We start from the raw sequence: 142,524 nt of genomic DNA, 5'->3' as shown, positions 1-142,524 counted from the left end.
TTGAGAAGTCAATCAATCACTGTTCATAGAATGCATTAGATAGTGCCTGCTTACTATGAGCAAACACCGCCCGACTGCCTTTGCTAAACAGCAAAGCTAGCAGAATGAAACCCAGCCCCCTTCCTGGGAGCAGTCACCTGAAAAGCACCACTGAAAAACAAACAAACTTAAAAACCGCATTGCCATCCAGAAAAACCCGATAGGACAGAACAGAGCTGCCCCTGTGGGCTCCCGGGGCGGCCACGCTTCCCTGGGTTCCTTAAATAGGTGTCCTAAATTGACAGGAACAGGTCCCTAAGCTGTGAGTAACAGCCAACCCACAATGACTGCAAAACCTAATTAAGGGGCAAAAGCCATTGTGAGGATTTCATTGCCTAGAGCTGGGATCCACTGGATCCTGGAGAATGGATGCCCCCTGGGATCTCCATCCTGAGCTGAGCCCTCCTCTTGGCTGGGAATACCAGGCCCAGGTGCTCCCATGCTGCCCAGCCTGCAGCCTGTGATTATGGGGCCTAATGGCCATCAGGCCTCTAATGTGGTGTTTAAACCAATAAGGCTTCAGAGAAGTCACGGTATGTTTAATAACGGCTTAATGACTCCTTGTGAGATGCAAGGCTTCTGGTTCCTGTTTGGCCTTGATTTACAGCCCAACTCAGGCTGAGGACAGCCAAGAAACCCCCTCTAAGCCCCCAGCGGAAGAGGGAGGTGTTCACACCAGGCCTCGAGGATTCCTTTAAAAATTGAGAATTCAAATGAAATACAAATGATGTTTGGCTCCCCACCCCTTTCCCTGGTTCTCGGGAAGCCTTGAAAAATAAAGAAGGTTTAACCCCGGCCCCCAGGACGCCTCACCCGGCAGCAGCGGGAAGTGAGCAGGGTCCTAGGGCCCTCTTCTTAGATCCAAGACTTTGGTGACTGGTGTCTCTCCGCTCAGAGAAAGCGAAGCTACTGTGGAAAAGTAACCCAATGCTTTTGGGTTGGGAGACCCAACGTGGAGAAGATGCAGTCCTGCCCTTGACCTCCTCCAAAGGCACAGGGGAGGTGCAGTCCTATGCTGATGGGTCTCCAGGCACTTCCAGATCTCTGGCCCATGGAACATCTCACTCATTGCACTGCATGCTGCACCAGCCTAGAGTCCTGCACACACACACACACACCCCAACACCTTCCCCTGTCCCAGACAGGGTCCAGCCGGTGGGGTCCCAGGAGTCTCCCTTGGAGCTCCAGACCTGGCTCCAGGTCTGAAACCGTCCAGGATTTATAAAAGGACTCTTAGAGTTTACTCTGCAGCTCCACGGGCCTCCACATTCACAGATGAGCACACTAAGGGGCCAGTTCAAGGCTCCACTGCCAATTAGCCACATGGTCCTCCCAAGCAAGCAAGTGCCCCCATTCCAGCGCCCCAGTATGTCCACATAGCCTGACCCTGCTCCCAGGGAGTCTTCTCCCTGTGGGAAGGTGGGAAACAAGCGCTCTGTAAGGCAAGCCTCTCCTCCTGTGGGCTCCAAGCTGAAGTCCCAGGCCAGTCCTCCCCCCCCCCCCCTCCTGCGCACTCACCCTAACTGATGTCAGAGACCAGGCCTAAAAGTGTAGGTTGGTTGACAGTTTGAGGGGAGGTGGGGGGAGGACATTTCTGAGTCCAAAATTGCCTGCACCTCTCTAGGGCCAAGAAAAAGCTTCCGTCTGGGTCTCCAGACCCTGGGTGTTTGCGACTCAGCTGGAAGGGCAGATCCTGTGGGTGCTGGGGAGAAGGCGTTTCCTCCCCCTCCCCCACCCCACCTCCCGCCAGAGTGAGACTGGGGCTTGGGGTAACATCAGGGGTTCTTGGACTTCGAGGGGTTAACCCGCGCGGGGCCACACGTGACGTGGATGGTTCCAGCATTAAGTCAGAGGTGCGGCCCCCTCTCCTGCCCCCCGCCCCCCGCGGCGCGCTGCTCCGGTTTGGGGGGGGGGGGCTCCGCGCCCCCGCGCCCAGGTCCCTCCCCCTCGGTGGACGCGCACAGGCAGCCCGGGCAACGCGAGCTCTAGAGTCCCCGCCGCCCCGTGCGCCCCGAGCCAGCATGGACCCCCAGCGCTGCGCGCCTTTCGGCGTGGGGCCCGGGCCCGGCTCGTACGCGGCTGCGGGGGACGAGCCTCCGGGCCCCCAGGGGACACCGGCCGCCGCGCCTCACCTGCACCCCGCGCCTCCCCGCGGCCCGCGGCTGACCCGCTTTCCGGCCTGCGGACCCCTGGAGCCCTACCTCCCAGAGCCGGCCAAGCCTCCAGCCAAGTACCTGCAGGACCTCGGGCCGGGCCCTACGCTCAACGGCGGCCACTTCTACGAGGGCCCCGCGGAAGGTAAGGCGCGACACGGGGCGCGGGGCCGCCCGGACCCTCTCCGCGCCTTCCGGAATGGGGCCGGCCAGGGCCTCCCCGCCACTGCCCGGTTCTCAACTTTGGTCGCTCTCGCTCACTCGCCGCGAACCGGTGTCGCGGCCGGCCTCGGCCCAGGTCCGGCCAAGGCCAACGTGGGGTGGGAGCCTGAGCCGCCACTGTCCGGCGGCGGGAAGGCGCGGCGGGCGGGCGGGCGAGGGCAAGTGGAGCAGCCTTGGCCAGGCCCAGGCTGGACGGACGGCGGCCAAGGCCGCCGGGAAGGGATCGTCCTCCGCAGGCGTTGGGCAGGGACCGCCGCCAACCGAACCAGAAGCCTCGGCTTTTGTGTCCGGCGCCGGCCCGCAGACGGCCCGAGGCTGGGCCCCTACTCGACCCAGAGCGGCGAGCCGGGCTCACCGGCGGCTGGGGGCCTGGCCGCGCGCAAGCTTCCCAGCTCGGGGCCCAGTCTCCGTGGGGCAGGCTCTGGCTCGCGGTCGGTCGAGTCGCAGTGCCCGGCCATCCTGCATCCGCAATCGTTGTGCGTTGTGTTCTGATTTCTCAGACTAACCTGGCCTTTCCGTCGTTATACATGTGCCGTGGTACCAGGCCGCCCTTCTCGCTAGTCCTGCTTTCCCCGCGACGGAAGGTCACCTCCGGGCCGTCGGGAGCAGGAGGCCCGGTCCCCGAGCGCCGGGGCTGCGACCCACCGTGCTCCACTTGGAGAAGGCACCCGTCTGAGCGTCCCGAGGTCGCCCCGTCAGGCCGGCGGCTCTGCCGGAGTCGGAGTCTCCGCGTCCGCGCCCTGTCTGCGAGGCCACATCCCAAGGCCAAGGCTCAGGCATGAGCCTTCCAAGAGCCATGGCGCCCCCGCCGCGCCCCGCTGGCGCCTCCCAGGCCTCCCGAGTGGCCGTGGCCCCTGCAGGACTGAAGGGACGCGTAGAGGAGGGCGGGGAGGTGTGTGGGGTCAGCGAAGGAAATGAGCGAGTCCGCAGAGTTTCGTGCCTGCGCCCTTTGAAAGAGGCTCTCCTGATAAAAACCACAGTTGGGACTTAATGAGAAGCAGTTGGCCTGGCTCCTCTGATCCCAGCCAGACGGCGGCGGCTGTGCAGCGCCCGGAGTAGCGCCAGGGACAGGTAGCCCGGGTTGGCTCTGCGCGCTGTGCTGCGAGGGGCAGGACCCCCTCGCCGGGCCTGGGTCCCCTCAGCGCACCCACTCCCGCAGCTACTGCCTGTGACCCAAGACCTGCCCGGGCGCAGGGCGCCCTGCTGCAGAGCCAGGACGGACCGAGACCGGGACGAACTCCCAGACCTCGCCTCGGACTTCGAGGGTGCTGTGGATAACGAAATGCGGGGGAAGAACGCCGGAAAGTGGGAACAACGGCCCCAAACGGGGGGAAGGACATCGAACTAAGCACCCGAAGGGAGCAGCGATGGCGAGAGGTAAAGGGCGGCCGGTGAGCTGGGCCGGTGGAATGTGCTAAAATGAAGAACGGGAAACCAACCAAGAAGCCATCGAAGGAAGCGGGTCCGAGGAGGAGGGGAGGACGGATCGCGCAGGAGCAGACAAAACGAAAGAGGAAAAGAGAGCCTCCGATAAGAACAGCACCGGGCGACACGCGCACCCGCCGGAGAAGACAGCTAGGGTTTCCAAGTGAGCGGGGACAGTCACACAAAAGGGCGGCGCGCCTGCCGCGAGCCAAGCCTGGGATCCGGCCGCGCTCGCCTACCCGGACCCGAGCGCGGCGCGCGGCCCCGGTGGCGGGCGGCGGCAGAGCCAGCCCGTGCGAGGCGCGCGGGCAGCCAAGCGCGCTGCTGGACAGGGCCTGCCCCGGGCTCGGGTCGCGCAGGCTCGGGTGACGACTTGGCTGGCAAAGGGGAGCGCCGCTTCATACTTGATAACGGATTCTGAGTGCTCCCAGATCGGACCAGGGAGCGCGCGACTACGCCCGGCTGCAGCCAGCATGCGGTCGCCTCGGCCGAGTAGTCCCGCGCCAGCGTCTAGGGCACCGAGAGCCCGCCCGGTCAGAGGTCCGAGACGCCTGCAGGCTTCCCCTGCGGACACTGCAGTCGTCCTCCCGGCCCGGTCCACGTCCTGGCTCGGCAGCCCCTCTTAAGGCGTTCTCAAGGAGCCCCAGACGGGCCCGGTCGCCGCCACCAATATTAAGGGGCTTTGCAGAGCTTGGCTTCTCTCTCTTGTCATTTACCCCGCCCCCGCACCCCCCAACCTCCCCATCACCACCTCACCTCCGAGACAGGACCTGACTCCCGCTGACTTGAGTTTTTTTCCTTGCCACCACCAAGGCGCCTTTTCCAGAGGCCTTGTTGATTAGCACAGGGCCCACTTACCTTCAAGAAGGAGTACAGATTATGGGCCCCAGACAGAAACCCCTGGGCCCAGGCTCAGGGCCCCTAGGGAGCTCACCAGGGCACTGCCTAAGTCCCAACGCAGGCGCCTGTGTTCAAAACAGCGCCCTGCAGGCGGGCAGGCGGCAGAGCCCCAGGACCCCGGTAGCGAGAAGAAAGGGCGCTGCGGCTAAAGTGAATGAGGTCCAGCGGTCCTGCTGAGCGACCTCACATAGTGCCTGCCTTGGGGACAGTGGGCTAGGCTGCCCTGGGTCCCACCACCGGTGCCCTCTGGGGCCAGATAGTGACAGAGGACCCAGAATGCTTCACAGAGTGAGTGGGGGATCAGGAGTGGGCTTTGTTGTTGCCTCAGAGAGCTGGACTTGGCTGTTAGTAACCACCTGTGTGCCTCGCCTGCTGTGCGGCCAGGGGCCCCAGGCTCCCTTTTCCAGCCAGCACTGCCCCTTAACCACCCAGGTGCCTGAGCCTCTTGCACACGCAGCCTGTGCATGCCTGGGTGCACCCTGGCCCTTCCAGAACCAAAGGTCCCTGCCAAGCTGAGACTCAAAGCTCCAGCTCCTATGCATGCTGTGCCTGGGCCCTGTTGGTGGCCTTCTATTTTCGCAACCCCTCTCTTTTCTCAGAAGCCCTGGTGGCGCAGTGCGCACATGTTGGGCGGTGATCTGCAAGGTTTGCAGTTTGAAATCACCAGCGGCTCGGGAGAACGATGGGGCTTTCCACCCCCTTGTAGAGCTACAGGGTGGGCAGCTCTATCGTGACGCTGTGAGTTGACATCAACTCAATGGTTGTGAGTTTGGAGTGGGATCTCGCTTCTCTTCTGGGGCGTGCTCCTGCCTCCTGAAGTGGGGGTGCTGCTCTCCCCAGACACCTCTCAGCAGCTCCAGGAGCCCACAGGGCAGTGGAATGGGGCATGGGGGAGTTCTCTGTTCCTTGCTGAGGACGTAAATGGGCTGGCAGTGGCCAGCAAGCTTGGTCCATTTTCTAAAGTAAAAGCTCTCAGAAGTTAGGTGGCACTTTCACCCTGTGACCTTGCTGGTGACCAATTGAAGTTTGTGGTCTGGAGGGCCAGGTCCAGGGCCCCCAGTTCTGATCACCGCAGTCCTATTGAGCAAGTCCTACTGGGGGCAGGCTCTGAGGGCCCAGGCTTGCAAGTCACGGAGTCTGTGCTTGAGGGGTGGGGTGTCAGTGTTCCCCAAATTCAGCGCCAACATCCCACAGGCAGGAGTCATTCGCTCACTAATGCCTCAAGTCCAGCTGGCAACTGGGGCCTCCTGTCAGCCCAGGACACACAGTGCCACACATACTGAGGGCCTGCAAAGCCAGGTGGCCTAAACAATGGTCAATGATTTGGTTCAATGTCCCCTGAAGCCTTGTCTTCATCTCCCACACGGGACCAGCATGGGTGTGCCAGGAGTGAAGTCACAGTTCGACTGTGCACCCGTGGTGCTGTGAGGTCACCTGGTGCCCAGGCTGTCACTTGGGGCTATCTGCACAGGCGGGGCACTGCACCCAGGGCACATTCACAAGGTGAGGGGAGTCTCATGGCACTGTGAGGCCACTGTCCATCTTCTAGTAGGTGTCCTCCACCATGCAGAGGGACCCATCAGACCTAGATACCAAGGAACCCATCTCCCTTGCCCCAGGCTTTCTCTGACCACAGCTGTAACCCTGGGCCAGAAACTGCCTCTCTGTGCCAGCTCCTTGGGCCTCCTGGGGGATGGGCCCTGCTGGGGATGGGCCCAGGGCCAGGGAAGGGGCCTTTGTGAGTCTGTGGGGCGTCTCTGCGGCTTCGAGCCTGCCATCCCAGTGGACCGCTGCAGAGGGCTTCCATAAGGACACTGCTTGGGGTTCCTGCCAGTGGAGAGGGAGGGTGATCAGGGTGACCTATTTTTGCACCAGGCCCCAGTTGTGGTGGGTCTCCGCCCAGCTCCCCGAGTGAGGCCTTGCGCGTCAGAGGAGGACTTCAGAGTGGGAAGAGTTCCCGGGCTGCTGCAGGGTCACCCCTGCTTGTTAACTGCACGCTAAGCGGGCAGCCTGAACCCCCAGAGGTGGGGGAGGTGGGCAACGAGAATGGTGAGGAAGGGGCCCTGTGCCCGCTGGCCTCCTGCTCTTTCCACTCTCTCGATCTGGGGGTGGGGGGAGTGAGTGGGGGGTGGTGACCATTCCAGGAGTGTTGAGAGAGACCATCAGTCTCGAAGCTTCTTGACCCTGTCTTGCTCCCTACACCCCGGGGACGTGAGATTCAGAACAGGAAGCCCAGTCAGATCAGCCAGAAGTGGTCTGAGTGCCTCCATCCAATCCCTCCACCCGCCGGACCCTGGGAGCAGAGGCATGGGCAGAGGGGTCCAGTAACCAGAATCAGGAAAATGGACACACTTCCTGGCAGCAGTGGGAGATGCCCACCGCACTATCTTAGCCCCCTCCAGCCCCCAGCCCTACCAGGATGGGGGTAGAAATGCCAACCACCCTACCCTAGGCCCCCGTCCCCAGCCCTGCCAGGGTGGCGGTCCCTTCCATGGCGCCAATCCCGGCACCTCCACACCCCGGGGGATGCACCACCACAGAGCACTTCCCCGAAATGAACTCCCCCTCTGGCCTCCAAGATCCGCCCAGACCACAGAGTACATGGTTCCCCAGGGTCCCCTCCCCAGCTGGAGGTTCAGTAGGCAGGCCTCGGAGTGCCAGGCTCCTTGAAGGATGGCCGGGAGGAAAGGAAGGGGCGTGGGCACTGAGGTGGCAGTGGTTCCCCTCCCTCCATTCCACCCACAAAACCCCCTGGTTCGCTTTTCACTCCCCTTTCTGTGTGTTCCCTTGCAGCTGAGGAGAAAGTATCCAAAGCCGCCAGCTTCCCCCAGCTGCCCCTGGACTGTCCAGGGGGCCCCAGGGACGGGCCCTCCAACTTGCAAGGCTCACCAGGCCCCTGCCTAGCCAACCTGCGTGTCCCCCTGTCTCCCGGGCTCCCGGAGTCCATGGATTTGGCCAAGAACAAGAACAAGAAGCGCCGTAACCGCACGACGTTCAGCACATTCCAGCTGGAGGAGCTGGAGAAGGTCTTCCAGAAAACCCACTACCCTGACGTGTATGCCCGGGAGCAGCTGGCTCTGCGCACAGACCTCACCGAGGCCCGCGTGCAGGTGAGGGCCCGAGGCCGCTGACATGAGCCGGACCATGGCAGGGCAGGCGGGGAGAGGCAGACATCAGCCCCGCCCGGAGCTACCCGCCTGTGCCTAGTGTGTGTGTGTGTGTGTGTGTGTGTGTGTGTGTGTGTGTGTCTTGGTGTAATGACCCCACCCCGTGGGCAGGTGATGTTGGGCCTGTCACCGGTCCTCTCTGCTTTAGTGTCCCAGTTTAGGGAAAGGAAGTGCCACTGGCTAAGGGGTTCCCATCATGGCGATTAGAGGTGTGACAGCAGTTTGGAAGCAATGAGGTGCTGAACTCTTCTCAGGCGTCACCCAGGGTGGCTTTCCAGAAGGAGAGGGGTCCACTAGAGGATCTCAGGGCCAGGGATCCCTACCCCACAGAGACCAGGCCCCAGTGCTTCCCGGATGGAGCCTCTGCTGTGGAACCTGGAGCAGAGGGAGGAAAAATGACAGGGAAGTCCTGCCCAAGACAAGCTGGAAGCGAAGTGGGCGCGAAGTGGGGAGGTGGCTTCAGTCTAAGTCCAACCCAGAAGGATGACAACCACCGCGGTGCTCCCCAATGCCATGAAGGCCAAGCAGGGCCTGGGAACTTCTGCCTCTCCCACCACCCAGGAAAGAGCCCACACGGTCTCATCCTGCTGGGGCCCCTCCCATGGACTCTTTCTGAAGGTGATATGGGGCAGGACTGGAGCAGAGCCCAGGAGCCCAGCAGGTCCAGTCTATAAAGAGGCCCCTCACTTGTAGTGAAGCAGGTCTTATCCCGGATCCCCCCACCCCCGCCCCATAGGACCAGAGGAGTTCTGGGTTGTGGCCCCTCTCCTGCTGACAGGTCCCTCCAGCACAAACTCCCAAGTCTGTCCCCTGGCCTCCCTGAGGCCTGGGATCACCAGGGTGGGGCCGGAGGTCCAGGAATTGTACAACCCCCACAGAAGCTACAGCCACAGGATGGGCTCTGCCCTGTTGTCTGCGCTCCCATGCCTCCCCTCAACCTGGAGAGGCCCAAGGAAGGGCCGGGGCCCAGGCCTTGTCCAGAGTCAGTCCCCAGTGATTGATCCAAGTGAGGGTCCACTGCAGGCACTGTAGGGAGGGAGAGAGTGACAGGAAGGACAGGTCCCTGAAATCAGATTCTCAGGGTCCAGGTTCCCAGTGCCTACAGGGGAAGGAGAGGAAAGGGTGGGGATTTCAGCAATGCCTCCCACCACAGGCCTGGTGTGGGAGTGGATACAGCTCCTTACAACTCTCTCACCCAGGGGCAGAGCCACTTGCCTGTACCTCAGAACAGATCCTCCAGGACAGAAAGCCCCCGAGGGTTGAACCACCCCAACCATGTGGTCAGTGGTCCAGCCCTTAGCCCACTGGACCAGCAGGGCTCCAGGAATGACCGTGTGTGTGTGTGTGTGTGTGTGTTCCAGCCCTTAGCCCACTGGACCAGCAGGGCTCCAGGAATGACCCGGTGTGTGTGTGTGTGTGTGTGTGTGTGTGTGTGTGTGTGTGTGTGTGTGTGAGAGAGAGAGAGAGAGAGAGAGAGAGAGACACGAGTCCAGGTAGGAAACCCCCTAACCCCGATAGTGTTTTGAAGGAGAACCAGCTGGGGGCTTGGAAGGCCACAGAGAAGAACTGGGAGAGGGCAGGGGCCGTGCCAAGAGGGCTGGTTAAGGAGATGGCACCTGGGCTGAGGCCCCCAGGGAGCCACTGAGGGTCGAAGCAGGGTGACCTGAGGTTCTGACTCGCCAGGTGCTGTGAGGTGGGTGCTTTAGAAAAGGAGAGCAGGCAGGGGCACCAGACAACCCAGTCTAGGTGCACCTTGACCCCCAAACCCGGCCTAGTCTGCAGGGACACCAGATTGTGTGACTCAGCCTCACCAGTGGCATCAGGAAGGGGGCCCATGGGGCCAGTAAACCGCTGTGGTCTTGAGCCTCTCCCAGGCCCCCTCCCAGGATCCCCGGGGCCAATCACTATGTGGATTTACAAGCCCCTGAAGCTCAAGAACCGCCAGCCGGAGCCAGCTCCCCACCCTATAGGACAACACCCCCACTAATGAGGTCCTAAGATCTCCCCCCCAATGGACTCCACGCCCCCTGGCTGCAGAAGCACCCCTCAGTCTCCTCCCCTCCTGGCTTCCAGGTCTGGTTCCAGAACCGCAGAGCCAAGTGGCGGAAGCGTGAACGTTATGGGAAGATCCAAGAGGGACGGAACCCCTTCACAGCTGCCTATGACATCTCCGTGTTGCCCCGCACCAACAGCCACCCCCAGGTGAGACGCCTAGCCAGGGCATGGCCATGCCCCACGGGGTACCAGGGGACCAGAAGCAGCATCGGGGGCAGGCTCTGGGCGACCTTGCGCACCTCCCATCTCCCTCTGCCTCCAGGCAGCAGGGTTAGTGAGTTAGCGTTGCCTGCTGGGCACCTGGTGCAGCCGCTGCCGCCAAGGACCACTGAGGACACGGCTTTGAGACGTGTGGGAGGGGGCCTCCCAGGAAGTGCTGCCCGCCCAGCATGGGGGACTAGGAAGAAGCCCTCTGGACCTGGGCCACAGGGAGCCTTCCTGGAGCTTCTGGGTGAGGGAGGTAGCCCCCAACCCTGAGCTATTGGCTCACCGCCTTCATTTCTCTCTTTCAGCTGCAGAACTCGTTGTGGCCCAGCCCAGGGTCAGGGAGCCCCGGGGGACCCTGTCTGGTATCCCCAGAGGGCCTCCCTTCCCCCTGCATGTCTCCATACTCCCACTCCCACGGGAACGTTGCTGGCTTCATGGGGGTGCCGGCCTCCCCCGGAGCCCACCCTGGCATCTACTCCATCCACGGCTTCTCCCCGACCCTGGGCGGCCACAGCTTCGAGCCTTCCCCGGACGGCAACTACAAGTCTCCCGGCCTTGTGTCACTCAGGGTGAGGCCCAAGGAGCCGCCCAGCTTGCTCAACTGGACCACGTGATCCATCAGCCATGGGACTCACGGATGAGTCGCTTCTCCACCCCCACCCCTAGGCAAAGTGGCTGGGTGCTCAGCTCTGGGGGCCTTTCTCTTGGGGTAAGGTGGGACTTCCCAGGATCAAGTGGGCTACAGAGCAGGGCCCAGGCCTCAGCCTGGCACAGACTTGGGTTCTGAGCCAAGCTGGTGGGGTGGGGGTGGAGCAGAGACACTGTCTTCCTGGAGCGAGACGCTGCCCAAGTCTGCATCTGCCTGCTCCATCAGAGGGACGGATGGACAGATGGACACCTGGATTGCATCCTTGAGGCTGGGAGGGGGATGCAGACAGGACTGGGTGGAGTGCCTCGTGAAGCCCCCCAACCGATGGAGGGTTGCGCTTCACCTCTCCAGGCGGCTCCCTCAGCCCCTGCCCAGTTTCCAGGGGCTGGGCACCAACAGCTTGAGATCAGCGGTGCCCCTTGCCAGCACCTGCCGAAACCGCCCCACTGTGGGGGCTCTTCTGGGCTCAAGCCTGGCCGGTCTGCCTCGGTGCCTTCCTTGGATGGTAGTGTGAGAACAAGCAGATTTCCTCGGGTGCTGAGATCGAGACCCCTGTTTTTGTAAAGACCCTTTTGTAAAAAAAAAAAAACACGCAAAAAAAAAACAACCCATGCTGCCTCATATAGCAATAAAGGTGGCGTGTTTTCCACCCCAGGCCCCAGGCTGCTTTCAGGTTGGTCTCTGTCCGAGGTCCAGGCTGGCCACCAGGCATCGGGGCTCCAGAAGCAGGGCTGAAGTGTGCCCTGCCCAGGCCCTGTCATCTGGCAGGCTGGTGGCTTTGGCTGGTGCTGGGGGACAGGAAGAGAGCAGGGCCTAGTGCTGGGCCTTGTTGGACAAGGGCATAGAGATAAGCTTGTGACGGGGACTGACCATGGAGGGGATGCTTGGGTGCCCCGAGGGCCCCTCTGGAGTGGGGGTGGGGCAGCGCCCTTCTTCCAGACGCCCTGGGAGTGTGTCTGAGCTGTGGGGCATGGACGAAAGCCAGGACTCTTTCTTGTGGTTTCTGGGGCTTGCCCGTTCTATCCTTCATCCCCGATTTCTGCCTTATCTCCAAAGCCTACAAGGCAGGAGAAAAACCGGGCCGGCTGGGCCCTCCCAGCCTCCCAGTAAACACAACCACATTGCTCAGAAGAGCTCAGCATGAGCTAGCAGCCAGCCACCCCCCACCCGTACCCCTCCCCTCCCCACCCCACCCACATCTTTCAGGTCCAGAGACACCCAAGCACACAGACCTGTCATTGCCTGGGAGGAAGAGCTAACCCCTGTCAAGACCATTACTGCCCAAGCATCCAGGCCTGGGCTCGCCCCCCTGCCCCCCGCCATGCGACCCAGAGAGAAAACCAAGGGTTCCCTTCCCTCCATGGAGGGCCTGGCTTCCTTTCTTTGGTCCCCTCTGCAGAGCCTGGCTCCAGGTGCAGGCACACCCCAGGGTTTGGTGTGAGGGAGGGGCCACCAAGTAGCAGGAAGAGGCGGTAGGAGGGTGAGGTATACACAACTGCTGCTTCTGCTGACACCCTGGCCCGGTGGGTCAGGGGTGGAACCAGGGCTGAGCCACCACTCTGCTGCCTGTTTCTGCACCCCGTGAGTGGTCGGGGAAATTGGGTTGTGGTAGCCAGATGTCCTGAGAGCCCGCCTCGGTGCTGGTGCCCACGTGGTTCGCCACGCAACCTGGAGCAATGGCTGCCAGAGGGGCGCACGTCTGTCTGCGAAGCCAGGGCGGAGGCAGCAGAAGTGGGGACCGGGCAGACGCCAGAACTAAGCAGAACCAAAGAGGGAGGCAGCAAGAGGCAGGGGTGGCAGAGAACAGGAGTGGGCCGGCGGCGGCGGGGGAGGGCACGGGAGGATGGAGGCCAGCGCCTGGCTCCCGTCCAGGGTCATCGCCCACAGCTCATATTTTTCTGTCCCGTGACAGCTAAATGAAGAGAAAGCTAACTTTACAACCGCCTGCTTCACACGTAATGAATATGAATGGGCATCCCGGAGCCTGTGCCTTGGGATTATCTGTGAGCTGATGGGGCCCCCCTCCGTCTGGGCCTTCCCCACAGGCCTGTCCCCTGGCTGGACTACAGACAGCCTTCCCACCTGCTTCCTATTAGTTGGGTTCCCCCCACTCCACCCCTGGGCACCCCCTTCCCCAGAGACAGCGCACCCACCCACCCCACCCCACTCCCGTCCGCCTGTCCCAGAGTCCCCAGGCGCCTCTGCTCCAACCCCACTCCCAGTTTCCCCAAGGCCAGCCTAGAGCTTGGGCCACCTTTCTGGAAATGGGAGCAGACCCACCTAGAAACTCCGCCAGCCCCCATCACCCTTTGCTGAGGCTCCCAATGAGGCCCATCCAGAGAAGATTCCAGAGCCCTGAGCCCTGGTGCAGGCTGGGGGCCACAGATAGCTGGCGGGGATGGAGGGCCTGAGCCAGGAGGCCTTTGCGTGCAGACCGCCCTTCCTCAGACAGGCGGTGGGAAATGCTTCTCATTAGAAGCCTTCCATCTTCCTCCCCCACCTCCCCAACCACTCACACATCAACCTGAATTACAACCCCAAAGTGCAGACCCTCTGCAGCCCCGGCAGGAACAGAGCCCAGTCTCGCCAGGAACTGGGCCAGATCAGAGAGCTTCCTTTCCCCAGCAGCAGAGCGAGCATGCACCTCCGCCGCCCCGTCTCCCCCCAGCCTCCTGATCCCACCTGGAGGCTCAGAGCACTAAGGAGTACTCCTGTCGCAGGCTTCGCCCTCCCTGGGCTAGCCCAGCAAGTCCCTGCACCATCTCCCTCTCTGCCAGCTGTCTCTCCAGTGTCTGTGAGCTGGCGGAGGGCAGGACTGTGCCCTCCCCATCTGGGTGCTCTGGGCACCCAGCACCGGGCCTTGAGGTAGTGATGCAGGGCCGCTGTCTGAGGACCCGACTGTTCAGATCCAGGAGCTGGGCATGGGGGACATCATGCAAGGCAAGGCTCAGCTCAGGGTCTGGGCACGTCTCTGCTAGGGAAGTAGACGCAAAGCCCGAGCTGGGCGGTGAGGCGGGGGAGGGTGGGCATGCACACAAGTAGCTCCAGAAAGTTGGTGGGAGTTTCATCGTCCACTGTACATGCACTTCGGTGCCCTCACCCCCGCCCCTACAGTCTTGTCGGTCCATCACCCTCCATCGTATGCAGCTCCTACACCCACTGGGAGACTTCTCATTGGACCCTTAGTCAGTCCACGCTGAGAGCTGGCTGAGTGTGCATCCCTCCCTCAGTGAGTAATCACAGCTGGACCCCTGTGCCAGGGGCTTTTCTAGCAGCGGGCTCCTTCCAGGGCCGACAGGAAGCTGGTCTCCTGGGAGAGCAGGTAGCAGGCCTGGCAGGGGAAGCTGGAGAAATGAAGGCTCAGGCTGAGCCAGGAAACAGAGGCAGAGACAACTGCGCCAAGGGAGCCTGAGGGGGCCCCATCCAGGAGCCCTGAGGCTAGGCCAAGCAAGGCCCAGCCAGGACAGTGAGCACTGCCGAGGGGGCACAGGGCGTCAGTGTGGGCGGGCAGACAATGACCACAGGGGTGGAGTAGAAAGCGCCTCACGCTGCCAGCAGCGGCCTGGGTTTGAATCCTGTGTGACCTTGGGCAAGTTTACACCCCTTTCTGCAGTGTTCTCATTGGCACGAAGAGGAGAGTCGTGATTACCAGCCTTTCAGGGGCTCTCAGTTGCTGGCATATGCTGAGGGCTATGTGGCGTGTGGCAGATGTGTTCAAGAGGCATTCAGCACGGTGCCGGGCATCCATTCAGTGGGAACCCTGAGTAACTATGGGTCCCCGATGGCCAGTGGAGGGAAGGACTGCTAAGCGGTCTTCATCGCTTACCCAGGGAATCCGTGTTCCCGCCTGGGCCTAGGGGAGGCACTGGTGAGGCCATCGCTTACCCAGGGAATCTGTGTTCCTGCCTGGGCCCAGGGGAGGCACTGGTGAGGCCGGGAGCTCCAAGGAAGACTCCGGTGCAAACACTTGCTTCCCTGAGTCAAGCTGCCACCACCCAGGCTCGGGCTGTGCCTGGCCCAACCCTTGCCAGCCAAGCTCCCTGGCCTGGAGGAGAGGTTCCCGCCCCAGCTCCGTGCAACGTTGGTACCGCACTTCCTTTTAGAGCCTGGGGAAATAAAATATGGGGATGTAGGTCTCAACTTCAGGCCAGGCAGATGCAGAGACCCCAGGCTACAAGGGGCAGTTAAAGTGTGCAAATCCACCTTCCCCTCAGGGAAGCCTCAAGGCCACCTCCTTCCTCAGTCCTGACCCCACTTGGCAGGAAGCCCTGGCACACCCAGACCATGCTAGAGCCCCGTGTCCTATGCGTCACACCAGGGGCGGAAGGTCGGTGGGTCTCAGGCCTTGCCAGCTCCAGGGCAGTGGCCAGAAATGCCTACTGCTGGCTCCCTCCCTTTGCCACTCTTCCCAAGCTGGGACCGAGGCCCACTCTGTAGGCCCACCTGGGCAGCCCCCAGAGCAGGCCAGCACTGAGGGGATCCCTGAATACATATCCTTTTGAATCAAGAGCTCTTGGGAGGTAGAAAGACCCCAGCCATAGGGCTTACCTCCCACCACTGACCACGCACTGCCGTGGGGACCGGGAGACTGGCCCTGAGGGGTGCTGAGATGCTGACCTCTTACGATAGTGCAAAGCTGTCTTTCTCCTGGGGAGCAGCTGGTGGTTTCACTGCCGACTGTGAGGTTAGCAGCCCACGTGTATCTGCTACACCAGCAGGCTCCTCTGACCAGCACAGGCTGGGCAGTCTCTGAGGCAGGTGCAAGACAGAGCTGGGTGGAACCAGTGTCCAGGGCCTGAAGCCAAGCTGAATCCCAAGGGGTCTCAGATGAGCACCTCCCAGATTTCCATGTTTCTTTACCCATCACGGGGGCCCCTCCACACTCCCCTTCTCGATGTGGACCTAACTTGCCTGGGCGCTGAGTCTCTGTCCCAGCCACCTGTCTCAGAGAAGCCTGAGCAGGTGACCCCACCCTTGGACCTGCCCTCTCTCTCTCTAGCCCCCTGTCCCTCCCCGAGCACAGAACCTCTTTTCGGTGAGGCCAGCTCAGGGAAACCCGAGCCTCTTCCTGCAGTTACATCAAATCCAGGGGCTGCAGGTCACTGTCACTCCAGTGACCCAGAGCGGGGGTTAGGCCGGAGCCAACCCAGACTGCAGAGAGGGGACACTGAGGTCACCCGTACCTGCTGTCCAGCCAGCTCCAGGCAGGCCACTTTGGAGACAAGTGGGGGACCTCATCATGCTGGCAGCCCTTTTCTAGAATGGGAAGAGACAGGCAGCGGGGGCTGTTTTTCTCCCTTTTAATGTAAACAGAATACAGAAACACAGGAAGACCCCAACGTCACTCAGGAGCACACAGATTTACACCGACACTCCCAGCTCACGGTCGGACAAGACTGGTTTCTCAGCGTGTCTCTGAGTCAGAACAGGTGCATACTGTTCTCGTTTTACCTGACTTTACCACCAGTCAGGAGCCCAGTGGCGCAGCAGTCAAGGTCTCGGCTGCGGGCTGAGCCTGGCGGTTCCAATCCACTGGGCAGCCCCCAGGAGGAAGCTGTGGCAGTGTGCCCCAGAGCGCCTCCAGCCTCGAACCCCAGAGGGGCAGCTCTCCCCTCACCTACAGGCTCACTGAGTTGGAACTGACTCAAAGACAGTGGATTTGGTTTTGCATCTGGTGCAAGAAAAGGCTCAATGATCTAGAAGCTGCGTGCGCAGCAAAGGAAAGGTGATCGCGAGGAGTCAGTTGTTCAGGTTCAATGTGAGGGCAGATTTACCTAACGTTTCAGGGCAAGTGTGATGTGTCGCTCAGTCAACGTGAAGTCAGTCACCCGGGCACTCAACAAGTATAATTATGTGCAGGCCCTTAGCAAGCCAGGGGGCAAACAGCTGCTCTGGGGAAGGGCAGCGTTTCTCCGTCCCTGACTCCGGAGGCCACACTGCACCTGCTTCTGGAGGCAGCTGACCAGGAGCCTAGGAGGACCTCAGAACCCCACCCCAGAGCAGGGCCAAGGTGCTGCCCTTCTCATCCTGGCTGGAAGCCCTTCTCTGTGACAAGCCAACAGGCCGGATGAGGTCATCTCTGGAGGAGTTGGCTCGAGACCCCTAAAGTTCCAGTGCAAGGAGAACCCAGCTCACCCTGGGCTTTCCCAGCCTGGGGCTGACTCAGAAATGGGCTGTCACCAGCTGTGTCCAAGAGTGGGGTTCCAAGCAGAGAGGTGACAGACTGACTGCTCCTGAGCAGGCACTGGGCACCACGCTGTACTCCTTCCTCTCGGCAGCCAGGGCAGGCTCTGGAGGGCAGAGTGGTGCTGCACTGCCCCCTGGAGGAGGACGGGAGCAGGCTCCACTGCTTAGTCCCACAGAGCCTCACTGCAGCAGCTCCTCCCAGGAAATGGGCTTGGAGAAGACCTCCCTTTCTAGCCAGAGGTCATAGTTCATCTGGAAGTCCTCGGGGAGGTCCACCCGCTGGCCCAGGACACTCTGCAAGCAGTTGTCCACTGGCAGAAAGTCGGGGTTGCTGTGGGCCCGGTCGTAGCGCCGGGCGTTGAAGCGCTCAATGTTGGCCCGCAGGGCACACTCCTCTGCCTGAAAGTCCCAAGGCCGGGCATCGAGATCTAGGACAAAGCAGGAGGGTGAGGTCAGGAGCCTGGTCCTGGTGGCAGCTCCGTGTGGATGCAGGGCCCCTGTAAGGCCCACCCTCTACTGCTGGGAGATGACAGGACAGGCAGGGCTCAGGGACGCTGCGGGGCAGAGCCGGAGGGAGGAAGCAAGGCAGAGGCTTTGAGGAAGAGCAGATGAATGACCCAGAGGAGCAGCAAGCACTGCAGACACCCCAGGCTTCTGAAAGCCTGTCGTCCTCACTCTCCGGGCTCTCTGGCAGGCCCCTGGTCATTCCTCCATTTGTGCCTGACCACTTGTCTGAGGGGACACACTTGACTCTGGCACTGTCCCTGCTGGCCCAGCCTCACAGGCTGTGGAGTGTGGGTACAGCCAGCAGGCCATGGTGCTCTTTGCCCAGACTGTGTGCTTGCACACATACAGGGCGGGAATCGTGTACTCAGAGGAAGGAGTGCACAGCGGGGTGCGGCCCCAGAGGGCTCTGTCCCAGAGGCCCAGAGTAGGACACAGCATGGTGAGGGTGGGAATGGAGAGCTCCACGGGCCCCCAGCTCTGGGCTTGGCTGGGGCAGGTCATGAGATGGGGTACAGGTCACACAGACGACGTGTTGTGGATCACACGCCTCACTCAAGAGACCCTCAAACCAAACCCACTACATCACGACCGTGCAGAACAGAACAGAGCTGTGGGTCTTCATGGGAGCAGAAGCGGCCACATCCCACCCGGCTGGTGGGTCTGGACCCAATGCTCAGCCCACAGCAGCCCGGGGCTTTCCTCAAGTGACGGCGCCCCCTGGTGGCCGTGCGTAGCCTCACCGTTGCCGTAGGCCCAGTCGTCGTTCAGCCGGTGCCGCACCTTCTGGTAGATGGCCGACATGGTCTTCATGTTGCTCTTCCGCCACTGCCGCCCCAGGTACTTGGTCTGCACCTTAAGCAGCTTCAGCACGTACAGCTGCATCATGGCTTGTTTCACCTTCAGGGCCCTCTTCAGGATGGGGGCCGACTTGAACACCACCAGCATCTGGGGGGAGGGGCAGCCCGCTCCATTGTCGCAGGGCTGCAGGCACCACCCCAGTTCTCCTACACCCCTGAAGCACTCCCTGTGCACAGGGGTTCAGAGGCCTCCACACACCCAGCTGTGGTAGCAAAGGGAGTAGAGAGGAGGCAGAAACCTACTTCAATGGGGACTGGGTTCGTCTCCCCTATGAGCCTATGGCTCAATTCACCGGGAATCGACCTTTAGGAGCAAGGACACGCAGTAGGAAACTGAGGAGCGAGGACGTGGACGCAACGCCAGTCCATCTGCAGGCCCCTGCTCGTGGCCTGGAGGTTGTGGTGAGCGCCCAGTGGCCTGCATGCTTACCGGGCCCGCCGACTCACCATCGTCCTGGAATGCTTCCACTTGGTCAGCTTGTTCAGGATGCGAAGCAGATTGATGCAGGAATAGAGGTTCCTCCAGCAAAACAGGTTGCTGTCCCCTGCTTCCTGTGGGCAGGCCCAGGAAGTCAAGGCCTCACGGGTGAGGGCAGTCCCCACTTCAACCTCCAGAGGCTGGTGGGGAGGGGAGGTTCCCAGCCTCTCCCGGTACCCAGCGGGGAAGTGTACCCCTGGAGCTGGTGTCAAGGAGGGAGCTCCTTAACATTTTCCCGTGGGAAACCTAGACTGTGATTCTTGGGGGCTTCGGGGGCCTTAGGGTGTGGTCCCACAGGAGTTCACCGTGAGGAGACGGAAAGTGACTCAACAGAATGGGCTCTCAGGCAGCAGACCCTGACGGACCCAGATCTAGTAGCCCTGCCTGGTCCTGCCCACAGGCTTTCTACGCAGCAGCAGTTCTCTAAAAGGAGCACCCACAGCTCCGTGGAGGAGACCCTGGCCGGGGGCACCACTCACCAGGCTCTCGGCGGTCAGCTCTGGCAGCTCGTGCACCACACAGTGGGGGTAGTCCAGGACCGAGATGCTGCAGAAAGCAGGGGACCAGCAAGGGCTGCCATCAGCACAGCTCCAGCACAGCCCTGGGACTGGCGGGGCAGCAGGGACTGGACTGGCTCCTGCCTCACCCCCTGCACTTGTTGGGCAGGTGTAGGAATCTACTCTGCCTGTGCACATGCGTGCGCACATGCACAGACACCTGCCAACTAGCCCCAGCACACCTAGAGGAGGAGCGATCTGCTTTCCACCCAGTCCGGAATTGGGCTGGAATCTGCAGCCCTCACCCCAGGCAGTGGCTGGGGGGCAGCCCACCGATGAGCAGTGGGGAGGAGGCTGAGTCGGACAGCCAGATAGCCTCAGAGAGCAGGCACCCCCGGAGCCCCATGGCAGAAAGCCCTGTGCTGGCTGGGAGATGCTGATGGGCCCTCTGGGCGAGGCAGAGGCAAGATCACGCCTTTCTGGTCACTGGCCCCGAGCACCTGTTCTTGGCGGTGATATAGGACATGATGTTTTGATTGAAGAACTTAAGGATCAGAGGGATGCAGTTGGCAAACACCAGGTGCTGAGCCATGTACTCAAACTGGAAGAGAAAACAGGTGTGAGTTCCAGGGGCCCCACCCTTCCCTCCCGGACGAGGCGCGTGGCTCCGACATCCCCAAGGCACGCAGGGAGGGCCCCTGCTCCCCCGCCCAGCAGACAGGGAGGCTGGCACTGCAGGTAGGTACCTGATAGATGTGGTTCAGCTTAAAGTGCTTGAGCAGCAGCAGCAGGACAGCAGAGATGGCCTTGACAATGACCTCCTTGTGGCGGTTCACATCCACCCCCAGCTTCATGCTCTGCAGCACGGTGGTGCTGGCAAAGCAAGGCCCGGGGTTACCCACCAGCCGGGTTCCCCAGGAGACTGAGTGCGGACACTTGGCTGGGCCAAGGCTCCCTCCCCACCCCAACTCTGGACACCTCAGAGGCCAAGGCCCAGGCACTGCTCTCCTTAAAGCAAGTCAGCCGGGCACATGTGATTGCTCCCCATAATGCCACACGCATTCCCTGCTTGCCTCCCAAATGCACTTCGGCTTCTCCAGGTTCCTGTCCATAGCTCCTGCCACCTCCCCCCAGACAGTGTGTATTCTGTGGAACACCAGGGCACAGAGAGGTTTCACGGAACGAGGGAAAGCCGGGGCTGTGAGTCAGATACGTCCTGGAAGCCTTGACCTCAAGAAAGCTCACCAAGTGTGGGAAACTAACACCGAGAAATATGACGAGGACTCCATTCCCTAACTCCTAACAGAGGGAATCTGGAAAGCTGGGATTCCACTTTGGTCAGTTAGAGGTAAAGTTCAAGTACAGTAGCCTGCTTTAAGTATCATTCCCACAGTCCCGTCCCCATCCCACCCCCAACAGCCAGGCTGCCTCAAAGTGAGCACAGGGTTGATTCTGTCCCTATAGAAGCAGACATCCTTGTGCTCTCTCTTCCCGCTGTGTCACCCAACCCACTACCTTTCCCCAATGCAGGAAATAGGTTTCCTCACCGGTGAGCTCAGGGACCTTAATGTAGATGCCACCCACCTTGGGCCGCATGCAACTACGGAATACACATGTCTTACGGCTACCTATAAACACCCCAAGATAGCAAAGGCCCGATTCTCCCAGTTCAGTGAGGTCCATCAAGAGGAGCTGATAAAATGTGTCTGGCTCCTTTGTTTTACTCTCTCCTACCTTTCCTATCCTCTATGACTCTACTACAATCTTTATCTATCATTGCCATACATTTGCGCTTTCTGGCCCTTCGGGCGCTGGAGGCTGGTTCCCTCTGATGACCGAGTCTCTTCACCGGGACTTACCATGCTAGGTCAGAGCATGCTATTTGAGTCTGGGACTTGCAATGAAGCCCCCTTGGTGTTGGCCCAGTTGGCTCTCTCCCCTCCCCGAGCCCGCACTGCTGGCCCAGGGTGGCCTGGAGCGCTGCTCTCTGGTAGCTCCCCTGGGAAGCTTGGCTGAGCTGGGTGCTATTGGCAGGCAGGCAGGAACCAGGTCAAAGGAGAACACGCTCTCAGCTGCTCTCCCGTCAGAGAGATGAGCTCAGGGCCGCAGGGATGAAGAGCCCCTGGGGCTTCCACTCACTGGGAGCCACATAGGCTGATGCCTGACAGCTCCCTGACAGGCATGGACGAATGGCCACCCGCTCAGCGGTTGGCAGGCACTTTCGAACCTGCAGCCCACCTCCTTGTCCTGCATGTCCCCGTCCCCTTCACAGCCTACAGAGCCAAGTCTGAAAAGTGGCTAGCTTGCCTCCTTTGATCTACAGGAGGAGAGAGGTGCCTTTCCTCACTTTGCTCCAGGCGCACGGGAGCAGAGAAGACACCAGAACCCAACCAAGTGGCCCGGGTCATCTCTCCAGCTAGTACACGTGCTCAGTCCCTACATGTTGGCTTTTCTGAGCCAGGAAAACCCTCAACCTAACCTTCAGACAAATCAGGCCAAAAAGAGAAGAAAAACCAACCCAGCAAACAGGGGACCAAGAGGAACATAGTGCCCGTGCCCTGCCCCCGGGAGGACACTCACGGCATCTCCTCAGGAAGGACATCGGCCAGGATGTTGATGGAGTCGGTTTTGGCCTTGGAGGTGGGTGCAGCGGCCAGCAGGATTTTCAGCAAGGCGATCTGGGGAAGAGCAGAGCACTGAGCCCTCCGCGGGTCAAAGGAGGCCGGGGGGGGGGGGGGGGGCGGCGGGGAAGGGAGGTGCTCCTCCTGCCTGCAGGGACTCACCATGTACTGGGGCAGGCTGGGGAGCAGGCCCTGGTAGAGGGTTTCTGCAGGAACCGGCTCCACTTCCTCTTCTCCCTGTAACACAACGGGCACAAATGCAAAGCCCCACGGCTGATGGCCAGCAGGCTCTAAGGGACTCTGTGAAGAACCAGGGTGAATAAGGACACCGATGACCAGGGCGGCAACCCAAGCACACACAGCATGCCAGGCTCTGCGCTAAGCTTGCTGTGGTAGGGGCACATCCCTCCATGCTTTACAGACGAGGACACGAATGAACAGTCAGTAACTCGCCTGTCACTGGCCTGGTGATTGGTGAAGCCCAAACTCAGAGGCAGGGGACCAGCTCGGAGTCGGGGCTCTTAGCCCCTTAGCTCACCACAGGTGAGCGTCTGGAGGGCAGGGCTTGGGCTCAGCAGCTGGGCAGAGGGGGGGGGCCCCACTCACCCCGGAGAGAGGCGAGCGAAGGTACTCCTCCTCCATCTGGGCCTGGACCTCTGCAATCGACGTGTACTTGTGCTAGAGGGGAGCAAAGAGTGGGCAGTGGAGAGCACCTCTCCTCTCTGCCAGCCTCCCTGCACCCCCCAGGCCTGGAAAAGCCCCCAGAGAGTGCACTCCAAACCTAGTCACCACAAATAAAACCCTATACCCCAAAGGTCTTTCTCAGAGGACTCTCAGGCCGGCCGCAAGGTGCTCCCGCTCAGAAGCAGAGCAGCAAGGCAGGCCACAGGTGAGAATGGTGACCTAGAGCGGGGAAGGGGCTTCCGGACAAGTTGATGAGGGGTGGTCCGCAGCGGTTAGGGAGTACATCAACTAGACACTTCTCAGTGAGAACGGGCGGAGTCCAACCTATCCATTGCTCAGCAGCCTGCGGACACCTCACTGGTGTCCCAAGACTCAAGAGCAAGAGTGCATAGAATCAAATCCTCTTTGGTCCTTCACCTTTTGCCAGAGCTAGGCCTTGTGTCTGGTTCCTCCATCTCCTGCTATGTCTGCTGTCAGTTCCAGGAGCCACCACTGGGCTACTGACTCGTGGATTCATCTGGCTGACTTCACACCAGTCGGTGTCCCCTGCTGTGTCTGCTTAGTCAGAAGCAGCCTACCCCGAACCAGATTGGACTTGGCCATTTCTGTAACTGTATATGCCGTTTCTTGAAATAAACAGTTTTGTTTTAAAATGCATTTCAATTTTATTTTCTGTGTTAAATCTTCCATTTTTGGTCCTCCTACCCCATCCTCTGCCCTCCCTGCCCTCTCCCTGGTCCCACTCCCGTCCCTGGCTTCTCCTTAGTCATCAAGTCTTGTCTACTGGCACATAAACCACATTCCTTCTTTTTTGTTTTCCTTACAGTAACGATGATACTAAGTGTCTATCTCTGTAAGACTGACTGAGTTTGCGAAGCATAGCGTTCTCTGGTTTCGTCCATGTCTTACAGTGTTTAAGAGCGTTATCATTGGCATTATTTTTTAATTGACACACAATTCCATAGTATGGACGTACCAGCGCTTGCTGAGCCACTCCATTTTAGTTGGGGTTTTTGGGTTGTTTTCAAGTGTATGCTATTGTGGAAATTGCTGCAATACACGGGTGTACACATCTGTTCGTGCTATGCTATTTCTTCAGAAGGTACTTGGATTTGCATTTGTTTAAGGAGATTCCATACTGATTGTACAATTCTACTGTCCCATTAGCAACGTAAGGGTGTTTGTTCATCTCTCTCCACAGCCTCTCCAGCATTTATTTCCTGATTTACTGAATTTTCCAAAGGTGAGGTATTATCTCGTTGTTGTTTGAATTTGTATTTCCCTTATTATAAATGATCACGAACATTTCATCATATGGTTGTCAGTCACGTGGACGCTGTCTTTGGTAAATTGCCTATTCATGTCTATGCCTCAGTTTCTTCAGATTGCTCGTGACAGCAAGGGCCCACTGCTCAAAGGCGGTCAGGTCAACCACCTGCTGCCCGAGGGCACGGGTGCCAGACAGAGCGACCACACGGAGTCGTGCTCTTCCTCCTCCCTGTCCGGCCGGCTTCGGAGTAAACTTCATCGACAGGCACCACAGCGGGCTCTGAGGCCTCACGAGCTTTCCGCATCAGCGTTGCTTTCCCAGCCCCTGGCGGCCCCTCAGGAGCACGTGCTGAGGCATGCTCCCCAGAGCCGAGAGCCCGGCGAGAGGCAGGAGCACGCCCAACCCTACGTATCCAAGGCCCAGCCCTCGGCCGGACGCTAGCGCTGGCATTTCCCTCTACCCTTGCCTTCTGCTCTACTTCCTCTTGGAATGTGGGTTAGGAAGGAAAAGGGGTCCCTTAAGACCCCAGCAACAGCCCACTCATATGATCGTTAGAGAACCCAGCGAGTCCACGCACAAGTTCAGCTTTGACCAGCACAGCCGACAAAGGCCTGTTGTCCAGGCCCTGCTGCTCCTGCCCGCCTCCCAGGTCAGACTGCTCCCGGCGGGCTGGGCGCACTTCCCCCAATTGGACCAAATGAAACCAGAGCTCCCCCAGAGCCACTCACCTGCCTCAGTGTCTTGATGCTTTCATGGATCGGCCTGGGCAGCCCCACCACGGTGCTCGTGTCGCTGGAGAACAAAGGAGGCTTTGCGTTAAGCCCAGAGCAGGCTTGTATGGTCCCTACACGGCAAAGGCCAGTCGAGGAGCTTCCTGCCGCCACCCTGCCAGAGTGGCTCAAATGGCGCTCACCTGCCAAGGGTGTAGCCTATGAACTTGCTGCGGCTGGACTCGAGGAACGTCTCAATGTCCTTCTCTCTGCCAGAGAAAGCACAGGGAGGTGTGGCCAGCGGGGCCTCAAGGTGGCAGGGCTAAGAGAAGCCCCAGCCTTCCAGAAACTGGGAAGCCAGGGGAAGGAAAAGGCCCCACACTGCTTTTCTTGTGGGAGGGGTAAGAGAGTAAACACTGTAACCTTCACTATTTTAATATCCGTCTAGAATTTTCTTTCTTTGGAATTGTTTGAATGTATTCCTAAGGTGGAAGCCATCCATCAAGCTTAAAACAGCTTACTTGAGACTTGCTTTCTGTGTAAACATTTTCTAACCATGAGCTATAAACGGGCTGTGCCTTTGTTTCAAACAATCGGATGATTCCCAGTCACCTGTTTGGGGTCCCTGTCACAGGTGGCTGACCACTGAGAGGGTGGCTTCCTGGCACTGGCATGTCTCCCACTTCCAAGCAGACACCATTCACAGGACTCTGGATACCTTTCCACCCACGGGCTCTCCCACACTGAGCACAACTCAGGACGGTTTGACAGGACTCCGCTCCATCTAGCAACTGCCAGTTGAAGACCATGCAAACCCCGAGGGAGAACACCTTCTGCTGAGTGTCCTTGGCTTTCTTTTTCTACAAAAACCCTGCCCTGGCATCCTGTCTAACTCGAGGCTCAGGCACCACCCAGAGGCCAGCCGCAGCGTTCCCGGCTAGAGCCTCGTCCTGGGGCTGTGCTCAGCTTGGTCCAGCCCTGTGTATCTGTGTCTGCGGGAGGTGGGGAGGGCTCTGGAGTCAGGAGCTAAGAGTGTTCCAGAGGTGGGAGACTCACCTGACCTTGGGGGCCCAAGGGAGGCCCTTGGGGCAGGTAAGCCGGTCAGTCTGGGGGTGCTGCAGCGGGGGAGGCATCACCTCGTCCCGCTCCAGAGGGAAGGTCTCCCCCTCCAGAGTGCTGTCGTCATCGTTCTCCTCCTCCTCCTCCCGGGCGTCGTCAGCCTTGTAGGGGTCCCGCTCATTGAAGGCGTCCAGGTTGTCCTGCTTGATCAGCGCCTGCAAGCAGATGGGCGGAGCTGGCAGCAGCCGAGGAGAGGCCACCAGGAAGGGAGGGCACCAAGGCAGTGGGAGGCCAGAGAAGGGACCAAATCAGATCTGGTCTTGTCCCTGTCTCTCAAAGGTCCCACTCATCCTAAACACTAGACCCTGGTTGGGGACCAAGGGGTGGCCCTGGCGGCTAGATGATCGGCGAGGATTCGGCACCATCCATCTCCCCAGGGGGCGTGGGGCTCAGGGCTGTGGTGGCCTCACCTTGTGCTCTCGGCGGCCCCGCCGCTGCTGCTGCTCTATGAGGTCGGAGGCAGAGGCTGGCGGCGAGGCGGCCCTCATGCTGCGGATCACGGTGATGCTGTCCTCGGGCAGCGGGGGCAGGCCCAGGGCCGAGCGTTTCTCCGCCTTCATGCTCTGCAGCTCCTCAAAGCCACCCAGCGTGCACTGCATGGCAGCCAGGATGGACGCAGAGCCAGGGTCAGCGAGGCCACGCGAAAATGCACGCCTGCTCCCTGAACCCCACCCGGACCAGGCTCACGACCCCGTAAGTGGCAACAACTGCTACAACAGGGACTCAATCCACCTCAAAGAACGGGGAGCAAGAAAGGGAGCACGGAGGGGAGGAGGGGGAATGCGGGCTGACTGAACCGTGCCGGCATGCTTGACTCCCTGTATGACCTAACAGTCAATTAAAAACTTCGAAGGTAAAAGCAAACTTTCAAGTTTCTAGAAAAGTATATTTTACATCTTGGTGTATTTCTTATCTCAACCAGTGTTCCAAAAGCAAATTGGAAATATTTTGTTGCATGCTCAAATTTTACGGGAAACAGCTTCTTCAGAACCTGTCTGGAAGCCCAAACCTAGCGCGGGGCAGTCTTTGCCGGCTGCTTGCTTTCCCTGTTTCAGAACCTGGCAGCTGTCCTCTCGGCCTTCAGCGAGGCTTCATGACAAATAAGATGCAGGGCCGAGATAAACCAAGCAGGCCGCTTTTAGTAGGCCCTTCAACCCACCGAGCCCTCAGGTCCCGAGCTGGCCCAGTCTGACAGGAGTGGGGAGCTGAGCCCCACTTGCTTCCCAAGCTGCGGCTCCTGATGGGCAAGCAGATCCACCCCCCTGGTACCCACGGCCTCTCCAGCCAGACCCCAAGTCCAGATTCCTGCCACCCCAAGGAATGTGAAGGCTAGCTCGATACTCACACTGCTTCCTTCCTCTGACACGAGGCCCCAATTATACTAGCTGGAATTTCAACCAGTTTGGCCTCAGCTCCCTTTACCACCTCCAGGGTCAGGAGTCACTTCCCGAGGCAGCGTGGTCTGGGGAGCAGCCACGCTGTGAGTGACGAGCCCGGGAGCCCCCACCGGCTGCTCAAAGAGCAAGCACCCTGCAGCCTCAGTGCTGCTCTGTCACCCCCTTTCCGTTTACACAAACCCAGTGTTCAGGACAGTGCGAGGGGGGATAGGTAAGGGTGATGGATGGAACAGGCAGAGCAGCCCCCGCCCCTCCTCCGAGGTACTCACCAGCACCGTCTTCCAAAGCAGCAAGAGGACCTTCTTCATGGGGAAGTGAGGCGCATGGCCGCTGCAGAACTTGGTGACCATCCCGAACAGCATGATGGCGAAGGGCTCGTTGTTGTACAGCGTGGAGCCTGGAGGTGACACAGAGGCAGGAGGGCCATGGGCAAGAACAGGACACCCCAAGCCCTGGAGCCTCTGGCCGGCCCCCGCATCCTACCCAGCTCAGCCCTGAAGGTCTGCCGCATGGCCCTCCACTCAGCCTTGTCGCCCTCACACTCCTGGTGAACCGTCTCCACGGTCAGGTACATGATGTTGAGCAGGACCCTGGGGACAAGAGCCAGCTTGTCAGGGGGCTGGACAGGGGATCAAGGGCTCGCTCCCCCTCCCCCCGGTTCCTCAGAGGGCTGCGTCGCAGGGAAGGCCTTGGTGCCCTCCCTTCCTGGTGGCCTCTCCTCCTCTGCTGTCAGCTGGGGAGAGGGACAGAAGAAAGGGCGACAGGATCCGTGCGTCTCAGATGAAAGGTCTGTTTAAGGCTATCCCTCCCGGGCTGCCTTCTCGGGGTCACGAGACTAAGGCTAGGCTCCAACCTCATGGTTTTGCTTCTCCAGAGCCCAGCAAGGTGCGGACACAAAAAATCAGAACCAAACTCAATGCAGCCCCAGGAACAGGGCAGAGCTGTCCCCGTGCGTACAAGCCGAGAACTCTGCACAGGAGGAGAAAGCCTGGTCTTTCTCCTGAGGAGCAGCTGGGGGGGTCCAACTGCTGACCTGTGGCTGGCTGCCCAGTGTTTAACCACTCTCCCACCAGGGCAGGAGCTGCTGAGTGAATGAGTGAGAGCGAGAACAGCCAAACGCACTCAGTGCCGGACATTCCCTGGGATAAGAATGACACCAGGGGGGTGAGCGGTGGGAGTGGGAGTCTGTCAGACCTCAGCTCGTAGTATGTACAAACAGGGAAAGAGGGCAGGGACAGAGTGAACCTCAGTGGAGTGGCAGTCAGGAAAGTACAGAGCACCCCAACCCTGGAGCCTGGAAGCTTCCTATCCATGACAGGAGGCTGGTTTTGACAGAAATGGGGTGAACAGGGGTTCTTCCTTTGGGGACCCCCGCCCAGCACCTCACCTATGGGGCAGCTTCAGCACAGCCTACTCATCCCTCACTGCGAGCCCACCACTGCCACAGCTTGCCACGCGACACACGCGCACACACAGCCGGCCGCGTCTCCCAGGCCTCACCTCAGGTCTGTGCTGTCAGCCAGGGAGATGGCGGGCTTCCTCACGGCACTGCTGCAGGCGGCGCTGTTGCTGCAGGGAGGAACCGTGCGTCAGCCCTCCGCCAGGAGGGAGAGGAGGACTCGCTGGACATGGGCTGCCCAGTGGAGTGCTTCAAAGAGTCCATGGGAAACCGGGATTCAAAGATGACGGCGGCGGCACTTTCCCGTGACCGTTAGCGAGTGCACGGAGGCTGAAGAACACACAAGTAAGAACAGGGGTCTCCACCTCCCGGCCAAGGGGCAGTGACTAGCCGTGCCCTTGGGCAAGTCACCTCACCTCCTGGGTCTGTCTCTCCTCTACAAAATGGGGTGCTAACAATCTCCAGGCCCACAGTAGATGCAACATCCCTAGAAGGACACCTGGATGTGGTCAGGGCTCAGGGGTGTGCTTAGCAGGGGCACCCTCAGGCAAGCAGCAGCTGACCTGTGCAGCTGACAAAGAGCCAGGGCTGACCCAAGGCTGGTGCTGGCTCTGCTCAGCCCCCGTGTCAGGCACGGGCCTGGCTCACGCTGAGGGAACATGGAGGCTCCGAGGAGAGCTCAAACTCAAGGTGTCCTTTTGCGGCAGGCCTGCCCTGGAACATCACAGAGCTGCAAGCCTCCTGCACAGTCAAGGTCCAAGGGAGCAACTTCCCCCACTCTCCAGCCCTGGAGCTCAGAACAGGACCAGCCCTCCAGCCAGGGCAGCGTACCTCACCCCGTCGGTCTGCCCTACCAGCTCCACCCCCTGCCCCCTCGGCCCAACTCACTCAATTTCCATGTTTAGGAGCTCCACCAGCGCGTTGAAGGTGCCCACTTCCAGGAGCAGGAAGATGTTGTAGCGCATCCAGAACTGCACCTGCGCCTCCGAGCTACACTCCCCAAAGGTGCCTAGAAGCACAGGGCAGAGCTCGCCGGGTCCTTCCCGCCTCGGCCTGGGCCAGGCAGCTGGCTGAGGTGCCAGGGGCCCCAGGGGACGTCCACTCAGTACCTTGAGCAACATAGAGAATTGCCCGGGCAACCTTGAGCCTCTTCTCCCTGGCAGTGACTTCCAAGCCATCCAGGAGCCTCATGGCATGGGTCCGGTGCTGGTTGGTGTCCAGCTCAGTCCACTTCTTGTCGGTCACTGCAGGGTGAGCGAGCCATTACACCTACACCCAGAAAAGCCCTCACCAGGGACTGACGCAGTACTATCCCGCCCAAGGACCAGCCGGCTCAAAAGACCAGTGGCTTCTGGGCTAAGGCATGATGTCCTATTGTCTGTCCAGACGGGAGTACTGGCATTTGGAGTACAATTTTAAGTAGGCAGTTGGATTCCCATGCCCCCTCCCTCTCCACCCCACTCATTCTGACAAGCCCCCACCAGCGCGCCCTTGCTTCGTGCCCCCATCAGGCCTTGCACAACCACGGCTCACAGGCCACTTGGCTGAGTCAGAGAAAGCCAGCAAGCCAGCTCACTCGAGTGGTGCCGGGTGCGGGCCCATCTCACCATGGATTCGGAAGTCTTCCTCAAAGCATTTTCTATTCAGCAGGAACTCAGGCCCTTCCGTGTAGCTGTACAGCTCTGTTAGGAACAAAGGCCCCTCACCGTGAGCCCAGCCCACGCCCCACATCCACCCTGGGCACGTCCTTCCTCGTCCAGACTCCTGACGGCCCCAGTGCTCTGCCGTGCGGCGTGTGCCCCGCAGCTGAGAGCTGAAGGGTAAGCTATAAGAAACCCCAGGGCCCTGCAGCAGAGGCGGACGGGCAAGCTCCTGGGCGAGCAGGCTTTAACAAGGGGTCGGGAAACCCCCTACTCTTTCATTCCATTGTTCTGCCCACATTTTGAAGCCCCTCACGAGACGCCTGTTCTGTGGGGTTCGCAAACAGCCCAGGCTGGCCTCTCAGCACACGTAAGCTGCCGGAGCAGGGACACGGATGCGAGGTGCAACCACACTGACGGCATGTCTGGTGAACCTCTGCTGAGAGGCACTGATGGGGGGGGGGGGTGGACGTGGGGGATGGGACGCATCAGCAGCTATCCCAGAGAGGCTCCCTACAAGAGCAGAGCAACCGGAAGTCCGGAGATACTAAGTAACTCGCATGTTTTATATACCTAACATTTTCATTCTCTTTGCCAGAACTGCCCCTGTGGGTTTCCAAGGCTGTAATATTTTATGGGAGTAAAAAGCCCTGTCTGCCTCCCACTGAGCAAGCAGTTGGTGGTTTCAAACTGCTGACCTTGCAGTTACCGGCCGACTGTGTAACCATTAGAACTGATAAAAAGGAAAAGGGAAAAAATAGCCCGCCCAAGGCATAACCACTAGGAATAATTAAAGGGGAAAATTACACACACAGTCACACTTTCAATTTTCTGGAAATTTTTTTAAAAATTAAAAAGGCTTCTCCATTCCCAATGTATAAGAAGTTAGTACTGTACCAGAGAGCTCTGCAGCCCACTTGTCTGTGTCGGCATACTCAAAATCCAGGTCGGGTGACTCAGAATAGCCCTGTGGAGGACAGGGGAGAGCTTTCTGCACAAGCGTAACAGGCCACCACTGCCTCTGCTCTTCTGATGTTCCAGCACAACACTTGGGCCGATAAAAGTATTGAGACCCACAGCCGCCCCACTCGGGTCAGTGCTGTGCTCCCCAGGATGCGCGGGGCCTGTGCGTTCAGGAGAATGCCAGGCCTTTCTGCCAGGCGCCTCAGTCGACCTGAACCTTCAGCGTTTCAGTCCGGAGGCCGCACATGACATCACAGGCCCCCCCTTCTGCCCCCCCAAGAAACCCACGCTGAGGTCCATGAGGGGCCCCAAACAGACAGGGCACGTTCCACTGCCCCACACACTTCTTGAAGCCCTCTTACACCTTTCCTTGAAAGCACTTACTTAGTTTTCACTCAAGGCTTTTTTTTACAGTGTTATTTTGTTGAGTGTTTGTCTCTGGATGAACCACCACAGAGCCGATGCTGACTCTACAGGGCAGGACAGGGTAGAACTGCCCCCGGAGGTTTTGGAGACTAACGCTCTACAGGAGCAGAAAGCCTCGGCTTTCTTTCTCCCGCTGAGTGGCTCATGGTTTCAACCGCTGACCTTGCACTTAGCAGCCCAATAAGCAGCACACCATGCCACCAGGGCTCCTCCCGAAGAATCTGAAAATTCCTCGAGAGCAGGAACATGGTCTCTTTTGCGCACCAATGACCTCCCAGTGCCCGGCAGAGAACCTGGCAGGGCTGTGGTTATGAACCAGTAAGTACTGGTGGGATGAATGAACAAAATGCTCTCTGTCTTTGGGGCACTGAATGACCGACCCCCCCCCCAGGTGCCGGGCACCCGGATGTCTCACTTCTTTCTGGTTACAGGGCTGGCAGCAGCAGCTCGGGACACAGTGGGCGCTGCCGCCTCAGCTGCCCCTTCCTCCAGTTGCAGTTGAGAATTGACAGATGGAAAAGGCCCCGCAGCACAGAATGGCTTTCCTCCCACACACACCACACTGGGAGGTAATCCTTGTACTGTTGGGGACAGGTGCTTACTGAACACACACCATTTGGGGTTGTCATAACTCTCCACACTTCAAAAGGTATCAAGTACATGGCCACCCCCACAGCCCTACCCGGCAAGCCAGTTCTGGAAAGGTCAGTTTCTTTCTTTGCTTTTTCTCCCCAAAAACTCTCCAAACTCTGGGTACCTCACCTTTGGGCCATGCCAAGTGTTGACGGGTTTGGGCTTGCCGACAGACAAACGTCTGGCGAGACTGATTCCATAGCTCTAAAGACAGTCTCATCCTCGTGGGCCATGAGGAATACTTGCTCATTAATAAAAACCTGAGTCGTCTCAGGTGGAGGCAACCTCACAGGAGGGGCGTGCTGATTCACAAGTCCTACCACGGCGCTGCGCAAACGCGAGCGTGCGTTCATTCAGGGTTCCACCCGAGGCGGCGGCGGCGGCGGCGGGAGGAATTCTTTCGCTCCGGGTGCGGCGAGCAGTCGACTGACTGCGGACCAGGGACCCGGGTGCGCCCCGAGGGGCGCCCGACCCGTTTAAAACGCGCCCTCGCCGCACCCCGGCCCAGATGCGGGGCACACAACCACCAAACCCGGCCGCCGGGCCGGCACCGGTCAGAGGGGCGCGCGGGGCGCCTGTGCCCGCCCCAGCCGGGCACCGCGGGGCGCGGGTGTCATTAACGCCCCGGAGCCCCGTCCGGCTTCGCAGCGCTTCCTGAACGCGGTCGGTCCCTTCCCTGGCCGCAGACGCGCTCCCCTGCGCGCCCAGGGGCGATCAGGAGATGGGGGCGCCCGAAGACCACTGGCTCTTCACCCTCGAACTGACACGGGGCGGCCTTCCTGGAGGCTGGGGACCCCCGGCCGCGCCCCGAGCCCGCTCTACAGCTCCTCCTGGGCGGCTGGGCTCCGTGGGGGGGACCCTCCGCTCCACGCCCCCCAAGGATGGGGTGCCAGCCTTGCTTCCGGCTGCTCCAGGGGTCAACGGACAGCGGCCCGGCCGGGCGCGGCGGCCCCTCTAGGAGCCGGGCTGGACCGGAGAGCGGCCCAAGCCGGACCTCCGCTGCCGCCCGCCCGGCGCCGGCCTCGCCCCCCGCGCTCCTGACCTCCGAGTCTTTGCGCTGGTTCCGGTTGAACTCTCGGGCTTTCCCCGCGGGCAGCAGGCCCCCGCCGGCTCGCGGAGGGCCCGGGGGCGGCTGCGCGGCGGCGGGCGGAGGCGGCGGCGGCGGCTGGGGCTGCTTGTTGTTCGCGATCAGCGGGCTGGGGCCGCCGGCTGCCGTCTCCATCTTGACTGCTCCACACCCCCGGCTCAATTCTCGGGCCACAGCCGTGATGCACCTCTCGCGTGATTTCCTCCAGGCACGCCCCCCGGTCGCCATAGTAAGTGTGGCGTCAAGTATCGGACGCCATGTTGGATGTCCAACATCTCGCGAGGTTTCTCCTACCTGACGTGTTCTTTTCCTCCAAGGCCTTGTAAATTCCAAGTCTGCTTACCTAGCCCAATTTAAATGTGTTTGTTATCTGTTAAGTTTCCCTGTCCCCTCTCTCCCCACTTTGGTTCCTTCAGTTTAGTTGCCCCTCCTTCACTCTCTATCTTTTAAAAAAATCATTTCATTGGGGGCTCATATAACTCTTAGCACAGTCCATTCATACATCAATTGTCAAGCACATTTGTACATTCGTTGCCCTCTTCATTCTCAAAACATTTACTCTCCACTTGAGCCTCGGCATCAGATCCTTGTTTCCACCTGTCTCTTACAGACAGGCCTGTTCAGGGCTGGGAGGGGCTCGAGGAGTGGACTAAGCCGGATGAAGTCCCAGTCCTCCTGGAGTGTGCATTCACATTGGGGAAGACATACACTAAGAAAAGAAAGAAATAAACAATGACGGTGTGGTCATTCGACAGACATTTACTGACTACTTCCTGCCCTCCGGAAGGCTGGAGTCATCAAGGTTGGCAGCTCCGCCCGAGAAAGACAGGCCTTTCTGCTTCCGTGACCAGCTATGGTCTCAGACACTCCCGGGCAGCCCTACCCTGCACTCGGCCAATGAGTGAACCTGGACTCCAGCACAGTGAGTGTGAGCTTCCTGTGGGATAGAAGGAGAAACAAATTTCTTCATGGGACACACGAATAAATAAAAAAGAAACAACTACTCTGATAAAACAAAGGATTAGAAGGTGAATTGCTAGAGGCCGGGATATTTTCGATGGCTGGTTCAAGAAGACAACCATGAGGAGACCCTCTAATGGGTCTTGAAAGACATGCAGGAGAAAGCTACACACAGATCATGGAAGTAGCCCCAGCAGAAGAACTGGCACAGTGCAGAGGCTCTGCAGTCTCTGTGGCTGGAACCGAGTGAGCCAGTGAGATAAGGCATGGCCTTGAAGGTCAGGGCCAGGACTTTAGATTTGATTCTGAAGGAAATAGAAAGCCACCAGTGAATTAACCAAGCAGTATCGTGACATGATGCCTACAAGACCACTCTGACAGAACATGAGCAGACGTGTATTCTCCCATGCTCATTTCATCAAAGTTCACAATTGCAGAAAACTGGTATGTACACATGATGGAATACTATACATCCCTAAAAACCAGCGACGAAACCCATGAAACACAGTGTGATTTGCATGGACCTGGAAACTATTATGCTGAGTGAATGAATCAATCACAAAAGGACAAATGTGTATGACACCATCACTGTAAGGATAAACGCCAAGACAAAGGCAGACTTGTGTTCTCAGACCATCTAATCTAATCAGGTCTCCAGTAATGAGGTAGTGTGCCTGCCTAGTGCTCATGGACCATATCACCCCCCTATTTGTACACCATAAAAACCACTTCGACAAGGGACTCCTCAATCCAAGTAGGTCAGTTTCCCATTTTGAGGGGAGCGGGAGAAGACCAAGCAGTTCCTCCCACACAACATTGTTCTACAATCACCCCAAATTAACAGACACTCCTACCAGAGTGATTAGCGAACCTTACTGGAAATCCACGTCAGGAGGTGGTGGTAGTCTGTCTGTGTGGAAGAAGGCAACGCCGCTTCTGCTGGTGAGTGAGCCAGTGCGACAGCCTGCCACTGGGAAACACTCAAGGTGAAGTATGTCACCGTCCATTGGGAAAGTAAGCCCGGGTCACGTTCCTAATGGGGCCTTTGGGACCTCGTTTTATTCAGCCCTCAGTGGCCCAGGCCGTTCACTACAGACAGCCAGGACTTTAAACTCGATCTTTTCCAGGTGTACAACATTCTCCATAGGCCACATCAGCCTGTGTGCTCCAAGGATTGTACATTGTTGTTGTTAAGTGACATGGAGTTGCTTCCTACCCAGGGCAACCCTATGAATAAACAGAACGAAACACTGCGTCATCGTCAAAACTGCCCTCATGTAAGAGCCCACGGCTGCAGCCACAGTCTCAGTCCATCTTGTCCAGGGCCTTCCTCTTTCTCTCTGCCCCTGGACTTCACCAAACGTGATGCACCTCGCCAAGGAGGCCTCTCCTGACAACATGTCCAGAGTGCATGAGGAAAGGTCTCACCTTCCTTGCCTCTAAGGAGCACAAATGTGTTTGTTCATTTGACATCCATGGCACTGTCAGCATTCTTCTCCAGCACCACAAGTCAAATGCATCTTCCTTCCTTATTCCGTGTCAAACTTAACACATGCCTACGATGCAATGGAGAAAGCAAGTAGCATCCTTGCTTCTGAACATTCTAAAGAGGCCTTGTGCAGCAGATTCACCTAATGTGGCCCGTCTTTTTATCTCCTGACTGCGGTTGCCATGAGCATTGATTGTGGATCCACGTACGAGAAAATCTTTGACAACTTCAGCCTTCTCTCCATTTATCATGTTAACTATGGGTCCAGTTGCGAGGATGTTGGTCTTCTTTACACGGAGCTGTACTCGGCACTGAAGGCCGCAGTCCGTGATCTTCATCAGCAAGCGCTGCAGGCCCTCCTCTCGTCCAGCACACCAGGTGGTGTCATCGCCGTGCTTGAGCACCTTCGTTTGTTTTCCTTTGCCTGAGCCGCTCCACAAGGAAGAGCGAGTTTCAGAGTCTCTTCTGACATCCACTTTGATCGTGTCCTTTTTCCTATCTTTTTAAAAAAAATCATTTTATTGGTAGCTCTTACAGATATTATAATAATCTATAATTCAATATGATCAAGCATAATTGTACAATTACTGCCACCATCATTTTAAAAACATTTTCTTCTTGAACTCTTTGACACCAGCTCCCCTTTACCCCTGCCCTCCCCCACCCTGCCCCCCAGGAACCCTTGTTCTTGTAAATAGTTATGATGATGATTTTGCCATATCTTATACCATCTACTGTGTCCGCTCCCCTACAATTCTGTCATTTGTCCCCCTTGGATGGGGTTATACAGTCATCTTTGCTATCCGTTCCCCCTCCCCACTCTTCCCTTTTCCCCAGGGAATTATTGCTCCCATTACTATTTCTGACGGGCTTAACTATCTTAGATTTCATGCATCGAGCAATCTTCGTGATACAAATGAATATTCTCAGGGCTAACAAGCTTATAACGAGGTTAAACTGGGACCATCATAGGAAGGGAAGGACATATTAGAGGAGAGCTATGTGTTTCATCAGTGCCATACTCTACCCTGGATATATCTTCCCTCCTATATGGCCTTTCTGTGAGGGACTGTCCCATTATCTTACAGGTGGTTCTTAGGTCTCCACTTTGTCTATGCTTCCTCATGCTAATTTGCATGAGTTTGAACTTCTGATACCTATTCCCGCCAACACCTCATGATCACACAGGCTGCTGTGCTTCTTCCATGTGGGCTTTGTTGCTTCCCTGCTAGATGGCCGCTTGTTTACCTTCAAGCCTTTAAGACCCCAGACGCTATATCTTTTGATAGCCGGGCACCATTAGCTTTCTTCACCACATTTGCCTATGCACCCATTTTATCTTCAATGATTGGGAAGGTGAGTATCATACAGTGCCACATTACTAGAACAAACCATTCTTGTACTGAGGTAAGATTTAAGTAGAGGCCCAAAGTCTGTGTGTATGTGTGTGTGTGTGTGTGTGTGTGTACACCTATCTTTATATAATTACAGATATACTATCTAGATTTATACCTACATATATGATTATTACTTTCTAGTTTTTTCCTCCTGCCCCACTATTATGTTTAACCTATCGTTTACCTCTCAGTTATTCCTCTCATATACATTTCAATAGATCAAACATGATCCTGAATGCTACACCCTTCTCCCCGTCGATTTGATATCCCTTACTATTCCCCTGTCCTGCAGTTATTGGATCCTCAAGCTCCTGCTCTCCCATGGGCCCCACTCCTGGAGCCTTCGGTCCCTTGCTGCCTTGCTGTCTCCCTGGCTGCTTATGCTGCCTATCATATTTCGCAAGACACCAAAAGAGCAAAGAGGAGAGACCATACGAGTAGTCCCAAGCCCAGCTGTTGCTCTGACCCAGAGTAGATGAGAACCCCTCTGTTAAATAGCGAGCAGAGCCTGTTATGATCCATCAATCCATTCCCTTTTTCTTTCAGGGGTCCCTTTCCCAAGATGTGCTAACCTAACACCCCTCAGCGGTCATGTCCAGGGGGTCACCTTCTTCTTTACTATCTGAGATAGTTAACGTTTATTGTGCCAACCTGGCCAATGAACACATTTGGGATTAATTGAAGGGCGGAGAGATAAATGGCTCGGCAAGCCTTGCTTTTCTTGTCTCTCGCTCTTTGATTATTGGACCAGTGTGCAGCTGCCTTGCTTATTCTGTGCCTCAATTTGCAAGCTACACTACCTGTGGGACACCTAACACACACGTGGACTGTGTCGCTGTAATTTGAGGCTCCTTCAAGACCTGCTTCACTACACTATTGGAATTTACATCTCTTGAGCTGGGGACTGTCAGACCCTGTCATCTGGCTGACTGTTGGTGACCTGCCTTGCTATTTGCTGCCTGTGCCCAGATAGCCCGAATTACTCTGCAGAGGACTATCCAGTGGTCCTCAAGACTTGAAGGACTGCCAATGTCTCACAGGAGTGAGTTGCACTGAGCCATTTGTACTGCTTTATACGTTAATAAACTGTTTATTTCTTATGCTATATATCTGTCTATCTGTATAAATAGATATAAAATTATTAGCACTCTGGTTTTGTTTCTCTAGAGAACCCTGTCTAACGCACTGTCTCTTTAATGGCCTTTTGCTCCCTTCATGCATGATGTCTCTGACATCACCCCACAGCTATCAGGTCTCCTGTCGTTAGTGCTCAATGCAGCAAATCTCTTGAGACGTTGTATGTAATAAATCCAAATGCATAATAAGATCCAAATCCAGAGGAGGGAACGATATTAGAGCTTACATTCTGAACACCTGGTTTGCAAAAGGCTCTGGGTGACAGTGAAAACCCAAAACCCATTTGCAGTGGTCCTGTGCGGTTTGAGCCCCCAGCGAACACTGCCCCCACCCCACCCCACCCCCCGCCATGACTATGGACCAGGATGGGAATGGGCTTGTTATCAGGTTGGCGCTTTGTAGGGTGGCTAAAATGTGACATCTTGTCACTTGATTGATCTCCCTCTGATCCAGTGGATATTTCCCCCCATTTGTTTGATGTTGCTCCCTGTTTTCGTCATTGTTGTTGGGTTGGCTTTTTGTTTTGATTTTCTATTTTTCCTTGTTTATGAAGCCCAGAACAAGTAACTTTATAGAGCCAGCAATGACAGCAACAGTTTCTAGGGGCGTGGTGGGGGAGGTGGGGCGGAAATGGGAAGCTAACAACAATTAGTACCGGGAAGAAGAAATGCCCTAAAATCAATCCTGGTGATGATTGCAGGACTCTTTGGAATAGGATTGGACTATTGAAATGTGTGCTATGTGAATTATGTGTTAATAAAACTTAAAAACAAAGCCCACTCTGAGAGTTCTTGGAGCAGGGATTGGAGCGTTGGGAGAGCAGAGAAGGCAGGGGGGTTAGAAGACTGTTTCGATGGAGCCCCTGGGGGCTGGGGCTGGGGTCGATGGGATATTTCAATACGGTAGAGGCAGAGCAGCCAGGATTTGCTGACAAGCTGCCATGTGGAGCGACAGCACGGGAGGATTAACAGGCACCCTAGCTCTAGGTGGATCTTCTATCCGTTACTAAAATCGGGAAACTTGGAGAAGCACAGCCATGAGGGGGCTGGTCCTTCAGACAATCTTCGTTGCTCCTCTGTAAAATGAGAGGGATCCCACCCTCCCGGGAACTGTGCATCTCGGAGCCAGTTTATGCCGAGTCCGTGTGGGAACTGGGGAGCACTGTTTATTACAAGACGGCGCGAGGGAGCTTGGGATCACAGAGAGAGGGGGCACAAGATGGGCGGCCATGGTTCAAAGGCGGGAGCAAGGAGAACCTCGTGTGTGGGTCATGCCAGTGTCGCAGGGACGACCAAGCACACAGTGGTGGTTCCAGGTGCACGCTGCACAAGGGGACTGGCCTATGTGGCGTGCCTACTGGGTGTCAGGGCGAGACACGATGCTGCTCATCTGTCGGAATCTGAGTGCATGCTGAAGGCAGAGGGAGCCTATAGCTACCGACCAGGACGTCGATAGTCACACACATGCTCACTCTTAAGATTAGGGCCATGGTACTGCTAGCTGAGCGCCCCATAGAATTCCCTCCATCGATGGTGATGAGAACAGGATGTGACTGAGATTTTTTAACTAAGAATATTTTAATAGGCTTAAGTTTTTGAGAGCAGTTTTAGGTGTATAGAAAAAGTATGTTGAAAGGACAGAGTTCCTTTGCGATGGTTAATCTTGTGTCAACTTGACACAGCGCAGACATGGCGCCCAGGCATTTGGCCAAAAGTGGAATCAGAATCTGCTCTAGAGTCTGTAGTTGGGATGCAGAAGGGCTTTTCCCCAGGTTGTCCCCCAAATATACACCTAGGACGCCGCTTGCATCACGTGGCAAATGACTGGACATCTGGAGTCAACACAAGCTGCTTAGAGGTTAATCTTCCAAGGGCAACCAGCCATCTAGAGCAGGGGTCCTCAAGCTTTTTAAACAGGGGGCCAGTTCACTGCCCCTCAGACCCCATGGAGGGCCAGACTATAGTTTAAAAAAAAAAACTATGAACAAATTCCTACGCACACTGCACATATCTTATTTTGAAGTGAAAAAACAAACGGGGCAAAAACACCCGGTGGGCCGGATAAATGCCCTCCGTGGGCCGCATGTGGCCCGCGGGCCGCAGTTTGAGGATGCCTGCCCCAGAACAATCAGACTCGAGAGCAGTGGTTCTCAAGCTTCCTAATGCCACGACCATTTCAGACAGTTCCTCGTGGTGACCCCCCAACCATAACATTATTTTTGTTGCTACTTCATAATTTTGCTACTGTTATGAATCGGGCTACCCCTGTGAAAGGATCATTTGACCTCTAATGTGGTCACGACCCACAGGTCTCTCTCACCCTAAATAGGGCCCACTCCCTTCTGATAAAGATAGTGAATTGTCTCCTTGACCAAGAGCCCAGAGACAAGGTCAGGCCAACTCAAGGAGGACCAAGGTTAAGCTGTCATCTTGAATCTAGGGTCCACCTGTCTTGTCACATGTGTACCCCCAGTGCCTCCCCTTCCCATTACTCGGACACCCCTAGCTCATCTCTTCCCTGTGACGCCTATGCCTACTGTACGGCCCCTTCCTGTGCCATATGTGGTTACCTGTACTCAGGAAGACTTGCATGCCCCTAAGTGTATCTAAGCCTTTGTTAGAAATATACTCTCTGTTCCTCCCTTTCTCTGTGTGGACCAGGCTGCTGAGATCATGGCGGTCCAGGAGGTGACTATGCTACCACGAAATATGCCTGACTCCCTTACCTTCTCTCCTAACTTCCTATCTTCTATGGCTTTACTATGATCTTTATCTAGCAGCCATACAATTGCACGTACGGGCCCCCACGGGTGTCAGAGGCTGGATTACTTTCACGTGAGTAGTTAAATGTGATGAGATCGGTGGCTTGCGGTGCCCATACTGCCTTCCTGCTGCTAAGGGGATCTCTGGTGAGATGAGGGAAGTACGGGGAAGCAGCCTGTGAGCCCAAGAGAGGTCACAGGGAGGCAGTTTAGTGGAGGAAAAGGGATGTGATTTGGAAGCTGAAAAGACGAGGCTCAACTCAGCGCTACCTACCAACAGCTACGTAGCTCTGGAGAGCTACTGGCCCACCGGCATCTTGTTTCCTAAAGACCTTGCGGGCTTATCTCAGTGGGTCTGGGATTGGACCCTGCTCCCTGGTGATGTAGTGGTTATAAATTGGGCTGCTAAGTGCAAGGTCAGTGTTAGATCCCTCTGGAGCTAGAATTATACCTCGGTCCTTGGCCCCGCACGAGAAAGAATTCACGCCGAAGCCTGGTTCGTGATCCAAGTGAGTTTAATGAGAGTTAGAAGCAGTTTCAGGTTTACACGGCACTCATAGGACTCCTCCCGACCATGCAGCCTGGCGGAAGCTGCTCAGCGTCACGCAGACCAAGTCTCTCTGTCTACTCTGGACTCCTGCCTTTTCAAGGATTCCACGGGGAGGTGTGGTGGACGACCCCTGATCAACCCCATTGTCTGAATAGATTTCACCTGGCCTAGGTGGGCCAATCCAGGTTTAGCGCCCACCCATGCCTACCGGCGGGAAACCTGAACCTCGGAGGATGTGCAGTGCCACTCCTTGTTCCCGGGCTTGGCTCTCTGGGCATGCGTTAATGGACATTCCCCATCCCTATGCTAGAACTACCTAACAGTCAGCAGTTCAAAACCACCAGTAGATCCAAGGGAGAAAGATGGGGCTTTCTACTCAGGCAGAGTCACAGCCTCAGAAGCTCACAGGTGCAGTTCTACCCTGCCCTGGAGGGTCGCTCTGAGCTGGCATCAACTCCGTGGCAGTGAGTTTGGTTTGGTTTGGGCCCAGGAACCTGTGTTTTAATAAGCTGTGCACGTGACCTTGATGCATCACTAGAATCTAGATCTGGGGCTGCTTCCTGGAAATGCTTTTTCCTAATGCCAAGGACAGGGACCCTGGAGCAGACTGCACCAAGTCACTAACTGTGTGACCTTGGGTGGATGAATGAACCACACAAACCATCTTGGTTTCTCCATTGAAACGGAGACAGTAGACCCTCTCTCATGGAGCACGGCGAGGACCGAGTTTGCTCATGTCCGAGAGCATTTAGAATGGAGCCAGATGCACTGCCCACACTGTTTACCACATTGACTTCAGGGCTGCAGCCGCTACAAAAATGCAAAACAAAACAAGAAAATCCTTAAACTAAAAAGCAGAAGTGTTGGGGAAACCAACCCTTCACACCATCATGAGTTCAGTAAGCGCAACTGTACAGTTAAAATATACAAAGATGATAGTAAAGACATAGAGTATAGGAGAGAGTTAAATGAAAGCCAGACACATTTCATGGTAGCCTGCTCACCTCCTGAACGGCCATGATCTCATCAGCCAGGTCCGCACACAGCGGGGGCAGAGGGTGCAGGAGAGTCTGCCTTTATTTCTGGGCAAGGCCCATATATACTTAGGGGTGTGATTACAGGTAACCACATATGTCACAGGAAGGGATGTACAATAGGCATAAGTGTGACAGGAAGGGGATGATCTAGGGGTGTACACATGATAGGAAGGGGAGGGACCAGAGGTGACAAGATGGGTGGACCCTAGATTCATGATGGAGGCCTAACCTTGGTCACCCTTGAGTGGGTCACCCTCCCTGGGCTCTCCTTCAGGGGAACAATCTGCCATCCTTATCAAAGGGAGTGGGCCCTACTTAAGGTGAGACAGACTCTACAGTCTGATTGCTCTAAATGGCTGATAACCCTTAGGGAGAGTAACCTTTGACCTGCTGTCATTGACCTCCAAGTGTACTGTCATTTGCTACATGTAGCAAGCAGCTAAGTTTGACATATGTTGTGGGGAGACAACTTGGGAGAAATCTTTCTGTATCCCACACAAAGTTGTTTTTTTTCCCTGAAGTTTGGCACAAATTTATTTGGCAGCAAAACCTGTCTAAATCTATGGGAGACTTGATAATTATTATTTATCCCTTATACTGGAAACAGTCATAATTTTCACTGCAGAAATCGGAACATGCATGATGATAGAATGCTGCCCCACACTTCCCCGCTAGGCTTTAGAAAATACACAGCATGTATACGTACAGGGCGGTACCGCCCCCCAAACGGAAGCGATGTCAGGGGGACAGTGCATTTGGAGTTTATTCCACCAGGTCAGACTGTTCATCAAGATTTCTATTTAGAGGTTCTGAAAGGTAGTGGGTCCGTGTGACACACACACACACACACACACACACACACAAGGCCTGATGTAGGACAGACAGAGACTGGCTTTGATAACACAGTGCACCTGCTCACACTGCCAGCTCATTGCGCCTGTTTTTGGCAAAAACCAGCACGCCTCTCTTGCCCCACACACCTGACTCACTTGACCTCACTCCATGTGACTTCTTTTTGTTTCCTCAAATGAAGAGGGACATGAAAGGACAGCAATTTGATGACATTGAAGAGGTGAAGGAAAAATGAGGGAGGTGCTGTCAACCATCCAAACAGATGAGTTTGAAAAATGTTTCCAAGAATGGAATCCCAGATTTGACCAATGTATGAAGTATAATGGAGAGTACTTTGAAGGGGATAAGGTTGTTTTGTAAAAAAAATTTGAATGCATAGCATTGAAAAACAGATCCGTTTGGGGGGGCACCCCCACATATACATATACTATGTAAACATATACATCGTATACATATACATATAGATCATATACACGTATATCATTACATATGCATATAGATCACACACATATACCTGTACATCACATACATATAGATCACATGCATATACATTGCTGCCACCGAGTGGATTCCTAGTCCTAGCAAGCTCACAGGACAGAGTCGAACAGCCCCTGGGGTTTTGGGAGGCTGCGACTTGTATCCTTCTTCCTTAGAGCAGCCTGTGGGCGCTCCCTGCTGGCTCTGCGGTTAGCCACCCAGGGTGTGTGTCACCAGGGCTTCTACAGCACTTACAAATCTGAAAAATGATCACTCTTATGGAAAGCAGACGTTTCAGAGATGGGGCAGCCAGACAACACATGCAAATGCACCATCTGGTGGTTGCCACAGAGAATCCGTCACAAGACGAAAGGCAAGGAGCCCAGTGCCTGCGACAAGACACTCTGACCCTCACCCCCAACCCCTTTAGAGCACACTTTAAATGTCCTCAGGGCTGCTTCTGTGGGCAGGTAAGACATGACTTCCATTTTATGAAACACTGTAAGGTGTTAAAGCAGAAATAAAAGCATATTACTTCGACTTTTTAAAGTCCAGCTAACAGATCTTATTATGTGAGTTTGTTTATTGTGCCAACCTGGCCGATAAACACATGTGGGGTTAATTGAAGGGCGGAGGGATAAATGGCTCAGTGAACCTTGCTTTTCTAGTTCTTGGGTCTCCTGCTTTCTGATGGTCGGACCAGGGTTCAGCTGCCTTAGCAAGTTCCCTGCATTAGCTGGCAAGGCTCACTTCCTGCAATACATCCCCAAGGAGAAGCTACATGGACCTACCCTGATGCAGCCCTGGGTGCTGGAGCAGTTGTGTGGAGACCCCTGCCAGCGCTGAGATGATTACACCACCACTGATTTGGCTTTCCTCCTGCAGTTGGCATTATTGCATCTGTTTTGTGAGATGGAGGAGGACCTTGTGGATTGGTGTCGGACATATGGGCTAATGTTGGACTTGTGGGCTTGGGCAGCACTGGGTTGGGTTATTTCCTTGATGTGTACTTAACCTTTATAAAAACACTCTCTTAGAGATGAGTTTTTGTGGATTATTTTCTCTAAAGTAACTAGACTAATACATTATGTATTTCTAAATGTAGCAAATGCTTTTAATGGGATTTTAAACCAAGTAGCATATGCTTTAGCTCCTTTGGACATTTTCAAATGCATTTATATATTAAAATATAATAAATTTCACTTTTTTGGAGTCACTTAATTGTCTGAAAACCAAAACACTTCAGTGTCTTAAAGGGGTATTCTTGGGCATCAAATACCATATCTAAACTCCCAACCTTGTATATAAATTGACTTAAAAGTAAAATTGCAAATCTAAATTGATGATTCAATTATACATTTTAAATTGGAATCCCAAATTACCTCAAGTGATTAAAAAATACTATTTTTATTGACATATCTTACTCTCCCTTCTCAGACAGTTATGCTCAGCCCTATCAATGCTATTGGCTCTCCTCTCTGCCCCTTCCTGCCCCCACCCCTCACTTCCCACATCCTCAGGAGCCCTTACTCCTGCCAGTGTCTCTGAGCGGTCATCTATCTCGACTACCATGTACCATCGTGACTACCATGAACAAATGAACATATGCAAATCCAACATGGCCAATGATTATATCACGTATGGGCCATCATAGTAAGGAGAGGAAATATTTTTTAAGATCATTTTATTGTGGGCTCTTACAGCTGTGTAACAATCCATACATCCATTGTATCAAGCATATTTGTACCTATGTTGCTATTGGTATTTTCTTTCTTTTTATTAATAAATCTTTTTATCGGGGCTCATACAACTCTTATCACAATCCATACATACAGCAATTGAGTAAAGCACCCTTATACATTCGTTGCCCTCGTCATTCCCAAAATTCGCCTTCCACTTGGGTTCCTGGAATCAGCTCGGTTTCCTTTTTTCCCCTTCCCCCTCCCTCCCACTATTGGCATTTTCTAAACATCTACATTCTATTTGAGCCCTTGTTGTCAGCTACTCTTTTCGCCCTCCCTCCCACCCTCATGACCCCTTGATAAATTATGAATTATTATTTTCACATCTTATGCTGACTGCTTTCTCCTTTCCCCTGCAGTTTCTTCCCCCCTCCTCCCTCTATCTTTCCCCCTACCCTTCCAGTATCACTACTCCCCCTATTTCTGTTCCTAAGGGGTTTATCTGACCTGGATTCGTGTGTCATGAGCTCTTATCTGTACCTGTGTACATGCTCCAGCCTAGCCCACAGTGAAAGGTAGGATTGGGTCGTGATAGTGGGGGGTGAGGAAGCTTCAAGGAACCAGAAGGAATATTGTGTGTTTCCTCGGTGCTATACTGCGCCCTGGTTGACTCATCCCTTCCTTGAGACCCTTCTGTGAAGGGATATCCCATTATTTACAGATGGGGTTTGGGTCTCCACTCTGATCCCCCTCATTCTCAACAATATGTTTTTTGTTGTTGTTTTTTTTGGTCTTCTGATGCCTGTTACCTGATCCTGTGGACACCTCATGATTGCACAGGCTGGTGTACTTCTTCCACGTGGGCTTGTTGCTTCTCTGCTAGATGGATGCTTGTTTAACTTCAAGCCTTTAAGATCCCAGATGCTATAACTTTTGATAGCCAGGCTCCATCAGCTTTCTTCACCACATTTGCTTGTGTACCCATTTTGTCTTCAGGAAGTGCCAGGAGGGCGGAGCATCACAGAATGCCAGGTTGTTAGGACAAAGTACTCTTGCATTCAGGGAGGGGCTGAGCAGAGATCCAAAATCTGCCCACTTCCGGAGAGGAATTCTTAAAGAGCTAGAGGATTGTTAGGTGGTTCATCAGGGTCATGCCACACCCTACATTAATCCTCTGTTCCGTGTAGACGTTCTGAGAGTGACTGTCCAATTGTCTTGCTTGTGGGGTTTGGGTCTCCACTACATCCACTCCCCTTCGTATCAATTTGGTTGCATGTTTTTGAACTTCTGATGTCTTTTCCCGTTGACACTTCATGATCACACAGGCTGGTGCGTTTCTTACCTGTGGGCTTTGTTGCTTCCCTGCTAGATACGCCAAGTGATTCTTAAGGTTCCGTGGTCAGTTTGCTGGGATGCCTTCATGCCAGAATGCTTCTGTCCTGGTGACGCAGTGGCCAAAACACTTACACTTGTTTTTCTTTCTTTCTTTGCTTGTCGGTTCGAACTCACAGCTGTCCGGCTGACAAAGGACGTGGCAGTCTGCTTCTGTAAAGCTTTAGGGAGCCCCAGGGTCACTCTGAGTCTGCCCTGACTCAAGAGCAGTGGGTTGGACCTATTGTTCGGTGCCGTCCAGTGGGCCTGACCCATGGCGACCCCATGCACAACGGAAGGAAACACTGCCTGGTCCTGTGCCATCCTCACACTTGTTCCTAAGCTTGAGCCCATCGGTGCAGCCACTGTCAATCCGTCTCGCTCAGGGTCTTCCTCTTTTGCTATGCTCCTCTACTTTTTTTATTTTTTAATTTTACACCTAGACTAGAACATTCTGGGTTCAATCTCCTTTCCGTTCTAATGTTTTCATTCTGTTTTGGTTCCTGCTAACACACACAACCCAGAGATACTCGCCCCTTACCTAACAGAACAGAAATAAAATGTGCCCTTCATCCCATCTGTTTCTTCACACCCGGCACCTAGATGCATGAACCTGGGGCCAGCAAGCTTTTTCTGCCAGAATGCAAATTCCTGTGGGCAATTGGTTGCAATGACTCAACATGAAAGTGGCCACCGTCATGACATAAAGGAATGTGTGTGCCTTGGTATGAACTTCCTTTACGGACACTGAAATTTGAATTTCATATCATTTTCATGTCTTGAAATATTAGTCTTGATTTTCTTCCAGCTATTGAAAAGTGTAAACATCATTCCAAGCTTGCAAACTATCCAAACATGAGCAGGAGTTTGGTTCTAGGTAGTTAAGAGCTTGCTGACCCCTGCCCAAACCTAGGTTTTGCAACCAGGTAGCAGGAGAGTAATTGCAAACATCCACTAATAATTAGAATGTAGAAAGTGTGAGCCACGGAAAATTGGAAGTTGTGAACAACAGAGTGTTATACTTAAAGATGGATAATGTAGGCCTCGGTGCTAAAATGAACATATTCCTCCTCGCCATATAGTCTACTAGCAGTCACATATTGAAAAGTAATGCCTTTATATTCATTGTCAAAAGAGCATTTCACAATGTATCCTAAAGCACAAGGCTGTCAGTGGTAGAATAAATCTATCTGTCCACCAAGAAGAACGGTGAGTATGACTGTTAGGCAAGCTAGGATGACCGTTATTCACACATACACACTAATCACTAGCGTCAAAGGGGAAGAAATGGAAGATTTTTACAGCCTTCATTCTGAAACTGATCAAACCTGAAATTGAGATGCATTAGTAGTTGTGGATGATTGGAATGTGGAGGTTAAAGATAAATGAAAAGGATCAGTAGTTAAAAAATTTGGCCTTGGTGATTGAGATAGTTAAGGTTTATTGTGCCAGCCTGGCCGATAAACACATGTGGGGTTAATTGAAGGGTGGAGAGAAAATGGCTCGGTGAGCCTCACCTTTCGAGTTCTCAGGTCTATTGCTTTTTGATGGTCGGACCAGGGTGCCAGTTCCCTACCTAAGCTGGCAAGGCTCCTTTCTGTGAGACATCCCTGAGAAGTCACATGAACCTACCCTGATGCAGCCCTGGGTGCTGGAGCAGCCATGTGAAGACCCCTGCCAGTGCTGAGATGCTTACATGCTCACTGATTCGGCTTTCCTTCTGCAGTCAGCGTCACTGTGTGTGTTTTGTGAAATTGAGGAGGACTTTGTAGATCAGTGTCAGACATATGGGCTAATTACCCTTTATATTAATATCTCTCTCTCTCTCTCTCTCTCTCTCTCTCTCTCTCTCTCTCTCTCTATATATATATATATATATATATATATATATATATATATATATATATATATATATATATATATGAAATTTGTTTCCCTAGTTAGTTCCCAGACCAACACAGTGATAGAAACAATGCTGGAGATGGCAGGATATAATTTTCCAGACCAATGATCGAATAAGTGGAAATAACTTTTCAACAACATACATGGTGACTGTACATATACGTGGACCTCACCTGATAGAATACACAGAAATCACACCAGTTACGTTTGTGGAAGGAGATAGTGGAGAAACTCAATCATCATTAATTAGAATCTGACCAGTGGCCTACTGCCGATCAAACCATCATCTGATCACCTGCAAGTTCAAGTCGAAGCTGAAGAAAATATAAACAATTTAAGGGTGCCAAAGTACAGCCTTGCATATATATCTTACCTGGATGTAGATCATCTCAAAAATAGATTTGATGCATGTAACTGTAACAACTGAAGACCAAACGGTTATGGGGTATTATTAAGGACATCACACGTGAAGAAAGCATAAGGTCATTAAAACGACAGAAGAGAAAGATAGGCTATTGGAAGAGCCTCTGACACTTAACCTTGAATTTGGAGTACCTAAAGTGACAGGACTCTCTGATGAAGACAGGAGCTGAATAACAGATTTCCTTTGGCAGCACGGGAAGACGCGCCAGGTGGTACATGAAATGTGCAAAGACCGAGAGCTAGAAAACCAAACAGGAAGAACAGATTTGGAATCTCTCAGGCTGGAAAGAACTGAAGAAAAAAAAATCCAAACCTCAAGTTGTAATATTGAAGGGCTAAGGGGCAAAATATGAAACGACAGAGGAAGCATTAAAAAATAAAAAAGAACTTGTTGATGTTCAGTTATTTCAGGGGGTAGCATATGATCAAGAGCTGATGGTACCAGGGGAAGAAATCCAAGTTACACTGAAGGCATTGGCTAAAAAACGAGGCTTCAGGAATTGACAGACTACCAACCGAGGTGCTTCGATGAACAATGCCATGCTGGAAGTACTCACTCCATCTATCTGAAGATATTTTGGAAGACAGTTACCTGGCCAGTCCTCTGGAAGAGATCCTTATTTATGTCCACTGCAAAGAAAGGTGGCCTAAATAAACGTGGAAACTATCAGAACAATAGCATTAAAATCATATGCAATATCATTAAAATTATTTTGCTGAAGATAATTTAAAAATGGTTGCGGCACATTGTTAGGAAACTGTCAGAAATTCAAGCCAAGGATATCACGGCTAATGCCAGATGGATCTTGTCTAAAAGCAGAGAGTATTATAAAGATGTGTACTTGCCTCATTGATAATGCTAAGTATTTGACTGTGTGGACCGTGATAGTTAGGTTTTTGTGCCAACATGGCTCCCATGGGCAGAGTTTGGTCTGTCAATCAGGTCACAGCTTGATTGGAGGACGACAGATAAATGATTCTGCAAGGCCGGCCTCTCCCTCTTTCTCCCTGGAGGTGGCCCACACACTCTGCTTTCACCTTCCTGTTGATGAGCCACACTACACCACACCCTGCAAGAGCCCTGGAGATGCTTCCAGCACCACTGGATCCACAAGACTTTGCACCCGCTGGCCTGTGATTTTCCCACATTTTGCACCATTGCCTGTGGCTGGGTGAGTCTGAAGAGGGATTTATGGACTAGTATTGGACTTATGGACTGATATCGGACTTGATTTGGACTGGGTGGGGATGTTTTCTCAATATACAATTACTCTTTTATATATAGGTCTTTCTTACACACATACGAGTGTCTCTGGATTTTGTTCCTTTAGTCTACCTAGCCTAACACATCATGGTGCCAGGATGTCCTGAGTACTCAAGGCACTGGCTGGAGGACATGCCTGCCAAGAAGACTCTGAAAAGATAAGCCCCACCAGTGCCTTGAGTGATCAGTGTATTTGCATTTGAAGAGGCTTGCCCAGAGTACAGTTGTCAGATTGAAGAGAAAGGAGCTATTTGGCTTCTCTGAATTTTGCACCTGCTTTTTGCAGTGGCAATATTGTAGCCAATGAGGTCTACCCAAGGCACGATTATTGCTCATTGAAAGCTTTGAATTCTGAACTAGTGGTTTGTGCCTGAAACTGGAAAAATTTGGAGCCATGAAAGAACTCTCCTTTGTAGGGCAGAATGTTAAAGGAAGTCTGCTGGCAGTGTGTGGCACGCTAGGTGACCACCTGGATCCATCTGTTCAGTAGAGGTGGGAGAAATGCAGCCATAGAGAGATGGATTGAATTTGGCCACTGATATGCATGGACCTGGTTCACAGGGACTAAAGGAGAAGATGAGAGTGTGTTGGCTGGCCTGAAGTTTAAAGAATTGTGCAGAACTTGAGCCTATGATGTTACTTAGCCCAAGGTGGCTGGACTGTTGAAAATTTGTGACAGTGCCCTTGTCAAAAGGCGAGGAGGCCCATGGGTATCCTGGTAAGGCTAAGCAAGGTGGCCCACACTGAGATGACCAGCATCTGACCAGATGAAGATAAGATTTTTGAGCCAGTGAATTGGTGCGTATTTTACTGCTGACTTTACAAATGGCCTGTTCTGATTTGACTTTGCTTATGGATGCAGGCTCACACGATTTCAACTGGAATGAAGGTCCCTCACATCAAATAACTTGCTTGTCTTCTCAGAGCACTGGGTTGATGTAAGCGGGCAGTAGAGAAACTGGATACCCACAATGGGGGGAATAAAGGCATGATGTAAGTGGCTGACATAAATTTTCATGGGTCGGGGAATATGTTTATAGGATTATGGTATAGATGCTCACATAACTGCAATTGCTAAGTATCAAATATTTTTGTTTTGTTCACTTATAGAGTATTATGCTTAAATGAAGTTGGCACATTTTGAGTTGTATGCATTTTAGTTTAATCCTGTTAGGCACAAATATGACTTTACTATTTTCCTTGTTTTAAATTTTATATGTAAAGATTGTGTACATGTGCCAAGTTGGCAAGGGGTGAACTGTGATAGGTTTTTTTTAATGCCACAGTGGCACCTGTAGGAACATGTTGGCAGAGTTTAGTCTGTCAGTCAGGTCACAGCTTGACTGGAGGGTGACCGAGATAAATGGCTCCACAAGGTCGGCCTCTTCCTCTTTCTCCCTGGAGCCAGGCCACACACACTCTCTTTGCTTTCCCCTTCCTGTGGACAAGCTATGTGGAGCCACACTGAGACTTGTGAGAGCCCTGGAGATGCTTCCACCACCACTGGATCCCCAAGACTTGCACCCACTGGCCTGTGATTGTCCTGCATTCTGCATCATCGCATGTAGCTGTGTGAGTCTGAAGAAGGATTTATGGACTACTATCAGACTTAATATTGAATTTATGGACTTGATTTGGACTGAGCTGTTTTCTTAGTATATAATTGCTCTTTTAAAATTTTTATTACTTGTTAATCATTTTATTGGGAGCTCTTACAGATATTATAATAATCCATAATTTAATTACATCAAGCAGAATTGTACAATTGCTGCCACCACCATTTTCAAAACATTTTTTCTTCTTGTACTCTTTGAGATCAGCCCCCTCTATCCCTTCACTCCCCCATCCTATCCCCCAGCAACCCTTATTATATATCATAATTATTTTGCCATATCTTTCACCATCCAATGTATCGATTCACCTACAATTCTGTTGTTCATTCCCCTCGAGTGGGGTTATACAGTCATGATTGCTATCGGTTAAAGCTCTTTCTTATACACACGTGTCTTTAGATTTTGCTTTTCTAGTCTACCCAACCTAACACAGTGGATCATTGCAGATGATGAGAAGAATGGGGATTCCAGAACACTTAATTGTGCTCACGAGGAGCCTATACATAGACCAAGAGACAGTTGTTTGAACCGAACAAGGAAATACTGTGTGGTTTGAAATCAGGAAAGGTGTGTAGCAGGGTTGTATCCTTTCACCATACTTAATCAATTCATATTCTATGCACATGATCTGAGAACCTGGGCTATATGAAGAACATGGTATCAGGATTGAAGGCAGACTCATTAGCAGCCCACCGTATGCAGATGACACAGGACTCGAGGTACTTACTGATGATTAAAAAATAGTTTTCATTCAGTATGGATTACACCTCAACATAATGAAAAAAATCCTCACAGGTGAACCAATAAGCAACATCATGATAGAAAATACTGATCAAGCATTTCATTTTACTTGTGTCTATAATCAATGCTGATGGAAGCCACATGCCAGACGTCAGATGATGTATTTACTTTGCACAAATCTGCTGCAATTCACCTCTTTAAAACATTAAAGAGCAAAGATAGCCCTTTGAGGACTACAGTGCATCTGATTCAAGCCATGGTCTCGTCAATTGCCTCATACGCAGGTGAAATCTAGACACGAATGAGACCCAAGAAGTGAAGCCTTTGAATTAGAGCAGCGGTTCTCAACCTGTGGGCATGACCCCTTTGGGGTCAACAACCTGTTCACAGGGGTCGCTCAATTCATATCAGTAGCAAAATGACGGTGATGAAGTAGCAACAAAAATGTTATGGTTGGGGGTCACCACATGAGGAACTGAATAAAGGGTCGCGGCATTAGGAAGGTGGAGAACCACTGAATTAAGAGTGTTAGCAAAGAATACGGAGGGTCCTGGACTGTCAGAGGGCAAATCAATGTCTCGAAGGAAGTAGAGCCAGATTTCTCCTTAGAAGCTAGGAGGGGGAGTCCTTTTGACATATTATCAAGATAGCAATTTCTGGAGGACATTACTTGGTAGAGTACAAGGTCAATGGAAGGCTCAAGCCCTCCATAGGATGGATTGGTAAAGTGGCTGCAACCCGGGGCTCAACCATAGCAACAGCTGTGAAGAGTGCTGGAGCGGGTCTGTTTTGATCTGTTGTACATGGATAGCCTCACTGAGCGATCAACGTGATGACGTAAATTCTTGTCTCACAGGCATGAAAAACGTACTGATTTCTGTAGACGCTTCATACAATCAGAAATGATTAGGCAGTGAGACTATGCTCAGTATTCTGAATGAAACAAGTACGCTGGGCTACCCAATCGCCCCTCCCCGCTTCATTTTCTTTTCTTGGTTCGAGTCAAGGTGCTCGATCCTGTGCATGTCAGGTATGACTGGTTGAGATTTATCTTCAGTGAAATTTTGTTGTGTGGAAATTCAACATGTTCACTAGCCTGGAAGATTTTACCTTTAAAATGATCTGGTTTAAGATATGCCTACATAGAACACAATTGATTGTATGAACGTCAAGCCAGGTCTAATTTTTTTCTTAGTTTTGGAACAGCTAAGTACTTAGCTTTGAGATAATCAAGATGAGACACCACTCACGGTCCCAGAGTTGTGCCTCCTAGCTACTCACTGTCCCTGTGGGTTTCCAAGCCTGCAACTCTTCATGGGCGTGGAAGGCCCCGCCTTCCTCTGAGCGGTTGGTGGTTTCGAGCTGCTGACTTTGTGGATCCCAACTAGCTCATGCTAGTTACTTGCTACTGGAGCCTTGGTAAGTCGCTGATATAATGGCCCGTCACTCCCTAGATGTCCTTCAGAGCAAAATGATCAAAGGCAGAATTGTTTCGCCATCTTACTCCCCTTAGTCTATAATTGTTGCTTATTTGTTGACTTTGACACTGGAAGATGATAGACTGCCGATTTTGTAAAACGTCTCAATTTGGCTTTGTCTGCTCTAGAGATCACATTCAGGTCTTGCTTCATTGGCAGCGGCCTCCCACAGTGCAGGACTGGGACTTCTCCCATTACAAATGTCCCTTGTTCTTGGAAGGTGGTCGGTCAGTCTGGGGTCTCCAATGTGAAGTGACTTTCCCCCACTGTAATAAAGGGAATTTTATGGAGATGTACTTTGAAACTATCGCATCTCTCATTACCCTTTTTACTTATTTGCATACAGATATATGTTGCTGTTTGGTACCTTTGAATCAATTTCTAATATAACAACCCCATGTGACAAGATGGTTTTCTGGGCTGATATCTTTAAAACAGCCACGTCTTTTTTTTTTTTTTTTAAAGAAATCATTTTATTGGGGGGGGGGCTCTTACAGCTCTTAAAACAATCCATCCATCAACTGCATCAAGCACATATGTACATGTTGCCATTATTATTTCCAAAACATTTTCTACTTGAGCTCTTGGTATCTTTTTCCACTCCCTGATGACCCCTTGATAAATTATATTTTAATTTTCATCTTACACTGTCCACGGTCTCCCTTTGCCGTTTCTGTTGTTCGTCCCCTTGTGAGGGTGGTGGTGTGGAGCACCAGTTACACTTCGATCATTGCGATCAGTTCCTCATTTCTCTCCCACCCTCATGGTATCACTTCTCCCGTTACTGAGGGGTTCACCTATCCTGGATTCCGTGTGTTGAGAGCTCTTATCTATATCAGTGTAATGCTATGGGATCATGATCGTTTAGGGTGGGGTAGCATGAAAGAAACGAGGAATGTTGTGTGTAGGTGCTGTACTTCATCCTGGCTGACTTGTTCCTTCCTGTGACCCTTCTGTGAGGGGATGTCCAAGCCAGGTCTTTTGTCTATGGAGCTGCTGGATGAGGAGGTCAAACAGTGCACTTACCCATTACGCCACCAGAGCTTCTTTGAGACACGATTACCTTATTCAATGGGTTACAGACCCTAATGTTATTTGCTCAATTGTCCCAGCTTTTCCCCAAGTCCCTTAAAGCTGGCTTGTGTCCTTTTGACGCGTCCCATAGTTTGAGTGCTTCTTGGCTTTCTGGCTCAGTGTGTCCTTGTTCTGGTCCAGCCATGGCCTGGCAATTTCTCCAAGGAGTCTTGGGCTTTCAGTGGAACCAGAGTGGCTAGATCTACATGCCAGTGTGCACAATGAAGTGCAGGAGGTGGGCGGCTCCTCCAAAGGCTCATGCAGGCGGAGGAGGTAGGGAATGTATACACATACAAACATGCTCACCTTGGAGGGTCTTCAAAAAGGCATAAGTAAAAAAAAAAAAAGTCTGTGGAAAAACTGAACTCTGCAGATAATGGGATTTTTCCATGAGATTTTGGAAGCCCATTCCAAAACACATACATGTACATATTTAGCTACAGCTCTGCATCAATGCTGAAATCTGAGTTCCTACTGTTGAATTCATATTGTAAAACCAGTAACAGAGTCCCTTTCCTCTCTCCGATTTCAAACATATGGAACAGGGATGGTTTTTCTTGATGCTTTTGTGGATCTGATCAAGCCCCGTTTCTAAAACATCTGCTGTTAGTGCTGTCCCTTGTCCCCTGCATGGACGCGCTCCTCATCCTACGCTGGGGTCTGAGTCCTTGGCTTAGGCCACATCCCTAGCTCCCAGGGGGACCATCCACACAAGCCTCACTGACTGGCTGGCTGTGGGTAAGCAGAAAGTAGCGTGAGAGAATCCCTTAAGCAGGTCTGCTTCGGAAGGTCAGAGCGAATGGGCCCAGGCGCAGGGCCTCAGGCCCCCTGAGGACTGACGAACTGGAAGGAATCTTGCCCACACCTCTCATACACCTGGACTGGTGAGTGCTCCCTCTGCGAGAGGTCCCTATAAAGGTTTGCTATTCAACCAAGAATGACACAGACTCCCGATAAGGTCTTATCATTAATTGACTTTAATGATTATTGCTCATCTGCAAGGATTAATATTGCATTCATTAAAAATTATTCAATACAAAATAAACTTGTTCCTCCCAAGTTGCTCTCCACATGCTCCCTGATTCCAGACTGTTTCCAGTGTCCTTTGCTGCAGTGACAGGGAGGGAGCCCTCACCCATTATTCCTACGGACACTGTCAGAGCGCTGGGAGCAGGAGCAGGCTAGAGGGCTGAGGGCTTGGGCCCTGCCCTCCAGCAGAGCAGACACGGCGCATACACTGTTGGCCAGGCTGCCTCCCCTAATGGATGTGGTGTTCTGGTTCTGATTGGCTGGTTAAGTGCCCTGGGGAAAAGGGCTTGAAGGAAGCTGGCCACACTGCCAGAGTGGGAAGGGGCAGGGTTGGGGGGGGGGAAGCAGGAGCAGCAGAAAGGGGAAAAAAGTTTTGGCAAGACAATTGTCCCCTGCTGGGACACTGCAGGCGAGAGAGCTTCCCTTGCTTATATTCCTGTTTTTAACACCTGTCTCTCTGATGAGAACATTTCTAGTCCCTTGTAGACTCAACTTTGCATGATCACCAGTGAGAACAAATAGAGGACTTAGAATCTGGATACTATAGTTAAAGCTCACGAGCAGAACAAAGCTCACTGGCCCATGCATGCAGAGATGCTGGTAAGCAAGGGGCATGGTGGAGGGGCCGTGCCGTGCCCCATGGATTCCACCAGAGCCTGAGCCAGGCCTCGCGATCATGTTGTCTTCCCCACTGTCCTTTACCCTCTTGCTTCGGAAACTGTGTGGTATTGTCAATCACGGTCACCGCTGCTGTAAAACTTATGCTTTGCAGGGCTTCCAGTCCCAGACAAATGGCAGACAGAATGAAACTTCTCTTATCCTGGCCCAAGTTTCTGTGGCCCCCTCTCCACATCTACCGCCCGTTAAGCATCTTGGGTTGCAGAAGCACAGCCGACCAGAAACTCGCCCTGAAAGGATAAAGCCTAGCGCGAGAGCTCAGTGCTATATACGGAGGGGAGGCTTAAGCCAGGTGCCTCCAGCACAAGCTGCACGGGGCCGAGGGAGGATTTTCGGCCATGGCCCCGGCTGGCTGCTGCTATCAACTACGGACGAGAAACGGAAAGTCCTGTCGAGTGAGAGCAGCAGCTCACAAGATTCAATGCTGCACTCTGAGCGCCGAGGGGTCGGAAGGGAAACTGCTAACAGCCACCCCCAGCCTCCGGGGCAGTTCCTCAGTGTGAACACTAAAAACCGTCCTTAAAGGGTTTTCTTTTTTGTACAACAGAAATAAAATGCTATGGGACAAACTTCAACATAATAAAGTGCAGTCTGGTTAAAAACTAGAAAGATGAGAGGGTCAGGTGGGAGTGGAGAAAGGGCTGTAGGAAATCCAAGTGGACCTACTGGACCTTAACCACCAACCAACACGCTAGGACACACCTCTGAACCAGACAGACCACTTTGACACTGGAAACAGGGCTTGGAACTGCAAAGGGGAATTCACATGCGCCTCCCACATCTAACCTATCTGCTCCTCTGGAGAAGAGAAAGAGACCTATCTCAGCAGCTAAGAAAGGGGCTCTTTTAAGGCAATTTAGACATTGCAGGTTGTTCCCCATAGAAAGTACCTTAGCATTTCCTGGTGATAAGGTACCCAGGTAAGACTCCAGCCCCCAGAAGTGGTAAACAGTGAACCCCCTTTCTGGGCTGGGAGCATAAAACCCTTCTTTAGTGACTAAGGTGAGGATCATGACACAGTTTCAGCTAAAGAGCCGTGAAGCAAGTTCCTGTGTGGTCTGCAGAACTTGGATAATGAGATGAAAAACTAAGAATGAAATTACCGGGAAAAATAAAATTAAAAAGGAGAGGGGAAAAAAGGAAAGAAAGAAGAGGAAAATAAAAGTTATCTTAAAAAATATTTCTTTTAGACTTGTGTGGTTCTCGTGGAACTGGTCCTGGGTTCTATGTTCCATTAGTATCTGTAAAGAAGAGGTGGGCTGGTTAGCACCTGTGTCCCTCAGAGGTGAGCTCCAAGAAAGGCAGCATGCTCTCCTTGGCCCCTCAGGGTGGCCCTCCTCCCCAGGGAGCCCAGGGCTCAGCATGCTGCCCTGGGCTTTCTCAGGCCTCTCATGAGGCCCTTCTGGGTTTAGCTCCTGCTCCTTGAGAATACAATCCAAGTCATTCATTGTTCACTGGTAGGGCCTGCTGCTCCCTGTTAAGGACAATGGCCTGGCTACTTCTCCCTAAAGGGAGTTCCTGTAGGTGGGATTTACACCCTACTGATAATGGTTTCTATGGAGATCTAACCAGCTCAGTGACATCCAAAGTTAGGCTGCCATCCTGAATCTAGGATCCGCCCTTCTTGTGACATGTATATCCCCAATCCTTCCTCCTCTTTCTATTGCGTGTATATCCCTAGAATGTCCCCTCTCATTGCTGTATTACCTACAGTACAAGCCCGCCCTGTGACATATGTCTTTACCTGTAATTAGTGGGCTTGCACGCTCCCCAAAGACATATAGGCCTTGGTTAGCAATAAAGAGCTCTCTCTGGCTCCCCTCTCTTGGCTTCCACTCCCCCATCCTTTCTCCCTCGGTCCTTGCTTCCCTGTTCCCTTTCCCCTGGTCCTCGTTCCTCTCCCCCTATCTCCAAGTGGACCACCAAGTGGGGCTGAGGTGAGCATGCTACCATGAAATGTGTCTGACTCCATTACTTCAATATCTCTTCTATCTCTCATGCTCTCTAGGACTTTATTATAGTATTTAGATATATTAACCGTACAATTGTGCCTATCTATCCTGCAATTAGTTGTGGGGGGCTGGCCCTTCCCCCACAGGGGCCATCCCACTCCAACTATATCAGAATCTTGGAGGAGTGGAAGGAGGGAGAAAAGGAGGGGTGAAAACCAAGCTCTGACATACAATTTCTGAAAGCGTTCTTGTGTTCCAAGTCAGGTACCGTGCCCGATCTTTATTTTAGAACACTGGCTAGCCTGCTTGATTTAATCCTGGGGAAAGAACCTTTCAGAAGAGCCCCATGGAAGAACAAGGAAGAAATTACCTGTAATAATTGGGTTTGAATGGCCCATTTTTGTTGAGTCCCAGATATTTTGCTTGGTCATCTGTCAGCTCTGTCAGGTGGGCATCGAATGACGGTAGGTGCAAACTGGCAACATACTCATCTAGAATGGCAAAGCGGCAGGGGGAGGGTGACACTAAGGGCAGGCCTTTCTCTTCCATCGGAAGACTCACCAGAGTGTAGAAAATGGAGGGAGCAGCTGCCAAAGAGCTCACACTTGAAATAGGGAGTCAGAAAGCCGCCCAGAGCTGTTGTTGCTGGCAGGGAGCTTCTCTCAGCACATTTGCAGGGCAGTTCACTTCCACGTGACACAACAGGGTGTGTCTCCCTCTACTGCTCTGGCCAAGCTTTGGCATCACATGCCACCCAGGACCCTCACCCCTCCCCAGCAGCTCCCTCACGGGGCTCTGGTTGAATTACGAATCAAAGTGGGTACTGGGAGCCGAAAAGAGTCCTGTGCCATTCACATCTTTTACAGACAAGATCCACAAAGGCCTCAAGTACTATTCGGTCACAGATTTGTAAGGTAGTTGGCACAAATATATAACTTCATAGAGAAGCCTTTATAAAAACAATAAGGAAATGCTGGCTTGCCGAGGGCAGGGATTTGGGCTGACCAATGAGATGCGGGAGGCAGCACACTGTGGGAAAGCTACAGAGCAAGAGAGGGCGCCTTACGGAACACCAGCACAGCACATGGCTGTGCCCGCAACGACAGGAGCTCGGTATAAGGTGGTTTGCCTAGCGATCGACACAGATATTGGACCTGAACTTCCTAAAGTTTCTTGGATTAAGAGCATCTGAAGAAGAAACAGACTCGGAGATTAGAATTTGCGCTGAGGTTAACCTAGCATGGGCTGGGCTCTACCGCAGTGTATCGGATAGTCATCTGAGCACCCCCAGGGGCTGCGGGGCTGAGTAGCGTAGGGGTGCCCACCGTCCTCCACTCACCCATTTTCTTTGGGAGCAAATACACATCCTGTTTGTACCGTCCCTCTGGGGCATTGTAGAGCTCGATCAGGGCCAGTGCCTATGGAGGGGAAGAGGGCCAGAGAGAACACAAAGGGCTGAGCTGGGGCACAAAAACGAGCAGTGGGCTCACTCCACAGCCAAGAGGTTGGTTGGTGTTTTGGTTCGGTTAATGATTTAAGACTAAACACAAATAGATTCTCAACCACAACAGCCAACTCAAAGGGATGCCAAACACTGACTCTGCAGGACTGATGAATCTTTTCTGTACTTGAAGGGCCCGGAGGTCGACAACTCATGACCGGGAAAATGCAGGTCGGTGAGAATACAGCTCAGTGCTCACTTCGAGAGGTCCGCTCCTGCCCCCATCAGAACTCTGATCCCGCCTAGTTCCACTCATGTCAGTGAAGGGCCACACACCTGTGTTGTAGCTGTGATGGACAGAACAAAAGTGGGGACTGTGGAGCAGCTCAGATTGAGGAGACGACCCTGAAAAGGTAAGAGAGGCCAATGTTACACAAGTCAGGCCAGAACAGGAAAGGCCTCTACCCCTGTAGTCTCAGTCGGGAGAGTGCAGAACACATTCCAAAGCAGAACTCTGTGCTCCTCCGACTTCCTGTAGGTTTACGTGAGTCTGAAAGACTGAAGCATCAGCCGTGGCAAGGAAACAGTGTCCCTTTAGTGAAAAGTCACATTTTTCAGTGATTCCACTCAGGAGACCTTTTGAATCGACACCTCTCCCAAACAAAGCAGCAACAAGAGAACACACACATCTCTTCCCTGCCCCAACCCCAACTGTTACGGTGCACTGCCAGGGCTCGCCCGTGGAGTACCTCTGCTAGGAGGACGACGCGCTTGCCGTCTGGCCAGATGACGTGGTCCACCTGCGAACGCACTCGCTCCCAGGTCAGCTCGGGCGTGCGGAGGCTGGTCTGCAAGGGAGAAGCACAGCAGGCTGTGGCTGGCATGGAGGGAGGAGCAGCAAGGGCCGTGGCAAAGGAAGAGACAAAGCTTTACCACGTCAATTTCTGTGTTGGAGTGGCCCATGTTGCACACGATGCAACTGTTCTTCATGCGGTCCAAGTGCTCCCGGGTCACTACATTCTTATTTCCTACAAGGACAGAAAGGTGCTGAGGAAAGGGGCAGGAGGTCCGATGGTACCGCCTGGCTTTCAGTCAGATCATGGGAGAGGGGAAGTTTACTGGCACTAATCACATGTGCCAAGTATGAGGAAGCTCGTGTGCAGAATAGCACTTTAGGCCCTGTGAGTTAGTTTTAGCTTGAGTGGGAGAAAAGGCCACCTGGGCAGCAGGCTCGCTGCTCTGGGAAATGTGCTAAGGCTTCCAGGCCTGCCGGAACCCGCTGGTTCCAAGAAACTGGACGCACAGCACCAACTCTGTGAGGAGGCTGGGCCGCTTTCAGATCTCACGTCTGAGTTCACAGTCGTGCGTCTACAGCACAGTGCTGACACTTGCCTGTGCACGTTATCACGACATCCACTTGCCGGATGACTTCGTTGAGCTTCACCACCCGGAAGCCGTCCATGCTGGAAGAGAAGGGCAGAAGCTGGTCACAACACGAGGCAACCGCACCCCTGTAAAGTCAGACCCAACTCTATCTCACAGGGACGGCAAAGGAGCTGCGGCTAAACTACACTCTGGCCTCTCCCGACTCCCAGGAGTCCACCCCGGAAGGGGGATGCAGGGCCGAGGAGAGGTGGAAGGGACCACCCCTGAACCCCCGGGAATGAAAGCGCCCAATGGTTCCACTTGCTCTTACCAGGCCTGCAGAGCACAGATGGGGTCGATTTCTGTGATGTAGACAATGGCTCCGAGGGCCTTCAGAGCAGCGCAGCAGCCCTTCCCCACCTGCACACCAGAGAGAGGCTCACTGCGGCACGCGCTTGGGCGAGGCGGGCTATTTGGGCGATGGGCCTTAACCTTTCTGTCATCACTCAGCCTCGAACCCCGAGCAGAGCGAGATAGACCCACAGTATGGTGTAAACCTCTGCCTGAGGTAGTTTAGCAGCAACTCATAGGAAAGCTTTGCACAGTGATTTAAAAAACAAAAAACCAAGGAACTGAAATGTGTTATCATTCGTGAGAGGAAGCCAGGGAAGAGCAGTGTAACCTCTGACTTCTTGTTCTGCACAAACCAGTAACTCTCACCGGACAGGCATCTCTGTAGGAACGCTGGAGCAGCTCACTGTTACTGACAATGAAATCCCCTACAGCAGCGGGGCTCAACCTTCCAAATGCCGTGACCCTTCCATACAGCTCCTCATGCTGTGGTGACCCCCCGACCATAAAATTATTTTCGTTGCTACTTCCTAACTGTCATTTTGCTACTGTTATGAATCAGGCGACCCCTGTGAAAGGGTCATTAAACTCCCAAAGGGGTCGCGACCCACAGGTTGAGAACCACTGCCCTAGAACACATTCCAGTTTCTAGACAAGCAAATGTACTTCACTGTGGACTCCACCCTTTAGGTCACAGCAAGGCACCTGTGAGGCGAACATGCTACGTGCACAGTGAATTAAGTCTCAGAGAAGGTTCAGGTTGTAACTGGGGGAACCGATGCTGTGATTGGACTCCGCATGACAAATAGCTGAAATGTGAAGGCTTTCACTCTGCAGATCTTCTCCCAACACTCGCTGGGATCTGAGTCAGTTCAGACATACAATGACCCGATAGGACAGAGCAGAAACACCCCTAGACATATTTCGGACAGCCTCCTATTTCTCCCTTGGAGAAGCTGGTAGGTTTGAACCCCCTAACCTACCTGTGGTTAGCAGCCCAGGGCTTCAACCACTGCACCACCAGGGCTCTTTACATTTCTAGTCAGTCTATTGTAAGACAGAGAGAGACATCGAGGCCCAGCTAGTTACCTCACCGTAGCCACAGACCACCACTTGTTTCCCACCAAACATCACATCTGTGGTCCTCTTGAGGCTGTGGAAACAAACAAGGCTTGACTCAACCATGACGACCTCATACCTAGTCCCGCTGCACAGTTACAGCCTGGCGCAACACCCAGGAGAACTCCAGAGGGAAGCTGGCTGAGCTGAGTATGAAAAGAGGCCCGATGGCCAACATTCAAAGTCAAGAGCAGGCCAGGGCCAGGCTGGAGTGTTAGCAGACCAACGCTGCAACTCACTCCCCATCTCACCCCCAAGGAGTTTCAGTTGCTATAAATTTCCACCTACCCATCCAAAATGGACTCTCGACAGCAGTACAGGTTATCAAACTTCTGTTTGGTAACGGAATCGTTGACATTCATGGCTGGAACACAGAGCTTCCCAGCTTTGGAGAGCTGATACAACCTGAGGGAAAGAGGCCACAAAAACAAACACACACCAAGTTAGCTGGTCAAGCAGAGAATGCAGCAAAATCTACCTACTTCTCTTCAGGTTCCCCCCCAGCCTTAGTAACGGTCCAAACATATTGGAAAAGAAGATGAGTTTCTTGTCATCTCTCCTTTCCTTGTTCTTTAGCCCCTGCCCCTGCTGCTTCTTAAGGAAAAAATAGAAAATCTTTCAATGGAAGGAACTGACCTCGCTTTCGTATTTTTACACCAACATTTCTCAACCTTTGAAAACCAGGCTACTTGAGATAACAGAGATTATCAGTGGCTCTGATATGGGCCTGGTGTGTGCGTGTGAGAGAACATGTATAATGCGACCCCAACCGAGAAACACTCTGGGGTGTCCCCACGAGTCACACAGGTTCTGCCCAGTCTGACTTTCTGCTGTGTGTATAAGGTAGAGTTTTACTATAGGATTCTCCATTTGTTCAAAAATAAAACTAGAACACACATTGAATATGGTTTTTCAAGGCACACTCACACCCACTCCCAACGCTGGTTGAGAATCACTCAGTGGAGTAAGTGGGAGAGAAAAATAGGTGAACTAGAACCAGTACCAACTTTCTTGTATGGTCACCTAGGTTTGTCAAGAAATAAAACCTCCAGGGTCTTGTCTAGAGCGGATATTCCCACGTAGTTACTATGAAGCTGGAAGCGAGCAGCCTACCAGAGAGCAGAAGAACCTGCTGAGGCAAGGACACAAGGAGCAGCGACTCCAGAATCTGTTACCTGTGCACACCCGTCACGCTCTCTTCCACAATGCCTCGGATCTTCTTAAACACGTTTGGATACTTCTTATAAACCCAGTGGGTTAAGTCTCCCCCATCATCCAGGATCTACAGAACAGCCAGAAGACTTCTATGGGCATTCAGGCTGCTAGAGCTGGGGGGAACTTTGAGCCCTTTCTGCACTAATCGGAGAGCCCTGGACGTTTCGGAAGGGCACTCCTCGGAGCTCCTGAGAGCAGGTCTAGACAGTGGACATACAGTAAAACCGGTTGGTGTAAAATGGTGAAAAAGGCTCCTAGAGGTTTGTTCTGGGCTGTAATGATGAAGATTAGGCTCGTCAGTTTTACTCTAGATTCATTTTTACTCTAGAGTCTTAAGTATGCAGCCCTTTGAATGCAAAAGGAGAGCTGGGGCAGGGAAGTTAAAAAAAAAAAAACAAAGCAAAAAACACCAGAACTGTACTCAAAAAAGGTACCACATCATTGCCTTCTAATTCACTGGCACGTTAGAGTTTCATGTGTTCAGCTAGTCTTACCCTTCCCCCACCTTTCCGTTCAGTACGCAGCACCCATTCTGAATGGGCACCAAGCTATAATTCTTAGCGACAGTCAGTGTGTCAGAGCAAACATCCAGAGCTTATTCAGGGAGCCATGCTTGGAGTGGGGTAAGGAAACTGGACTGTAGGTCAGTTACGCATTCTCACCATGTTGGCCTGCCAGCCATCCATGTTCACACAGCGGTCAATGCACCACCAGAAGTCGTCTTCCGACTCGCCCTTCCAAGCGAACACAGCCACTCCTGAGGAGACAACACACACAAGGGCTCCTGAGAGGGCATGACAACTCGTGCTGCCAGCATGCTCGTGGTGGGAAAATCACTCTGGAAATCTATTATTTGGGCTATACTATCACTTGCATTCCAAGTTCTAGTTCACCTCTGTCACAAAGGAGCAACATGTCAAACATTACCTCTGGTGTACTGGGATTATGATGCTCTCCCCACCCCACCCCGGAACCTTCGAAGTCTTCTGTAATAAACACTTACTGGAAATAAGAGGATAACAAAAAACCGGAGGATTCTATGCAGATGGAAGGCCTCAGGACCCCGCGATGGCTTTCGTGTGAACACTAAACTAGCATGTATTCCATGTGTCTTTCAGTGTAACACCAAATCATCTCATGAGCAATACAGAAAAGCCTTTATGACCGCTCCCACAATCCATGAGGCTTTTGATGGAGAGTTGGGTGACTTCAGACCTAAATAGCTTAGGTACTTTAGTTTAATATTTATACCTGACCCCTCCTTCACATCAGAATCGGGCATTTCTCCCATCATTAGATTCTTTTCAAATATCATTTTACAAACTTTCATTATGTGAGGTGGATGGTTTACAGAGTAGTATATCATCAGTTTTACATTCAATGAGTCAAACACATTGTTTCATCCCATCTACTGCACCCCCCTCAATTCAACGTCCGTCATCCCACCTCCCCCTAGTCTTTCCTGCCTCCATTCCTCCTCCTCAGAGATCATGGTGGATAACCGTACAATATTCCACTGTAACTAAGGGACATGAATGGCTTCCTCTGGATGGTTTATGGCCACACTAGTTATGCTCCGGTGCGCCCGCTGAGGCAGAATCGTGACTTACCCGCCTCGGCTAGTGCGGCAGCTACTTCATTCTGAGTGGAGTAGATGTTGCAAGCCGACCAGCGGCACTGGGCCCCCAGGGCACAGAGGGTCTCGATCAACACCTGTTCAGACGCGCAGGAAGCCAGGGTGAGAATGAGGAAGCCAAGACAGGGTGGTGTGCAAACCTCACTCAGGGAACAAGACCCATCTACTCCAGAGAGGCAGGTGTTACAGTGGGGAACCAGAAAATGGCATTCAAATCCAATTAGGTAACTTAATAGAATCTAATTTCACTCTAAAGGTATGTTCGTATGCAATTTTAAATAGAACACAGTTTTTATAACAATCATACTAAGAGCTTCTAAAAGGCAAGTGGGTTTTAACTATGCAAAGTAGAGAACCTCATTATTTTTTTTCCATTTTATTAGGGGCTGAGAACCTCATTATTATGGAACAGGGAAGCCCCACCTCATAGTTGGCATTTGGACAATGGCTAGCAGGGAGAGAAAAGCAACAAAACCAAACAAATCACCCGTTTCTTTCTTTCTTCCCCCCACAAACTCACCGCTGTTTGGGCTGTGATGTGTGTACAGCCCACAATTTTAGCACCAGCCAAGGGCTTCTCCCCCTGAGCACGTTTCCTGAGTGAAATCAGAGCAGACATGTCTGTGAAAGAACAGAGGATTTGAGCTCGGTCTGCACTAGAACGTCGTGCAGTCCTGCCTGAGCAGCGTCTCGGGCTGGCCGGGTCCGCTGCAGCCCAACAGCGCGAGGCGCAGTGCCATGAGGACTAGCCGGGGAGCCAGCACGCACCCCCTCGGAATCCCTCTCCTCCTCTACTGCTTTCACAGGACTGAACACGAATGAAGAGAATTCTCAAAACAGATCAAAACGGAAGACAAGCCTTTGGGAGGACAGGAAGTAGCTATGGCCTCGGCTAAATGGGCTCCTCAGTGTAAGCAACAGATCAAGAAGACAGACGACCCGCACAGAAGCCACTGCTTCCGCTTCTCCACGGTCTTCCCTCAGTCATGCCTTCAAAGTGAAAGCAGTGAGATGTGCGCGCGTGCACGTGTGAAGCCTGACCAACTGTCAATCACTTTCACTCTTGCTCCAGCAGAGGGTGCACGGGACCAAACGAGATCCCTAGGTCAAGACATCCCTAGCCTCAAACTTGCTGCTGCTAGGACATCTGTGATGGGCAAGAGGAATCCTGGTAGCGGACTGGTTAAAACACTTGGCTGCTGAACACAAGGTGGGTAGTCCAAACCCACTGGCTGCTCCATGCACAGAGAAGTCTGCTTCTAGAAAGATGCAGGCTCATAAAAACCATGAGGCAGCCCTCCTCTGTCCTACAAGGTCACTGCAAGTTGGCATCAGTTTGACAGTAATAGGTTTGGTATCTTTTGGTTTGGTGACTGGTAAGTACAGGAGGTTTCTGCAAACTAAACACCATGTAGTGACCCAGGACACGCTGAATTTATAACACAGACCCGTGGATAATGGTGTCGTGGGGGAAAAGACAAAAGCTACTCTGAGTAGAGTTACCACATGCAGAGACTTTGAGGAAGGGAGAACAAGACGCCTGACGCTCAGTCTCTATACAGAGATGAGTGCTTAGCAACAAGTCCAGGATGCTGTATTTCCTTTAGAACATCTTCAAGTTTATTTTCAAGCCTTAAATTATTTGTGGATGACCAGTGAGAGGGCTTGATGACCACTGAGTGGGCTGCTTCAGGCCCCTTGGCTCAGTTGAATCCCTTACCCACTTTCTCTTTTTACCTTGCTCAGCAATTTCAATCTCCCGGCGTCCAAATTCTGCCTGCTTGATATTCTTCACACAAAAATTGCTGCTGCCCTTGGAGTTGGTTTGCTGCTTCTCTCGTGGGGAAACTTCATCATCAGAGCTATCTGTATAGGATGCGGCTAGAGCCAGGAAGCAGAGAAACAGGACAGAAAAGTCTCAATGGCCCCAATTCCACAGAGTGTAGCTCGTAAGGGACTTTCATTTAAGTTAAGAGAACGCTCTTAATTGGAGTCATCTTTGGCGTCACTCTCAGCTCCCCTCCTCCAGTCTAATTGGTGGTATGAATGAAACTGCTGTGGTCTTTTTACCTGTCCGGATGATGCTCTGTCACTAGTGCTTGTGGTAAGAAGCGACTAACCTAGCCCTGCCTCAGCTTCAGTGAACCTCAGATGACTAGAGTACCCACCCGATACCCACCTGGCCTCAAACCAGACACGGCAAAACCTGAATAGTGATTTAGGGCAAGAAGAAATGCTATTTCTAGTGATCACTGGTTCTCAACCTGAAGCATCTAAAGAAACACATGGAAGATTTGTTGAAAACAGATTTCTAAGGCCCACAGTTAGAGACTCCCTGTCAGCAGGTCCTGGTTGAGGCCCAAGAATTTGCACTTCTAACAAGTAAACACATATTTTTGATGCTGCACCCTTTGAGCACCACTGCCATAGACAAGAGAGATTAGAATCAGGGGTCCTCAAACTACAGCCCATGGGCCACATGTAGCCCGCTGAGGACATTTATCTGGCACGCCGGGTGTTTTTTGCCCCGTTTTGTTTTTTACTTCAAAATAAGATATGTGCAGTGTGCATAGGAATTTGTTCATAGTTTTTTTTTAAAACTATATACAGTCTGGCCCTTCAACGGGTCTGAGGGACAGTGAACTGGGCCCCTGTTTAAAAAGTTTGAGGACCCCTGGATTAGATATCCTTAGGATGGATTTCACACTAAGTTGTGCTCAAGAACTAGAAGGATGGAAAGAAATGGCACAAAAGGCAAGCAGCTCTGGTTCTATTGCCAGTTCTGGAAAAGTTTGTCAGTAATGACCAACTTTAAAAACTAGCTATACATAAAAGTGGCATTTCAGATAGATATTTAAGAGGATATACAATCATCACTCTTCTCTGAACTGAAAAATTCCTCCTTGCTCTCTACCAGTGAATCAGGTCTCTCTGACTTCTACCCAGAGGGTTTTCTTTCACGCAGAAGACACAAACGCTAATTAAGAGTCTCTTGCTCACTATGAAAATTGTGTTATCAAGCTTATCAAAATGCTCCTGTAGGCTACTCCCTGGCCATTAAGATCTTTGAAGATTTAAAAGTCTTCTTCACTCATTCCATCTTTCTTAACTCTTATCACTCAATCTTTCATATTTCACTCTTTTTAAATCTGGAATTTATTTTAAAAAACCATTTATTCCATAGTGAATTAATATATTCAATTATTTCAGCACGTAAGTCAATACACCACAATTGCTCTTGTCTGCCTAGCCTGTGTACACTGGGTAACAAATCAATGGCTGAGGGCAGAGACAGACATGAGGTATTTTCAGGTTTCAGGTAAATGGAGAACACTGGGTAGTGAACTAGCTCAAGGCTCTGAAACAGATGTCTAAGGCGATGACATCCACACCTACCTGAACTGTAGCTGTCAGTGGAGGACTGTGAGATGGAGCGAGACAAAGATCTTCGGCCGGTCTTGGTGGGAAATTTGGTGAACTCTTGCATGTCATCAGCAAACTGGATTTGCTATAAGCAGAAGATAAAAAGTTGAAACTTCTGCCAAGACTATGAAATGGTCCCCCCCTTCTGAAGGCCACACATTGTCTTTCCTTAAAGTCCACGTTACCTCGTGGCTCCCATTAGAAATGACAATGTACAGGCTACTCTGATTCTTAACCAAATGCCAATGACTGTCATTTCTCAATTGTTTCAACAGCGTTTGGGGGTTGGGGTAGGGGCAGTGGGAAGGACGTAGTGGCTAAGACCTAATTTCTTTTAGCATCTGTCCAACTTCACATCTTTAGTGAAAACATTCCATAGTTTTCTTCCCACTTAGAATTTTAATACGTAGTTTTGACTCTATCAACAACCATCCTTAATTGTGTGGTGTTTCTTTTGCTTCGGCTTAGTCTCTTGTAGCGTACTCTAGCAGAGGTCTTACCATTTTCATGAATCACACACGTCTAGACTGTTAATGAACACTGGCGCACCAGGAATAAAGCCACTGCAACATCACCAGAATCTTTTACACTCGAAAGGTTTCAGATACAGAATATACAGCCGAGAGAGAGAGAGAGAGAGAGAAAGAGACACACACACACACACACACACACACACACACTATATTCCATGGTAATTACGACTAATTCAAATGGGGGGAAAGAATGATTTGGTCAACTCTGGATTAAAAACTTCCTGAAACAAAATAAATCAGATAATTGCTAGATAATAATCTGAAGAATCTTGAAAGATGGGCTTTAATAAAAGGCAAGTAGCTTGTAGGTAATATTACTCTTACAAATTATTAATGGATGCTGCTAACGTGTATGGAAAAGACTGGTGGCATAACGGGTTCTGAGTTGGGCTTCTAACCACAAGGTCAGCAGTCTGAACCCACCAGCTGCTGGTTATAGATTCATAACCTTGGGAACTCAAAAGGGCAGTTTTAGCTCCCGACAGTGTCCTTATGAGTTGGAATCAACTTGATGGCAGTGAATTTTAGTTTAGAGTGCATAGAAACACGGTCTCTCCCAAACTACTTAAAGTCTGATAAAAGTCTTTCATCAAAATGTGAGATAATAAACAGGATGGGAGCACCATCTGCGCCGAGTCTCCTTTTATGTCATCACAATCCAATCCTGAAAAGGCGTCCAGAAGAATCCACGAAGCTAAATCTTTAGCAAACACTTCTGGAAATTTATTGGTTGAAATCATCTCGCCACTATGCCAGCAACACAGCTGTGGTCACCTTTAAGCCAAGCATGGTACACAGCTCGCTCGCTACAGGGGCAGACCCTGCGCCTCCTCTGTCCCCGCACTCTTCTGCTGCGGAGCACCGCCTTGCCATCTAGGCAAAGGAGGTTAATACAAGCAAACATGTTGAAGGTGAAGAATTCACACACAACGATGCAATAATTAAAGGAGTGCAGATTCTGTGTGGCATGATTCACATGCAAAATGAAAGCCAAGGCTGGCCTTGGAGTAACAGCCATAATGTACTACAGGGCAAGATCTTCATATGCCAACACCAAGTCCATGGCCCTGCACACAGAAGGCATTTAATAGGTATCTGTAAACTTGTGACGCTTTTGAAATTATTTTTTCCCCAGTAACAGCAAACTACTCAAGCTTCAAGAATAAATAAAAACTCAAGTTAAATCATGACATAGATAGGAAGTTCACCATTTACAAACAAGTCCGTTTCTGTAAGCCTCTAAGCCTCGGAGGTTAGTTGGACTAGGTGCACAAGGAGCAGATGTTATGTGTTTGGCTGCTGAGCCTGCCTTCTGAGGCTGATTTACAGTCTCAGGGACCCTATGGAGAGGTTTTCACTCTGTCCTATACTGTAGCTATGAATTGGAGTCAACTTTGATTTTTGGGTTCTGTGCAAAAAAAAAAAAATCTTGATGCCTTTTCAGTGATTTAAAAGCTGCATGTGGCTTTAAATGTGGCGGTAATTGTGATGGAGAATTTGCCGAGAGGAGGCGTTGGTTCAATCTTTTATTGTAGGCAAATTTACTATATAATATTAAAGGCAAGCAAGCAAGAGCTGTTGGTAAGGCAGATATTTATAACCCAGGAGCTGCTTGTACTGTACTTTTGTTAACCTAAATATCTTTGCAGCTTGATTAACAAATATAATTTTAAGATCAAAGCAGTTTTTAAAAGTTTAGGTGCTGAACCTTTAAATGTCAAAAGCACAATTCCCCCAAGCCCCTCCCCCAAAAAAGTGGGGAGAGAAAGAATACGCCTGAGACAGCCACAGGCCAGCATTTGCCCTTCTAGCTAGGATTTCCCATGGCATGTCCACGTGACTTCTGCTGTCAGCAAAGCTCATTTCACTCAAGAGATTAATCCCGGACCAACATAATGACTTTCAACCCAGAAACAGTTATTCTGGCAGTGAAAAACATTAATAAAGGATAAGAAAATCCTTTAAAAACAAAGGCAGCCCTTCCACTAGCAGCCTCTCTGCTGCTGGCACAAGCAGCCAACTCTCATCCCCATTTCTCCTCCATCGTTTTTCAGACACCACTAAGCAGGCGGAGTAGAATTGCAACAATATCTGCTATCTTTTAAGTATGAAAACAGAGGAAGTTGTGGCAAGAGAGAAATGGATTTCTTCAGCAACCTACGAATGGAATTAAGAGTCATATTATGGAGAGCAAATGCCTTGAGAATGATTGGGGCAGGGAATGTATGGATGTGCTTTATACAATTGATGTATGTATATGTATGAACTGTGAAAAGAATTGTATCAGCCCCAATAAATTGTTAAAATAAAAAAAAGAGTCATATTAACTTATATTGATACCTCATGCTGATATAGCTCACCAGAAGCCTGAGCTTAGCAAAAGCTTTCCCATCTAAATATGTTAGCATGTGTTGCAAACAGCTTATCAGATTCAAGTAACGAAGAGAATCCGTACGCGGAGTGGGCAGAGTGCTAACTCTAGCGCGGACCTGGGCGGGTGGCCTCCTCACTGCTGGTAAGGTGTCCTAGGTAAACACCGGCGAACAGTAACAAGCCGGCCTGCTCTCTGATCCCACACTAGGCACTGAAGAGACACTGCAGCACAACTGTTCTGTGGCTCTCACCTTTCCTCTGGGCCCTCACAGCTGCTAGCCACCTTCCCAGTGAAGTTTCTCCAAGAGTGCTGGTCATCTTCCCAGTTGTAAACAAAGAAAATGCTGCTTGAATCAACACGGATATCTCAAGTTCTCCCTCTAGCGCAATGGCTCTCAACCTTCCCAATGCCGGGACCCTTTTATACAGTTCCTCGTGTTATGGTGACCCCCCACAACCATAACATTATTTATGTTGCTACTTTATCACTGTCATTTTGCTTCTGTTATGAATTGGGTGACCCTTGTGAAAAGGTTGCTTGACCCCTCCCAAAGGGTCACGACCCACAGGTTGAGAACCACTGCTCTAGTGAAACCAGAACTTAAAAATAGCCTCTAACTGGGTTGGACTTATTACATATAAGCCAAATAAGATAATTTTGGTGAAAACAAAACTTCAAAGGCAACTGCACGGCTGTTCTGTTTGCATTATCTCCTGTCATGAGTAAGTATTAATTGGGGTGCTTTAGAGCTGTAAAGAATGCCGATTCTAGATATAATGGGGAGGAAGAGAAGGAGGTGGGGCCTCACCACCTCATCAACAGCTTTATCCCCCGTGGTCTATTCTTAAGTACTGCAACTGCGAAAGGCCACCAGGTCAGATGATATTCTCCCCGAAGAGCGCATCCAAACACACACTTCTACTTGTGGTCTTACAAACGCAAACAACAGGCTGGCACAGCTTCAAGCACCTCCCTGGGCAGCTCAGAGGGCATAATGATGGGTTCTCTTCCATGTGATATTGACCATGATCGAGGGAAATTCTCCTGAAGAAACAATTTGGGGTACATCTACCATCCAGTGGTGAGAGGCTGAGCTCAAAGATCTGAACCGAACTTAACAAGACAAAGAGAACCTACAAAGTTTTAAGGCTCAAGTCAAAAAACAACAAACCAATTGTATAGCACTCAGTTGACCAGCATTGCTACATTTTACCATTAGCAGTTGAGACCTTTACTCCCTCAAGGCCCACCTACAGTTCTACTCAGATACCACCCAATTCTGCCTTTTAGCTCCTGAAGCAGAGAAAACGAAAAACTAAGACTTTAACTATGACACTATGGCCAACAGGTGGTGGAAAGGATGCTACCTCATGGTGCATTACTTTGTCAACACATTTCGGACTCTAACCTCGAGATCGGTGGCTCAAACCCACCAGTTGCTCAGGAGGAACTTAAGATTGTGTGCTCCCATGAAGATGCATAACTCCAGAAACCCTATGTAGGGTCACGGGGATTTGGAATAGGCTCAGTGGCAGTGGGGAACCAGTTACAGTGGCTGCGAAGGTGATTCTGATTCATGCTGACCACTTGTGTATCAGAGTAGACCTGTGCTGGTTTTCAGAAGGATGCCGTGCCTTTCTTCTGAGGCACTTAAGGGAGGACTAGGACTGCCAACCTGTTGGTTAACAGTCGTTGAACCCGGTGCTATTCCATAAAAGTCTATGGAAGGAGCTGCAGTGCCTTACACAGCATAATGACAATGCAGGGTTTGGTCGGGCAATTTTGGAACATGGAACACGCTAGGTACCGCAATCTTTAGTTTTATCTGCACACTGCTTAATTCCCAAACAAACAATCCACAAACCAGAGCCATTCCTGTGTGACTTGGGCTGCTAACTGTGAGGTCAGCAGTTAAAACCACCAGCCACTCCTCGGGTCAAATGCACTTCAGTTTTAAAAGTAACCTCCTTGCTTTACAACACGTAAAGAGGTCTTGTGGAGCAGACTTACCCAATGCAATATGTCCTTTGATTTCGACAGCTGCTTCCGTTAGCACTGACGCGGAATCCAGGCGAGACGAAATCCATGACAACTTCAATCTTTCCATGATGTTACCTGCTGATCCAGTTGTAGGGCTTTTGATTTTTACATCGAGTCATAATCCATAGTGAAGGCTGCAGTCCTTGATCTTCACCAGCAAGTTCTTCAAGTCCTTATTTTCAGCAAGCAAGGTTGTCTCATCTGTGTATTGTTGTTACATGCCATTGAGTCAGCTCTGACTCATAGCAACCTGGAATGCACAACAGAATGAAATCCTGCACAGTTCTGCGCCATCCTCACAATTGTTCCTGTGCCTGAGCCCATTAACGCGGCCACTCTGTCAATCCATCTTGTCGAGGGCCTTCCTCTGCTCAGCTACCCCTCCACTTTACCAAACCTGATGTCCTTCTCCAGGCTCTGGAGAAAGTATGTAAGATGAAGTCTTACTATTTTTGCCTTGAAGGATTACTCTGGCCTTGCCTTTTCCAATACAGATATTTGTCCTTTTAGTCGTCCATGATACTTTTAATATTCTTCGCCAGCACAAGTCACTGCATCTGTTCTTCTACAGTCTTCCTTACTCAATGTCCAACTTTCGTATACCTTTGATGCCATGGAGAATCCCATGCCTTGGGTCAGGTGCACCTTAGTCCTCAAAGTAACATCCTTGGTTCTTCAATACTCAAAAAAGGTCTTGCACAGCATATTTACCTAAAGCAAGAGGTCTTTTGATCTCGACTGCTGCTTCTAGAGCACTGATTGTGGATCCAAGTAAGGCAAAACCCTTGACAACTTCAACCTTGTCTCCACTGATCATGTTGGTCCAGTTGTGAGAATTTGGGTCTTCTTTATATTGAACTGAAGGCTAAAATTCCTGCTCTTCATCAGCAAGTGCTTTAAATCCTGCTTACTTTCAGCAAGCAAGTGCAAACTGCAGGTTGTTAATAAGTCTTCCTTCAATCCCGATGCAGTACTCTTCTTTCCTAAAATCCCGCTTCTCTGATGATTTGCTCAGCATGCAGACTGAACAGGCATGGTGACAGGATACAACCCCGATGCACCCTTTTTCTGATTTTCAATCATGCAGTATTTCTATAGTTCTGTTTGCAAAGCTGCCTCTTGATCAGTTTAAATGTTCTGAAAGAGCACAATGAAGTGTTCACAACGAATGAATTCCCAATCTTCTCAGTGTTATCCCAAGTTTATTATGTTCCACACAACTGAATGCCTTGGCACAGTGAATGAAACACAAGTAAATATCTTCCTGGTGGTACTCTCTGCTTTGAGCCAAGATCCATCTGGCATCAGCAGTGATATGCCTTGTTCCACGTCCTCTTCTGAATCCGGCCTGGACTTCTGGCAGCTCTACTGCTTTCACTATGGTTGGAAGATCTTCAACAAAATTGTACTTGTGATATTCATGCTATTGTTACATATTTTAAGCATTCTCTGGGTCACCTTTCTTTAGAGTGGGTACAAATATGGATCTTTTCCAGTCAGTTAGCGAGGTATCTGTCTTCCAAATTTCCTAGCACGGATGAGTGAGTGGTTCCAGTGCTTCATCAACCTGTTGAAACATTTCAATTGGTATTCCATCAAATCCTGAAATTTTAGCTAATGCTTTCAGTGCAGCTTGAACTTCTTCCTTCAGTACATAGGTTCTTGCTCATAGGCTACCTAATGAAATGGTGGAATGTTGACTAGTTCTTTTTGGTATAGGGACTCTGTATTCTTTCATCTTGTGATGCTTCCTGTAGGTCAGTATCTTTAAAGTAGGCGAAGCTACAGCGACAACAACTAGAGTAAGGGTTCCTGGAGGGCACGGCGGGGGAGGTGGAGGTATAAGAGGGAGCCGCTATCAAGGAGTTAAAGAGAGAAAGAAAATGTTTTGAAACTGATTTTGGTAGCAATTGAACAACACTGCTTAATATGGCTGAACTATGTGCTGGGATGAGCTTGGATTAATTCCTAATAAAATGGTTTTGGGAAAAAAAAAAACCTCTTTCAATCATTGAAAATCAAGGATGTACTTTGAGGACAGTGGTGCACCTGACCTAAGCCATGGTATTGTCAATTACTTCATATGCATGTGAAAGTTGGACACTGAATAAAGGCGATCAAAGAAGAATCAATGTATTTGAATTGTGGTGCTGGCAAAGAATTCTGAAAGTACCATGGACTGCTAAAAGGACAAACTGATCTGTCTTAGAAGAAGTAAGCCAGATTGCTCCTTAGAGGCAAGGATGGAGAGACTTTGTCTCAAGTCTAACTTTGGACAGGTTAGGAGAGGTCAGTCCCTGGAAAAGGACAGCCTGCTTGGTAAAGAATCAGAGCAGTGAAAAAGGAGGAGGCCCTCGATGAGACAGACGGATGGACACAGCGACGGCAACTATGGGCTCAAGCACTCGAACAACTGACAGGATGGCACAGGACTGGGCGGTGTTCTGTTCTGGGGCAGGGTCACGAGGAACTGAAACTGACTAGATGGCATCTAACAGCAACAACACTCCTTTGGAAGAAGGTTCTTTTGCTCTTGAAAGACTGGCAGATTTGGAAACTCTGAACAGCGGTTCTCAACCTGTGGGTTGCGACCCCTTTGGGGGTTGAACGACCCTTTCACAGGGGCCACCTGATTCATAACAGTACCAAAATGACAGTGATGAAGTAGCAACGAGAATAATGTGATGGTTGGGGGGTCACCCCAACATGAGGAACTGTATGTAAGGGTGGCAGCATTGGGAAGGTTGAGACCCGCTGCCCTAGGGGGTTTGAGGCTAGTCACCTTTTTAAACTTGTTATCGCACATGCTGTTTAACAGCCTCTACTTTCCCCAGAAAGATTTCGTCCTAAGGGTGAAGAACTAGGCTCAAAGGTAAACAGCAATTAATAGGCAAACAAATCATTAAGAAAGAATACTTAGAAGAGAATAGAGGGATCAGGATAAGGTCAGGATAAAGATGAAGAAAAGGAAAAACAAGTCCACAAGAGCCAAAATAGGACCTTGAGTCTATTCCACCTGGATTTCGAGAACATCTCAAGAACAGATTTGATGCACTGGACACTGATGACAGAAGACCCGAGGAGCGGTGGGACATCAAGAGCATCACTCATGAAGACAGCAAAAGGTCATTAAAAAGGAAGGGAACAAGACAATTCAAAGTGGACATCAGAAGAGATTCTGAAGCTTGCTCTTAATCACACAGTAGCTAAATCAAATGGAAGAAAGGAAGAAGGAGCTGAACAGATTTCAAAGGGCAGCTCGAGAAGACAAAGCCACATATTTTAGGAAAATGTGCAAGGCCCTGGAATTAGAGAATCAAACGGAAAGCACGTGTTCAGCATGTCTGAAACGGAGAGCTGCGGAAAACTCACGCCTAGAGTCGCAATCTTCAAAGATTCTATAAGCAAAATACTGAATGGGAGCATGGGAAGAATAGGCACTGTACCAAAAAGAATTAGCGTACATCTTACCAATCAATAAGGTAGCACATGAGCAAGAACCAATGGAGTTGACGGAAGAAGTTCAAGTTGTACTGAAAGGATTAGCCAAAAACAGGGCTCCAAGGAACTGACGGAATACCCACGGAAATATTTCAGCAAGCTGAAGCAACACTGGAAGCACTCACTCATTTACGTCAGAAAATTTGGAAGACAGTTAAGTTGGCCAACTGACTGGAAGAGATCCATATTTGTGCCCCTTCCAAAGAAAGGTGACCCAACAGAATGCTCAACCTATAGAACGGTATCACTGATATCACACACAGTAAAATTGTGCTTAAGATCAACCAACGGTTGCAGCAGCACATGACGGGGAACTGGCAGAAGCTCAGGCCAGATGCAGAAGAGGACGTGTGTGGAACATGGGGGATATTATTGCTGTTGTCAGATGGATCTTGGCTGAAAGATGATAATACTAGATGTTTAGATAATACTAGATGTTTTATTGACTTTGTGAAGGGACTTGACTGTGTGGATCATAACAACAATAACAAAAGGATCAAATAAATGTTTTTACTGCTTAGGATTATTTGAAAGGCCTATATTCTTTTTCTGGTACCCTATGGAGTTTCCAGAACATTCCCAACTTTATATTGTCTGTCCCATTGTCTGCTCTAGCATATTGTATATGCAAATTTTTTCTGTTTACACATCATAGTCACCATATGCATATTTTGAAAATCTATACTTTGCATCTTAGTACAACAGTGACTACTGTACATTAGAATTTTAATAAGGCCAATTAGTAAGTGGGGTACTCTAGCACACCTCTCAGGAGTCCTGCATCGTCTACTTCCTAGTCCATCCACCTTCTGGCTGATTCTCTTTTTTTTTACAGACCCTCCTTCTACCAGCTCTTTTCCCCAAAGGAAGAGGGCGTACCTTTTCTTCATAACGGAGGATGATCAATTTGATTCCCATTTCAGATGAATCAAAAGAAATAGTTATCAATTCACAGTAACTAATTGGTATTAAGAAATGAGTAAATCTTAACATCTTTCACCTCATTTAGGTAAAAGCAGTTTCTCCAAAGTAGGATACCCCCACCCAGTGAGGGGCCTTCAGGCACACCCACTAGAAGTCACCCCCATCACCCTGCCACGTGTTCCACTCCCTAGTGCAGAAAGCACACTTCTGAGACTTGAGTTTGGCTACTCTGTGCCCATCTTCTCTGTCTCAAGTTTCTCCAGTGCTCAGTCTCCTCACTTGGAGCCTGAGTTTCTGTGGAGGTGGCGTGTGGGGAGGGAGGTAGGCACTGACTAATCAGAGCACACACTTCCCTCTCCCACTCCCCATCTGTGTTTCATCAGTAACTGGATATCACACACACTGCTATAATCCAATTTCTCCGTCAGAAGAACTGCTCCTTTTAAAATGGGACTCAACCTGATCATGTGTCAATGCTGGTGGGGAGAAGGGCGGAGGCAATATAGCTCCACACTGTGAAGGTCCCTAAAGTGGAGAGGAACTGGAAAACCCAAAGAAAGATGAAGCCCACTGTTATGGAGATAATTAGACTTACAGTGACCCTGTATAGGGTTTCTGAAGTACCCTTGGTGGCACAGTGGTTCTGGGTTGGGCTACAATCTACAAGGTCTTCAGTTTGAAACCACCAGCTGCTTCAAGGGAGAAATATAGGGCTTTCTACGCCTGTGAACAGTTACTCTCGGAAACCCGCAATGGAAATTCTACCCTGTCCTATCGGGTTGCTATGAGTTGACATTGACTTGATGGCAATGCGCTTGCTTCTGGGAGCAGCCAGGCTTGTCTTTCCCCTGAAGAGGAGCTGGTGGGTCTGAACCATAGACTTGCAGTTACAGTCCAATGCTTACCGACAGCACCACTAGGGCTCAAGTGGTGAGGAATAGGTGTTTGAAAACTGCTTGCCTTTTACCTTTATAAACAATTCCGCGCCTGCTTCCCTTCTTCATAGCAGAGGGTTTACTAGTTTTCTATTACTTCCTAAAGTGCTCCAGTGAAAGTGGGGGATCCAGGCCTCCAAATGCAGAGATAGACAGTTAAGAGATTAAAAAATGGCAGTAAGTAGAATAGGGCAAGGCTTCCTAGTTTTTAAGACCACAGGCAGTGGCACACATTACTGAAGTGCTTATTTAGCTGCCTACCTCAGTCACCAGGTCTGTCTATGTCCCATCCTCACTCCTAAACCCACAACTCAATGAAAACATGCCAAACGTCCTTTCTTCCCCTCCTGAGTTGCCATGAATGCTAGGTTGAAGTGTGTGTGTCGGGGGTGGGGGGGTAATCCATGGTCCTGAATAAACGTGATACACTCAAGTCTACCCCTGCCATCATGTTCATCTTCAAGTACAAGGAGGTTAAAAGAACAGTGAACACTTTCTACCTAGATGGAAGCTCTCCATTTTCAAATGTTTCTGGGAGGGAAGAGGGAAGCAAACATGATGGTGACTCAACCCTAACTTCTTTAGACCGTATCTTCTAAGAATAAGAATGTTCTTTAGCAGAATCAGATTAATACCACCAGTTGATTAATAACTATCATAAAATATCTAGTCTGTATTCAAATTTCCCCACAAGAATATCTTTCATAGTCCACAGCCTCTCCTACCATTCCAATCCAGGTCTACACAATGCAGCTGGTTGTTAGAGCTCCAGCCGAAAGCCCGTTTTCTCCCTTGGAGTGGCTGTGGCTTTGAACTGCTGACCCTGTGGCTAGCAGCCCAGCATAGAACCATCACCAGGGTTCTCAGGTCTCCTTAGTCTCTGTTAATCTCATCTCTGGACTGCCTTTCCTCTGGGATGATAGTGACTTTCTTTTGACAAGTGTAAGCTGGTGTCTTATACAACTGTCCATATTCTGAATTTTTCAGATGGTCTCCTTCCTACAAATGGAAGTTCTGTTTTGAGGTTTGATTAGGATGAGGTTTAAGATATTTTTGCACGAATATTCTTAGATGATAGTGTATATTTCACTTTGCACCAGAGTGGTAGGCACATGTCCCATTGCTCCACTAGTAGTGATGCTAAGTCTGAACCCTTGGTTAATTAATGTCCAGGAGTATCATGGAATACTTAATGTGCAAACTACTAAATGGAAAATTAATCTGCTTTGTTGACAGGAGATTATACCTATAGGGAAAAAACCAAACCAGGACAAAAAAAGATTAAATGTCACTTGTGGACAGGTAAAACCCACCAGCAAAAGAATACATTACTCTGGAGGTACGTACAGTCGGAGGATAGTTTTCTCTGTGCTTATGCAATCAATTTTCAACCCTACTGCCACCGAGTCACTTCCAGCTCACTGGGACCCTGCAGGACAGAGTAGAACTGCTCTACAGTTTTTTCCAGATGGTAATCTTTAAGGGAGCAAACCGCATTCTCTTTCTCCCATGAAGCAACCAGCCCAATGCTCAACCCAAAGTATCCACCAAGGCCTCTTAACAAGGCATCTAATTAGGCTCATTTGTTTCTCTGTCAGTAAGCAACTCTAAGATTTCTTTTTTCTCGCTGGCTTAACTGGGTTTTTGACATACAGTTACATGTCTGAAACTGTTCAAAAGGTACACTGCAGGAAGCCCTGCTTCCCCCCTACCCCTGCCACACTGTTCCTCTCCCTACCTTTTAGTTTCCGGCTTATCCAGCCCTTGAGCCTTTTTTCTGCGGGTAGGGGTAGGGAGCACATAAATATTTTCTCATTTCACCCCTTTCTTACTCAAAAGGTAGCACAGTAAACTATTCTGTACCTTGTGTTTACACGTGGAAATCACTGAGTTGGATTAGAGTGTAAGAGTGCACACCGCTGCCTGGTGTTGGGAAAGGCCAAGGCAGGTGGACTATGTTCACCTGGCATGTCTGTAAATCATTAGCCTGAATTCTCAGTCCTACTAAACGAAGCTCACAGGAAGCAAAATGGACAAATCCTATTGCACCATAATAGGGTCTGGCCAAAAGTTCATGGAAATATTTAATTAAGAGAATTTTAAATACTGAATTAAATGGGACTTTTCAATAAAAATTGTCAGCCTGCCCTCATACACTTCTGATACGCTATTTCCAACGCTCTAACCCTTCCTCTAAGAATTCTGTGCTTTCCGATTCATACCACGGCAAACGACAGTTTGAGCATCTTCAAAGGATTCAAACTGTGTTCCTCTTAAATGTCCTTTAAATTTGGGGAACAGAAACAAGAATCTGGAGAGCAAGGTCAGGACTGTAGGGTGGATGAAGTAAAGTTTCTGTGGTGATTACATAATCTCCTGTCAACTAGATAAATAGAATGAAGGGGTAGAGTCTAGCCTGTCAAACAGGATCCAGCTTGATGATGCTTTTCTTGTGGGGATGGCCATGAGGATTTGGGAAACTTCCTCTCTTCCTCCCTAGAGGCAGGATCTACTCTCTCTGCTTCACATTCCTGTTGACAAGCCACATGAAGCCAAGCTGATGGCAGCCAGAGCCCTGGACATGCGTCCACTGCCACTGGATTCACAAGACTTTGCACCCACCAGCCTGTGATCTTCCTACATTTTGCATCATTGCAGGTGACTGCATGAGTCTGAGGAGGAATTTACAGACCAGTATCAGGCATATGGGCTAATATTGGCCTTAATCTGGACTGGGCTGGGATGTTTTCTGAATATACAATTTCTCTTTGATATAAAGCTCTCTCTTCCACACGAATGTCTCTCGATTTGTTTTTCTAGCCAACCCAGCCTAACACAGTTTCTCAACAAAATTCTCCTGGGCCGTTCTTGCTCCCTTTCAAAGAAAGAGCAGGTGCATTGTAATGATTGGAAAGAAAAAAAATTCCTAGCTTTTACCTGGCTTTTTCTCACCAATGCAATTTGCAATTAAAAAACAAAACAAACTCAAAAAAACCAAAACCTTCTTCAAATTATGAGGTCATGCTGTATCCTTCAAGAAAATCCATTAAGATTACCCCTTTGGAATCTCAAAATATAGCTGCCATAGCCTTCTGAGCTGACCTTTCTGCTTTGAATTTAACTGGCCCAACAGATCCCCTCAGAAGTCACTAAGTCACTTATTCAATTAGACCTTGTTGCTTGAAGGCTTCCTAAAGAAACTAAGACTGCTCGACACAATGGATGGATGTATGGATTGTGGTAAGAGTTGTATATGAGCCCCCAATAAAATGATTAAAAAAACACAACTAAGACACATGTGTTACTGAGGGAATCTGTCTCCAGCCATCTACTGATGACAGACATGGTTTAAATAGGCTTTATTTGTAATAAACCCATACATGTATTAACTAGAAAAACAGAAATATTTTTGACTTACTCTCCTAGTGCTTGAATGAATGAATTTTAACTATGTATCACCTTAGAATATGGGAAGGCTCTTCCAGCTCCAAAACAAACAAAACCCAAAACTCAAAAGCAAAAACCAAACAACTCACTGACATTGAATCAATTCAAATTCATAGCAACCCAATTGTGACCGAGATGGTTAACTTTGTTTTGCTTTTTGAGATGGTTAACCTCGAATAGAAGCTGAAAGCCTCCTCTTTCTCCCATGGAGCTGCTGGTAGATTTTGAACTGCTGAACTTATGCCCAATGCATAACTCACTATGCCACCGGGTTCCATTTGGGAAGGCTGGGCTAGACCCCGTTTAACTAAAGGTGACTGACATGGGCGGCAGGGCCGTAAATATCTCTCAATAAGTGGCAATCAAGAACTTTCCCTCTTAAGCTAACACTCAACAAAGGTTGGAAGCACGACCCACCATTTGCCATAAAATACAGGCTCAGGACAGGAAATGAGTATGCAACATTAAGTATGTCTGACTTTAAGGCTCTAATGTTAAATATTAACTATGTAGTCATTCGTACTGTTTCTAAACGTGTGTGTGTCTCAATGAGACCTTTCAGAATAAGTTCTGTACTTAGCCTGGGATTTTCAAGGTCAAAGACAAAACCCCTTTAAAGATTAGCAGCTGCTGATTTTGGTTTCCATCGCTCTTAAAAGACAAAAACAAAGGTTCTAAAAGGGGAGACTAGAGAAAAAAATATACACAGACAACAACCTATAAAAATAATCAGTCACATCAAATCATTTAAAAAACATTAATTATTGGAGCCGATCACAGGATCTATATATAACCCCCTCCATGGGGAACATATAACAGAAACGTGGGTGGACGGCTCAAGTAAAAAAATGTTTTGAGAATGATGAGGGCAATAAATATACAAATGTGCTTGACACAATGTATTAAAGTGATTTTAAAAAGAAAAGAAAATACTATAAAATATATATATAAATTGTATTTTTTATTCCAGAGAAGCAGTATATGCTTATCCTCTTGACTTTCTAATGGGAGCTGTGTATCTCCGTAGAGAGTCTGTAAGAAACAAGGCTGACTGAAAGAAATTGTTGGCTGTGACTTCTTTCAGGCATACTTCTATCCCCCACCCCCACCTCTCAGACTGGCATCCAGTTTTGGCATTTCTCACCTTCAACGACTTTCTGAACTGCCGTATTCCAAAGGTGATGGTTAGAAATACAAGGATAAGTTAGATCTCTTCCTTTAGGCTGTTTGGCAGGCCAGGAGTCAAGATAAAATTCTCCCTATAGGAAAAGTCATCTGGCAAAATGCTTCAATAAATAACTTCTAGAACATCACTCACTCATTGGTGAAAACCACCCAACAGCACAGGATGAAGCTGAGATGTCTGAAACCTGCACCGACTAGTACCGTGATCACCAAGGCGCTGAATGCTGATTGCAAGATTTTCTAGTCTCAAGGCTTTGCCTCAACCATAGTGGTGTGCAGCTGTGAGTCCCTTGCAGAGGATGTGTGTTTTGAAAGCATTGGAGAGTGCTGCTGCCTCTACACTTCACTGACAACAAAACAGATGGAGGGGTGGGGAGGGGGAGGAGAGGGGGAAGAACCCAACAAACCAAACCATCGGCTTAGGACTATTTTGTCTTTTCTTGGAACAGGCTGGGAAACACCTGCACGTTTCTTTTTGTTTCTGAGGAGTACGTTTATAGAACTGTCCACTAGAGTGGAAAGCCATTCCAAGTGGCCAATGCCAGATGAACATTGTGCATAGAAACACTACTTTACAGTTAGCAATGAACTGCCATTGGGAGGTACTACTCCTCAGATCAGAAAGCTCCAACACTGGAATCAAGGTGCTGTGCCACCTACCTTCTGGCAAACGAGTCTGTGGCCACTGCCTTTTGGGGATGGAACGAGGAGGAGGGCAATGCACACATAATCTAAACCTGAACCAATTTACTAGGACAAAGGAAATGTCCTAAGAATTTCCTACTGGCACCAAAAGCAATTTAGAAATTCCATCTGTATTTAAACAAGATTTTAAATTCTGTGTGACTAAAACTGACCAATACCCTTTCATTTCTTTTTTGGATTACCTGGAAAAGCTCACTGGTCACTTTCATAGTAAACTATGGTATATAAAGCATGCAATAAAGTCTATTTCAAATGTGGTTTTAAAGAGGTAGATTTATCCTTGCTAACTGGGGCTGAATGCGCTCTTGCTTTACAGACTATCACTTGGTTCAAATCAAAGACCACATCCTTACACGTATGAGGACAGACACTCTACGAGGTTTCTTATTGTGTTCGAAATTTTATTGTATCTGGCTATGGCTTTCTACAAAATTCTTCTCCTATGCCCTAAACTAAGTTTCATTCATGTTTCTGGAGTACATGTTACACACTGTACAGTACCCGAGGCACAAGGCACGGTCATTTTTTCAATTCAAACACTAACTTTTCCAGGAAGAGACACATTTTAATATTGGTTTAACGAAAAGCCCTTAAAAAAAAAAAGACTACAGTTCTGGGGGGACATGGGAGAGGAGGAGGTGGGGGAAAGGAAGGGGGTAGTCAACAAATTCAGGGACAAGGGAACAACCAGACATCTAAAATTGATGACCAGGAGGGCATACAATGCCTGGTGGGGTTTGATCAAGTGCAATGTAGCTGAGAGGAATTAGAGCGAGAGAGCTGAATGAAGGTCAAACACGATAGTGGAACAGGAGTAAAGTAAAAGGAAGCAGAGGAAAGAACTAGGAGGCAAAAGGCATTTATCGAGGTATAAACATAGGCATGCACATATGTAAATATATTAATAAATAATTCTAGGGATATAGGTCTATGTACATATATTTATATGCTAAGTATTAAGGTAGCAGATGGACATTGGGCCTCTACTCATGTCCTCCCTTAATGCAAGAACACTTTGTTCTAATAACCTGGGATTCCGTGATGCTCACCTTCCCGACATGATCGCTGAAGACAAAATGGGAGCATAAGCTAGTGTGGTGAAGAAAGTTCATGGTGCCCGGCTATTACAAGATACAGCATCTAGGGTCTTAAATTTAAACAAGTGGCCATCTAGCACAGAAGCAACAAAGCCCACATGGAAGAAACATATCAACCTCTGTGATCACGAGGTATCAACAGGATCAGGTATCAGGCATAAGAAGACCCAAAGCCCATCTGCAGACCCAAAGCCCAACTGCAGACATCCCCTCACAGAGGGGTCACAAAGACCGGTCGAGCCAGCCAGGGTGCAGTATAACATCAATGAAACATACAACCTTCCTCTAGTTCTTTAATGCTTCCTTCCACCCACTATCATGACCCCAGTTCTACCTTACAAATCCGGCTAGACCAGAGCATATATACATAGGTACAGATAAGAGCTCTCAACACATGGAATCCAGGACAGATAAGCCCTTAGGAGCAGTAATGGGAGCAGCGATATCATGAGGGTAGGGGAAAGGTGGGGGAAGGGGCAGGAAGGGGTACAGATAGCACTGACTGACATATAAACACCCCCGGCCCCTTTAGGTGGACGAACAACAGAAACGCGGTGAAGGGAGACAGCACAAAGAAAATGTTTTAAAAAGGATGACGACATATGTACAAATGTGCTGGATGCAACTGATGTATAGATTGTTATAAGAGCTGTAAGAGCCCCCTCATAATTTATTTTAAAAAAAACACCCCAAATCTAAGCACTGATAAAAAAAAGAGCCTATCTGCCATCTTTTTTCATCTTAAGTCCTATTTTAAATAAGTCAGTGGACAACATAATTAGGGCATACATAGAAAACCAACAGCCACCTTTATTCTCCTCTTGACACTGGGAACGAGCCAAAGCTGCGTCACCACAGCACTTACGCAGCGTTTGACTGGAAGTCCTACCAGAGCAACAAAAAGAATCATGAGCACCCAAATTGGCAATAATAACTTGTTGCCATCGGGCCAGTTTCTACTGAGAGTGACCCTATGGTAAAACTTCCTCCGTGCGTTTCTGAGACTGTAACTCTTTACCAGAGTAGAAAGCCTCAGTCTTTTCCCCAAGGAGCAGTTGGTGGCTTTGAACTGTTCACTGTCCAGTTAGCAGTAATGCACGACAGAGCAGCAGGGCGCCTCCAAATTGGGGTAAAACTCCAAAAGAAGCAAACCGACCCTATTTGCAAATGATACGTCTCCCTACACACAGAAAATCCCAGTTTACAAAACAGTTACTGGAAGTAACAGAAGGGTTAGCAAAGTGGTAGGGTATAAGATCAACAAACAAACAAATATCTGCTGGATTCCTCTACACGAATGAGCACCCTACAAAGGTAAAAAAATCCAAAGACATAAAACCACCCAAACAAACAAAAAATCCCAACAAAAAGGTACCCTTCATGATCGTCCCTTAAGGATGAAACACCTAGGAATAACTCTAATCAGGGATACAAAAGATATATATATCCAGAAAACTACAAAACACTACTGCAAGAAATCGAGAAAACTACACAAATAGAAAAACATGTGCTCATGGATTAGCACACTTAATATTGTGAAAATGTCAGCAGTCCAAGTGATCTATAGATACAATGCAGTCCCAATCCCAAACCCAACATCATAAATGAAACGGAAAAACGAATCTTTACCTTCATATGAAAAAGAAAAGGTCCGAGTAGCTACAATCTTGAAGAAGAACAAAGTAGGAGATCACACACATTCCGATCTCAGAACTTACTGAACAGCCATAGCAATGAGAATGGTCTGGTACTAGTACAATGACAAATACTTACACCAATAGAAATCAAGTGAGAACACAGAAGTAAACCCATTCAGCTACGGACAGCTGATCTATGTCAAAGGTCTGAAGTCCATTCAGTAGGAAAAGAGACAGTCTTTTTTAATGGTGCTGGAAAAACTGGATTATCTATCTGCATAAAATCAAACAGGAAAAAGCAAAACAAACAAAAAAACCCAAACAGGATCCATATCTCACACTAGACACAAAAACCAACTAAATGGATGAAAGACCTGAATGTTAAGTATAAAACTATAAAGTTCCTAGAGTAACATAGACAAAGTGGGGTCTTAACTTATGGCATAACTACATTATCAAATATAATTAAGGTGCACAAACAACAGAAGGTAAATGAGTTAATTGGGACCTCCTAAAAATTAAAAACTCATCAAAGACTTTACCGATCAAAAAAGGTGCACAAAGTATACGGAGAAAATTTTTTTTAGCATTGACCTATCTGACAAGGGTCTAATGTCTATATAGAAAATGGGAACATCTCAGCCACCCAAAGATAAGCCATCCAATCCATAAAGGGGGAAAGGATACAAACAGACATTTCACCAAAGATGAGACGCAGGTAGCCAAGGAAACGCATGAAGAGATGTTTGGTTGTGATCATTAGCCAGTAGAGCAGGTGTCCTCAAACTACAGCCACGGTCACATGCGGCCCACAGAGGACATCTATCGGACTGCAGGGTGTTTTTGCTACTTTTGTTTTTTTACTTCAAAAGAAGCTATGTGCAGTGTGCATAGGAATTTGTTCATAGTTTTGTGTTTTTTTTAACTATAGTCCGGCCCTCCAACGGGCCTGAAGGACAGTGAACTGGCCCCTGTTTACAAAGTCTGAGGACCCCTGCATTACACAGATGCAAATCAAAACTACAATACAACTCAAACCTGCAAGAAATGGCCACTAATTAAAAAAAGAGAACTCAACAAATACTGGCAAGTTGTGGGGAGATTGGAACTCTATTTATGTAGATTGCTCGTGGGACTGTGTGCTAGTCTGGGTGGACTAGAGAACAAATTCAGAGACACTCGTGTGTGTCTAAGGAGAGCTGTATAGACAAGAGCAGTGGAACACTGAGGAAACAGCCCAGTCCAGATCAAGTCCATCAGTCCAATATTAGCCCACATGTCCGATACCAATCTATAAAGTCCTCTTCAGACTCACGAAACACATACAATGACATCAAGTGAAGGAAGATCACAGACCGGTGGGTGGAAAGTCTTGTGGAACCGTTGGCAGTGGAAACATCTCAATGCTCGCGTGGGTCTCCACGTGGCTCCTCTAGCTCAGGGCACTAGCGTAGCTCCACGTGTTGTCTCCCAGGGAGTGAGCATGTGCCCCATCTCCAGCAAGCTATTTATCTCCTTAGCCCCTCCAAATGAGGTCATCAAGTTGTGACCTGACAGGCTACCCTCTACCCCACTCACTTATAAGTCTCAAATTGACAAGATTATGTAACTGCCACAGATTGTAAAGTGGCACAACCAGTATGGAAAATGGCATGATGTTTCCTCAGAAAGGTAGAAATCGCTAGGTCAAATGATCCAGCAATCTGACTCCTAAGTATATATGTTAGAGTGCACACTCATGCTCATTGTAGCGTTACACACAACAGCAAAAAAGATGGAACCACCCAAGTGTTGTCCATGTCATCATATGCTGAGTGAAAAAAATCAGTAGCAAAGGGACAATTATTATATACTACTTTAATAAAACGTGAAGAATAGGATTCCTTCTTTTGATGGAAACGGAAGGATGGAGGGGGAAGGCAGGAAGATCACTTACTAGATAGGCACATAATACGAGTCCTGGTGAGGACAAAAGCAATACACAATGCAGGGCAAGTCAGCAGAGCATGACCAATGTGAAGGAAGATACTGAGTGTAATGAAGAGAACTACAGCAAAGGGTATAAAATATATAGGCCCGCAACAGTAACAACAACAGGTAGATAAAGGAAGGAAAGGGTGAATAGGAATATGTGTGTATATGTAAAGGCACAGTTGTATGGGCATTTTTAGACATGCTGCCTGTATCTCCAGGCAGGTAATAATAGAACACATCCCCTACGGGTGTTGAGTCCATTCCAACTCAGAGACCCTTTGAGACAAAGCAGAACTACTTCTGTGTTAGTCTGGATATTTTAGAGTAACAAATCCGCAGAAACTCATATATAAGAGAAAGTTGTACATAAAGGTTAAGTGCACATCAAGAAAACATCCCAACCTAGTGGTGCCCAAGCCCACAAGTCCAAAACTAATTCATTAACCCATATGTCCAACACCAATCCACAAAGTCCTCCTCCACCTCACAAAACACATGCAATGATGCCGACTTCAGGAGGAAAGCTGAGTCAGTGAATGTGTAAGCATCTCAGTGCTGGCAGGAGTCTCCACACGGCTGCTCCAGCACCCAGGGCTGCATGGGGGTTGGTCCATGTGGCTTCTCTTCAGGGATGTCTTGCAGGAAGTGACCCTTGCCAGCTAAAGGAACTGGCTAAGGCAGGTGCACCCTGGTCTGACCATCAGAAAGCAAGAGACCAGAAAAATGGAAAGGCGAGGCTCACTGAGCCATTTATCCCTCCGCCCTTCAATTAACCCCATGTGTTTATTGGCCAGGTTGCCACAATAAACTAACTACCTCAACTTCTGAGTGTGTAAATCTTTACAGAAGCAGAATGTCTTATCTTTCTCCTGCCGAGTGGCTTTTGGGGTCAAACCAACCACCTTTCAGATAGCAGTATGATGCTTCACCCACTGTGCCACTGAGGCTCACTGCTATGGAAACTTCCCAGACATAGCCAAACACCTCAGTGAACTGAGTGCCTGGGTTTGAAGGCTCAGGACCAGAGTCTTGGGGGGACATCTAGGTCAAGTGGCCTAACAAAGTTCATTAAAGATAATGTTCTACATTCCTAGTTCAGTGAGTGTTATCTGGAGTCTTAAAAGCTAAGCTATCTATACCTACTGGTCTCCTACCCTCTGGCAAAGGAGAGTCATGGAAACCAGACTCAAGGAAGCTATCGTCCACAGAACTAGTGGCCCACACGAACCGAGCCTCCTCTAACCTCAGTCCAGAACTACATCGTGCCCAGCTACCACTACCACCACCTGCTCCAACCACAGGCAAACAGAAGGTCCTGGTTAGAATAGGTGAAAAATGTAGAACTCAAATTCATAAAGACCAGACTGACCACTGATAGACTAGAAGAGCTCTTGAGGCTGCTGCCCTAAAAGATTCTTTTAATATGGAATTAAAGTCACTCCCGGAGGTGGCCTTTCAGCAAAATACTAGATTCACATACAAAATGAACAGTAACACTTCAGGTGAGTAATGTGCTCATTCAAACAATCAATTCTGGAGATGAGGCCAAACGGGCAACATTTGCCCAGAAGGCAAGATGAGAAGGAAGGAGAGGCAGGTCAACTGGGCAGATGTCAACAGGAAAGGCAGGGTAGAAACAGAGTATGGACACGTTGCTGGGAGAGCAACCAATCTCAAAGCCCAATCTGTGTATGAATTGCTGAATTAAGAAATTAATTTTCTGTGTAAATGGTACCTGAAACACAAAATGTTCAAATAAAGTAGTAAATAAAGCAATAGCAATAGAACCCCCTCAGGACTAAAAATTCTGCCTGGGTCTCAGATCAGATCTGCTCCATGATGACTCATGGTGGAGATGGTCTCCTGGCCCCCAAGGCTCACCAGCTTAGTCAACTGTCTTTCTGAGCTTTACTCTCCCATTTTCCCTGTCATTGTTCTCAAGATTTTATTCTTTCATTATTTCCTTCAGTTTCTATACCTCAACTTTCCAGTGACTGTTTATTACAGATCAACTAGCATGTTAAGGAAAGCCCCATATTCTGACCTTAAGCTTAATCTAGGAAGCTCAGCTAGTCAGAAACTAGAGCTGGGCATGGGGGCAGGGAATCAGGATCATCCTTAGCACTTCAAGTAGGATCAGGATGTGCTGTTGGCTCAGGGGAGTCCTGGCCATGCCTTATGTTTCCTTTTCCGACACACATTCTTGAGTTCTTTGTAAACGGCACTGGCTGGAGTTGAAGAGACTACAACCAGTGTTGGGTTAGGAGATAATAACCCCCAACATTCACATCAGCGCCTGATTTTGTACCAGACACAACATCCTCAATTCTAGGCAAGCATTCTAAGCTCTTAATCTGGGGTCCACAGATAGGATTCAGATTGCCAACAACCCCAGTATAGACATTATTTCAATGTGTAGGTACATTTTTTCTCCTGGGAAACATACTTCTCTCTGATATGGTTCTAAACCCCCAATGGGTAAAAGAACCTCTACACGAAACTGAAGTCCCCATGAGGTAGTTCCATAATCTGTTGTCAATTTGAGATTTAAAAGTGAAGGGGTAGAGTTTAGCCTGTCAATCAGGTCACAGCTTCATTGCCTCATTTGGCCGGTCCTAAGGAGATAAACAGCTCGTTGGAAGTAGGACACACAAACACACTTCCTCCCTGCGAGACATTACTGAGGACGAGCCTAATGGAGCTACCCGGATGCACCCAGATCCCTGAAATTGGAGGGACCACGTGGACACCCACACCAGTGCTGAAATGCTGCTACTGCCATTGGATTCACAAGACTTTCCATGCACTGGCCCATGAGCTTCCTGCATTCGATGTCATTGCATGGGTTTCCTGAGTCTGAAGAGCAATTTATAGATTGGTATCAGACAATCTATGGGCTAATATTGGACTTGATCTGGACTGGGCTGGGGTGTTCTCTCAATATTCAGTAGCTCTTGTAAATAAAGCTCTTCTTAATATACACATGAGTGTCTATGAATTTATCTAGTCAACCCAGACTAACACACCCCAAATTATAACCCTTTAAAAATGATAGGCTCTATAGGGCATGGTCTTTTCTCTGTTCACTGATGTTATCCTAAATGCCTAGAATAGGTCCTGTACATCAAGATTGATTCTCTCATTCCGTTAACAAATACCTCAAATCCACTTCCTAAAGCAACAGGGTTCTCTCATGTTGAGCACAAGGTTTTCTTCACGGCTAAAGTCATTCTAGAAAAGTGGTCGCTGCACTGCCATTACACTGTCAGACTGTCACACAATCTGGCCAGCCTTGCCTTGCTAAAGAATCCAAGAGTGGGTATGAATCTGGGATCCATCAAATTACCTCAGGAAGTTGCTCCAACTGTACATACAAACATTTCCCCTTCCCCTTGCTAATTCAGTGTGTCTAGGCCAGTTCCCAGGTTAACCTAAGCAGGAGCTGGAGAAGCAACCAAGAGCACACCGACTTCAGCAGGGTCTGGATAAAGCAGCGAGGTGCACAGAGAGCAAATGGCTAGATCTGCGAATTCAGAGAAAATAGGCATTGCAAAGGAAGAATATTTACGACCAACTCTACCTGTCAGTGGAGTCACAAAGGTTGATCAGGAGAGGGAAAGGTAACAGAAAGCCTGCTTAAGTTGTGGGGAGAAAGATGAGGCTTTCTGCTCCTGTAAATAGTTAATAGTCTTGGAAATCCACATGGGCAGTTCTACTATGTTTTATAGTCACAATAAATTGGAATGGACTCTGTGGCAGTGAGTTTGGTTTTTAAAGGAAGGTGGAGACAGAATTTTTACAAAGGGTCAGCCCCAATTCAGTAAAATTTGGCAGTGTTCTCATTCCAAACATGCCCAGCACTTAGGTAATCTCCTCCCTGGGACTCGGAAAAAGAATGTGCAGAATTCAAAACCCATCCTCCCCCACAGGAGGAACTCCTGCTCCTGGGACTAATCCCAATGATCCACCCCGAACTACAAGCTAGAGAGGACTAAACATGGATTCTCGCCTCTGAGTTTTACTCTTGATAACCCCCCTTTCCACACCTATGTAGAACCAAGACTTTGCCACCTTCATTTTGCAAACCAGAACTCCCCGTCCCATCCCCAGCACCACCAACCCCTCCCCGGACTAGAAATATCACCTTCTGGGAAATACTGAGGAAGGGATGCAGAGTCAGCCCCTCCAGCATGCAGTTTTCTTGGACGTACTAGTTTATTGAACTTAGAACATCATGTCCCCAACCAGCTTGGTCTTTCTTCTGTTACAAATCTCAAGTAAACAGATTCTACAGCAGCTACAAGTCTGTTACCAAGGCCACTGTATTGATCGGTATAATTAACATTCACAATTCATCTAGTCCAGCAGGAAACGCCAGTTGGGTGTTTCCTCAGAAAGAAGGAATATTAGGAAGCTTATTTGCTTAGAAGTTTGGGGCTCAGAAGGGAGGCCCTAAAACTCAAGTACTAATTAGATGCATGCTGGCTAGTACTTGATCGCCATCAGGAAACTGAATTAGTTGCCAGAGCAAATGAAACACTTTTGCCACTCTGAAGAAGCATTTCTAGTTCCACAGCAGTAACAATTCTGAAAGTGTCTTTCCTATGACTCCTGCTTAGGTGACGTACTTTATGGAAACAACACATATAACATCCTCAGTGTCAACCAGAGTCTGAGCTCCCGGATAGAACATGCACTGGCCCAGTTCCCAAGAGACTGCTACTCAAAGGCATGCTTCAAAGACAAGGGTACATACAGCTTTTGAGCATCAAGCTCAGCTTTGGCTCCAGAGGTTCTGTAGTCAGGGTTGCAGAATTCAAAGAGCTAGATGGCTGCTCAGCACTGCTGGGCAGAGAAAGCTGTTGGTTGATTTCGTTCAGGGCTCTACTACACATTCCAAAAGAAACTATTCAACTTATTAGTGGTCCCAAACCTCAAGTACCCTGAGAGTCTTCTGGTTCGTTCTTCAATTCAACCCAACTCACTGCCTTTTGAGTTGATTCCAATTCAGGGCCCCTGCAGGACAACGTTGAACTCTCCACAGGGTTTCCAAGGCGGTCAATCTCCATGGATGCAGAAGGCCTCACCTTTTCTCCAGGGGAGTGGCTGGTGAGTTCAAGCCCAATGCTTAAACCACAGTACCACCAGGGTGCCTTCCTTAAATCAAGAGCATCTATAAACCAGAACATCATGTTCAACCTTGGGCAGAATATACTGAGGGCTTAAAATCTGTTTGTTTTGATGGTGGAAAATGTATCCCCATCTTGTAGAAGGGCAGCCCCGAGTTTCCTGTCCAACGACTTGTTTCCATCCTGCTAGCCCCCCAAATTGGAAGCCACATTCAAGTCTCTTCCCTTGGCTTTTATTCTTGACACTATAAGGGGCTCTTATCAGCTGTTGGGAACCCCATTAATTTCTCACCTGCAGTTCTTGATATTCTCTTATCAACCGTGTGGGAGGGATCTATGTTAGCACAACAATCCAGGCTAACCAAAAGGGAGAGTGAGTCAAAGGCACCAAGTCCAACTCATTTTCTCCTAGAAGGCCAAACTCATTTTTTGTCAATGAATATTATTATGTGACACACACTACATAAAATATTTATGTCTAAGAGATGGTCCTTGCCTCCAGTAAATTTGACCTAGAGAAATCAAGTGACCAGTCCTTGAAACAGCTCAGTAAGCATGACACTGAAAAAAAACAAAACAAAACAAAACAAAACTATTTTTTATTCTGTTTAGATTTTCCACTGAAGTATGTGAGCGCCCCATCCTCAACATTCCCATGGAATCAGCTCTGGAGGGCAGTGGGGTGGAGACAGTACAAAAGCCACCCAAAGTGGCTGAAGCGCTGGTTCAGTGTGCTCAAGTCCCTGAGATGAACCCTCACGGCACTTCAGTCTCTTGGGAAATGGGGTGACAGAGAGTACCAATAACCTCAGCTTTGTTCCAAATTGCAAGGACAAACTACAAGCTGGAATCTCCATCTCTTAGCAGTTCTGGGTCTGGAAAGGCAAGAGATATTGTGGATCAGAGGCCTGACCTTCTAAATTATGACTTCTTCACCAGGATGAGTTTCCAGGAGTCCCATCCAAAAATCTTCTGAACATGTATATGATGTTCCTGAAATTTCCTGAGAAAACCACCACGATTTTCATAAAGTAATTTTAAAGGGATTAGGGACTCAAAAGATTAAGAACCATTGTTTTGTAGTCTCTAATTAAACGAATGCCAAGAGCTTTCCCACATATACAGGCAATTGAGAAACCTATTTTAAAAATCTCTGCCTTCCAGATTTGTCTAGGTGTGTTTACTGACCTCCCGATAAAGACGAGGAGTGTGCCATTGGAAAATACATGGTGAGTGGATCTTGTAGGTCTCCAAAAAGAGATCAGTCATGAGAGGGCCAATAGGTTTGTCATTAAGGCCTTTTGGGCAGCAGACAGGACAGAGGTAGTCATTGAGGGAACATGAACAGGTCTGCGTGCTGATTTTCTTGATAGCTTGTTGTTGGTAAATTTTTAGTTTTAGGATCTTGGGACCCTAATGGGAGCAAGTAAAGGTCCAAAAGATTGACTTCAGGTAATAAAGTCATCTCCACTATGCCCATGGCGACCTCAGTGTCTCAGAGGGTCATCTTATTACAATGAGCAAATATTGGAAGAACTGTAGACAAGATCTGGCCATCTATTTCCAGAAATTGGCTAATGAAAACCTACAGCTCAAGCTCAGGTGGTTCCTGGGATGGTGCAAAGCTGACCCGGTTTTGCTCCCCTGCACATGGAGTCCCTGTGTATAGGAAGCCAACTTAATGGCAGCTAGCAGGGCTTCAAACACAAAGCCTGCCAAATCCCGTCACTGGACAATGCACAGGGATATGAAAAGCTTCAATTCAGGAGACCCAAGTGAATACACCATGGTAACAAGCAACTCCTCGAGGCCTCCAGCCACTCCCACATCACTGCACTGTGCATCAGCACTAGTGTATTCTTCTTGGCACCTGGAGCTCTTTTTGGGATCCTAGATACCATCGTGCACACACAGGTTCAGCAGAGGAAAATGGCAACCAGTGAGGCTTGCTCCAGCCAGGTAGTTGCAGTTTGTAAAGAACTAAGCCTGAGGCGGGTCCAAGATGAACAGCATGGACTAGAGAGCAGTTCCAGAACCCATCTATTTAAGACTCGTTCCCATCCCACAGCCGAGTACAGAGTGTTCATTTTAAAAGAAGCTCACTCGCTTGGGCTGGTAGAGGAGATCATGTGGCTGCCCTACAGGTTAATCAAGAGGCACATGAACCGAGGCTTTGGGGCTTCTGCTGCATAAAAGCAGGAGCATACTTGCAACAGGCTTCCCCTCTGTGTGTCTGTCAAACTCCTCTCCCCAATCTCTGTCCTCCGAGCCCACACACTGCTTCTCACCAGTTGGCAGCTCCCCATGCCATGTCCTGCTGCGAGAGTGAGAGCTCTAAGACCCTAGTGGAAGCTGCGAACACGCAGTGCGTTATACAGGGTCTGTGGTTCAGTTGTCAGGCTGCCTTCTTAGAAAACACTGAACAGACATAGGGGCAAAAATGAAACTAGTGAAATAGTCTGAGTCTCAACAAAGAGGGTGCAACCCCCTGGTGCTGTAACTGGGTGGGGGGTAAAGGCCACCCATTTAAGCAGGAGAGAAAACCAGTTACACTTAATTAGGAACAGGCTGTTTCGAGCAGAGAGAAACAGGACCTGGGAGAGGGACTTGGCAGTGCACAGGGATAAGATCTGAAAGGAATTCCCTAAGATAAAAATCACAGCGGAAAAAGAATCCTTGGAATTGTTTCATGTAATCCAAGGATCCTGGAAGTCTGATGCTGTCAGGTAAGTGCTGGACTGTCAGCTACCACGTCCTATAGGGTCACTATGATTAGCATTGACTTGACGGCAGTGAGCTTGGTTTGTTCAAGGGCAAATATGCTATCCTTCATGTACACGGTGAGGGTGCTCTCAACTGTTACACCTAGCATAGGCATTACCTTTTTTTGAAACAAAAGTTTAATACTCAAATTCCTTACACGGAGAAAGGATAGGTATGTTTCTCTTTGCTAACCGGCTCCTTTAAACAGCAGTCCTCAAGGAGGCACTGAAGTTGTTTACGCATCAGTAACTGAGGAAGCAAAGCAAACTCACCAGGAAGAAACTTCCAGGCAACTAGAGGTGTACAAGATTCTAAGCATCAAAATATTCTTTGTCAACATCTTTTAAAGAATATCCCATAAGGATCCATGTTGGATCTAAAGGACCTCTCCCCAGGGGGTAGGGGTGGGGGGGGAAGGTGCACACCTGTGACCCTGGCAGGAAAGAATACAGTCAAATGAACAGATTTTTCTCTCTAAAGTCGGGAGGAACTCAGAACAAAGTAATATGAACACCAGAGTCTAAGTAACCAGATAAACTTTGATAAGAGAGAGATTATCTGTGGAGAAATCTAATCTCTTCTCACTGAATCTGAGATGTACAGGTGTATATGCTAAAAACCGCACTAAGAATTAGCCCTAAGATAACCCCGAGGACAAGAAGGACATTCCAGGTATCACCTGTCAGATTAACATGCAAGCAAATCTACTAGAGCCTCTGTTGGTCAACTTCCTAAATTTCAGCTGCCCCTTAAAATGACTTACAATTACACTTTCCTCAGATAAAGAATATACTATGAGAAAAGAGGTCCGCCTTCTCCTTCCCCCCATTTTGCTGGTGGTAATGGTCGGTCGGCACTACCTACCACGTCACTCAGAGAGTGCTCCCGAATGCTCAAAAGTTCCGAGAAGAGCAAATGTTGTGAGACAGGCCTTCCAGAGTAACATATCTATCTTAGGAGGTTTTGTCAACATGTCAGAGACTTGGGCTTACTTTAATGAAGAAAAGAACTCACAATGTCAACTTTCAAAAGTCCAAGGACAGCCATCACCCCTGCAGCACAAAGTAGCAGAAAGAGGGACAGATATTGTGGTGAGCTGGACAATGTATTTGGTTTGCCTGGCACAGGCCAACACAAAATAAGGACCTCTTCAGGTATGGTACAGTGTACACTCCCTTTTGTACCTCAACCCTGGTAAGAAGATCTGAAACCACCATTGATAGGCATAAACAGCCACCCCTTCTGTTATCAGTTTAGTTGTTAATACCATCCCTTAAAATTTTCCTTTTGAACTTAGTGCCAGGAAAATTGGTTTTCCTGAGTAACTGTATATACATAAGCATGTCTGTTAATGAGAATTTAACTCTATGATTCCCTGTATGCTCTGATTGCTAAGGAAGTTAAAAGCAAGTTAAAAATCCAAGGAAGGTCATCAACCTTCTTAGGCTTCCTACTTGTTCTGGGGGGCAAGGGTTAAAAAAACGTAGAAAATGGCATTAAAATGTAATGGATTTTTCCACAAACTTACTGAATTCTCCTCAATGGCCACACTGAGTTACAGCCAACCATGTTAGTCTGGGCACGTTAGAGAAACAAATCCACAGAAACTCATGTATGAGTTTTACATAAAGGGTAAGTGCACATCAAGAAAAAAATCCCAATCCAGTGCTGCCCAAGTCCACAAGTCCAACATTAACCCATTAACCCATATGTTCAATGCCAATCCACAAAGTTCTGCTCCATCTCACAAAACAGACGCAATGATGCCTGCCGACCTCAGGGGGAAAGCCAAGTCAGTGAACGGGTAAACATTACACAGCTGCTCTAGCACCCAGGGCTGCATCGGGGTAAGTCCATGTGGCTTCTCCTCAAGGATGTCTTGCAGGAAGTGAGCCTTGCCAGCTGAAGCAGGGAACTGGCTAAGGCAGCTGCACCCTGGTCCGACCATCAGAAAGTAAGAGACTGGAGAACTGGAAAGGCAAGGGTCATTTGAGCCATTTATCCCTCCGCCCTTCAATTAACCCCACATGTGTTTATCAGCCAGGTTGGTACAATAAACTACCTACCTCACCACCTTAAATGTGTTTCTTTTTTTTTTGAAAGAGGGAGTATATACATATATACTAGTAGGCTTCTTTTTAAAACATTCTTGCTGTCTTAGCTTTCAAAATGCCCCTATTTTCACTTACTGGATGAGAAAACCCTACGGAAGCAAATCTGCTAAACAGAAGACCTGTTTAGTTGGCTTCTTAAAACCCAAAGCAAGCTCTGAACCAACACAAGAAGCCCTACGGATCTACATAGCACGATGCTAGACTCCAAGGGCATACAAAACCAAGTCATGATTATAGTTGAAAAATCCAGTTATCTCTACTTTTAGCTTATGAGCATCCACACATGCCCAAAGCAAATAAACAAAATTAATAAAAGCTCACCAGAAAACTACTCTGGGATCTGATTCAGGATTATCAAGGTCACCCTGAAGTAACCTATATCCTTTGGTACCAGAATATCAAGGTCACCCTGAAGTAACCTATATCCTTTGGTACCTAATTTCCCAGGGGACTCCAGGCTGGGCATGAGTCAAGGATTTCTTGGCCTGCAGCCAGGCTGGAGCCTTCCTGGGTGAAGGACGGGCAGTGTTTGAGGAGGTCTTTTGCTCCTATCATTCAGCAGTCCCATGACAAACTACTTTCTTCCTTGGATTTTTCCCATGCTCTCTCACCTTATTAACACATGGCAGCAGCACAAAAGTGACTCAAGTCACCTAATGTCCAACTAGGCTGACGTTCTGAAAACAGATTGCCTAGGACTTGCTATATGACCTTGAACTAGTCCTCAACTGACCCATTAAATAAATGCCTTTTCTCATCAGCGAGGCAAGAGTAATTAGTCATTAAGGTACTTTATCACAAGTGCTGTGGGAAACCTCAATAATAAAGCTCAGAAAGAGCAAAATTAACAAGGACATGGGAGTACATTTATCAGCAAACGGAAACTCACAACAGGGTCTTCCCACATTGCTAGCAGGGACTGCTTCATTCTGCTAATGGAATTTGGGTCTCTAAAATCATTAACACTTGGCCTGACAATAATACACATTAGCAAAATTCCTCCTGGGAAGAGGGGAGGGAAAAGGATATTTATTCCTGGTAGGCAGCCATATTGACATCTCAGTTACTTGATAGTCAGGTGGGCAATTAATATTTGAGTACCTTCTATGTGCTAGGAAGAGAGGATACAAGGATAAGCAAGAGTCCTCACCCTTATGGGACCTTATAAACTAGAATTCGAACTTTGTCTCAACACTGGCATTTTCAAGAATAAAAGCTTACTAAAAAAAGGGGGGCGGGGCAACTAAGAAAAGTACTTACTGGTAATACCCTGAAGCAACCAAACAGGAGAGACTGGGCTAATATGGATAAGTATCCAGGGAATTAGGTTATCAGTCAGGGATTTCCCATTCTTCCTTCTAATGCAAAATCTAAATTACTGAGTTATAGCCCCAACAAAGCTAAACTAAGAATACTGAAAATATGGTTAATTAAGACCCTTTAGAACAGTGGTTTTCAACCTTCCTAATGCCACAACCCTTTAACACAGTTCCTCATGTTGTCGTGACCCCCAGACCATAAAACGATTTACCTTGCTACTTCATAACTGTAATTTCACTACTGTTATGAATGGGACAATGCCTGTGAAAGGGTTGTTTGATCCCCAAAGGGGTTGTGACCCACAGGTTGGGAACCGCTGCTTTAGAATGAAGGGGCCTTTCCCCAACCTTTAAAAAACACTGTTAGTAAGAACCCAATACTATCCGCCACCCCCATCCCACCAAAGCCATCCTCTCCCACTTAAGACAGTTTGACGAGCTCCGATGCAAGCCCTTTAAGAACTGTAATGAATCCTGTAAACCCAGCTTTGGCACCAGATCCCATTAAACACTACAGCCAGTCAGAGCTAGCCGTGAAAGTCTGTGTACAGGACGGAAATATTTATCTGGGTTCTAAGAAAGGTCACCTTTCTGCAATAAGTTCTCTCTTGTGAACTGGGTGCCAGGTGTGTAGAAAGTCAAGATGTGGTTGGCAGCACGTGATCGAAAAGCACTAGGGATCCCGGTCCACCACTGGAGGGGCGCTAAGACGGCAAGCTTCCGAAGGCTCCAATTTAATCCTCCCCAACAAGAGAATCAGAAAGGTGCCCTTTGCGTTCAACCCACAGCCCAGGAGACGAACCTTGTTCTGCCTCAGTAAGTGCAGTAAAGAATGAGCAATCGCTCTTTACCACCCACCCGCCAACCCACCCAAGCGCCTTCCTCGAGCGAGCGATGCCTGGCTAAGTGATCTCCTCTATTCACTCGCCTCCTGGATCAACCTGTCCCCATCTATGACAGTGTCTGCTGTCAGCAGCCTCCGAACGGCAATTTCGTACGGATGTCACAGCAACTGGCAGAGCGTAGACGGTGGAAATCAGTTTTCTTTTCATGCTCACGCTGCCCCCGTGCCTTCGCCGGCAGGAAGGAGCAGGCTCCACGCATTCTCCCCTCGGGCCTCCGGCGGTCGCTAGATAAACCGAGCCCTGCTCTCCAAGCTTTGCCAGGAAAGCTCGGCCGGATTTACTCTCTCCACCCGAGGAGAGCTTTTCTGCACCCGGGCCGCCCCCCACCCCCGGGCCCGGTCATCGGAGCGGGCTGAGTTTGTTCAACACCCCACCCCCGCCCGGCTCCGGGGCCCTGCACCCAGCGAAGTCAGTCGAAAACGTAAGGCCTTGCAGGGTTTCCGAAAGATCCTGGAGGCGCAGGGCCGAGGGACAAAGGAAAGCGAGGCCAGGGGCGGCCTTCCCAGCCCCGGTGGGCCTGGGGCCGCTCACGCGTCCCTCCCCGACCCGCTCTGCGCCCCGCAACCACCCTAGGCCCTCGCCCCCAAAGTCCCGAACCAGCCCCGGCCCGGGCTCGCTCGCGCCTCTTCCGCGAGGCCCGGCGGGCCCCCGCCTCCAGCCCGAGTCCCCGCACCTTCTTGGGCGCCTTAGTGACGGTGGCCAGGAAGGAGTACTTCTCGGCGTCCTCGATCTCCTTGGCCTGCTTCAGCTCCTCCCCGACCCCGGGCAGCGGCATCGCGTCAGGCATCGACATCCCCCGGCCGGCCCGGCCCGCGGCTGACCCGCCGCCCCTGCCTCTTTCCCTCACGGGCGTCCGCTCGCTCGCTCGCCCGCCCGCCCGCCCGCCCGCGCGGCGTCCTCCGGCACGCGCTCGCCCTTCCGCCTGCCCGGATCCAAGCCCGGCTGTGTGGGGTTCCGAAGCGCTGGGGCCGACGCCTCGTCAGCCAGGCGGTCCGAAGCAGCGGGACAGCGACGACGGCGGAAGGAGCACCAGAGGCAGCGGCGCGGATCTCCGACCGGCCCGCGCAGCTACCTCCGCCGTACGCAGACACGCACGCCCAGTAAGGGCAGAGGGCGGGGACGCCACGTTAAGTACTGGCAACGCTTGAGGAGGGGTGGGGGAAAGAGGCGGGGAGAAACAGGATCTGGCGTGACGTCATCACGCGGGCCCGAGCTGGGCAGGGCTGTGCGGGCCGCCCTACAGAAGCCACGCCTCCTTCTCTCGCAGCGTTCCTGGGGTGAGTTAGGGTACTTTGTACCGCCAGGTGGCGCCATCAGTCCTGTGAGCGACTCGTGGTCATTGTGAGAACGCCGCCTGATGGAGGGCACTTGGACTGCGGTGCTCCCAGCTCGTCCAGGGAGCAGCCATCAGTTCACAGCTTTACAGCCATCCCTAGGGAACTCCTTGGGCGAGTGACAGTGACGCTCTCTCCCTGTGCCTGCTCTAGGTTCTTTGGACCAGAAGTCCAAGGAACTTTCCCAGGGGAAGTGTTTTGCCTCTTCTGCCCTCCCAGGCGTGGGCAGAGCAAAATGAGAGCCGTTTGCTACCACACAAGCTTTTGTGATCTCTGTGGACAGCACCTCCCCTTGGGCCTTACTTATTTACAAGCCCTTCGGGCTACCTCGTTGGTCTTTGTGCTGACCCTGTTGACCTAGGGGCTGCTGGGTCAGAGGGAGGAAAGCAGGGAGGAGGAGGGGGAAGGCCCATCCTGAAACAGTTTTCCTGTGGATGCCACCCCAGAGCAGGAGGCCCTGCTAGTTCCCAGTGGGCATCCAGGGCACTAAGGAACCATTCACACACACACATTCACTAGCCCCTACATTCTTTTGGGGGGCTATGTGTTGGGGAGGTGGTGGCGAGGAAGGTAAGTTAGCCATGATGTTAAGACCCTGGATGGCTAAGGCCTGGGTGACCCATCGTATGTTTTGCAAGGTTTAACCCAGCTGGAAGGAGGCCTGATGGTGCAGCGGTTTAGTGCTCTCCTGCAAACTGAACATTGGACGCTTTGAACCCACCCCGCACCCAGTGACTGCTTCCGAAAAGATGACAGCTAAGAGAAGTCCATGCGGCATCCCTGCTGCACGTAGGTTCTCTGTGAGTCGGAATCCGCTCCATGCCACCCAGCAAGTCTAGCGGGAGGGGCAGAACCTGTGTGCAACCCAAACGTCCACTGAGGTGGCCTGTCCCTTGAGGTTGGAATGACATTGGCTGGTACTTCCATGTCCTGTGGAAAGTCCGGTATCTTTGATTTATCCAGGGGTAATTAGATGTCCACGGCCGCCTCTGGCCCCAATTTTCTGCCTCATCTGAGGTTTAATTCATGGCTTTGGTCCTGTGACTATTTCTTTAGCGCCTGCTGTCGATTCAAATACAGAGCCCGGCTCCTCCTTCTTGCAAACTCTGCCCGTATCCCAAAATGACCACAAAAATAAGACTGTAACATGTAACAGAGCATTTAATGAAGGTTTGTGGGTCACAGGGGAGCGGTGACATCACCTAGCAAACAGTTTCGAGTCATATTTCTTAAAGGGCTTGAAAAGTTACTTTGGCTGTCTTACCCCCTCGGGCTTCTCACTGGCCACCCCACCCCACCAGGCTCCCTTGGAATCCAGCTCCTCTGTGACTCCCCTGCCCTCCCTCCACCTTACCCTGTCTTCCTCTATGGACTCTGGCCAAGCCAGACCCTTCTCTGTGCGGCTGGCCAACTCCCTGCTTCCCGGTCGGTGCCTGTCCCCTAAGTTCTTCCCCAAGTTCACTTTCATCCTGTGGGTTTTTCCAAACTGTTGTTGGAGCCCTGAGATCAGAGCTACTTGCTTGCAGAACAGAGGCAGAGCCCATCAGAACCTTGACTGGAGAAGCAGGAGCTGGAGAGTAGTTTATGAAAGGAGAAGAAGAGACGAGAGAGGAAAAGAAAAAAGAAAGCATAGACACACCTGATGTTTGGTTTTGCTTTTGAAAAATCACATTGCGTTGTCTCCTAGCCCCACTGTGAATTGTAGCTTTCAGACGGTGAGATTCCCGGAGACTGACCTTCAGTCTTTCTTTGTCTCCTCCTGGACCAAGCCCCAGGCTTGCCCTGGCAGCAAGCTCACAGTGTTGCCTGCTACAGCCTGGTGAAGACAGGGCCATGATGAGAGGAGGCAATGCCTGAGCAGTGGAGGAAAAGGAGACCAGCAGGGGAGACTCCACTTACCTGAAAGCGTGGCCTAAAGAGAGGTTTGGTGAGGGCAACCATGGGAACTGAGGGTGCTTACACTGGAAGATGGTCGGGGGAGAGGGCCTACAGTTCATGTCGGGCCTGGTGGGAGAACATTCCTGGAAATCAGACCACTGCAGAGGGCATGGGTATGAGTGTCATGCCCATGTGTGGGCTGAGGGTCAAAGAGCTCACGTGCTCATGAACTGTGCTGACCCAATAGGGGGGAGAACCACTGCATGCTGCCTCTGTACTCCTCAGGTGACCCCTCAGGGTCGGCTTAGAGGCTTGCCTCTAATGGATGCCTGGGGATTTCTTGTCTTCAATCACCCAACCTACCCCCCAGACTCAGTGCCCACCGCTCTCAACAGCACAATTCACATAGAGACGAGCACGCTCTCCAGCAGCCAGTGTTCAAGAAGACCAGGGACCTGTGCTACGTGTGGCCAGCGGACGGCTCCAGCAGGCCTGGAGACCAGAGGAGACCCTGATGTAGAGAGAGGGAAATGGAGTGAGCAGACAGGTGATACAGGAGCTACTGTTACCAGAAGTATAGTGGCCCTGGGTACCAGATATGGGTTTGTTTGGGTTCATTAAAGGCGCTCTCCTGGCTACCCCCAAACGCACCCTCCGCATGGACTCTTGTAATCTTGAGTTCATAAAATAGCTGGTGCACGCTGAAGAGGCCTGGGAGTGGCCCACAGGTCGGGATTACAGAGACAGCAGCGATGAGGGCGCTGGTCTTGCCCTGCGGATGGGGAGTAGGGCATGGTCTCAGAAGACTTCAGAAAGGGAGATGCTACTCGAACTAACTTTTTTTTTAAGGGGAAGAAGAAAAAAAGGGTTTTTGGGGTAAAAAAACCTTTCTTGTGCATTAGTGAAGGTTTCCAGAGGTGACCATCAGTTTCACTCCTTCAGTGTCCTGTCATATGTCCCACGCCCTCCACGCCCTCCACGCCCTCCCTGTGATTCCTGTCTCCACCCCTTCCTTCCTCACCCTCTGCCCTGGGTAAACACTGCCCTTTGGATCTCTAGTGGTTGATTATTCTGACACAGGTCGGCTGGGCAGAGGCGGCCCGGTGGGCTCAGCCCAGACGCGGAGGGTGACTATGGTGGTAGTAGTGGCACCAGGCTCCGTGCTAGGGCATGGGAGCAGGTGTGGATGGAGGGGTTGCCGAGACAAGGACTTAGCATTGGCCGCATCTGCAGAGAGCACTCTCCCCCAGTCCCTCCCTTGCTGGAATGCTTCTCCCCCACCCCACCCACCCCACCCCCAGTTCTAGGGGGCTGGCTCTTTGCACACCTGGGCTGGGCCTCCCACCAGAGACTGGGCTCTCCCCGCAGGCTCCCTGCCTCCTGCAGCTCAGGCCTCACTTCTGCTCCTGGGAATGTGGAACGCTCTGACAGGGCCACTAGGCTGCTCCCTGGTACGGAAGTGAGCGCCTGCAGATGGATCCCAGTGCAGGGAGATTAGAGAGCTACCACACGGCAGGGGTTAGCTTCCCAGGTTTCCCCCTCCCCTGTAAACTGCACTGATCATTACTCCGACCATAATAGCAGAAGAGGAGGCCGCGGGGACGAGCTGACTGTGGGGGAAGTGACAGGAAATCTTGGGCGGCCTGGCTGCCGTCCAGTTCACGGCGAGGCCGGGCGACCCCGTGCGTTGCAGAGCAGAACTGCACCTTAGGGCTCTCGGGGCACAGATCTCCACAGCTGCCGGGAGTCCGTCACACACGGCTTGCGCCGCTGAAGGCTCTTTGGGCGCTAAACATCTCACTACCCTTGAGTCTATTTGAACTTGTCACGACCCGCTAGGGCAGAGTGGAACTGCTGCACCGGGGTCCCAGGCTGTGGTTTCTACGGGGTTTGGTGCCAAAGTTTTCTCCTTCGAAGGAAGGTTCCGTGAGGCCAAACGTGACCCAGCAAACAGCTCGTCCTATTATGCACCGGGACTGCGTCAGCACAGAGGCTTCGAACCGCCAACCTTTTGGTTAGTGGCTGATCATGCAACCACCACGCCACCAGGGCTCCCTGCATCAAGTCCCTTCCGACTGAGAGGGACTCTGCGCAGGGTTTCCGAGACGGCAAATCTTCATGGCCTCATCTTTCTCCCGTGGAGCCACTGGTGGGTTTGAACTGCCAACCACCGCTTGTGGGATAAGGCAGAGCTGAGGCACGGCGACTCAAAAGCAGCACTCAGTGCTGCAACGAGTCACCCAGCGCAGCACGCGGGAGCTCAGGCTCGGGGCCATGGAGTTGATGTGGCCGGCTCAGAGCGTCCCTAACTGCCCCTGTGGGTTTCCGTTTCTGAGACTGTAATGCTTTACTGGAATAGAAAGCCCCCTTTCTCAGGAAGAGGAGCTGATGGTTTTGAACTGCTGACCTTGTGGCTAGCAGTTTCACGTGTGACAACTGTGTCATCAAGGCTTCTTTTAGGGCACAGTGGCCCAGAGCTCCTGCAGGGGCCAACCCCTTAATGGTGGTTCTGACCCTGAACCCCTCTGTCACACGGCTGACATTGTGATCTACGTGAAGGGCACCTGCCCAGCTGGCCCTGCCCCCTCCAGCTTTCTGCTGTGCTAGCCCTTCTGAGGAGCATTCCTCCCCTTCCCCCATTTGACTCCTCCTCCTCTGCTGGGTAGGGTCAGACTCATTATTTTGAATGTTGTCTTTATAGGGCAAAAACAAAACAACAAGAACACAACCAACCATCCCGTCACCATGCTAAGTTCACTTCTGATTCTCAGTCTGGCAGCTCGTTCTTGCATACCTTCGGAGGGACATGCCAACGGCGCTCAGCTATGATGACATTTCATTTCAAAAGCACCTTACCATGAGCCAAGATGGCCCTCATACTTGTCATCCTCCGTGCTTCTCAGGTGTGTCAGCACACCGACAGGTGAGCTTGTCTGCTGCTTCCAGCTTGGCACCACATAAACCGAGTGTGTGTGTCGGGGTAGGGATGACTTCCCAGCAGCCCAGGCAAGGCTGGACCATAGCATCAGCTCTTGCCAGGAGAGAACGCAAATATATATTCAGTGGGGCCAACTTCCCCAGCTGTAAACAGAGACGGGGACGGGGGACCCAGAGGTCCAGTGTCCAGAGCTCGTGATGGGTGAGTCATGCATGGGGAGGCAGCCTGGGGTGGAAGGGATCAGGGGAGGTGAGCGAGGAGACGTGGGTGTACGTCTTTTCTCTGCTGCCAACTTGACCACTGGGTTCCTGGGTCTGCGTGGACCTCAATTTTCCTCATGCAAAACAGGCTTCTAGTTTTCCATCTGAGGCTTGTGACGATCTAATCCAACAAGATTCTAAACACAAAAGAGCTTTGAATACGTTGCAAATCTTATGCAAAAGTGAGTTGCTGAGCTGTGGGTCCAGGCTACAGCTCCCGGGTGGGGGTGGGGTGGGTTTGGCCTTCTCGGAGTGCCGGCTTCCTGGAAGGACCAGCGTGCGCTGCAGGGGGGACACGCTGCAGGAAAGGGTGGTCATAGCTGGTGCTGAGTGCTTGTTTGCTCTTGATGGAGCTTCCCCGAATCGTCCCGCCATGAGCCAATGCCACTGCCCTGGCCCCGCCTAGCCCCACCATCTGGCTCCTGTGTGTCCAGCAGGCCCCCAGAATGTCCTTGGATGCCTTTTCCTCGGTTGGAGCAGGGTCCCTGATGTCTCTTTCTTCAGTTCTCAAAGCTGCCGCCCATGAACGTGGAGGCTGAGGAGGCATCAGTCATTGTAAACAATGTCCCAGGAATCTATTTGGATGACTCTCTGAGCTACTCTGTGTACTTCTCCGCGCCTATGATTGTGTGCGAGAGTTGGCCCCAAAAGAGCAGCCTCCAGAAATGGTGAAACTGGCTTTAGACTTCAGGAGAGGGCTAGGCCTCTGCCTGGTCAGTGCTCTCTGCGAGACCTCCGTCCAGCAAGTAAAACAGACACCCGTTCCTGTCCTCAAGGGGCCTATGAGCCATAGCAGGCCCTTGTCAGAAAGTCTGCACCCCCCAAGGCCATCTCTGCACTCTCCAGAGTGCCCCACGCTGGGACATCCCTCTTGGGAGTCAATGTCATGCCATGCTTTCCCTACCCAAGACCCCCCACAGTGGGGAGGGGGAGGAGGGCACAGAGAGACTAGTTCACCCTTGGGGCTGCTCTGAGCCTGGTTGAAGCTTCTGGAACACAGTCCCTGCCCCAGCCAGATAGCGTCTCCCGTGACAGCTTGGCGTGGGCCCGCTGGTGAACAGACCTGTTTGCCTGCTCAGCTCCCGGAATCATGACTGTCCTCTCACGGCCCCTCCCCGCAGCCCTGCCTGCCACCTGCACCTAGGACACAGGGACAGCCTGCTCTTTGCCTGGAACGGCAAGAGCTGAATGGTGTTGGCCAGCCTGGTACCCACGCCCTGCCTGCTGGGGGCTAGCAGAGAGGCTTGCCTCTTCAGCAAGGGCATGGGGTCTGAGGGGAATGCCACAGGCAGAGTCTGCCCCTTTTGCCCTGCCCTGAGGCTAATTGGTGGGCGTCCCAGCGGGGAGTGAGCGGTGGTGTGGAGGCTGCTGCTGGGCGGGAGCCTGCCTTGCTCGCCCTCTCTGGTGTGCAGGGCGGGCCCCATTGCATCACCCTTGGAGCCTCCGCTCTGGCTTTGCGGCCAGCTGGGCCCCTGGAGGACAGACTCTCCCTGGTTTTCAACAAACCTTAACCATTTCATCCTCCTGGCCCTCCCCGTGGGGGTACCTGGGTTATCACCCATCGCTGTGTTGGCTCATGTGGGCGGCCTCCGTCCAGCTCCCTCCTACCTTGGGGCTCTGCCTGGCCAGCCATCTGAGAGTAGAAGACTCCACCAAGACGATACCAACCCGTCTCATCCCCCTGCCCCGGAAAAGAGTTAACCATCCACACCCGCGCCCCCACCTTCCGCATTTGTCCCATTCTGCAGCGGTGAGGAAAGTGCTCCCAGCCTCCGACATGAGCTCATGGCCTTCCATGCTGCAAACAGCCCGGGCAAAGGGTCAGCACCACTCTCGAGACCAGGAGTGTGAAATGGGGCGCAGGCCGCACACCCTGCTTCCCCCAGTCCTTCTGACCGCTTCCCACAGACTTGCTCTTGCCTCTGCTCCTCTACATCGGGGTTCCGGAGCGAGGTGGACAGGGTGTGAGCACTGGGAACCAAGGTTCTGATTGAAGAGCGTCCCAGACACACAGCATCTTCCTCTCCTGTCCAGGCTGGCTGAGGCGGTGTCAAGGGATGAGCAGGCATTCCAGCCCATGAAGCCACAGCCAAATTCCCACTCAGGACGTTTTGTCTTCAAGTCCCCCAGGTCCCCGCCTCACCCTGCCCGTCCCAGAGCCCGAAATAGCCTGTGGCTTCATCGAAGGCAAGGCCCAGGTCCCAATTTTAGTCCCACAGACATTGGGTGGCCTGTGACTTGCAGGCGCCTGGGCTGGGCCCCGCGGGGAACATGGAGAGGAATGAGGACCAGCCCCTGCCTCAGGGGGCATGTGGCAAGTGCTCAGATGACGGACACCAAAGGCCACACAGAAAGAAGGAGGGTCCCACCAAGGACACGGACGGCCTTGTGACAGAGAGCGGTTTCTGTTGTCCCTTAAAGGATGAGCCAAACTTCCCCTGCCATCGGTTCGATCCTGACACCGACTCATAATGACCCCATGGAGCAGCGGAGTTGGAATGGTCCCTGGGAGTTTCCGAGACGGTAATTCTCTATCAGGCGGTTGTGCACCGCCGACCTCCTGGTGGTTGAGAGTCCAGCGTGTCACCACTATGCCCGAGCTCCTTTTAAGGATGAGGAGGATTTCAGTCGGCAGAAAAGAGGACACTCGTCCTAGGTAGAGGGAACATCTAATTGCAGAGGAGGTGGAACCTGGGGCATGCCTCTGGTTTGACCAGAGCATCTGGGAGAAGCTGGATTCGCTTCAGGTTGCCATGAGCTGGTGCTTAAACTGCCGATGCACTCCAGATGATGGGCTCGCGCCCCCAAGTGGTAAAGACCCAATGACTCGACCCTTCCTCATCAGGAAGTAGAGGCGCAGAAATTTACAAAGCTCGTTAGGAAGACAAAATGATACCAGTCTCCCACCTTTGTCTTGGCCCAGTAATCAAAACCAACCAACCAACCAACAAAACCAAAAAACTAAGCCCATTGAGTTGATTTCAACTCCTGGGGCCCTCTAGGACAGAGTACAAGGGCTCTTAGAGCCTATAGGTTTCCAAGACTGTGCATCTTTACTGAAGTCCATTGGCACATCTTTTTCTCTTAGAGAAGCTAGCAGATTTGAACCTGCGACCTTTCAGTTCTCCGCTGAGTACTTAACCTAAGTGCTTCTCTTCAGAACTTCTCTTGACCCAGCACTGGACTCTTACGCCAAGGGGCTTATGGAGGAACAGACTGAGCCTGCAATTTTGCCACTCTCAAGGGGGCCAAAAAGACACCTGAAGTGATCAGTCAGTGACCATGAAGGGCCATATTGGGCTGCAGGAAAGGTTTTTATGGCATGGTCCTTAAGTGTGGAGTGACACGCAATGGGAGAAGAATGATGGTACTTCTTCAGTTTTCCAAATCTATTTAAATCTGGCCCACCCACAGTTGGTGGAAAGTCTGATACTATGAACGCTTCCTCCCTGGGCTCACCGGCGTTCACAACAATCAAGACAACGCAAAAGCAAGCAAGCAAGCGGGCGGGTCCTCAGAAACTTGCTCCTTGAGCTATGCAGGGAGTGTGACCCCCTCGCTGCGGCACGGCTTCTCCAGGAGGCTGGGAAGTCCCAGGGGTTCTTCTAATATCTTCACCAGATTTTGTCATCCCAGGGGTTGGGGGGCTGGGCGGCACTGCAGGACTGTTCTAGTTGGGTGTCAACTTCCATTGCTTGTGAATACCTTCTTCCTAGGTGCTGCCGCCTCTGCCCGCAGGTAAGGGTCCCCCCTCCCCTCCACCACCTCCCTGACCTCCAGGACTCTAAGTCCCAGCTAACCTCCTGGGAGGATGTGGGGAGAAATGGTTTACATTCTTTTCTGAAGACCCAACAGCCAAGACAAACACAAACACACATACACACACACACACACACACACGGCTGATTTCTCAATCAGGTTATTTTGCCACATTAAACACTCAATTAATCACCCTGCTACCCTGTCAGTATCAAAGGAAAGTGCAATAGACAGCCATGAAACATATGGGACCAAACCCCTTCTGCTGAGTTAATTCTGACTGCGCACTGAGCTCCAGCCCCGGCTGCCCATCGAGTGTCATCCCTCAATTATGGGCAACTCTATGGGGCAGAGTCAAAGCCCCGGTAGGGTTCCCAAGGCAGCAATCTGTATGGAGGCAGAGTGCCACATCTTCCCCCAAAGCACTTGGTGAGTCTGAACCGTGGACCTTTTGGTTATTAACAGCCAAGCATTTTAACTACAGTGCCACCAGGGCGTGGGAAACCCACCTCCACTGAGTTGCTTCTGAGTCCTCGCAAACCCGTGTAGGGTTTCTGAGACGGTCAGTCTTTATAGGAGCAGGCGGCCTCGTCTTTCTCCTGCCGAGGTGCTGAGGGGCTTGAAATACCAACCTTGCAGTTCGAAGTTCAACACCTAACCCATAGTGCCCCCAGGCTCCTAAATTACGGTACTCCAAAAAACTCACTGCCATCAAGTCGATTCCAACGCATGGTGACCCTATAGGACAGGTAGAACAGCCCGGTGGGTTTCCCACACTGACTGTGCAGGAGCACAAAGCCCCCTGGTGCTCCCCCAGCGTCGCTGCTAACTTTGAACTACCGGCCTTGCAGTTACCACCCCACCGCATGACCACCACACCCCAAAACTGTTGCCTGAAAATAATCTCCACACCTTAAACCAAAAATATCCCCTAAAATCTTCTTCAAACCAAACTATCAGTTAACTGTTGTGAATCGTCAAGACAGACAGGCTTCATACAATCCACCTTCTCGGGGATTTGCTCAACACAGAGCTTGACCGTGTATGGTAAGAGGAGCTTGACCGTGTATGGTAAGAGGATACAGCCCCTTTAAACCCCACAGTATGCCCTTTCTTTCTTTTTTTAAAAAAAATCATTTTATTGGGGGCACATACAACTCTTATCACAATCCATACATACATCAATTATATATTTGTACATTCATTACCCTCTTCTTTCTCAAAACATTTGCTCTCCACATAAGCCCCTGGCATTAGCTCCTCGTTTTTGCTCCTGCCTCTCCGCTGCCCTCTCCCTCCTAAACCCTTGATAACTTATAAATTATTATTTTGTCATATCTTACACGTTCCAACGTCTCCCTCCATCCACTTTTCTGTTGTCCATCCCCCAGGGCGGAGGTTAAATGTAGATCCTTATAATCAGTTCCCCCTCTCTATCCCACCCTCCCTCGACCCTTCCGGTATTGCCACTCTTACCACTGGTACTGACGGGATCATCTGTCCTGGATTCCCTGTGTTTCCAGTTCCCATCTGTACTAGTGTGCATACTCTGGTCTAGCCAGATTTGTAAAATGGAATTGGGATCATGATGGTGGGAGGGTAAGCATTTAGGAACTAGAGGAAAGTTGTATGTTTCATCTTTGCTACACTGCACCCTGACTGGCTCATCTTCTCTCTGCGACCCTTCTATAAGGGGATGTCCAGTTGCCTACAGATGGGCTTTGGGTCCCCACTCCGCACTCCCCCTCATTCACAATGATATGATTTTTTGTTCTTTGATGCCTGATACCTCATCCCTTTGACACCTCGTGATCACACAGGCTGGTGTGCTTCTTCCATGTGGGCTTTGTTGCTTCTGAGCTAGATGGTCGCTTGTTTACCTTCAAGTCTTTAAGACCCTAGATGCTATATCTTTTGATAGCCGGACTCCATAAGCTTTCTTCACCACATTTGCTTATGCACCCGCTTTGTCTTCAGCAATTGTATCTGGGAGGTGAGCACAGAATGAAAAGATTTTTTGTTCTTTGATGCCTGATAACTGATCCCTTCAGCACCTCGTGATCACACAGGCTGGTGTGCTTCTCCCATGTGGGCTTTGTTGCTTCTGAGTGAGATGGCAACTTGTTTACCTTCAAGTCTTTAAGACCCTAGATGCTATATCTTTTGATAGCCGGACTCCATAAGCTTTCTTCACCACATTTGCTTATGCACCCGCTTTGTCTTCAGCAATTGTGTCAGGAAGGTGAGCATCATGGAATGCCGGTTTAATAGAACAAAGTGTTCTTGCATTGAGGGTGTACTTGAGTGGAGGCCCAATGTCCATCTGATACCTCAATACTAAACCTATAAATATATGCACATAGATCTATTTCCCCATCCTCATATATAAATATATTTACTTATGTACATGCATTTATTTATCTATTTATTTATCTATTTATTTATTTATTTATAAATGGCCTTTACCTCCTAGCTCTTTCCTCTATTTCCTTTTACTTTCCTCTTGTCCCACTATCATGCTGTCTTCATTTGGGTTTCACTAATTCCTCTCAGTTACATTACCCTTGATCACTCCCTACCAGGCCTCCCACACCCTCCTCATTGCCAATTTGGATCATTTGTTTTTCCCTTGTCCCTGGGTTTGTTAACACTACTTCCTTTCCCCCCACCTCCCCCTCTCCCATGTGCCCCCGGAACTGTCGGTCCCATTGTTTTCTCCTCCAGATAGTTCATCCAGCCTATCTTATTTAGACAGACCTGCGGAGATAATGACATGCACAAAAACAAGACAGAGCAAAACCCAGCAACATATAAAACAAAACAAGAACAACAAAAAAGAAAAGCTTGTCGTTAGTTCAAGGCCTTTAGGAGTGTTTTCCAGTCGAGTCTTTTGGGGTGCCATGCCTTGGCCCCTAAGTCTATTTTTGGTATCTCCTGGGGACTTTGTTGCTCTGTTCTCCTGGCTGTTCTGTTGCACACCCTTAGTGTTTTGCCTCGATGTGGGATCAGATTGGGCACAATTCCCACACTGTGTCTCCTGTGTTGTCCCCTGTAGGGTTATGGGTCAGTGAGGGATGTTGTGTCCCATAGTGGGGCCAGCCCTATGGTCCTCTCTGTGGATTGGCTGCTCTGAGAGGGAATATTGTTGTCAAGGCTTGGTGGGCCAAGATGTGCTATGCTCTCTCTCCCTCCCTCTTCATTTGCTCCCATGTGCTCTGATCAGACCTGTCCCTCTCCCTGAGCTGCAGCTTCAGTGCTGTCCTCTGAAATAAATTCTTCTGGAGGGAGGGGCAGCTCTTCACATAGTTGGGGCTGGCCCCTCAGACCTCTCTAGCAGTATGCCCTTTCTGTCCACTCAACGGCCTCTTGATTGAGGGGTAGGTTCTGAATGAGCACATTAAGTGTTTTGAAGTGTCTGACTTTACGCTCTTTAAGATCTCTGTGGGATCACATACCAGTGACTCTGGAGATTCAATAGATTCAATAGGAGAGTCAATGGATTCCATTGAGAGACAGTGAGATTGGGTTAACGAGAAAAGGGGGCTGAGCTTCATGGCACAACTCGAGTAATGCGGTCACAGCCATGCATTAGACAGGTAGACATTGTTGAGTTGGTGCGTGTTCTGTTGTGTCTATTTTCAAAAGCATTAAAAATATGGCACAGGAAATAATGACTAAATGTATATTTAGAAGAACAAACATGTTTACCTTGGAAGAAGATGGAGCACAATACTCTCTAGAGGCAAAGACAGTGAGACTCTTTCTCACGTGCTTCCGGCACGTTTGCAGCAGGGATCCCTGTCTGCAGAAAGACGTCCTGCTCGGCGAAGGTGAGTATCGGAGGAAGAGAAGACCCTCCATGAGGGGTGGGCACAGCGGCTGCAACAAGGAGCTCGGACGTGGCAGTCGTCGTGAGGATGGCGCAGGACGGGGGGAGGTTCGTTCTGGTTTATGGAGACCAGGTCTCTATGTGTCAGACCCGACCCCAGGGCACCCGGTGACAAGAAGAAGTAGAGGAGGCTGAGCCTGTCCTCACATGCGCGGGCTGATTCCAAACAAACGGGGTCCCGACAGTTTTCTACAATTAGTTGATGACTTCAGAGACGTTCTCTCTGCGATACAGCTGTCTTAGACTCTTTAGACCAGTGGTTCTCAACCTTCCTAATGCCGTGACCCCTTAATACAGTTCTTTGTGCTGTGGTGACCCCCCAACCATAAAATTATTTTCGTTGCTACTGCATAATTGTCATTTTGCTACTGTTATGACTCGTCATATCTGACATGCAGGATGTATTTTCATAGTTAAAACTTGAACATAATTAAAGCATTGTGATTAATCACAAAACAATATATAATTATATATTGTGAAATATTTGTTTCTAATGACAAATAAATGAAATTTTGTCTTGAAGCATGGTGTAGCATGGGTAACAGTCTCCACGCAGGGTACTCGTAGGTGGGTGTATCTGCATGTGGACGGACCTGCCTGGAGATGGATAGAGGAGCAGTGCCTTGGTTCCTAAGACCATTGGAAATCTGTGTCTTCTGACGGTCTTAGGCGACCCATGTGAAACGGTTGTTCGACCCCCAAAGGGGTCTCGACCCACAGGTTGAGAACTGCTGCTTTAGACTTTTCACAAAAACAAAACAAGGTCCATTCAAAAGAGTGGCTTCTGAGGGGGAATCTCCGAATGTTGAATTCAAGACACCGAGGTTGTCTCAGAAGATTACGCTGTTACCGTTGTCAGGGGATACCGAGTCGGTCCCACCCCTGGCAACCCCGTGTACAACAGGAGGGAACAGCACCCGTCCGAGCCCACTCACAATCATGCTTACAGCAGTCCATCTTGTTGAGGGCTTCCTCTTTTTCTGTGCCCTCTGCTTTACCAAGCTTGATGTCCTTCTCCAGGGACTGGTCTCTCTGAAGGAGCCCTGGTGGTGGCATGCTTGTGTGTTGGGTGGCTACCAGTCAAGTTAGCAGTTTGAAACTATCAGCAGCTCTGTGGGTGAAAGGCAAGGCTTTCTACTCCCATCGAGAGTTCCAGCCTCAGACACCCACAGGTGGTTCTGCCCTGTCCTATCGAGTTGCTAAGAGTCGGGATTGACTAAAGGGCAGTCAGGAGTTAGGTCTCTTGGTTTCTTGCTATTAGAAGCCATCCAGTCAGTTCTGCCCCATAACGACCCCATGCACAACAGACGGAAACACTTCTAGGACCTACACCATCCTCACACTTGTTCCTGTGCCTGAGCCCATTGATGCGGCCACCGTGTCCATCCATCTCCTCGAGGGCCTCTTTTTCGCTGCCTTTCTACTTTCCCAGACCTGATGCCCTTCTCCAGGGACTGGTCTCAACTGACACCGTGTCCAAAGTATGCAAGACGAAGTCGTGATCACCATCTTTGCTTCTAAGGAACATTCTGGCTGTAATTCTTCCAAGACAGATTGATCTGTCCTTTAGAATATTGAAAGAATACTTGCAAAAATTATTCTCCAGCTCCACAATTCAAATGCATCAGTTCTTCTTTGGTTTTCCTTATTCCATGTCCAACTTTCACAGGCATGTGAGGTGATTAAAAATATCATGGCTTGGGTCAATTGTACCCTGGTCCTCAGAGCAACACCCGTGCTTTTCAACACTCTACAGAGGTCTGTGCAGCAGGTTCACCTAATGCAACTCCTCTTTTGATTTCCGGACTGCTGCTTCCATGAGCATTGATTGAGGAGCCAAGAAGACCAAATCCTTGGCAACTTCCATCTTTTCCCCATTTATCATGATGTTACCTATTGATCCAGGTGTGAGGATTTTGGTCTTCCTTACATTGAGTTGTAATCCATACTGAAAGCTACAATCCTCTCAATGCAAGAACACTTTGTTTTATTAAACTGGCATTCCATGATGCTCACCTTCCCGAAATGGTCGCTGAAGACAAAGCGGGTGCATAAGCAAATGTGAAGAAAGCTGATGGTGCCCGGTTACCAAAAGATATAGCATCTGGGGTCTTAAAGGCTTGAAGATAAATAAGCGGCCATCTAGCTGAGAAGTACAAAGTCCACAAGGAAGAAGCACATCAGCCTGTGTGATCAGGAGGTGTCTATAGGATCAGGTATCAGGTCTAACAAACAAAAAATCATATTTTGTGAATGAGGGGGAGTGTACAGTGGAGACCCAAAGCCCATCTGTAGGCAACTAGACATCCCCTTACAGAAGGGTCACAAGGAAGAGATGAGCTAGTCAGGGTGCAGTGTAGCAACGATGAAACATACAACTTTCCTCTAGTTCTTTAATGTCCCCCCACTATCATGATCCCAGTTCTACCTTACAAATCCAGCTAGACAAGAGCATGTACACTGGTATAAATCAGAGCTGGAAACACAGGGAATCCAGGACAGATAAATCTCTCAGGACCAATAATGAGACTAGAGATACCAGGAGAGTAAGGGGAAGGTGGGAGGGAGGGAGAAAGGGGAAACAATCCCAATGATCTACATAGAATCCCCTCCCTGGGGGACAGACAACAGAAAAGTGGGTGAAGGGAGACATCAGACAGTGTAAGACATGGAAAATAATAATAATTTATAAATTATCAAGGTTCATGAGAGAGGGAGGGAGGGAGGAGGGAGGGGGAAAAGGAGCTGATACCAAGGGCTCAAGTAGAAAGAAAATGTTTTGAGAATGATGATGGCAACAAATGTGCTTGACACAATGTATGTATGTATGTATGTATTGTGATAAGAGTTGTATGAGCCCCCAATAAAATGATTTATATATATGTATATATATATTTATATCTACAGTGGTTTCAACAAGCAAGGTACGTCATCTGCATTTGCAGGTTGTTAATAAACCTTCCTCCAATCCTGATGCAACTTTCTTCTTCATATAATCCCATTTCTCTGATTGTTTGCTTAGCATACAGATTGAATAAGTATGGTGAGATGATGCAACCTTGTTACACACCTTTCCTGATTTTAGTATGTACTAACCATACAGTATTTCCCTTGTTCTGTTCCCACAGCTGGCTCTTAATTCATGTACAAGTTCCACATGCGCACAACAAAGTGTTTTGAAATTCACATTTTTCTCAAAGTTATTCATAGTTTACATGGACCACACAAAGTCTAATGCCTTGCCATAATCAATAAAACACAAGTAAACATTTTTCTGATAAACATTTTCTTGCTTTCAGCCAAGATCCATCTGACATCAGCAATGTTATCCCTTGTTCCATGTGTTCTTCTGAACCTGGCCTGAACTTCTGGCAGCTCCCTGTTAATGTACTGCTGCAACCTTTGTTGGATGATCTTCAGCAACTTTTTACTTGCATGCAAAATCAATAATACTATTCTATAATTTGAGCATTCTATTGGGTCACTTTTTTGTTGTTGAATGGATACAATATGGATCTCTTCCAGTCAGTTGGCCAAGTAGCTGTCTTCCAGATTTCCTGGCAGGGAAGAGCGAGTGCTCCAGTGCCTCATCAGCTTGTTGAAACATTCCAGTTGGTTTTCCATCAATTCCTGGAGCCTTGTTTTTTGGCTAATGCTTTCAGCGCAGCTTGAACTTCTTCCTTCAGCACCATTGGTGCTTGCTCATAGGCTACCTCCTAAAATAGTGGGATGTCCACCAGTTCTTTTTGGTGCTGTGACTCCGTGTATTTGTTCTATTTTAATTTGCTGCTCCTGCATCATTCAATGTTTGCCCATAGGATCTTTCAATAGTTCAGCTCAAGGCGTGGGTTTCTCTTGAGTTGTTTCAGTTTAAGAGATGCTGAGTGTGTTCTTCACTTTTGGTTTGCTAGCTCTCGGTCTTTGCGCACTTCATCACAATATTTTACTTTGTCTTCTTGAGCTGCCCTTTGCAATCGTCTATTCGGCTCTTTGACCTCATCTTTTGTCCATGGCTTTAGCTACTCTGATTAAGAGCAGCTTCAGAGTCTCTTCTGGTATCGACTTTGATCTTTCTTTCTTTCCTGTCTTTTGAATGACCTTTGGCTTTCCTCATGAATGAGGTTCTTGATGTCCTCCCACAGCTCCTCAGATATCACGTCCTTAGTGTTCAATGTGTCAGGTCTATTCTTGAGAAGTTCTTGAAATTCAGGTGGGGTAGACTCCAGGTTGTATTTGGACTCTCATAGATTTGTTTTAATTTTCTTCAGCTTCAACCTGAACTTACATATGAGTAATTGATTTTCTGTTCCATATTCAGCCTCTGGTCTGGTTTTAGCTGCCGGTATTGAGCTGCTCCATCGTCTTCCAATTGATTTTTGTGTATTCCATCTGGAGAAGTCCACGTGTATAGTTGCCTTTTGTGTTACCGAACAAAGGTGCTTGCTATGAACAAGTTGTTGGTCTTGTTTATAACAGACATCTCTCTTGATAGCATGTCCAAAATATAGGAGGCAAAGGATCTCTAATCTTGCCTTTAAGGTGTAGTCTAGCTGTCCTTCTTCGAAACCAGATCTGTTTGTTCTTTTGGCAGGCTGTGGAACTTTCAGTCCTCTCCTTCAGCACCAGAAAGCAAATGCATCGCTTCTTTGTCGGACTTCCTTACTCGGGGTTCAACTTTCCCAAACATATGAGGTGATTGAAAATACCTTGCCTTGGCTCAGATGCATCTTAGTCCCCAAAGTACCATCCTTGCCTTTCAACACTTCACAGAGGCCCTGTCTGTGCAGCAGCTTTGCCCCCTGCAGTGCCTTGTCAGACCTCTTGGCCGCTGCTTCCATGAGCATTGATTCTGGATCTAAGCAAGGTGAAATCCTTGACAACTTCAATCTTTTCTCTGTTTATCATGCTGTTACCTGCTGGCCCAGTTGTGGGAATTTTTGAGGATTGTTCAATAATGGTTGCAGCAGTACATTGACAGGGAGGTGCCCGAAATTCAGGCTAGACACAGAAGAGGACATGGAACAAGTGATGTCATTGCTGATGTCAGATGGATCTTGGCTGAAAGCAGAGAACACCGCAAAGATGTTTACTTGTGTTTTATTGACTGTGTCAACGCATTAGACTGTGTGGACCATAAAAAACTATGAATGGCCTTGAGAAGAATGGGAATTCCAGAACCCTTCCTTGTGCGCATGCGGAGCAGTACATGGATCAAGCTGGGTGAACAGAACAAGGGAATACTGCGTGGTTGAAAATCAAAAAATACCTTGGCTTGGGCATGTAGGGCTGCATCCTCTCACCATACTTAGTCAGTGCACATGCTGAGCAAATCTTCCGGGGAACCTGATTGTATGAAGAAGAATGCTGGCTTATTAACGACCTGTGAGATGCAGGTGACACGCCCTTGCTTGCTGAAGGTGAGAAGGGCCTGAAGTGCTTGTTGATGAAGACCCAGCCTTCAGTGGGGATTACGGCTCAAGGACAGGAAACCCCAGCTCCTCACAGAAGTTTGTGGTGACTGTTCTGGGGATCCCAAAGGAGTAATCTCCCAAAGGAATAATACAGGACAGTCACTGGGGCTCGTTATGAAGATAATTTTAAGATAATTGAAAACTACATTGGTGGAAAAAGGCCAGAAAAAATTGTGTTGAATAATTTTTTCCCTGTCATAACAATGTACCTGCTCATTCTTCAAAGGAACAAATGCTGTCCTGTAAGAATCCCATCCACTCTACAGCCCTGATAACGCCCCTTCAGACGTCTTGTTCCCCAAACTGAAAGAACATAGAAAAGAGACAAGACTGAAGTCTCCCAATGGAGTAAGTCGAAGAGCGCAGGACTCTGTGGGGAAGGCTTAGAGAGAGGAGCGAAGCACCTTCAGGGGTCTAGAGACCCAGATGGAGGAGATCGTGAGAGTCAATAGCTTCATGTTCTGATACTTCATTTCATAAAAGTTGCTATAGTTTGTAGCAATACTTTTAGACTTACGTGTGTGTGTGTTACGGTCATCCACTCCAGTGAGGGAGTGGGTAAACACACTAGCACAGCCATGCAGCAGAAGACAGAAAGAAAAAAATTCTCAAAACCAAACTCACTGCCACAGAGTTGGTTCCAACTCATAGTGACCCTATTGGACAGAGTCCAACTGCTCTTATGGGCTTCCAAGGCTGTAGATTTTTACAGAAGTCAAGCTCTTTACAGAAGTGTCTTTCTCCCATGGAGCACTGGGTCGTTTCAAACTGCAGACTTGGCCGGTAGTAGCTCAGCATATTACCACTATAATACCAGGGCGTCTTGATAGGATACTACTTTGCATTAAATAACAAGAGACAATTAATCCACAAAAGAACTCTAACGAACCCCCAAACCATTATGCTTAGTGGAAAAAGTCAATCTAAAGAATTTATGTACTGTATCAGCAGTTCTCAACCTTTGGGTCGGGGCCCCTTTGAAAGTTGAATGACTCTTTCACAAGGGTCGCCCAATTCATAACAGTAGCAAAATTATAGTTATGTTGGGGGGGGACCACCACATGAGGAACTGCATTAAAGGGTTGTGGCACTAGGAAGGTTGAGAACCCCTGTCCTACATGAGTCCATTGATATGACAAGCTGCAGTGATAGCGGGCAGATGGGTGGTTGGAGGGGCTTATGTGAGTGGGCAGGAGCTGTCATTACAAAGCATGAGGGAGTTTCTGAAGGGATGGACCTTCTCTGTAACCTGATTATGGCGTGTTAGGCTGGCGTGACTAGCAAACTGAATCCAGTGACGCTCATGTATGTATAAGAAAGAGCTTCAGCTCAAGAAGTCATTAAATACCGAGAAAACATCCCACCTAGCCCAACTCAAGTCCATAAGTCTGACACTAGTCCGTAAGTCCCTCTTTTAAAAAAATCATTTTATTGGGGCTTGTACAGTTCTTATCACAATCCATACATCCATCCACGTGTCAAGCACATTTGTACATACATTACCGTCATCATTTTCAAAACATTTTTTTATTTGAGACCTTGATATATATCACTTTCCCCCTCCACCTTTCCCTCTGTCATGAACCCTTGATAATTTGTAAAAGAAATGTCATGTCTTATACCGACCATTGTCTTTCTTCACCCACTTTTCTGTTGCTCATCCCCCTGGGAAAGGGTTATATGTAGATTATCGTGATCAGTTTCACTTTTCTCCCCCACGTTCCCCTTCCCCTCCTGACATCACTACTCTCATTATTGGTGCTGAGGGGTTTATCTGTCCTGGATTCCCTGTGGTTCGAGCTCTTATCTGTACCAGTGTACATCCTCTGGTCTAGTTGGATTTGTAAGATGGACTTGTGGTCATGGTAGAGGGCATTGGGGGTGGAGAAGTATTAAAGATCTAGAGGAAAGCTGTATGTTTCAATGGTGCTATACTGCACCCTGACTGGCTCATCTCTTCCTTATGACCCTTCTTTAAGGGGAAGTCCAATTGTCTAAAGATGGGCTTTGGATCTCCACTCTGCACCCTGCCTCATCACATTGATATGATTTTTTGTTCTGTGTCTTTGATGTCTGATACCTGATCCCATCGACACCTCTTGATCACGCAGGCTGGTGTGCTTCTTCCATGTGAGCTTTGTTGCTTCTTAGTTAGATGACCGCTTCTTTATCTTCAAGCCTTTAAGACCCCAGACACTGTATCTTTTGACAGCCGGGCACCATCAACTTTCTTCACCACATTTACCTATGCACCCATTGTGTCTTCAGCAATCGTGTCGGGAAGGTGAGCATCGCAGAATGCCGGGTTATTGGAACAAAGTGTTCTTGTGTTTAGGGAGCACTTGAGTAGAGGCCCAATGTCCGTCTGCTACCTTACTTAGCATATAAATATATGGACATAGATTTATTTTCCTTTATTTATATATAAATATATTTACATATGTACATGCCCATATTTAGACCTCTAGTTCTTTCTTCTATTTCCTTTTACTTTCCTCTTGTACCACTAACATGTTTGGCCTTCATTCGGGTTTTAGTAATTCCTCTTGGCTACGTTACACTTGATCAAGCCCCACCAGACATCCTATTCCCTCCTTGGCAATAAGTCTCTCTTCAGAGTCACACCACTGCATGCACTGATGCAAAGTGCAGGAAGATCACAGGCTGGTGGGTGCAGAGTCAGATGGATCCAAAGGCGGTGGAAACATGGCAGGACTCCAGCAGCTCTCAGAGTCACTGTCAGAGGGTTCCAGCAGGCAGGATGGTCGAGTGCAGAGAGGGAAGGAAGTTCCAGGGGTCTCCTTATGAGAAGCCTCCCCCCCCCCAAGGCAGCACCATCGGGCCATGACCTGATTGATAGGCTGGATTCTCTCCCTACACTTCCACACATCTTCAGATTGACATAAAATCATTGAACTACCACATGGTAGTATTTACATGAATGTATACATGCATTAACATGTACAGATCTATGTGCACACATGAACACACACAAGCAAATCTAAATTTATAGTAACTAAAAAGAATGAGGAATTATATAAATGAGGCATAAGGAAGAAGAAGATTCACAAATGCTTGCTAGGTATCGGATTGGGCCAACCAGATGCAAAAGACCTCTGCAACGTGTTAAGAAGCAAAGATGCCACGCCAAAGGCTGGGGTGTGCCTGCCTCAGACCATGGCGTCACTATGGTCGCTGGCTTGTGAAAGCTGGAGGCTGGGCCAGAGACTCAAGAACAGCGCATGCTTTTGAATTGCGGTGCATACGGAGAACATGCTTCCTGTGCCCAGAGCTGAGCTGCCAGGAGGACCCAGCTAGAGATGGAGATGGAGATGGAGAGAGTTCTCTCAAGGGCTTTGGACATGGGACCAAGAGAGACTGGTCCCGGGGAAGGACACCATGCTGGGTAAAGTCGAGGCTCAGCAGCAAAGAGGAAGATCTTTAGCTAGATGGATTGACACAGGGCCTGCAGCAAGGGACTCAGACAACCTTTGTGAGGGAGGCCCAGGCCTGGGGAGTGTTTCGCTCTGTAACCCACAGGCTCGCTGTGCACGGGAGGTGATGGATGGTGCCTAGCAACCAGGAGAGAGCAGTTCTGTACAGTCGCATCTCCTCGGGCCTCTGCTCCCTTGGAGCACAGGGTGGTTCCAACCACCGAGGGCTGGGCCATTGTGCCGCGAGGGCTCCTACCGTGTCTGTCATGGACCCACAGTTTAGTGGAACTCTGTTCCTTCCTGGCTGCCTGTCCGCCCGCCCGCCCCTCTTTCGCCACCGGTTGTCAACACGGCAATTGCTTCCTAACATCTTCCTGACAAGAGTGCCAGGTTTGGAAGGATACCAACCTCTGTTTAAATGCTGGCTCTGCCACCTACAGCTGTGTGACCTTGGCTTTAACAGCATGTCACTGTCCTGCTTCTCCGGCGTCCTTGGCAACATTGGTCACGAGGACTGGGAAACAGCACGCGCCAGGCACCGAGTCGGAAATACTTCTGCTCGACATTTGTTGTGTTGGTTGAGGCATGTCTGGGAAGGGCTTGGCATCGTCCAGGGCGCTCGGTAAGTCCTCAAACCTTGGTGGCTGCGTTGCGTGCTCATTTTTCGTTTCAGGCTGCTTGAGGCCTAGTCGACAGCATAATCTTTCTGATGCGCTGTTTCGAGTATGTCCGGTTTTGAGCTCACAGTGTTCCTTTGACCCCCACCTCCTTGTTGAGTAGAGGCCAACCTCTGTTGGCAAATATGCGACTTGTGCTTCATCAGACTCCATCCCATGAGTCAGTGTAGACCCCCTGGTGTATCTCTGACTGTCACTCCTCTCCAGCCGTGTTCGAATGGCTCCCTCTCCCTCTCCCCGCAATGCCCTTCCTCCTCCCATTTTTGTGCAGTTTGCTGAGGACACAGATGGTGTTCTTTGGAAAATAACTAATCTAGGAGCTCATGCCGGATGGGCCACCTGCGGTGGGGATTCATAGGGCAGCTTGTGTTTATTTTCCATGAGGGAGACATGTTGTATTGGACAGGGTTCTCTAGAGACAAACCAGATTGCTAGTAATTATATATAAATATATTTATAAAGATAGATATATAATTTGAGAAATAAACCATTGTTTACTCACTTGTATATATATATATATATTTGCATATGTACATGTCTTTGTCTAGACCTCTATAAACACCATTTTCCTCCCAGCTCTTTCCTCTATTTCCCTTGACTTTCCTCCTGTCCCACTATCATGCTCCGTCCCCACCTGGGTTTCAGCAATACCTCTTCATTACATTACCCTTGATGAAGCTCTACCAGGCCTGCCCCACCCACCTCACCACCAATTTGGATCCCTTGTCCCTGGTTTGTTAACACCACTTCCTTATCCCCCACCTCCCTCTATCCCATTTCCCCCCCGGAACTGTCAGTCCCATTGTTTTTCTTCCAGTTTGTTCATCCAACCTATCTTATTTAGACAGACCTGCGGAGATAATGACATGCCCCAAAACAAGACAGAGCAAAACCAAGCAACAATACACAACAAAACAACAACAACACATGCTCATTCTAAACCCTGGCTGTCAAGCTGCTTCCTGGGCGTGGTGCCCCCAGGTGTTATGGCGCAGCATGGAGCCCTGGTTGTCCTCAGCTGTCACCTTCATGGAAGCCACCAGCTTTTCTTCCGAGGAGCAGCCTTTCGGACCCAAATGGCCAGCCTGTTGATCAACAACCCAGCACAAACCACTGGCATCTTTCAGGGAGCTGTGCGCATTCTGCTCAATCCCACGTTCTTCCCGGGGAAACCCTCCCGTCTTCCCTCAACATCTGCTTCTGTCACGGCAATCTCTTTACTCTCGCTGCAACATGCTTACTGAGCCTTGACCAGGCGTGAGGGCTCTAAGAAGCCCCACCAGCGGCACCGACTAGCATCTACAAGGTTGGTGGCTCAGGCCCAGCTGGGGGCATTGCTGAAGAAAGGCCTGGCAGTCGGCTTCCCTAAGGATCGCAGCCAAGAACATCCTATGGAGCAATTCTGCATGGGGCGCCGTGAGTCCGAATTGACTAGATGGTGATAGGTTTAGGCTAGTTATTTATTTATCTAGGGACCTACAGGAGTCTCCAAGGATGCGGCGAATGTGCTTGACTTTTCTAATCCAAAGGCCAGCAGCTCGAGCCCACCGCATGTGACCTACTTCCATTGGAAACCCATTGAGCACTCCACCTCGCCATGACACATGGAACTGACATGACAGGATCCGGTTTTCTGGGGACAGGGCTGTCGGGACGATTCCAACAGTCTGCGCCTTTCAAGCATTCACACCAGAGAAGAGACAGATACACAGCGATGGGGAGTCAGCGATTAGGGAAAAAAGAAAAAGGCACACCAGGACCTCAGAGTCTGGGTGGGGCTGTCTGTCGGGAGAAAAGCTGGAGCCAGAAGAGGCCTCCGGAGAAGGTGATGTAAATGGATTCTCTCTCCTGCTCTCCCCACATTCCAGAAGCTTGTAGGAGACAACTCTGCGGTGCCAGGAACTCACTCCCCCAGAGATGCAGCTGAGGCCATTCTACTCGTGCTGGTGTGCTGGCAGGGTGCCTGCCAGGCATTCTCCTGATGGGGTTGTTTCTCGAAAGCACGTGCAATCCCTTTAAGACATGATACCCCCGACAGACCCCCATTCGTGTCAACCTTGCTAGTCTTTAGATACTTTAAACACATCGGAGGATATTCCAGACCATGCCAAGTAAAAGTGGCCCATCTGCAGAGGCCTTTTTATTCTACAATATTCTTCAGGGAGAGAAAACCATCATTCAACTTTAATTCAAACCACAATACTTCAGGATGGGGAGATTTGTTTCCTCTGGCGACATCTGGGTGAAGCGAAGGAGATGAAATTTTGGCCACAGTATCAGTGTCTCGGTAATTAACACTGCCTGTTGTTCGAAGAGTACTGGCCTCCCTGGCGCAGGACTAAGCCCAGGTCCACACTCCCGTGACACTTCTTCCATACATCATTTTCTAGACCCCGTGAGCCTCACGGTGAGGAAGAAGTCTTCAGGACAATCTCAGCTACGGCAAAGGGGGCCTTCCACACCAGGCAAAGCCGGGTGGCTATCTGGAAATAATGTATATAATTGGAGCTATATCCCATTCCTTTACACCAAAATAAAATCCAGATGGATTAGAGATATTGAAACTTGGAAGCATGAACTCCTAGAAGAACGAGGAGAATGGATGGGATTACAAAATACCATAATAATAGTTTCAGAGTCGGGAGTGGCTGAAGTTACAGTAGAAAACGCTGATCCACGCAGTCACATCAAAAGTCAAACAGTTCTGCAGGTCCAAAAAAAAAAAAAAGGAAATTACTGCAACTAAAACAAACAGGAGGAGGGGAAACACAACTAATAGTAGAGCAATATTGAAACTTTATATCTGTTGCTCACCAAGACCTGCAGAGTTGCTGAGCTTCTACTGCCCCTCCAAGACCTGAGCTGCTGGCTTGGTGGGTGCCGGGGCTGCTGCTCTTGTTGCCTCATCTCTAACAGTACTGCCCACCATGGCTTCCGCCCAGACAAGGCTGGGAGTGGGGGGACATGGCTGCATTTCTACCTAGGTCTAAAAGCTATGCCTCCCACCCCCTCTTTTGAACTCAGGGGGGATCCCTGGTTGTGCAAACAGTTTGCATTTGACTACTAACCCAGAGGCTAGTTGTTGAAACCCACCCAGACATGCTGTGGAAGAAAGGCCTGGCAAATGGCTTCCATAAAGAGTGCGGCTAAGAGAACCCCAGGGGGCAGGTCTACCATATAGCACATGAAATTGCCAGGAGTCAGAGTTGAGTTGACAGCGGAGGGTTTGTTTTGGGTTCAGGTGAAACACACACCTTGCTGCTAGGATAGAGGATCCTTGCCTAGGAGGTGCAAGTTAGCAGCACAAAGCACTGCATGCCCTGTGTGGGGACATGCTGAGCTATGAGAGGCTGCAGGTGGGAGAGAATTGGCAGATACAGCCTCCTTGTTGTTCGATACTGTGGAGTTGGTCTGACGCATAGAGACCCGATGCACGGCAGTGGGACACCGACTGGCGCTGCCACATCCTCACAATAGATCTGATGTGTGGTTCCATTGTTACAGCCCCTGCGTCGCTCCATGTCATTGAGGGCCTTCCTCTTTTTCACTGTCCCTCCACTTTACCAACCGTGACGTCCTTCTCCAGGGCCGGTCTCTCCTGCCTACATGCCCAAAGTACACGAGACAAAGTTGCCGTCCTTGCCTCTCTGAAACACTCTAGCGGACTTCTTTCGGACAGATTTCTGTGTCCTTTTGGCAGTCCATGGTAATTTCAATATTCTTTGCCAACACCATAGTTCAAATGCATCCACTTTCCTTCGGTCTTTCTTCTTCTTTCTCTTTAAATAATCATTTTATTGGGGGCTCTTACAACTCTTGTTACAATCCACACATCAATTGTATCCAACACATTCGTGCAAATATTTCATCATACTTTCCTAGACATTTACTTTCAATTGAGCCCTTGGGATCAGCACCCCTCCCCCTCCTCCCCATCTGTTCTTTCTTATTCAAAGTCAACCTCTCACATGCACAAGAGGTGATTGAAAGTACTTTGCCTTGGGTTGGGCACACCTTAATCCTCAGAGTAACATGCTTGCTTTTCAATACTTCAAAGAGGTCTTGTCTTTTGATCTCTTGACTATTGTTTTCAGGAGCATGGATAATGGAGCCAAGGAAAACAAACACTTGGCAACTTCAATTTCTTCCTCCATTTATGTTGTGAGGATTTTGGTCTTCTTTACATCAGGTTGCAATTCATATGGAAGGCTGCCGCAGTCTTGGATCTTCATCAGCAAGTGCGTCAAATCCTCCTCACTTTCAGTGGGTTGTGTATTGAGCTGTTCACCACGAGGTTGAAACCACCAGATGTTCCCCTGAAGAAGACGAGGCTTTCTGCTCCCGTAAAGAGCTACAGTGTGGGAACCCCCCAGAGCCAGTTCTATTCTGCCTAGAGTCACCACACATCCGCACTGACTTGATGTCAGAGACTAGATATGAAGGATCCTGGAATGGCACAGTGGTGAAAGTGCTTGGCTACTGAAATGTTGATGGTTTAAACTCACTGTCTGTATTGGACAGGGTTCTCTAGCGAGACAAACCAGATTGCTAGTAATTATATATAAATATATTTATAAAGATAGATATGTAATTCAAGAAATAAACCGTTAAATTATATACAGATAGATAATACAAGAAATTAACAGTTAAATTATAAAGCAGTGAGACACTAGCAGTCCTTCAAGTTTTGAGAGCTGCCAGTTGCCAGTCCCCTTCTGTAGAGAGAGCTGGGCTATGTATACCCAGGCAGCAAACAGCAAGGCAGGTCCCCAACTGTCATCAACTGTCAGTACCCAGCTCCAGAGATGAACATTCCAATCGAGTGGGCTTAAAGGGACCTCAACTTACAGCGACACAGTCCACAGGCTAGGCATCCCACAGGTAGTGTACCCCTTTAAACTGAGGCACAGAACAAGCAAGCCATTTATTCCTCTGCCCTTCAGTTAATCCTACTTGTGTTTATCGGCCAGGCTGGCACAATAAACTATAGCACTGTCCTTCTGAGGAAGCACGCTGTGACAATCTGCTTTGTAGTGACTGACAGACTTGGGAACCCTATAGAGCCAGTCTACTCGGTTCTACAGGGTCATGATGGGACAGAATCAACTCAACCACAGTGGGTTGGGTTTGGGTTATGTGCTCAGCTAAAATCTGCGAAGTTGGTGGATCGCACCTAGCCAGCTTTTCCCAGGGAGCAAAGAGCAGGCGCCCACACAGATGTCAGCCTTGGGAGCTCCACAAGGCAGTTCTCTGTCCCACAACGCCAGGCAGCAGGACATGTGAGTTGAGATCCACTGGACCCCACACAACAAGGAACTATTTGCATCGAAGCTTTGCCTTGGGCTCTATTTTCAGCTGGAAGGAAAGGCTTTGTGACCAAAGCCCAAACCACATCCGTTATGACTCCTGAGGCCAAGCCATCCTGCAGAGCAGAGTTAATTTGCCCAGAACGTGTTCACGGCTGTAATCTTCGCAGGAACAGACCACCACATCTGACCTGGGGCAGCTGGTGGTGAACGCACAGACCTTCCGATTAGCAGTTGCGGGCTTTCCACTGGGCCACCATGTGTTGTGAGCACGTGGGGCAGAGGGGACTGGCCAGGGGCAACACCACAAGAAAAGCATCATTTGGAATCTTCGAGGTCTGTGAAAGTAGCCCAAGCTGCTGAGAGGTGGGCAGCATCTGAAAAACCTCCCAACTGTTTGCAATATTTCACTTTTAGATTCATTTTCAATGGCTTTGCTTTCTTTTGAAGATTAAATTTCTGGGGATCCCATTTCTCAACCCTAAAATTCCTCTTCCTATGGGGTAAGAAGAAATGTGTTCACTATAAAGTACCTGGCACTGTATGTCCTTTCTCTTCCTAAAATGTCTAATTATTGAGAAATTATCAAACTCCATCCCTCAAAAGGCATTAGGAGAATTTTCTATGAATGTTTAGCCTCAATGAAAAGTTCTGAAACACAGCTTCAATTTTTCCCAGCATCAGTTTCTTGTGAAGAATAATGACATAATTGTTTTTTAGAACTGTCATTCCTTAGTAAGACAAGTTTCAGCATGCATACTGCTACAGATAAGAGCCTGCAACACAGGGAATCCAGGATAGATAAACCCTCAGGGCCAACAATGAGAGTAGAGATACCAGGAGGATTAGGGCAGAGTGGGGTGAGAAAGGGGGAGTTGATCACAAGGATCCACTAGAACCCCCTCCCAGCGGGATGGATAACAGAAAAGTGGGAGAGGGGCAACAGAGGACAATGTAAGATATGGAAATAATAATCTATGACTTATCAAGGGTCTGTGAAGGAGGGCAGGTGTGGGAGGAGGGGGAAGAAATGGGGAGCTGATATCAGGGGCTCAAGTGGGAAGAGAATGCTTTGAAAATGATGATGGTGGCATATGGGCAAATGCGTTTGACACACTGGATGAATGTGTATGGATTGTGATAAGAGAAGTAAGACAAAATAATACTCTATACTTTATCAAGGGCTCATGAGCGGGGAGGGAGGGGGAAAAAGAGGACCTGATGCAAAGGGCTTAAGTGGAGAGCAAATGCTTTGAAAATGATTAGGGCAAAGAATGTACAGATGTGCTTTATACAATTGATGTATGTATATGTATGGATTGTGATAAGAGTTGTATGAGCCCCTAATAAAATGTTAAAAAAATAAAAGAGAGATGTAAGAGCCCCTAATAAAAGTATTTTAAAAAAGAAAAGAAAAGTTTCATGATATATTGTGGATTAGTACCAAAGGCACCCCGGACGGAACCCCAGTTGCATCATAAGCCTTGGGACAGTCCTAATGCCATCTTGAGTACCCCCACCCCGTTCACTTTCTGACTGCCACACTGCCATGGTGAAGCTACAAGAGGAACAGGCAGGGCAGTAGCCCTGAACAATCTTCCCAGGAATCTGGGAAGATAGAGAGGAGCAGGTTGCCCACGGGAAAGACAAGTAGAGGAAGCAGGAACGTCACAGGGAATAAGGAAGATGGACTTAAAAGAGTCCCCCTCAAGACTGAAACATAAATAGAAGACCAAACAGTGACCCCAATCCTCACACCTGGGCCAGAATGTAACATCCTGATAAATGGAGAAAAGAGTGAAGTTGTCAGGGATTTCATCTTGCTTGGATCCACCATCAGTGCCCATGGAAGCAGGTGTCAAGAGATCAGCTGATGCATTACATTGGGTAAAGCTGCTGCATGACCTCTTAAGAGTGTTGAAAAGCAAGGATGTTACTTTGAGGACTAAGGGGTGCCTGACCCAAGCCAAGATATTTTCAATGACCTTCTATACATGTGAAAGCTGGACATTCGATCAGGAAGACTGAAGAGGAACCAGGGCCTTTGCAGTGTGGTACCAGAGAGTTCTGAAAGTACCATAGACTAGTAAACGGACCACCAACTCTGTCTTGGCAGAAGTAGGAACAGAGTGCTCCTTAGAGGGGAGCATGGAGAGAATTGGTCTTACATACGTTGGACACGTCAGCAGAGACCAGTCCCTGGAGAAGGACATCATGTGTGGTGAAGTAGAGGGGCAGCAAAGAAAAGAAGTTCCTCAGTGACATGGACTGACACAGTGGCTGCAACAATGGGCTCAGGCTTCGGAACAAGTGTGCCGATGGCTCAGGACTGAGAAGGGTCATTCTGCGTTGGATCGGGTCGCTATGGGTGGGAAGCGACTCAGTGGCACTTAACAACATCAACTCTCTCCTTTGTCCTCCCCTAAGGTGATGCAAAGCAAATGCAAAACAGCAACTTCCTTGCCATCCAGTAGAGGCCAATCATAGTGCCCCTATAGGGCTGGGAGAACTGTAACTCTTTCTTTATAGGAGTAGAAAGCTCAGTCTTCCTCCTGAGGAGTGTGGTGGTTTCAAACTGCTGACCTTGAAGTTAGCAGCCAAACCACTACACCATGAGGGCTGAATCTGGCCTGATAGGTCAATAAAAGAACCCTCCTGACTATGTTTATTACAAAGCTTTTTAAAAATTAAATCATTCTTATCACAATCCATCCATCCATACAGCCATTTGTACATTTGTTGCAATCATCATCCTCAAAACATTTTCTTTCTACTTGAGCCCTTGATATCAGCTCGTTATACAAAGCTTTTAATAACGATCTTTGCGGAAATCACCGTTGATGTTCAGCTTCTCTATGGAGACAACCAAATTACTACCAATTCTGTATTCCTCCATGGCTCCTCAGACTCAACTTTGATGTTGTCTGTTTCCCACCTCTTCTCTTTTTCAAGCACATGTCACGTAAAGTTTTGTTTTACCTCGCTACTTTAGCTTTGCAATGATTTTTCTTCTAGAACAACTGAATACTACCCAAGGAACACTTTGGATTAAATTGAAATAAAATTGTTCTAATTGTCTTTAAAAAAAGAAAAACCTATAAAAACAATATGAAAAAGTTCAACAACTCTCTTTAAAAGGCAGACAAATAGGAATAATTAGCTTACAGAAAAATAGCTATAAATGACTTTAAAATGGGAAAAGATGCTCAACCTCCCACACAATTGCAGAAATAGAAAATAAAACTACAGAGTGTATTTTTTTTCACCCATCAAACAGTCAAAGGGCAGAAGTGTGGTAGCTAAGCCCGGCAGGGGGTGGAAAAGTAAGCACTCTCATTACTGGTTACAGACCTATATTGATCTTCTCTGGCAGGGTGGGGCGCATCCGGCCCCTCAGGCCATATAAGGCCCGAGAAATCAATACCAGCGAATGTCACACGCCTCACCAAAGAGAAGCAGGGCCAGCCATCACATCAGGGGTGAGTTAAGTAAATGTTTGACCAAATACAGCAGGTTTATTTTTAAGTTGATGATTTTGTATGGCCCATGAAGGCTGTTATAAATATCCAAATGGCCCTTGGCAGAAAAAAAGGTTCCCCACCCCTGCTCTATGGGATGGGAAGGCGCTGTGGCAGCATAGCGGGTTATGCACTGGGCTGTTAATCATAAGGTTAACAGTTCAAACCACAGGCTCAGCCTTGGGGCTTGGAACCACATGATTTACCACTCTGGAAACCTACAGGGGCCACTCCCAGTGCCCGATGGGTCACTGTGAGTCTCAATCAACTCCAGGGTGGCGAGTTTGAGTTTTGAATCTCTATGGAGGGCAGTTTAGCAACATCTTCAAAGTAAAAGGAAAATATCCATATTCTTGAGTCCAGCCATGTACTTACTGCCTGTTTGCTGTTGTGTTCTCCCCCCATGGGCTGGAATGACATAAATGTCCACCAGTAAGAGACTGGCTCAATAAAGCAAGGTACAGTGACACAGGGCCCATTATGCAATTATTTAAAAAAGGAAAGAGGACGTTTTTCTAATGAACTGCTAGGCGATGATGTTCCATTTATAGTAGGTAAAAAGAAAAACAAGCAGAAAAGCAACGGCAGGTACGGAAAACACTAAACGCACCACTTCGTTGGAGGTGGGTGGTGAGAGAAGAATCCACCCCCTTGAGTCACTACGCGTGTACAGGTCAGAGTCTCCAGCATAACACACAGGGACTTGGTCAGAGAGGTTCATTCTGGGGTGGATCAGAGACGGACTGCGAGCGTTTTAGTCTTTTGTACCGTGTGTGTATCTATTTTGTTTTCAACTCGATGAGGAAAAACTCATATACAATCGTGCCACTTCCGCTCACCAGGCACGATTCCATCATTGTGTGCACAAAGCGCCACCACCACCAGGAGAAATCCCCAGAACGCCTGCCTGTTTCCTCCTGCCCTTTGTGGCCGACCCCTCTCCCTGTCCAGCCCCCGGCCACCACTGATCTGACATCCACCGTTACAAATTAGGAGGCATTGTGGGGTCTGGTTTCTGCACCCCGCATAATGATTTGTTCACACTGCTGTTACGTGTCCTGGCAGTGTGTTTCTGACTCGTCTGCTACTGGGTAAGGGAACTGTTCCCAGGTATGAGATACTGTTGTGAACCCCAGTGTGCGGCTCCTGAAATGGAAACACGTTTGCATTTCTCTGTCTGCGAACGGAACAACTAGATTTTACAATGCTGCAGTCGGTAGGCGCCGTCCAGTCGATTTCAGCTCACAGTGCCCCTGTGCACAGCAGAGAGAAACAGTCCTTTGCCAGTGTGATAATGGTTCTGTTTGAGTCCGTGGTGACAGTCACCGTGGCAATCCATCTTATTGAGATTTTATGATAGGCGCGTGTTAATGATTTTTTAAAAACCAGTTTCCCAAACTGGTTGTATCACTTCCCACTCTCACGAGCAGGGGAGCAGAGTCAGAGCTGTCCAACACCAATCCACAAAGTCCTCCTCCATCTCACAAAACACACGCAGTGATGCCAACTGCAGGAGGAAAGCCAAGTCAGTGAGCATGTAAGCATCTCAGTGCTGGAAGGGGTCTCCACACGGCTGCTCCAGCACCCAGGGCTGCATCGGGGTAGGTCCATGTGGCTTCTCTTCAGGGATGTCTTGCAGGAAGTGAGCCTTGTCAGCTGAAGCAGGCAACTGGCTAAGGCAGCTGCACCCTGGTGCGACCATCACAAAGCAAGAGACCCGAGAACTAGAAAGGCGAGGCTCATTGAGACATTTATCCCTTCAATTAACCCCACATGTGTTTATCAGCCAGGTTGGCACAATAAAATTTAACTCTCTCAGAGAACTATATTAAAACGAAGAATCAGTAACTACTTGCACCTGCCAGCCCCATGTCTGCAAATAGTACTCTATTCAGAAAGTTGAAATTTTGAGAAGGAAAGTGTACTAATTTTCTATTGCTATGTACAAACTACAACTAATATTGTTGCGTGAAAGAATGCGCATTTCCAGCTCACAGTTTTCATGGGCCAAGATTTCAGGGGCAGCTGTGCTGGGTTCTCTGCTCGGGGCCTCACAGGCTGCAGTCACGGTTTTTGCTGGGCCTGGGTTCTTCTGTGGAGCTCAGGGTCCGCCACTTCCAGGTTAATGTGCCTGATGGCAGAATTCAGTCCCTTGTGGCTGTACTGAGGCCCTGACTTTCTCGTCGACTGACCCAAGTTTTCTTATTATGTGGTCTTTACACAGGCTCTCAGACATGCTAGCTTGCTTCTTCGTGGCCAGCACAACTTTCTCTCTCTCTCGCTCTCTCCAGCCCTCTGAAGTAGAATCTTCCTTAAGGGACTCATCACCTCACCATCTTTATCATATCCTCTTGGTTTGATGCAGGTCGCAAGTTCTGCCTATACTCCAGGGGGGAGGATTACATCAGGCCACGCCTCATGGGAACCCTTAGGGTGTGTCTGACACAGCAGGCATATCATGCCAAACTTGAGCCGGGGTTCTCGAATTTGAAGGCCCGGGAGAATCACCTGGAGGACCTGTGAATAGTTCACTTTCCTGGACACATGCCCTGAGCTTATGACTCAGTAAGTCTGGGATGGAGCTCATGAAGCTGTCTTGTGAACATGTCATTTGTTTTCTCAGATTTATCTGAGGCTGATGGGCCTGGGGCCACATCTACAGAACTTCTGTCTTCGTGTTCAGTGCCTGGACGTGGACAGGAGTGCACTCAGATCGAGCATCCCTTGTGTCCAGTAAGCTGGCCTGTTGTTATCTTTTGTTGGAGGAGACCAAAGGAGAGGTTGGGATATGACTGATGGACAGAGACTACAGCCAGCGCCCAAAGCAAAATAAAGCAAACAGCAAACCCACAGGAGAAAGTGAGCCATTGAAACATTGCCAACAGGCAAGGTTCATGAATCAAAGCAAAACCAACTAACTTAATAAAGTTTCAGTCATCATTGCACTACTTACTGGATATGAAACACTGATGGGGTCAGGGTGCAGTGATGCAACGAAGAAACACACAGCGTTCCTCTAGGTCTTGAGTGCACCCCTGCTCCCCACTATCATGACCCCAATTCTACCTTACAAATCCTGCTAGACCAGAGCATGTACACTGGTACAGACAAGAGCTCTCAACACAGGGAATTCAGGACAGATAACCCTCTCAGGAACAGTAATGAGAGTAGCGATACCAGGAGGGGAAGGGAAGGGTGGGGGCAGGAAGGAGGAACCAATCACAATGATTGCCATATAACCCTTTCCGAGGAGGAGGGACAACAGAAAAGAGGGTGAAGGGAGACAGCAGTTGGTGTAGGACATGAAAAAAAATTATCAAGGGCTCATGAGGGAGGAAGGGGGTGGGAGTGGAAATGAGCTGATACCAAGGGCTTAAGTAGAAAAAAATACTTTGAAAATGATGATGACAACATATGTATAAATGTGCTTGACACGATGGATGTATGTATGGATTGTGATAAGAGTTCTAAGAGCCCCCAATAAAATGTTTAAAAAAAACAAAACAAAATGAATTTTACCAAAAGATGAATGGATAAACAAACTGTGACATATAGGAAAAAAACCCACCATTGACTGAACCTGTCTGAGCCTCAGTCTTCAAAATGAATAATGTGGGCCTCACGGACTTATAACCCCGCATAAATGAGACACTGTAGGCTGTGGGGGGTGGGGGTCAAAAAAAGCCAGGTACTCAAATATCTGTCTAGCCCAATCTCAAAATTTAGGATTTTAGAAAGGATTCCAGGCAGCCAACCTATTACCACAAAGGCTGAGTCTTTCGTTGTTCTGTAGAAACAAGTTGGAGAAAACAGGAAAGTCAAGAATGATGCAATACAGATAAATATAAGGGACAATGACAGATATGCACCTATTTCACTGTGGAAAATGCAAGGGAGATAAACTGCAATAGGAGAAGGAAGAAAAGAAGATCAGAGGCTGGTTTATAAAATAAATCTGAGAAAAATTATGAATACCAAAAGACTGAAAAGAAACTGAAGTAAAATAGCATTTCATGTTCTCCCAGGAATGCGTGAAGAACGTGGCATCACACACCCTGGCAAGGAAGACCCTGGACATGGCATACCCACCTCTCAGCAAAGTAGGCCCCAGTTGTCCCCCTGTTCTGGTAAACCGGAAGTCCCCAGAGTCCCTGCTTCCTGGCAAGGCGGCTCTGGCTGCCCTCATTACTCAACAAGGAAGTCTCCTGCCCTCCCTCTGACCCAGCAAGGAAGCCCTTGGGCATCCCCACAACCCAGCAACCAAGGCCCAACCATCCTCACACCTCAGCAAGGAACCCCTTAGCTGCCCCGTGGCCTTCAGGGAAAGTCTCTGGGCATTGCCAGACTCTGGCAAGGAAAGTGTCAGCCATCCCCACTCCACTGACAAGGAAGTCCTCGGCCATCCCCACGCCCAAATATTACTATAATAAACATATACCCACCAATGAGACCCTCAAAATACCCTCCAGGGTAGTCAGCTCAAATTCTTACAGGGTGGAAGAGAGGAATAGGCAATACAACAACAGTAGGAGGTGACTTCATTACATCCCTCTCGAGGAAAGAGGGCTCATCCGGAAAGAAACTCTATAAAGACATCGAAGAACTAACCAACCTCCGAGGCGTTTACAAAACACCCCACCCCACAGCAACACAGCACCCATTCTTTCTGAGAGCACACAAACATTTTCCAGAACAGATCATATGTTAGGAAACAAAGTGAGATTCAATACACTAAAACAGATATGGAGATTCTATATTCCATTTTTGGAGGGTCAGACCACAATGCTATAAAACTAGAAATCAACACGAGAAAGGATGAGGACAACGTAATCGAACGCATGGACGCCGAACAACACATTCCTTAAAAACAGCGGGGTGACAGATGAAATGCGGGACGGGATGGAAGACCACGCAAGAAGCCATGGTGCAGCCTGGGTGGCGCAGCTTTGGCAATCCCCTTCCCCTTGATGGGTGGAGGTGTCTATGGGACACCTGTTGCCGCTGCCACCGCCACCAGGTTCTGTCTCTACGGCGTGCAGAAAGAGGAAGAGCACAAGCTTAGCAACACATGTATGCAGATAAATGATCGAGTAGTTTACGAGACAAGCCTCTGATCCAGTCTAACATGTTGATGGCTGGCATCTCGATGCTCTATGCCCTCGCTGTGTCAGCAGTAGCTGTAGATAGCAGCCAAAGACGTTGTGAAATCTGGGCTTGCAACTTGAAGAGATGAAGACAATCTGTCAAGTAATCTGAAAATATAAGTATGCTGCTATGGTGCAAGACTCGCTGGAGAGTGTGGGGCCAGTGCTGACTGACTATCGGCACCGACTGTTGTCATGTAATGTAGAGTTGTTCAAGATAATTCAACCAGGACTGGCATTTATGAATGTGTAGGGAGAATGTCCTCCAGGATCGTCAACATGGCCGTTTGACTTTAACTTTAGTTTGACATAGGTAGGAAATAGACACCCCTGAAAGTAAGAAACACCCAAACCTTTGGGACACAGCAAAAGCTGTTATCAGGGACAATTTATAGCATTCCATGCACCCGGGGCAAAAGAAGAGAACACCAAGATCAACGTTTTAGCCTAGCATCTTCAACATCTAGCGTAAGAATAATAACATAAACCTTCAGCCACCAGGAGAAGAGAAGTTATAGAAATCAGAGCAGAAATAAAATCATGGGAAAACAGAAAAAAATCAACAAGACAAGAACTTGGTCCTTTAAAAGGAGTAACAACATTGACAAATGTTGATGGTATCAAATAACATAGATTGTATTGTCTTAAATATGTGGATGAGACACTAAGCAACGGAAGTCTAACAATCCTCCAGGTTTGGAGTCCCAACAATACAATAACCCCATTAGTGCAAGTCCTAGTGGTCCTGTAGGACAAAGTAGAGCTGCCCTGGGGTTTCTAAAGCTGAAATCTTTATGTTACGATGCCGCCTGCCACATCTTTCTCTCACAGAGCGGCTCGCGTGTTCAAACATGTTTTTTTTAGCAGCTGAGTACTTAGCAGTTGCATCACCAAGTGTGTTAGTCTCAGTTGACTTGAGAAACAAATCCAGAGACACTCATGTGTATAAGAAAGAGTTCATATAAAAGAGCAACTGTATATTGAGAAAACAGCCCAGCTCAGTCCAGATCAAGTCCATAAGTCCTATAGTAGCCCATAAGTCTGATACCAGTTTATAAATTCCTCTTCAGACTCATGCAACCATGCGGAACTCCACAGACCAGTGGGTGGAAAGTCTTGTGGATCTAGTGGCGGTGGAAGAATCTTCGTGCTGGTATGGGTCTCCATGTGACTCCTCCAGCTCCAGAGCTTTGTCTCCATCAGTGTGTCTCCATCTGGCTTGTCAACAGCAATGTCTCACAGGGAGAGTGTGTGTCCTGCCTCCAGGGAAGAAGACAGGAGTTCCCAGAATCCTCAGGAGAAGGCCTGCCCACACAGAAGATTCCTTGGCTATGACCTGATTGACAGGCTAGACTCCACCCCTTCCTCAAATTGACAGTAGATTATGTAACTGCCACACCAAGCTTCCTTAATATAATAATAAAGTCATACGAGTGCTGACAAAAATTAAAGGAAAACCTAATTGTATTAGGAATTCTTGACACTTCCTTAACTGCTACCTGCTGCTGAGTCAGTCCTCCACGTTGCTGTGGCAACCCTATGTCGGGTTTCCCAGGCTGCAAATCTTATAGGAGCAGGAAGCCTCCTCTTTCTCCCACAGAGCGATTGGTGGATGTGAACTGCTAGCCTTGGGATTGGGCAGCCCAACAAGGCACCCACGAGAGCACTTCCTTTGCTAGTTAGTATTCATTTTAGAAGGAGATAAAATGGGGGAAAGAAGATCATGCATGAAAACCAAAAAAGCCATTTTCACGTAGTGTCATTTTCCATAGCTGTTGAAAAAAAAAAAAACCAGCCAACCAACTTAACTATTTGTTCCTTATTAAAACTTTGACGGAAGAAGTGAAGGTTTTTGCTCTTCCACGAGAGGAGCCGTGTGCATTCCTGTGCACACGATGCCGCAGTCGCTGGAGATACGTGAGTCCGAGGCTCACGCATTGCTCTTCCAATGCGGTATGAGAAATGCTGTTTGTGAAGGGCACCAGATACAAGAATACAAAAATACTGCTCTCTACTGCTGACATGATTACGTGTCAACGGGAAGTTCCAACAAAAGCAACCTCTAAATGACTAGAAATAATAAATGGATTCAGCAAAGCGTGGGCCAAGGAAACCCACACAGAACAATTGCATTCTGATCTGTCAGTGAAATACAGCTGCCTATTAATAATACTAACAATAAAACCTTTAATAGTGAAACATTTTCTTCATAACCACAAACCCAACATATATTTACTTGGGGATTTTCCTTAGGCCACAAATGAGACTAAGAAGATTATTAAAATTACAGTGGGGAGAAATGAAGGAAGACATGCACAAATAGAAAGAGATGTAAAGTCCTTATTGGAAAAGCAAACACTAATAATGTGATGCGTTTTCAAAGTTAACCTAACTAATGCAGGGCTAACTAAAAAGCAAAACAGAGAGCAAAAAGGAAAACACCTTTGCCCTCCAGATGATTCTGACTCCGGGTGACCCCAGGGATGATAAAAATGATTAGAAATAAATCATTAGCACACTTTGGAGAAAGGTTGGAGATTCGCGTGTACTCCTAGGTGCCTCAGAAGAAAGGCTTGGAGATCTCCTTCTAAAAAGTCAATCCCTGAAAATATGATGGCGACAGTCC

The 142,524-nt window shown here is 49.7% G+C and overlaps 3 protein-coding genes and 1 pseudogene across 5 annotated transcripts; 2 read left to right on the top strand and 2 right to left on the bottom strand.

Moving 5' to 3' along the window:
• Positions 1–2,060: 2,060 nt before the first annotated feature.
• On the top strand, positions 2,061–10,782 carry ALX3 (ALX homeobox 3). Its single transcript, XM_075540292.1, has 4 exons — positions 2,061–2,337; positions 7,533–7,849; positions 9,980–10,108; positions 10,474–10,782. Exons 1-4 carry the CDS (start codon positions 2,061–2,063, stop codon positions 10,780–10,782), a joined length of 1,032 nt encoding a protein of 343 aa, XP_075396407.1.
• Positions 10,783–16,103: 5,321 nt separating this feature from the next.
• On the bottom strand, positions 16,104–33,442 carry STRIP1 (striatin interacting protein 1). The gene is made up of 21 exons (XM_075559232.1): positions 33,247–33,442; positions 31,080–31,149; positions 30,150–30,224; positions 29,652–29,786; positions 29,431–29,551; positions 28,644–28,712; positions 27,627–27,733; positions 27,413–27,540; positions 26,157–26,339; positions 25,684–25,901; positions 24,831–24,896; positions 24,646–24,709; positions 22,570–22,641; positions 22,126–22,200; positions 21,923–22,020; positions 20,089–20,215; positions 19,843–19,943; positions 19,325–19,391; positions 18,815–18,919; positions 18,251–18,455; positions 16,104–17,431 (listed from the first exon to the last, which is right to left on the bottom strand). Exons 1-21 carry the CDS (start codon positions 33,424–33,426, stop codon positions 17,184–17,186), a joined length of 2,514 nt encoding a protein of 837 aa, XP_075415347.1. The 5' UTR covers positions 33,427–33,442; the 3' UTR covers positions 16,104–17,183.
• Positions 33,443–50,867: 17,425 nt separating this feature from the next.
• LOC142438120 (U4 spliceosomal RNA) lies at positions 50,868–50,996 on the top strand (annotated as a pseudogene).
• A 5,457-nt stretch (positions 50,997–56,453) lies between these two features.
• AHCYL1 (adenosylhomocysteinase like 1) lies at positions 56,454–103,362 on the bottom strand. 3 transcript variants are annotated; one of them, XM_075559206.1, is made up of 17 exons: positions 102,964–103,360; positions 69,682–69,793; positions 68,023–68,166; positions 66,806–66,906; positions 66,260–66,362; positions 65,312–65,406; positions 64,610–64,716; positions 63,723–63,839; positions 63,405–63,468; positions 62,296–62,384; positions 61,992–62,062; positions 61,533–61,627; positions 61,349–61,447; positions 60,936–61,004; positions 60,498–60,576; positions 59,529–59,649; positions 56,454–58,447 (listed from the first exon to the last, which is right to left on the bottom strand). In XM_075559206.1, the coding sequence occupies exons 1-17, from the start codon at positions 103,081–103,083 to the stop codon at positions 58,441–58,443; spliced, it is 1,593 nt and encodes a 530-aa protein (XP_075415321.1). In that variant the 5' UTR covers positions 103,084–103,360; the 3' UTR covers positions 56,454–58,440. The 3 variants fall into 3 exon arrangements, with proteins under 3 accessions (XP_075415321.1, XP_075415336.1, XP_075415328.1); XM_075559221.1 differs by lacking the exon at positions 102,964–103,360 and adding an exon at positions 74,626–74,900; XM_075559213.1 differs by lacking the exon at positions 56,454–58,447 and having other exon boundaries at positions 59,525–59,649; positions 102,964–103,362.
• Between the last annotated feature and the right edge of the window lie 39,162 nt (positions 103,363–142,524).

The sequence above is a fragment of the Tenrec ecaudatus genome, chromosome 1 (genome assembly GCF_050624435.1).
Source record: "Tenrec ecaudatus isolate mTenEca1 chromosome 1, mTenEca1.hap1, whole genome shotgun sequence".
Taxonomy (NCBI): domain Eukaryota; kingdom Metazoa; phylum Chordata; class Mammalia; order Afrosoricida; family Tenrecidae; genus Tenrec; species Tenrec ecaudatus.
Note: the sequence above shows the minus strand (reverse complement) of the source record. Positions and strands in the feature narration are given on the sequence as shown.

Excerpts from the sequence above, each read along its gene's own strand:
- ALX3 (XM_075540292.1), top strand. The coding sequence starts at position 2,061 with ATGGACCCCCAGCGCTGCGCGCCTTTCGGCGTGGGGCCCGGGCCCGGC. Across the intron at positions 7,850-9,979 it reads TCACCGAGGCCCGCGTGCAG|GTCTGGTTCCAGAACCGCAG; the intron begins GTGAGGGCCCGA and ends CCTGGCTTCCAG. Across the intron at positions 10,109-10,473 it reads GCACCAACAGCCACCCCCAG|CTGCAGAACTCGTTGTGGCC; the intron begins GTGAGACGCCTA and ends TCTCTCTTTCAG.
- STRIP1 (XM_075559232.1), bottom strand. The coding sequence starts at position 33,426 with ATGGAGACGGCAGCCGGCGGCCCCAGCCCGCTGATCGCGAACAACAAG. Across the intron at positions 25,902-26,156 it reads GGGGCCGCCGAGAGCACAAG|GCGCTGATCAAGCAGGACAA; the intron begins GTGAGGCCACCA and ends ATCTGCTTGCAG. Across the intron at positions 19,392-19,842 it reads TATATCACCGCCAAGAACAG|CATCTCGGTCCTGGACTACC; the intron begins GTGCTCGGGGCC and ends TGCTTTCTGCAG.
- AHCYL1 (XM_075559206.1), bottom strand. The coding sequence starts at position 103,083 with ATGTCGATGCCTGACGCGATGCCGCTGCCCGGGGTCGGGGAGGAGCTG. Across the intron at positions 66,363-66,805 it reads ACATCACAGCCCAAACAGCG|GTGTTGATCGAGACCCTCTG; the intron begins GTGAGTTTGTGG and ends GCGTCTGAACAG. Across the intron at positions 64,717-65,311 it reads ATGGCTGGCAGGCCAACATG|ATCCTGGATGATGGGGGAGA; the intron begins GTGAGAATGCGT and ends GCTGTTCTGTAG.